The 138,143-nt window shown below is 43.4% G+C and overlaps 2 protein-coding genes across 2 annotated transcripts; one reads left to right on the top strand and one right to left on the bottom strand.

Moving 5' to 3' along the window:
• Positions 1-16,486: 16,486 nt before the first annotated feature.
• On the bottom strand, positions 16,487-69,786 carry BRD9 (bromodomain containing 9). The gene is made up of 17 exons (XM_065397892.1): positions 69,651-69,786; positions 65,195-65,415; positions 61,720-61,852; positions 59,287-59,347; positions 56,492-56,636; positions 52,421-52,531; positions 51,517-51,632; positions 43,216-43,360; positions 39,203-39,278; positions 36,923-37,018; positions 31,412-31,544; positions 30,291-30,402; positions 24,735-24,773; positions 23,525-23,596; positions 21,141-21,243; positions 19,763-19,930; positions 16,487-17,399 (listed from the first exon to the last, which is right to left on the bottom strand). Exons 1-17 carry the CDS (start codon positions 69,724-69,726, stop codon positions 17,299-17,301), a joined length of 1,908 nt encoding a protein of 635 aa, XP_065253964.1. The 5' UTR covers positions 69,727-69,786; the 3' UTR covers positions 16,487-17,298.
• A 3,352-nt stretch (positions 69,787-73,138) lies between these two features.
• On the top strand, positions 73,139-107,605 carry TRIP13 (thyroid hormone receptor interactor 13). The gene is made up of 13 exons (XM_065399814.1): positions 73,139-73,239; positions 79,456-79,621; positions 82,674-82,803; positions 84,356-84,411; positions 90,283-90,373; positions 92,188-92,260; positions 93,416-93,479; positions 93,671-93,757; positions 102,489-102,595; positions 104,803-104,956; positions 105,519-105,631; positions 106,845-106,914; positions 107,510-107,605. The coding sequence occupies exons 1-13, from the start codon at positions 73,139-73,141 to the stop codon at positions 107,603-107,605; spliced, it is 1,308 nt and encodes a 435-aa protein (XP_065255886.1).
• The last annotated feature ends 30,538 nt before the right edge of the window (positions 107,606-138,143 follow it).

The raw sequence follows: 138,143 nt of genomic DNA, 5'->3' as shown, positions 1-138,143 counted from the left end.
GGAAACAGCTTCAACTTCTCTCCCCGGCCCGGCCAGAGTGTCTCCTGGGTCCTAAAGCTGACCCGGTGGGGGGCGACTCCCTCTCCTGGGAGGGAGCAGCTCTTGGGTGCCCGGTGAGCATGTGCCGCCTATGCATGCCGGAGACCAATCCGCAGAGCAAACCCCACAAGAGGGAGAGGAAGGCGGGGGTGCGCCTAGGCCCAGACCCAGGCTTCTAGCCTAGGATAGAAGCCAGTCAGTCAGCTGGCCTGCCATACCTGTATGTTAATGGTAGGGCAACATGCTCTCTCTGCTAGTGGGCGCTAGAGCCAGCTTCTAAGTGAAGCGCATGAACCTGAACTGCACTCTTAAGGGTGCTGGACTGTTCGCTGAGCAAAATCACATCCTGCTGCTACAGCTACAGATAAGGTGACTAGATAGCAAGTGTGAAAAATCAGGATGGGGTGGGGATAATAGGTGCCTATATAAAACAAAGCCCTGAATACTGGGACTGACCCTATAAAATCAGGATATCTGGTCATCCTAGTTATAGAGGCCTTTACCTTGTACAGTGTGGGGCCCTAGCCACTGCCCTACTGTGGATACTTTAGCTGGAAGATGGGCATGCTGTGTCCCAAATCCTCAAATCAACAGGAATTAGGTGCCTAAATACTTCTGAGGATCTGGGCCTATGTCTCTAAAGGTGCAACCTGAAAGGGAATTATAATTGGGGCAAGGGACATCTTATTTGGATTTTATGTTCTAATATTTGTGAATGAGGCAGTGCCCTAGCTGCCCCAAAGGAAAAATTGCTGTTACTCCCCCTCCCACACAACATTTGAAATGGTCTAAAGCAGTCTAGATGCACAATTTTGAAGAATTGTCGTGTATTTGTAACCCACACACCTCCTGGGTGTGGTGTTCTGTCCCATCTAGTGGCACCAAGACCACTTAAAGAGAGAGAGAAAATAAGTCTGCTCTACAACCTTAGGTAACAGGCAGTTCACTTTTAGCGCATGCAGTAGAGGCTCATGCACTGAGCTCTAGAAGTCCCCGGTTCAATTCTGCCTGCTGTCGACTAGGGTCTGTTGGTATTACATATTGTTGATAGCCCTCAACAAGCCACTGTGTGAAGGGTGCCATACAAGCTATGGCCAGAATGAGGTTAAAACACCTCAGCAAACAGTTCTGCTCCCCAGTGTGAGTGAGTGGGTAAAAAGATAAGGAACCTCACTGGCAGGTATAGAAACCCAAAGGGAAGGTATTACTCTAGGAAGAGAAACAGGATGTGGTTCTGTTCTAATGAAGTCTAAGCTAAAAGGAAAGTGGCAGGACGCTATTAATGATTATATTTGTTATAAAATAAGTTGCACTGCATCTGTTTTTCAGCTCCATCCAGCCCCTCATGGCTGGCTGAAAGGGTCAGTAGCCTGTATTTCAAATTTAATAGAAGACAGCTGAGACATACCTTTTTCTAAAAATACTGAAGAAGCTACCCATCACCCATTCCCTGGGCCAAATGCCTTTCTGCTGTGCACAGAAGTGTTTGCCTTTGTGGCCTTTCTGCATAACATGTTGCAGTCCAGTTAAGCTATTAGTTTTGCTGACAGTATTTTTTTGTATTTATTTTTTGTTATCCTCTTAACATCAGTTTGGGATTTCTGAATCTATACTACCTGTAACACTGGTAAACCAGGAGCCAGCTCTTGCCAACACTGCAGGCATCAGCTGAGCATTGACAAATTCATAGCTGGAAACCAGACCAACTCACCTGTATGTTAGTATTGTTCAAGATAGGTTTTAGACTTGTAAGGATGTGTGTAGTGTTTAGACACTGTAAAATACTTGTAAGTTGCTGTGTGCATTAATCTTGCTTGTAATGTCTGTATCCCACACTATCAGGTAATATGTAAGTTTTGCTTTACAACTGTAAAAATACCTGCTCTGAACTTGTGAACCCAGGCAGGAGGAGTGATTTTTTGGAGTAAAGCAGACTCCAGCTTGGCTGGGTGGCAAGATAGACTGGAGGGCCGAAAGGGACTGACTCTATGATCAGACTGTCATAGCTCTTCAGGGGTTCACATTTGTTACTGGGTTGGTGAAATCTAATTATAGATCATACCATCATTATGGGGTGTTTGCCCTGCTTTTTGACAGTCTGCCGTGAGTTTGGCACTCCCAGTCGTGAACCACTCCAGACCGCCTGACAAATGGTGTAGTCTTTTAGTAAACTAAGGATTTATTAACTAGGAAAAATAAATGAGAGAGTTATTTACAGGTTAAAGCCAGCAACATATGAGTTACAGTCTATGGTTCCAAAAGGTGGCAGAGCTGTAGTAATCTGTCAGCACTGAATGTCTTTTAGGGCTAAGCCAGGTTGACCCTGGGGACCTCTGCTTTTGTTTCCTAGCTTCCAGGGCCGGCTCCAGGCACCAGCTGACCAAGCACGTGCTTGGGGCGGCACCTGGTAAGGGGCGGCCAATCTTGGGGTGGCGGGGGGGCGCTCAGGGTTGTTGTTTTTTGGGTTCGGTCGGGCGGCGCTGGGGGTGGGGTGGGTTGTTTTTGTTTCAGCGGCTGGGCGCGCGGGGGGCGCTGGGGGGTGGGATTCGGCAGCGGCGCTCCGGTGGGGGTGTTTGGCGGCTCGGCGGGAAGTGTGTGTGGCGGCGGGGGGGTTCAGCAGTGCGGCGCTCGGCGGGGGGGTTCAGCAGCGCGGCGCTCCGTGGGGGGGGGTGTTCAGCAACGCTCAGCGGTGGGGTTCGGCAGCATGGCGTTCGGCAGCGCTCCGCGGCGCTCCGCGGGGGGGTGTGTGTGTTCAGCTGTGCGGCGCTCCGTGGGGGGCTGGGGGATTCGGCGGCGCGGCACAGTGCTCCGCGGGGGGCTGGGGGCTTCGGCGGGGGGGTTAGGCGGCACTGCGCTCCGCGGGGGGGGTGGCGTCGCGGTGCTGAGGGTGTGTGTTATGGCGGCGCTATGGAGGGCGGCACTCTTTTTTTTTTGCTTGGGGCAGCAAAAAAGTTAGAGCCGGCCCTGCTAGCTCCAGCCCTCTGAGAATCCAAACAGTGAAGAGATAAAGAATTTTCATATCAGCTATCTTTATTTCCTCTTCCAGAATTCAAACTGATGGGATCTGCTTCCTCGCACGTAGCACCACTCTATTAATGTGATCCAGGAATCTGTTAAACATGCCTTCCTCCCTTTTAGCACATTATTATGGGATTAACTCTTGATATCAACTTGAATTTGCAGCAAATCAAAAATAGAAGAATGCCATTAAAATTTAATCTGATGAAAGTTACACCTGATGAAGTGGGTTCTAGGCCACGAAAGCTTATGCCCAAATACATTTGTTAGTCTCTAACCTGCTACAGACTCCTTGTTGTTTTTGCTGATACAGACTAACACGGCTACCCCTCTGAAACCATTAAAATTTAGGTATGTGTATTTTTTCACCTCTTACAAGCTAGGCAGGATTCAGACCTCCAGTGTAAGGAAGGACTAGAATATGTAAACAAGGCCTTGTCTACACAAAAATATTGCACTGTTTTAACTAAATGTGTGATATTCAAGCCAGTTTAGTTAAACTGGTGCAAACCTATGTAAACACACTTATTTGGGTTTAGCTTAAGCTGATTCCTAGTTAATTTAAAACAACGCAAAATAAGAGTGTCCTCACAGGGATTTGAACCAGTTCCACTAAATCGATTTGAAAAATCACATCTTTAGTTAAGCTAGTGCAATTCTCTTGTGTATATCAGACCTAAGATTTCTCCTGCCAGAAGTTTATTATGTCTTTAAAAATGCAGAGCAAACACTGTCAACTAACAGGCAAGAATAGTTAAACTCAGTATTCATAAAACTGCTGGAACTGACATTGTATACTTGCCATCACTCAGATCGTTTTGTTTGTGGACTCCATCCCTTCCCCCATGCTTCGTCTTGTTCGTGAAAGATCCAGTTCTGCAGCATTCTATCTGCAGAAGCCCATTGACTTCAGTGTTGGCTGGAAAAGAATGTCATCTGCTGAATTAACAACACTAATTCCTGCTGCTACCAAGTCTTCCATAGTGGTTTGACCTGGTAGGATGTTGCTTAGCTTGTGAGATCTGACAGGATCACAGCACAAGGTGATAGAGCTGCAAGTACTTGCTTTGATTTGTGCCTTCTGTGCTTTGAGAGTTAATATATAAAAGTGGTTGCCTTTCTGCTTTCTGTATAATATTAATAATATCAGTGAGCAATGTTAGACTATAATGTATGTACAGATGTATTTTATCCAAATTGTTATAGCAATCTTAAAAAAATATTTATTTTCAAAAGCACTTACATTTGCTTCTACATTTTACAAGTGTGTACAAATATCTTAACACCTACTCACCCAGTTTGCATATGCAGCCAGCAGTTCTTTTTGTAAGTATGCAAATTACATATGGATTCTGAGCCTTCCTTTTTGAAAATGTGGCTATTCAAATCTAACAATTAGAGTTATAATTATCAGACTTCTGGGACTCAAACTTCTGTGTGATATAGAACGTTTAGCTATTACTAAATAGAGGAAAAAAGACATGGCTCAGATTCTAAATCTGTCATATTTAAGGTAATAAATAGAATGAGCAAATGCAGCTACTTCAGAGAACAATTTAAGCCTCTGAAAAGCAGGTCAGATGGTAGAGAAATTATAAATTTTTTATATGGCTGGATTACTGACTGACTTGATTTACAAACTGGGTATTAAAATGCTATTACACTGTGTGAATTAGTCCCTCTTAATTTAAATAGCAAGTTCACTAGTAACCCCAATCAGCCTGGAAACATACCTTAAACCTAATCCAGATGCAATAATAGTCTCCATAGCCCACCTTTATTTAAAATCTTTTTAGTTTCAATGGACTGCAGCATATTGCAGCGGTTCTCAACTGGGGGTCTGCGGCCCCATGGGAGTCCGCGAGCCCTTTCAGGGGAGCCGCAGGGCCCCACGGCTGAAACCCAGTACCCCAAGCTCCGGCGCTGAAGCTGGGAGCGGTGCAGGGCTGAAGGTGGCACCCACACGAAGCTGGGAGCAGCGCAGGGCTGGAGGCGGCGCCCCCCCACAACCCCCAAAGCCAGGAGCAGCACAGGGCTGAAGCCACCACTCTTCCCCTCCTCCCCCCACCCCCCCCCGAATCTAGGAGTGGCGCAGGGCTGAAGCTGGCAAACCTTCTCCCCCACAAGCCAGGAGGAGTGGGGGGCTGAAGCCAGGAGCCCCAGAGCCTTTCCCCCCTCCCCGCTGAAGCTGGGAGCCACACTGGGAGCCCCCCCGCCTGTACACAGCCCCTAGCTACCCACATCTCTGCACCCTGAGCTACCCCCCTGCCCGCACACAGCCCCAGCTATCCCCTCCCTGCATCCTGAGCAGTTTTCAAACTTTTTGAACTGAGTCCCCACTTTGAGTTATATTTTTTGGTTGCATCCCCCCACAGCCCAGACAGGCTGGGTGGCCTCCTGAGTGAGTCAGGGGGTGGAGGTGGCACTGCCTCCCTGGACCTTGTTGTGCAGAGCTGGCTCGAGCCCTGCAGCCTTTGCCCCCCGCCAAAGTAAAACTATGCCTATGTCCAAGGGTTCCCCCCTGGCCCGGAGCCCCGAGTTGCCCTCCCACCCCTGCTGGGCCCTGGAGTTTTTATAGCATGTTGAGGGGGGGTCTCAGCAAGAAAAAGGTTGAGAACCCCTGGCGTATTGCATATTTGGACCATATGGCAACGTCTTTAAAGTCTTTTTAAAACCAAAATGAAATTTCCATGTTGCAGATGCAATCTTGACTTTCCCATATAGTCTTCTAAGCTAGTAAAGGGTTTTTTTTATAGCATAACTTCAATTATTTTAATAGTATGCAAGTTTTTGCTGTACTTCTGCACTTCAAAATTTATAAGTAAATGGTAGAGACTACCATTGAAAAATATTTACATTTCATCAATACCATAATTTAATAAAGGATTGTCTACTGTTTTGAGATTGGTGCATCTTCTAAGGTGGGTTTTAAGTGTATTGTCTCTTTATTAGGATGTAGGCTACTTTGGATAAGAACCATGCTTTGTTCAATGCTAAGCACACTGGCAGCAGCACTAATAATTATGGGCATGTCTACACTGGCAGAGTTACAGCGCCGCTCAGAGAGCGCTGAAGGGAAACCGCTGTTGTGTGTTCACACTGTCAGCTGCCTGCGCAATAGCGTGCAGCACTTGCAGCCATATTCGGAGCGGTGCACTCTGGGCAGCTACCCCACAGAGCATCTCTTCCTCTTCTACCGCTGAGAGTTGTGGGAAGACAGAGGGGGGTGCAGGGCATCCTGGGTCCTGTCCCAATGACCCGTGATGCATTGCTTCACATCCCAGCAATCCCTGTGCTTCCATCTGCATTTGGCGCCATCTTTCAATGGTTTGTGTACTGCGCGCTCTGCCTCTTCAATCTGCAGGAATGGATCCCAAACTGCTGACCAGTATGCTGCTCGCTCTGACCAACATGTCACGAGTGGCAGTGGAGTTATTCCTTAAACTACAAAGGCAAGAGGAGTGCAACATCGATCTCGCTACACATACTAGCTACAACAGGAGATTTCTTGTGGCATTTACGGAGGTGCTGACCACAGTGGAACGCCGCTTTTGGGCTCGGGAAACAAGCACTGAGTGGTGGGATCACATTGTCATGCACGTCTGGGATGACAAGCAGTGGCTGCAGAACTTTCGGATGAGGAAAGCCACATTCATAGGACTGTGTGATGAACTCGCCCCAGCCCTGCGGCGCAAGGACACGAGAATGAGAGCTGCCCTGCCACTGGAGAAGCGTGTGACGATTGCACTGTGGAAGCTGGCTACTCCAGACTGCTACTGATCAGTCACTGACCAGTTCGGAATGGGAAAGTTGACTGTTGGACTCGTGTTGACAGAAGTGTGCAGGGCCATTAATTGCATCCTGCTACGAAAGACCTTGACTCTGGGCAACGTGCATGACATTGTGGATGGCTTTGCACAAATGGGCTTCCCTAACTGCGGAGGGGCAATAGATGACACACATATTCCAATTCTGGCAACAGACCACCTAGCCACCGAGTACATTAATCACAGGGTGGATTTGATTTAAATCAAATTGATTTAAACCATGATTTATATTTCTCTTTTTAAGATCTCACTCAGTTCCTTCCAAATTTCAACAGCGTCATCAATAAAACAGATATTTCCCTGCATTTTGTTCAAGGTTACAGAAATAGGCTTCAGGGTACTCAGCATGTGTTCAACATTTCTCTTAAGCCCAGTGTTGAGAACTTTGGCTGTGACAGTGCCATCTATTTTTTCACGATTTTGTTCACAAACTGTCATCAGATGAGGTCAGCTCTTGCTGTAGTGCTCAAAACAGTCCACTACTGAGTTCCATCACACGTCTTGTGGGAGAGTTAGCTTGGTTCCTCCCACTTTTTTCAGAGCAGCTGCTGCAAAGTGGTTGTTACGGAAGTATTTTGCAGTTTCAACAACATTAGCCTTTATTTCTGGAATACTGAAGTCTTTGGCTAGGAGATGCATCAAATGAGCACTGCAACCGTATGTTATTAGCTTGGGACTCTCTTCACTCTCTTCTAAATTTCTTCTTATCTTGGATACATTTGCAACGTTGTCTATGACCAAGCTGCGTAATAGACATTTGAATTTTTTTTCACAGTTTGTTATAGCTTTTACTGCTACTTCTGGTAAGTATTCTGCTGCGTGTGCATTTCCTGATGTATCAGTTGTTTCTGTAAGGAAGACATTCCCTTCTTCTGTTGTCTCACAAGCACATACAACAGGATCATTGTGGACATTGCTCCACCCATCAAGACTCACGTTAACAATTTCACCCTCTAGACCTTTTGCACACTACTCGATTTCTTTTTCATGCACTTTATCCAGCAATTTGCCTGCGACATCTGCTCTGTTGTTTGGACGGTATCCTGGTCTTAATGACTGAACCATGTTAATGAAGTGTGGGCTCTCAATCATATGGAAAGGAGAGTTTGTTGCATAAACAAACCGGGCATTTTTTAAAATCAATTACCTCTTTTTGTAATCTGCTGCTTCTTATCACAAACTTATCTATGGTTGTTTCTGGATGATGGAGATTTTTTTTTTCTTTTTGCTACGGGTGATAGACTGGCTATTTTGACATACGTGATGTGACTGAAACACTATCATTAGCAGATAACTCTGAAACTATAGAAAATGATGGTGATCTTGAAGGTGGATAGTCTTCAGAATCCTGTATGTTGAGGATGGATTCTCCTAAACAAAATAAGTCAACGCAGTTATTTAATTATTATTACCATACTGCTCATTTAGTATTACTCATTGCATTCACTGACACTCAGTACTACTTTTTAAAGGTGAAATTGTAAAAGGAAGATCTGCCTATTTCAGCTATATATTTTTATCACAACTGCATCTAAAATGGTAGTACCATAGAGTAACTACTATATTTTTTGCTCAAACGTGAGAATTCAAGAATAGTCCAGAAGGAAGACAGGCAGTCCTTAGGAAAGAAGTATGTAATGAAAAAGTTTACCAACCTGAAGATCCTGCATGTTCAGACAAGTTCTTTTCATCATCTTCAACGCAGCTTCCTTCTGAGAAGGAACACTTCTCATGATGTTGTTTCATTTAGGCGAACAGGCCTTGCATTTCTTTGTTGCACTGTTTGCATTTTGCATGCATGCATGTCTTACCCACAGGTAGAGGAACTTCATTTAAAATATTCCCACACTGGGTCTCTTTTACGGCCTGCTGCCATTGTAGGTTTTCCCTTCTGGTGAGAGAATGGTATGGTAGATCTCAAATCAACGAAGGCTACACTCAGAAAGACCTCAAGACTTCTGGAATATGCTGCTCAAACAGTTTCACATTTGTTTCTACTGCCTGTCCCTCCCTTCTCACATTTATCTCAACTTCTTCTCCTTGTCCAGATCTATTCCGCCCCCAACAATCTTGTATTCATTGAACTTTTTGAAACTTTGCACATTTAGAAAGAGGTAAGGGATTGACTCTGTGTACACAAATTTGCAGGGAAACAATAGGATTGAGGTCTGTTATTTCTCACCTCTATATATTATTTATTTATTTAAAAACATTTTTGCTGTTAACAAGCGTGTTATCTCTGGAGACGCAAATCCACAGTTTGAGAACTGCAAAACTAAGCATCTCTGATGGTATCTTCTAGACCAGGGGTCTCAGACACGTGGCCCGCGGGCCGAGTTATTTCCTGCAGCCCGCCATAGGTGCCGACTCCACCGGCAGCCTGCTTCCCTCCCCCCCGAGCGCGCCGCGTCCCTGCTCCTCCACCTGCCTTCCAGCGCTTCCCGCTGCCAAACAGCTGTTTGGTGGCGCTTAGGACTTTTCAGGAGGGAGGGGGAAGGAGTGGGGATGCGCTGCACTCAGAGGAGGAGGCGGAGAAGAGGCAGAGCCAGGGCGGAGATTTGGGGAAGGGGTTGGGGCAGAGACTTTGGGGAAGGTTTGGAATGGGGGCAGGGGTGGGGTGGGAAGAGGCAGGGAATGGGCGGGGCCTCATGGACTAGACGAGCAGTCTGAGGTATAAAGTTCAGCATGTATGATTCTTTGCGGTGAGTAGTTGGGAAGAATGTTTGTTAAAAGTGGCAACGTATTTTGTATGAATAGTTACTTTAAAAAGTTCCTGCCATTACAGCTGTGTTGATCGACTGTTAGTGAAGATCATGATCATCAGTGTTACTGACCATATAAGGAATAGTTACAGGTCTTTATATTTTATTAAAACCCCTCTTCGCGTTACAGTTTTTAAAAAGTTAATACATTGACTTTTAATATCTTACTATATTACTCTTCATTTTTTTCATTTGTGACTATACTTTTGTATCGTTGTATGAAATGTGATGCGGCCCTCGGGCCAATGTACTAGTCCTCATGTGGTCCTCGTGGTGATTTTAGTTTGAGATCCCTGTTCTAGACTGAGCACTGAGTCCCATTGGGTAGATAGAAAGATTAACCTAAATAATCTATACAGAAGCCCTGGGAACCCCATAAAATTGTGTCCCTAATCCATGAACTATTGGAACTCATTTAAAAAACTTTTCTTAAACATTACATGAATATATTGTCTCATACTATAGAATTAGAATTTATAATCCCTATTCCATGATGAGATATCTTTGAGCTATAATGTATCTCAATTAAAACTAGCTTTAGATAGGATTTTTTTGATAAAATGCTTTTTGAGGAAAAAAACTATTTAAATAAAGAAAATCCGATTTTTTTTATTTTTATTAAAAAATCATTGATTTTTATCCACCCTGATATAATCACAAGGGGTATTTCTCAGTGGTTCCCCAGGCACTTGTGGATCACCGTGGGCATTTCACAGACATTAACGCAGGCTGGTCAGGAAAGGTGCATGACGCATGCGTCTTTCAGAACGCTGGCCTGTTCAGGAAGTTGCAAGCAGGGACTTTCTTCCCAGACCAGAAGATCATCGTAGGGGAAGTCAAAATGCCCATTGTGATCCTGGAAGACCCCGCCTACCTCTTAATGCTGTGGCTTATGAAGCCATACACGGGGCAACTTGACAGCAGCAAGGAGCAGTTCAGCAATAGGCTGAGCAAGTGCAGAATGACTGTTGAGGGAGTCAATCAACATCCTGTTCCACCGCTCACACTAGGCATCTCGTGGGAGGCACGCCTGCTTTCTGCAACTCTTCTTCCCCCAACAACTCGCTTCAACAATTCCCAAAATCAGATCCACTTACCGGGGCCTCCTCTCCTGTTTGCACTTCACCAACGTCCGACAGCTGTGACTGGCTAGCCTCCTACGGGGTAGAAAAGAGCTCCTGACTGTATGCATCTCTGACTTCCAAGTCATCCTGTGTCTCTGGATCCCCCTCCTTGTCCAAGATTTCCTCCTACTGGCTCGGTCCACTCTCGACTGGCATGCAAGCCACCAAAGTATCCACAGTGGTCTTTGCAGTGGAGGTGGGGTCGCCACCAAGTATCACATCCAGCTCTTTGTAGAACCAGCAGCTCGTGGGCGCAGCACCGGAGCAGCAGTTTGCCTCCCACACCTTGTGGTAGGCGTTCCGCAGCTCCTTCACTTTGACTCTGCACTGCAGTGTGTCCCAGTCATGGCCCCTTTCTGTCACGCATCATGAAATCTGTCCTTAGGTATCATAATTCCTATGGCTGGAGCGCAGCTGGGACTGGACAGCCTCCTCTCTCCAAATGCTGATGAGGTCCAGCAGCTCGGCATTGCTCCAAGCGGGGGATTGCCTGGTGCATGGAGCAGGCATGGCCACCTGGAAAGATGCGCTGAGACCACTGCACGCATCACCGAGCAAACAGGAAGGGGACTTCCAAAATTCCAAAGGAATTTATGGGGTGGGGATGATGGTTGGTCACCTGAGGTCAGGGCAGAAGAGTTCAAACCGATGACCAGAGAGGGAAGAACAGGCATTGTGGGATACCTCCCAGAGGACAATCACAGCACTGTAATAGACCACGGTGTCTACACTGGCACGGCAGCGCTGTACCCATGGCGCAGAAAGCTGTATGTCTCTCGTTGGGGTGGTTTTTTTACAGCGCTGCAACTGCGCAGTTTCTGCGCACTAAGTGGCTTGGCAGTGTGTACACCTCAGGAGTTACAATTCAGAAACCTGCTTTACTGCACAGAAACTTGCCAGTGTAGACAGGGCCTATGAAGGCATCCTTTCTTTAAAAGGACTTAATCAGTTTAAAGTCACCTGAAAATATTTACCTAAAACTACTCTATCTAAAAAATTAGAGAAAGTTACTGTTTTTGCTGTTTATCTTTTCCTATTTTTAAAAAGTTTCAAATGAAAAACGAGCAAGGCACTCTTATTGTGTCCACACAATAGGACCTCAGAGTTATATTTCATATTTCTAGTTTCAGATACAAGAGTAATACACTTTTACAAATAGGATGACCACTCAGTAGATTATAAACTTTGTAATGATACCTTACAAGAGACCTTTTGCATGAAGCATATGTTAGTTACATGATATTCACACTCATCAGCATACTTTCATAAAATCATATAGAGTGCAACATCACACACACACAGAGAATTATTCAGGAATAGCAGTTAATTCCACATGTAGACATGTGGAAATTTAAAGTTCCAGGTTCAGATCTCATAGACTCATAGACTTTAAGGTCAGAAGGGACCAATATGGTCATCTAGTCTGACCTCCCGCATGATGCAGGCCACAAAAGCTGACCCACCCACAACAGAATCTTCCAGCCTGCGACCCCTGCCCTATGCTGCGGAGGAAGGCGAAAAACCTCCAGGGCCTCTGCCAATCTACCCTGGAGGAAAATTCCTTCCCGACCCCAAATATGGCGATCAGCAGAACCCCGAGCATACAGGCAAGATTCTACAGCCGGACCCTCATTTTACCCGCGATGGCACGTTAATGCCTAATTGACTAAAATCACATTATCCCTTCAAACCATTCCCTCCATAAACTTATCAAGCCTAATCTTGAAGCCAGAAAGGTCTTTCGCCTCCACCGTTTCCCTCGGAAGGCTGTTCCAAAATTTCACCCCTCTGACGGTTAGAAACCTTCTTCTAATTTCAAGCCTAAACTTCCCCACGGCCAGTTTATATCCATTCGTTCTCGTGTCCACATTACTACTGAGCTGAAATAATTCCTCTCCCTCCTTGGTATTAATCCCTTTGATATATTTAAAGAGAGCAATCATATCCCCCCTCAGCCTTCTTTTGGTTAGGCTAAACAAACCGAGCTCCTCGAGTCTCCTTTCATAGGAAAGGTTTTCCATTCCTCGGATCATCCTAGTGGCCCTTCTCTGTACCCGTTCCAGTTTGAGTTCATCCTTTTTAAACATAGGAGACCAGAACTGCACACAGTACTCCAAATGAGGTCTCACCAGCGCCTTGTATAACGGAAGCAGCACCTCCCTGTCCCTACTAGAAATACCTCGCCTAACGCATCCCAAAATCGCATTAGCTTTTTTCACAGCCACGTCACATTGCCGACTCATAGTCATCCTGCGATCAACCAGGACTCCGAGGTCCTTCTCCTCCTCCGTCACTTCCAACCTATGCGTCCCTAACTTATAACTAAAATTTTTATTAGTCATCCCTAAATGCATCACCTTACACTTCTCACTATTAAATCTCATCCTATTATTGTTACTCCAATTTACAAGGTCATCCAAGTCTCCCTGCAGAATATCCCGATCCTTCTCCGAATTGGCAATACCTCCCAACTTTGTGTCATCCGCAAACTTTATCAGCCCACTCCTACGTTCGGTTCCGAGGTCAGTAACGAATAGATTGAATAAAATCGGACCCAAAACCGAACCTTGAGGAACCCCACTGGTGACCTCCGTCCAACCCGACAGTTCACCTTTCAGTACTAGATCCCAGACCGAACCTTCTGGCAGGGCTGAATGTTATGGCACCTTTGTATTTCTTTTAAAAAAAAAGTAACTTCATGCCTAAATTTACTAATTCCTTTCAACAAGAAACAAAGAGCAGTGCAGTAGTTTGCTTGTCCATGTGGGTGTATCTGAGGTCTGGGAGTTTCAAGTCTTGGATAAGTATTTACATTGGTGGTGAAGGTGAGTGTCTTTAAATACTGTGATATCTCCTCAGATTGTTTTGTTACAAACTCCAACCACAGTCAATTCAATCTGCCTTAGACAGCATCCAGAACAGGTATTACAAGTCATAGCTATGCATTTTGTGCACTTATTAGAAAGCTTAGGTTCTTTCCCTACTTGTAAGACTGCTATTTTGTAGACTTTAAATTGTTCTGATCTTTCAGAACAATGAACCTGTATCGATATGCATCGATATACACACACAAAATAAAATGACATGTATATAGAAAAAGCAGCAAAGAGTTTATATCTCCTCATCGGATGGTAAATGATCACTTAGAGATAACTGCAGATTTGTTTAAAAAACAAACACCAAAGTATAGAAACCAGGAATAAGAAAGGAATAGGAAGGAACAAACACATGGTGAAAATTTACTTTCTATACAATATAGTCCTCTGTTACTTGATAACTGATTTCACCTAGTGCAGGAAAAGTTAAAATTCTCATTTATCCGTTTTTCTGTAGCTTGAAAGTTAATCTTTAATGAACTACATATTCACCAAGGCTAGAGTCCAATCCTTTAATGGTGGCAGAGATTATTATTTCTAGTGGTGCAGGATTTTTTTTTTTTTTTTGGAAACATACAAGTGAATTTTAATGACTTGACCTCACAACCTTAAAACCCTACAACAACATGAGTCCATAACGCCAGATGTCCATATTGTATGGCTTTATTTCTTTTTAAAAGCCCCACATGGTTATTACTAGTCTGGTGCAACCAGGTTTATCACAGATGACCACATGGCCACCACTAGTCAGTTCTTTTTGTATTATGTGTAGACAAGGAAAGAGCCAGGGGCCCTTTCTCAATAACTCAGATTAATTTATTTGATGGCTATTTTCCTCTCAGAGCCCTTCCCCGCTCCACCCTCTTGTTGTACCATCCCAGAGCACATGGACATTCCATTTCTACAGACTCATATGAGACCTCATGAATTTTTAAAGTGTGCACAAAACCTTTTGAGTTTTCACAAAAATAGACCTATTACATTAGAGTAGTGGAAGGGTGGGTTTTAAGACACAAAATTAAGCCACATTTAGGGTTTCTAGGTCTGAATAACATGGGATGTGTTATTTGTTAGGAATATGATGTGTATCCCTATTTGATTACTGTAATGCTGTTTGCTACAAGGGTGCAGTTAACTCAGTCCAAGGTGGCTTTGCACATCTGTAGGAAGGCAGACAATGCTTTAGATAACCCAATCACTGATGTACTTAATACAGGGATCAATTCCTTTGAAAGTTTATCCTCACAACACTTTGACCACCAATCTGGCTGATAACTTGGGATGGGGTGGAGAATCCAAGCAGGGAGACCTTAACAGTTACTAAATTCTTTGTTTTAAACTCAGACACAGAATCTGCAAAAAAGCAGACAGAACTCCAGTCCCATGAAGCAGCAGGATACGTGGGACCTACCTAAACCTTGACGGATATGCCTAAACTTTCAATGAAGACAATAGACTTTTCGTTATTTTAATCCTCTCTCTCTGATGGCTGTGTTCACATGGATAAACAGAGAACACTTTGTTTTGAAGCTGTTCAGTGTCATTGTGTTTACCTCCGGTTTACAGTCCCTGAAGGGAAGTCTATAGCAGGGACCAAGCCCAGCTGGATGTGCTAAGGGAAAAGAGTTGGTAAAGAGGGGTGCTGTAACTCAGGTCCAGTCTAAAAGTGGAGTGGAATGGCAGAATTCCATTCAGAAAAATGCAGGTGCTGGGTGTGGTACTTGGAAGGGTGCCCACAGGGAGAGAGCATGAGGGGGTCAAAGATACAGTTTACCTTGGGATAATGACACTAGGCCAAGCTATTTTTTGAGATATATATCACAGCACATGAAAAGATGGGAGTTGCCTTACCAAGTTTGGGGGCGGGGGGAGGTCAGGGCTAACGAGACCAATTAAATTAAGATGGAAGTGGCCTATTCTCAACAGTTGACAAGAAGGGGTGATTATCAAAAGAGGGAAAATTACTCTTTGTAGTGACCCATCACTCCCAGTCTTTATTCAGGCCTAATTTGATGGTGTACAGTTTGCAAATTAATTCCAGTTCTGCAGTTTCTCGTTGAAGTCTTAATTTTTTTTGTCGAAGAATTGCCACTTTTAAGTCTGTTATTGAGTGTCCAGGGAGACTGAAGTGCTCTCCTACTGGTTTTTGAATGTTACAATTCTTGATGTCTGATTTGTGTCCATTTATTCTTTTGCATAGAGACTGTCCGGTTTGGCCAATGTACATGGCAGAGGAGCATTGCTGGCACACGATGGCATATATCACATTGGTAGATGTGCAGGTGAACGAGCCCCTCATGCTGTGCCTGATGTGGTTAGGCCCTATGATGGTGACCCTTGAATAGGTATGAGGACAGAGTTGGCAACGGGGTTTGTTGCAGGGATTGGTTCCTGGGTTAGTGTTTTTGTTGTGTGGTGTTTAGTTGCTGGTGAGTATTTGCCAGTCCTCGCTTACAGACAGCCTCCCAGCCTGAAGCAAATACTCACCAGCAACGTTACTGATTACATTTGACCTTGAACAATGTACAAATGCAAGTTTAGTTACAAATATCCATAAACATGCGACTCAAAAGTCAAGACCGCACTTGCATAGCTCACCACTGGGAAATCCCAAGGACTTTGCTCCCTAATCCCAAATGTCTGCCAAGCTTCTTGACTGTTTTCAAAGTGTTCCCAACTAGTATTGTGTGCAACTAAGCTTTGCAATATGGTCATGTAATGTCATGTGCCCTTTACAGCAATAAGATAATACAGACCAGCAACTTAGGATATGTTAGGTTTAGCAAGAACAAGCAAGCAACTTACATTTTGGCAATAACAAGACATGGGCAAACTTCAAAAAAGTTGATTTTTGTATGACTTTTATTAAGTTAATATTTACAAAATATTGTAAATGCATAACATTCATCTAGATTACACATAATATCAATGTTAAAAAACCCTGTCATGTCAGTGTTGAATTACAAAAACTTAATTACATAAAAGCATACCCTTTTGTCCAGTACACTTTCATTCAAGTAAATACACATATTACCTTAACAAAAAAAAAAAATCTAGGTATTTGGTCCCTGTACTGTTCATGGATAAAAGGGACCACAATACATTTATCTCCATTTAGTTGCAGGGCAGAACTCCTATAGTGAGCTGTTTGATATGACAGCTACAGAGCGTTTTATGTTTCCAAATTAAGTGTTTTTGGAGTGTTAAGAAACTATATTTTAAGACACAGAGAAACATAGCCCCTCTCTACAGAACAGGATGGAAGGGGAGCGGGAACATGAAAATGATCACAATTCAGGAAGTTGTGTCATTGCTGAAAAATAAATATTCCTCCTTGAGGATGTTCTATATATTAAGAACTGCACGCATCCTACTTATCTAATGTCATTCTATAACACACAATTTGTTTTTTCTCCTATTGAGATTCTTATTGACCACTATATTTAAAAAAAAAAAATGAAGGCAATATTTAGTGTGGTGATGACAACATGATACATTAGCTAGGCAAATTTTACAAATGTGCATGGTATTATACAGCTATCCTCACAGAAAAGAGGACAAAATTGAGGTTTCTGCCATTTGACAAAAACTTTATAAAAATGTTACACAATTAAAACAAAAAATAAAAATAAAAAATGAAATATTGTACACGTTAATTACTGGTGGCATTTGCAGGTTCAGGAGATTGAAGAAATTCATAGGGGTCATGTACCATGTCTTGTTGTTCTCCTACACTCAGATGAGAAGGACTTCCTGTAGTAGAAGAAAAAAAAAAAATTAGTAAGACAGAAAAATCTAGCAGGCAGGCCTTAAAGACGTAAAACTGCGCTGGTATTTAATATGTTCTTTCCACCCTTCCTCCATGTCCTAGGGCAGGGGTGGGCAAACTTTTTGACCTGAGGGCCACATCTGGGTGGAGAAATTGTATGCAGGGCCATGAATGGAATTGGGGTGCAAGAAGGGATGTGGGGTGTGGGAGGGGGTGCGGTGTGCGGAGTGTGGGAGGGGGTGCGGTGTGCAGAGTGTGGGAGGGGGCTCAGGGCGAGGGTTTGAGGTGCAGGAGGGGTTCAGGGTGCAGGCTCCAGCCTGGCACCACTTACCTCAAGTGGCTCCAGGATGGCAGCAGCGGGGCTAAGGCAAGCTCCCTGCCAGCCCTGGCCCTGCACTGTTCCTGGAAGCGGCCAGCACGTCCAGCAGTCGCTCCCGGGGGTGGTGAGGGGCAGGCGGCTCCGCCACGCACTGCCTTCGCCTGCGGGTACCATCCCCGAAGCTCCCATTGGCCGTGGCTCCCCGTTCCCAACCAATGGGAGCTGCGGGGTGGTGGTGCCTGCAGGCAAGGGCAGCGCACGGAGCCCCCTGACTCCCCCTTGCCCAGGGGCCACAGAGTCGTGGTGCCGTCCGCTTCCAGGACTGGTGCGGGGCTGGCAATCCCGCGGGCCAGATCCGGCCCGCGGGCCAGAGTTTGCCCTCCCCTGTCCTAGGGTAATATTTTCAAAAGTACCTAAGTCCTATTTTTAAAAGTGATTTAGTCTCTTAAAAGCATAAGTCACATCAAAAGTCAATGGGACTAGAGGCTCCTTAATAACTTATGAAATCAGAACTTAGGTGCTTTTGAAAAATTTGCCTCTGTTCTATTACTCTAAATTGCTAAAATGATGTAATAAAATTATCCATGGAAGGTACTTATCCTCTTTTAAATAAAACTGCAGAAAAGTATTAAAATGGTGTATCAGCATATAGCTCTGTCTTACCCCCCGACCTTTAAAACGAACAATGGGGAGGTTATTACAGGGTCCCAGCAGAAGTGGATTTCCTATGGACTAATGCTTTAACTCAGTGGAGGGACATGTAGCTGAAAGGAATGCTTCTCTGGCTTATGCTTATTTTGTTGCTAGCAGAGGTAATAAGAGATGATGTTTTGAACGTTTGATAAAACATCACAAAAAGGAAGAGAGGGGTAGCCGTGTTAGTCTGGATCTGTAAAAAGCAACAGAGGGTCCTGTGGCACCTTTAAGACTAACAGACGTATTGGAGCATAAGCTTTCGTGGGTGAATGCCCACTTCGTCAGACGCACAAAGGAAGAAAATTAAAAAGATACATAATATGCTGATGATGTGCAGTGGAGATGCAATACATTTAAGATTAGCCTTGCTTAATTGAGGAAGTAAACAACATCAGCACTGATTATTTAGCACTTGATGTAACCAAGTTATTTAAATAGTTAGTGCCCACCAGTTTTATATGATTATGTTAGTGCCTTGTCAAGTCTGATTTTTTTTTTATTTTTTTTTTACTCTTCGAGGATTTTACAAACTGATGTGTATTTAATTAGGTTTGATTATTTCACTTCATTACATACAATCAGATTCTCTGTTTTACGCACAAAACATTTTGCTTTATCTGAGGGTGATTTGGTTAATGTATCTCATTCATTCATAATAATTCCCTTCCATTTCAATTCTAAAATGTTCATTTCTTATATGCATTTAATTGAAAACCTATATATATATACATACATACACACACACACACACATACACACATACACACATACACACACACTATGCATGCTATCATAAAAAGTTAAGTTTGTGTGTGAGAGTCAAAATGCTGTTTGTGTGAACAACACAGGTCTACACAATAAAAAAATTTCTATTTGGATTCGGGTAGTATATTTTCTTAACTGTAATCTTATAGAACACTTTGCTTCATTTCAGCACAGTCCATTAGCTATGTAAAGAATCTATGCCATACCATTTTTAAAGACATAAAATTGAGGGGTGTGCTGCAAATGTTATTCAAACATCAGTTTGATTTATAGGTTATTCCATTCATGCTTAATCTGAAACTTGAGTAAGCAGAATAAATAAACTGTTTAACCCTCAAGAATCCATAGGCTAAAAAGAAGTCTTTTAATATTCAGATAAATATACACATTTTAGGGTTAAACACAGTTATTGCAGTCTGCACACTGTGTTTTATCCAAGTAATCTTTAAATAGCAATTTACATAACTAGAACATACATTTCCTGTACGGGATTCTCTTTTGTCCTAAAATTAGGAAATTTAAATTAGAATAGTGATGTTGCAACTGTTGAGGTACAGTTAACGTTACCTAGATGATGCTGATCTCTTTCAGAGGCGTTGGAGAGGGAGCTGAGGTTGGATGAAGGCCTGGATCCCACTCTGTCAGTTTGAGCCTCATGAAGGTCCTGCAATAGTTTAGTTGTCTCATCCAAATGTAAATGATTATCATCATGATCAAGCTCCTTCTTCACTTTCCCTAGGAACACCAAATAACCAAAATGAATAACAGGTACAGATTAAGCATATTCCCAAATGAATGGTCAAAAAAAAGGTTAATTTTTAAGAAAAGAACCATTTCCCAATTAAACTCATTTTACAATAAAGCTAAAAGAAAGTCACACTTTGAACCTGTTGAAAGTATAAGGCAATGGGTGTTCTATTTTTATCGGAGGATTTCAAAGAGAGATTCCTGTTACACATTAAATAGAAAAAAAATGAACTCACTCACTTCTAGTAAAACTGTGCACTGATACATTAGACACTGACCACTTCCCCTATAAATGAGAAACGTGACATACCAAAATCTCTGTATAGTCGGTAGATACTCTAGGACTACTGCACTTGACAGCAAGATAAACATCCAGAGGCCTTAAGAGACCCCAAAAAACCAACAACAAAAAATGTCACTTGTTTAAGTTATGCAAGAAATACAGTTGTGTCAGAATAGGAGTGTATGTTGTTAAACTGCTAGAAAAACATTTACATCTGTGGAGCAGTTATAATCGGAACTTGTCATTGCTTTCCCAAAGGCTGCATCTTCTATAGAAAAAACGGCAAAAGTCTGTAGGAAAGCATTCAATCTACTTTTCTGGCCTTCTGCAGCCTTGCTCCCATTTTTAACGCAGGGACTCTTCTCAGATATTTAATTAACCAAAACTTAAAATTATAAGCAGGACTTGTTTCAGTGACAATGATATGTTGGAAGAGATTCTACAGTCATTCTTTCAAAATATTTCATTTGTGGTCAACAGTAATGTTCATTTTTATATTTCTGTGGCATTTAAAAAATAATGGCTGTGAGCCATTCTTACAAGGAACTACATCCCTACACCCTATGCAATTTCCCTACAAGAGACTAAAGTATACTACGTGGAAGTTCTTTAGATTCATTCCTGAACTCAAATCAGCATGAATGTCATAACCAAAACTTTCTAACCTATGTATATATATTTTGTTTGATAAGGTGCAATAAAAAAAGAAGCTGGGCCAGCGTGGGGCAAAGAAATGTCCAAACAAAAGGAAGATCAAGACTGGATGAATCTCCTGTGCTTGACTAAGACCTTGTCTATGTAGACCACATTTTTAAAACTTCTCAAACACTTCAGCAAACCATGGCGTTACCCCAGCTAAATGGTTAGCTAAACCACAACAGAACACTTAAATGACAACATTATTAGATCACTTACCCAGTGAACTTAACATGGAAATATCAAGAGACACATCTGAATATGGTTTCACAGACAAAAAATCCAAAACGGAAGTGTTACTGTCTCCAATTGATTCTCCAACCTGATTAAAAATACAATAAAGAGGAGAAAAAGACTCAAATGAACTGTAGATGATGATAATGACTAATTATCACAGCAAGTGTGATTCTTCAAAGTGAGTGCTTGCATGGATCCTCACTCTAGAAGTGTGCACTAATGTATGAGCGTAGCACTTTCTGGACTGTCAGTCTCGTCTGGCCACACACCCTTTGTGTTGCCATGACTCCTTCACCTGAGGATATCCCCAGGGTGCAGCCTCAACTACCACCTTGTCCCTCCCATTACAAAATAATGGGGGAAGAAGGGCAGGGAATGTGGTTTCCAGGCAATCAATCATCCCAGACAACTTAAGTTACTATTGAAGGTGATCGTTTTTTCACCTTGTATTATCCCTGTGTGCTATGAACAACCTAAAGAGTCCTACAGAATGGCTTAGTCCAGTTCAAATAGTAATTAAACGCTATTTTTTAACATTCACAGAAGGCAGATCAGACTCCCCTGGTAACAAATGAACCCTAGTAAAAAATACAAGTAGGCAGATGGACTGACAGAAACCACTTTTGATAAGAACTTGGGCTTCTAAGCACGTCATCACCTTATCTTTATGGCATTGTATACAGTGGATCAGCCATGAATGTTCCTTCTGCATCCTCACAAGGGAGATTAAAGGAAAAGGAGTGGAGCCCCAATGAACATTTCTATCCAGAAAGCTCTCAGGGTGCATGTTTCACCTACTATGGGAATCACGGCATACAGCGTTTCAAGACAGCCATTTCAACATTAATTTTGTAAATCTAACGAACAGGCAGCACTTGTATGAATTATATTGAGTGATCACAAGTACATTCTAAAATTGATTACAGAAACTATTACCCTCAAATGAAATCCTTAGCAATGTCTTTCAGTGCTGACTGCCAAGGAATATAGCAATATTATTTGCTGTCACCATGGGTATGTCTACACTGCAGCTGGGTATGTATGTGTAGACAGACGTGCTAGCTCTGCTCAAGCTAGCATGCTAAAAGTAGCTGTGTGGTCGTGGGCATACAGGCAGCAGCTTGAGCTAGGCACCCGAGTACGTACCCAGGGGGTTGGGCTGCTGCTGCAGCCACACTGCTGTTCTTTAAGCAGAGCTAGCGTGTGTCTGGTCATGAGTGTTGGGCTGCAAACGTTGATTTTTTTAAAAAGGAAAATACACTTAGGCATGTGTTTGGAAAACACAAAGAATTACATGGACCCATTAGAAACTAAGGAATACATTATTGCAATTTCTGTTCCATTGATCCTTTTGACTGTTCTAAGTTTTCAAAAGCTAAAACAATTCAGTTCCCACTTTACTGCAGCCCATGCACAACCCACATGGTCAGAACAGGTTAAGTACCATGTCGCAAGGCTTGATTCTAAAGCTGCTCTCTGGGAAGAACTTCCACTGACTTCAGGCCAATGGGAGTACTGAGCCCAAAGCAGCTTCAGCATCTGGACCTCACAGAAGGTATGGGAATTATATGAGAGGGAGTCAAGTCCACATCGGATTCTCCCATGTATAGTGCAATCAATCAAAAAGTGCCAAAAGATATTACAGGGTTTTGTGCACATTTTTGGAGATATCCTATATAACCTCCTATGTAGTTTAGAAAACCTACAATGCAAATTAATGTATTAAAAGTTCAGCACACTTTTCAGCGGATGATAGTGTATCAAATTCAAGATTTGGAGCTGATGTTCATATTGCATTTATCTGGTAAAGACTATGTTCTCTAATCCACCAACCATATTCAATATTTCCACAAGAATTTAAAAAAAAAAAAAAATCATGATCCACAGTGTGAAAACTAAAATATGTACATGTTTTCATTGCTATAATGGGATGGAAACTCAAACAACGTTGATCAGTGGCTGACCACCAAGATTTGTGTGCAGACCAACAATCTTTCACTTAAAGAGATTCTTATCTTTATTTAATGTAGTATTTGTGCTTATGGAATTAAATTACATAAGCATGATGTAAGTTTGGATGTTATTTATTGCATTCTTTTTATAGCAATTTCAGATGCCATAAAACTGAATTAAAAAGTAAAGACAGAATTGTAAGATATGACTGAAGTAAAGCCAATCAAAATTCTCCCCCATTGAAGGGGTTTGGATTTTCTTATTTGCAAATACCTAGAATATAATATAAATACATTTAAATCCCCTAAACAAACATTCATGCACACATAAAAGTGAGGCATGGAGTAGATAGAGTACTCAGCCCCACTCTCTTCTGCCCATATAAAATCTATAAAAGAAAAATGTAATCTTACCATAATCTGTTTGGAGGAGTCTGGGCAGGTATTGCGCAATCTGTGTTCTTCCTTTATGAGAACTGGCAGAACCTAAATCACCAAATCAGAGTCGAGTTGTTAACACTTTACAATTTAGCATTCTACTTCTCGAGGATTCCATCAAATAGTCAATAACTTCACATGGGTCTGGACTTGTGCCCCCACATAAAATTCTAGCATTTTGTGATTTCTTTGGTAGGTGCAATTTTTTAAAATCAACAGGCTTCAACATAGCTCTAATAAGCCACCACACCCACACCCACTTAGAGGGCAAATGTAAGCCACTTTATAGCAGCAGTGGTGTATAATAGCCCCTCCTCACAAAACACACTTTACCTTTCTAGCTTGCTGTATAATATATATACAGCTGAACAAAGCATAAACAATGAATTTTGGAAGACAGGGGCATATTCCACTAAGTACTTTTCTAAATTACAGGTTGGAAATAACTGTTCTAAGGACCCTACTATATATTCTTCCAATAAAAACATTTTTTAGCTAAGTTCCCTGTAAGCTGCGCAGCAGCCTATTTAGCGCCGCGCAGGCGCTCAGGGAACCTGCCCACCTGGGACCTGCTGAAGCCAGGGGAGGGGCGTCCCTCCCCAAGCCGGACCTGCCGCAGCCGGGGCACCCTTCCCCCGGCTGCAACTGAGCCTTGGACCTGCTGCAGCCGGTGGAGGGGCGGCCTGAACCCAGCCCCGGCCCAGACCTGCCGCAGTGCCCCTCCCCCGGCCTGCCACGGCCAGGGGAAGGGTGCCTATCCTGCGGCCCCAGCCGTGGAGCTGACATGGCAGGGAGAGGCGCCTCTCCCCCACAGCACAGGTGCTGCTGTGGGAAGAGAGAGCTGTGAGGCGTCCTCTCTCCCCGTCATAGCCCCAGAGCACCCTCCTGCACCCCAAACTCCTCATCCCCAGCCCCACCCCAGAGCCCGCACCCCCCAGCCCTAAACCCCTCATCCCCGGCCCCACTCCAGAGCCTACATCCCCACCAGAGACCTCACACCCCTGCACCCCAATCCTGTGCCCCAGCCCTGAGCCCCCTCCCACACTCCAAACCCCTCGGCCCCATCCCCACCACATTAATTTTGTTATGTGCACCAATATGAAGGACATGTGTCTCACATCACCTCCATATTGGTGCACATAAAATTCATTCCGCACATGTGTTGGGAAAATTAGAGGAAACTTACTTTAACTTCATCTGGTGGTTTCATTGGAATGTTTCTCCTCTGCAAACAAAGTTAAAAATTATGTTCAGCACAGGCAGAGATTTTGGTGTACAATACACCTCTACCCCAATATAACGCGACCTGATATAACATGGATTTGGATATAACGCGGTAAAGCAGCGCTCCGGGGGGACGGGGGGGGAAGGAAAGGAAGGGGCGGGACTGCGCACTCCAGCGGATCAAAGCAAGCTCGATATAACGCGGTTTCACCTATAATGCGGTAAGATTTTTTGGCTCCCAAGGACAGCGTTATATCGGGGTAGAGGTGTATTAAGTATTTCTAAACCCTTTACACAAAATGCAGATTAAGTAGTTTTAACAAACATTTTTCACATACCTGCCATAGCATCTGGGTGCTTAACAGTTTGTCATTTAGTTTAATTATGATTGAATTGTTTTTATATCATTTCTCCTCCCCATATACCACTTCCATATGTATTTACATTTTATCCAATAATAAATCAGCGTCTGACTTCTCTAGTGCTAAACTTGAAAGAACTTCCTTCTTTTGTAATGCACAATAGCTACAACAGACTGTTATATTACAATTTTTAAAGATATTTAGTAGTATTGAAGCTGAATCCACTGGCTGACCAACATAGTTGAACTGTGTTTATAATGTAAACTGACCATTAAGAATAAGGGTTTAGCAATTCTAATTTGCAACAAGATTTCAACTTGATGTACAAGTTAATAGCTCAAAAGGACTTTTGAAGGCTTATATTGAACAGTTTCTTTTTATATGTAGAGAAAACATTTCTGGTCGGCTTTGCTTTAAAAAGATTGTTTCAGAAGCTAATTTTTAAAAATATTTGTATTTTTTCCCTCCTGGAGATCACGGTGTGTGTGTGTGTGTGTGTGTGTGTGTGTGTGTGTGTGTGTGTGTGTGTGTGTGTGTGTATATACACACACACACACACACACTCACTAACTTATCATAATAGCGTTCTAGAATAGATAACACAAAGATATACAAAAAGATTCCTGTCATACGTTGGCAGAAAGCCCAAGAAAAAAAGTTCTATTTACCATTGTAATTATGGTTCTTTGAGAGGATTACCCATGTGGGTCCACAGTCGTTGGAAGCATGCACCCACAATGTGCAACCTGGGAAGCTTCAAACAAATAGTGCCCAGTATTGCCACTTGACCCAATCCCCTCCCAGTTGGGTTCCAAGACAATGAATGGCGACATGGCTCTAACCACCCTTCAATCATGTACAGTAATTCAGAAATCCTTAACTTGGGATTCAAAAGTAGGAAAGTTGGGCATGGAGTGTGGATCCATATGGTCAAGTCAGCTGAGAGAACAACAGATACTATGATGTCTAACTGCTTTTCTCGTTCAAGAACTGTCTAAATAAATCCCCACTCTTGCAGGTTTTTATCATCTGTTGAACACACCTGCAGTGGTGTGGGCATCAAAACTGGGTGCTGTTTGTTTTTGCTTGTTAGTTAAAAAACCCGCACACACTATTCCTCTTCGGAGAATTCTGTGCCACTGCGCAATGCAGAATTTGCACAGAATAAATGCTGCAGAGCTACTATCAGCCACTAGGGGCCGCGGGACCCAGCAGAGCCAGGCTCTCCAGCTTGCAAATGAAGGACACTGCCAGGGAGGAGTGGGAGCAGGCGCTCGAGGGTTCCGGGCAACTGCGGTTTCCAGCATGTCCTGAAGGAAGGAGGTGGTGTGTAGGAAACTGCGTTCAAGCCCAGGTCCAACATCTGGCTGTGTGTGTGTGTGTGTGTGTGTGTGTGTGTGTGTGTGTGTGTGTGTGTGTGTGTGTGTGTGTCGCCCCCCCCCCCGATGTGCTCAGCTGGCACGTATGATACACCCAGACTGAGTAATACTAAACGAGCAGTATGGTAATAATAATTACATAACTGCGTTGACTTATTTTGTTTAGGAGAATCCATCCTCAACATACAGGATTCTGAAGACTATCCACCTTCAAGATCACCACCATTGTCTATAGTTACAGAGTTATCTGCTAATGATAGTGTTTCAGTCACATCATGTATGTAACATATCCACAGTCTATCACCCGTAGCAAAAAGAAAAAAAAAATCTCCATCATCCAGAAACAACCATAGATAAGTTTGTGATAAGCAGCAGCAGATTACAAAAAGAGGTAATTGATGAAAAAATTGCCCAGTTTGTTTATGCAACAAACTCTCCTTTCCGTATGATTGAGAACCCCGACTTCGTTAACATGGTTCAGTCATTAAGACCAGGATACAGTCCACCCAACAGAGCAGATGTCACAGGCAAATTGCTGGATAAAGTATATGAAAGAGAAATTGAGCAGTGTGTAAAAGGTCTAGAGGGTAAAATTGTTAACCTGCGTCTTGATGGGTGAAGCATTGTCCAAAATGATTCTGCTGTATGTGCTTGTGTGACAACTGAAGAAGGGAATGTCTTTCTTACAGAAACAATTGATACATCAGGAAATGCACACACAGCAGAATACTTACGAGAAGTAGCAGTAAAAGCTATAACAAACTGTGAAAAAAAAATCAAATGTCTAGTACGCAGCTTGGTAACAGACAATGCTGCAAATGTAACCAAGATGAGAAGAAATTATTTAGAAGAGAATCCCAAGCTAATAACATACGGTTGCAGTGCTCATTTGATGCACCTCCTAGCCAAAGACTTCAGTGTTCCAGAAATAAAGGCTAATGTTGTTGAAACTGCAAAATACTTCCGTAACAACCACTTTGCAGCAGCTGCTCTGAAAAAAGTGGGAGGAACCAAGCTAACTCTCCCACAAGACGTGTGATGGAACTCAGTAGTGGACTGTTTTGAGCACTATAGCAAGAGCTGACCTAATCTGATGACAGTTTGTGAACAAAATCGTGAAAAAATAGATGGCACTGTCACAGCCAAAGTTCTCAACATTGGGCTTAAGAGAAATGTTGAACACATGCTGAGTAGTCTGAAGCCTATTTCTGTAGTCTTGAACAAAATGCTGTTTTATTGGAAGGAACTGAGTGAGATCTTAAAAAGAGAAATATGCAATGACAGAGTTAAATTACAAGCATTAAAAAAAACGAATGTGACAGTCACCATCTCCAGCTCATTTTCTTGCAAATATTCTCAATACTCGGTACCAGGGTCAAACCTTAACTGTTGAAGAAGAGGAGTTGGCTATGACATGGACATCCAGCAATCATCCCTCCATAATGCCAACTATAATAAACTTCAGAGCTAAGGGTGAACCATTCAAGAAATATATGTTTGCGGATGATGTTTTAAAGAAAGTCAGACCAGTGAAATTGTTTGGGGCCTGAAAAAGCAGGAAAGCTTGTTTTTCTTTTCCAGATTACAAAGAAACAGGAAAATGAAGGGGAAGACTACTGAGTTAGCTGCAGAAGCCAATATTTTAAATTTCTCATGTTGACCTGGCCCACACAGTCGATTTTTTTTAATATTTCATTTAACTATTTTAGTTAAAAACAATTTAACAAAAACAAACCTGATTTAAAAAAACTTGAATGTTTAAATTAAAAAATTCATATGCTTGCTTTGTTAAAACATTATGTTTGCTGTTGAAGAAAAAAATCCAGAATACATAACGTTGTTGTTTTAGTTAAATAAAACAATTTAAATGTCTGTTTGGTGATGTTCTCCTCCTAATACAGCATGGCAGGAAAATCCTCCAAATATTAATGATTAACTTGCTGAACTGGAGATAGCTCACCTCTCAGTGACTTCATAAATATCTGCTTCAACTACCTTTGGTAAATGAAATAACCAAAAAATATCATTCATTTTCTGATATAGCTGTAAAACTAATCTGAAAAGTTTTCAAAATAAATCACTTTAAAAATGTATAGTGTGTACTTTCTAAAAATGAAACCTACATCTATCTCTGAGTTGTGAAGAATATGTATTAAGGTTATAACCGGGGCCGGCTCCAGCTTTTTTGCCGCCCCAAGCAGCAAAGAGGGGGGGGGGGGGGGGGGGGGGGGGAAAGCCGCGATTGGCGGCTGCTCCACCACGCCGCTTCATTCTTCGGCCGCAATTTGGCGGCCGGTCCTTCCCTCCGAGAGGGACTGAGGGACCCGCCGCTGAAGACCCGGACGTGCCGCCCCTTTCCATTGGCCGCCCCAAGCACTTGCTTCCTGCGCTGGTGCCTGGAGCTGGCCCTGGTTATAACAACCAACAAGAATGCACTTTTACGTAGAAATCCATGATTAAATTGAGTCTTCCTGACTAGTGATTTAAATCAAATCCACCCTGATTGAAACTGATGGGATTATTTAGTGTTATTTTGACAAATAAAATATGCAGAATTTTAAAATACTGTGCACATAATTTTTATTTTTTGGCACAGAATTCCCCCAGGAGTACAATATAGTAACTATAGAGAAAAACAATGCCCAAATGAGCACAAAAGGGGGTGGAGGTGGGTGGGAAGAGAGAGAGAGAGAGAAAAAGGAAGAAATGTCCAGGGAAGCATTGAAAACACGGCACTGTTTTTTCTGTGGCCAGGCAGGAACTGAAGGGTATTTGAAGCCACACCCCCTTTTTAGTAGAGGGTCTCACACTTTATTACTTCTGTAGGCCAAACTCATTGCACATACTAGGGGCTCCTTACATTCCTCCATTCCCCCCGCCCCACCCTGCAAAAAAGCTCCCTGTATGCTACCCTCCCACCTCCCTCTATTTCAGGGACTATCTCCCTGCCACCCCCCCCCCCTCATGCCCGGATGCTCTGTGCACCCCCCCATGCCAGGGTCCCCCATTTTTCTATCCCCTTCCCAGGGGCTCTGTATGATCCCCCATTTCCCTGTTTTTTCACCAAAATCAACAGGGTTCTGCCCACTGACACCCAGAACGTTGTGTGAAATTTTGGAATTGATTAGATGCTGTGTTCAAAAGTTAGCACTTTACAGACTAATAAAGAAGTGCTCACTTCGTTTGGTCAATAACCTCAGATCCTGTGCTAGGAGTAGGAGAGAGGAGGATTTCAATAAATGCTGCTTGCTGGAAACATCTGTGCTTACACACTAAAGGTGTGTCTCTGTTAGAACACTGCATCCATATGGGCAATTCTTGAAAGCAGAGTGGTTTTTAGAGTGTAGATAACAGGAAACCGTTTTGCAATTCCTTGTTAGACTGTTTTCTCATGGCTGTGTGACTGTTACTTCCTATTAATGCTATATGCACACAAAGGAAGAAGTGATCTCCAAATATGGTGCATTTGGAAGACAGCTGAAATTTCTTTAGACATTTCATGTTGCTTAAAAACGGACATTGTTAGTAACCCTGGTAATACAGAGCCCAGCATTAACATGGTAATTTGTTTTCCAAACAGTTCCTTATACTGTTTTAATATTATGAATAACTAATTTTTCCACAAAATATGTGTTTAAAACAGCTAAAACATTTCCTGATAAATTAGAAACCTTTTAATGATACTTAGAAGTGAATGCTTAGGGATGAGAATAGGACCATCCTTATATGCTGCTTAAACTGTTTGATTAACTTCACTTCTGCATAACCGGGACCCACCTGCTTTAGCTGATAAATGGTTTTGGAATGATCACCACCAGTAATCTGATCCAGAAGATCATCCACTATTTTCTTACTGTAACTTCCAGAATCTTTCACAAATTCCTGTAAGCTAGAGGAAATGAAGATAAGGAATATTTAATCAGAAACTCAGAACGGTTGCATTTACTAAGCTGAAGCTTGTGGCTTTTAAAAGGATTGACAGTTTAATGGAAAGTAGCAGTTTCCCTCTCCAGAAAGTGATGGCTTTGCCACTGCTTCCCACGCAGATCGTACAAACTTGAAATAAGAGTTTATCAAAGATTAAAAAAATTATAGTTTGCTGTAACAGCATCAGAAACCTGAACAGGTCGGAAAGTAACATGCAAGATGTAAATATTTTACATTTGGCTTCATTAAAGAAATATGCAAAACTGACTCGGAACATATTTTCTATATTTTTTTCTATGTACTTTTCTAAGAATAGAAGAAAGAAAGAACAGTGATATTTATTTAATGAATTATACCATTACTTTGCAAGATCACATGTACTACCACAGAATAGATATGCCAGGCATTATTCACACCCTGGGCTCGGAAATTTTGCCCTGATCTCTGGATGTTAGACGCTTCTCCCCAGCTACACAGGATTTACCAACCTTTAGTACAAACTGTTGTTAGAACTTGAAATATTTGTTCACTGAAAAATAATTTCTAGACCCCATTATTTCTGTCATAGAAAAACCTGCCAGTTTGACCCTGTAAAGCCTTTTATTTCAGCACCCAAACTAGCAAACTTTAATAATCTTTATCACTTTACAACTTCAAAGTGTGGTCAACCCTTAAGTAAGCAGGCCTTGTAATGTAGGTTAATAAATAATATCACCACTTTAAACTTGGGAAAATTTAGGCAGAGAGGTTTGCTCAAAGTTGCAGAGTAAGCCAGTTTTAGAGCAGTTATTAGAAATCCAGGAGTTCTGGGCTCCTACTTCTTCTATGCTTGGCCCATTAGTCTGCATTGCCGCTCTGTAATTTGCTGTGAAAAAGCAATATGGAATATTATCTCTGCTAATCTAAGGAAAAATCTCTTTTCACAAAGGAAATAAGGCAGGCTTAGATTTCCCTGTTAAACAAATGCTTACCTTAAGGCACATTGTATCCCAGTTTCATCACCATATGCTGAATATAGCAGTTCCATTTCATCTGATTTCAGATCATGAAAGACAGAGTTGTTTTGCATTGAAAGTGCTGTACTAGCACTTGTAAGAAATGTGACTAGAATGAAAAAAAGGAGAAAAAGATAAAAAGTTATCTTGAGTGTAAAAAGCTCATCTGGAAAGAAAATAAGTCCTGTTTCCTTCCTGAAGAAGGTATGGAACGCTACACTGGTCCAAGGTCCAGTTCTTTTATATCAAGTCCTGACCTAGACCAATGCCAAAAGGGCATTGCAAGACCACAGAACCAGTGAGACTATTTTAAAGTTTGATTTTTATAAACCACTGGGAAAAATCACGATTATGCCACTAGAAAGCAAGACATTTATTGCTATCCACAGGGCTAAAACATTTATATTTAGGACTGGCCAGTCATAAAATATACCACCTAAAAACCACATTCTGTTGACCACCTTGCTTTCTTTTGCTAATTTAATTCCAATATGATTTAGCTGAAACCAGCATTTTTATTTGACAACCACAACTTCAATTCCAGACTTCAGCAAGAAAACAAAATATTATGAGGTGTTAGTTGCCAAATCATGGCAGACTGAAAACTATTGACAAGTTTTACAAAATTAACTTAAACAACAAACAATGAACCACCCCCACTTCATTACAGATTTAATAAAGTGACACTTACATGTTAAATCCAATCTCCTATGACCTGCTGGGGCTAAACATTTTGGCAGACCAGTACACATTTTTTCAGCATCAGTACATTTTATCCAAGAAATGCTAATTGCCAAATCATCAGAAAGAAGAAGTTATTCACTTGGTGCAGTAATGATGGTTCTTCGAGATTTGTGTCCCTATGGATGCTCCACTGTAGGTGTGTCTGCGTCCCTGCACTGCTGATCGGAGAACTTTGGTAGCAGTGTTTGTTGGGCTCGTGCATGCACTGTCTCTCCTTGTGCCTTGCCACGAGGCTAGCCGGCATGCGGGCTAACCATCCTCAGTTCTTTCTCTACTGCCGAGTCATAAATGAGAACTCAGAAACAGAGAGGAAGAAGGCAGATTGTGGAGCACCCATAGGGACACATGTCTCAAAGAATCATCATTACTGCACAAAGTGAGTAACAACTTCTTCTTCGAGTAGGGTCCCTATGGATGCTCCACCATAGGTGACTCCCAAGCAGTACTTATGGAGGGCTGGGACTTCAGAGTCGGGTCGGTTACAGATGACAGCACTGTGGAGCTGAAGATGGCATCAGAGGCAGAGTCTCCAGTGATCACATAGCGTTCTGCGAAGGTGTGGACTGACATTCATTTTGCCGCTCTGCAGATCTCTCAGATAGGGACATCCTTAAGGAATGATGAGGAGATCAATCTTGTGGAACATGTATGTATCAAGTCTGAAGGGGTCATGTTATGAATTTGGTAGCACTAATTGAATTCGAGACCCACTTGGAGAGTCTTTGGGCTGATATTGCTGAGCCCTTAGATCTTTCTGCCATAGAGAGGAACAGTCTAGAGGACTCCCTGAAGGCTCTTGTCCTATCGAGTGGAATGCTAGATGTTAGGAGATCCCTAAGGTATGCAGCATGGCCTCCCTCTTGTCTTGGTGAGGCTTGGAGTAGAAGATAGGAAGGTAGATTGATTCATATGAAAAGAGGAGATTACCTTAAGAATGAACTTCGGATGCAGTCTGAATGTAATCTTGTCTGGGAAGAATGCTGTGTAATAGAACTTCTTGTACTTCCCTTGAGCATGAGCTTTCTAGGTGCCAGAACCACGTGGGAGCCATGTTTTGATGCAGAGAATCCCCAAGTTGGGATGTATGGTTTGCCCTTTGTCCTGTGAGAGGAGGTGAGGAGTGGTCAGAAGGGAGATCAATGGGCACACCGCGAGCGGCATCAGGTAAGGGTACCAAGTCTGCCTTGGCCAAGTAAGAGCAATCAGGATTATGTGAGCTCTGTCCCTCTTTACCTTTAGCAGGACCTTCAGCAGAAGAGGAAACAGAGGAAAGGTGTAAAAAAAGGTCCTGGTCCCAGGGGAAAAGGAGTGCATGGCCCAGAGAGTGCTGTCCCATCTTGTTCTGTAAATGGCGAACAGGTCTGTGGACGGTATTCCCCACCATATGAACAAGTCATGAAGTAATGACAGTATCAAGTTCTGCATACCTAGGAGATAAGCTGTGGACAAGGTGACGTTATGAGAGATGCACCAGTTCCATAGCTTCATTGCTTCTGTGCATAGAGAGGGCGACCTGGTCCCTCCCTGGCAGTTAATGTAATACATATAGGCTATGTTGTCTGTTAGGATTTTCGTATGTGATCCTGCTATCCGTGGAAGGAAACGGGCACTGGCATTCCAGACCGCTCTCAACTCGAGGTGGTGGATGTGTAGGGATCTCTCTCTGCAGGTGACCATCTGCCTTGCGTCGTGAGGCTGTTTAAATGCATGCCCCATTCTATGATCGATGCATCAGTGGTAAGGAGCAATGATGGGGATGCCTGCGAGAAGGGAATCCCCTTTGTAAGCATTGGCTGGGTTCTCTTCCACTGGTCCAGGAAGTTTTTGATCCTGGTAGATAGTGACAGGGGGTTGTCCAGACTGTCTCTTTTCGGTCTGTAAAACAAACTGAACTATAGTTCTGTGCACCGCATATGGAGTCTGGTGTGTGGTATCACAGCTATGCTTGCCGCCATATGCCACAGGAGTTAGAGGCAAGAGTCTGGATGGTATTTGAGGACTGCATTGAGCTATGAGGGAGACCAGGATAGGAACCTGTCTTGAGGTAGGAAGGCTTTGGCCTGTAGTGTGTCTAGGTTGGCCTTGAGGGTTGACTTTTGGGTGTTGATCTGAAGGCCCAGTTTTGTGAATCAGTTTATTGTGGCATCAGTGGCTCGATGAGCCTCCTGGAGCGACGGGGCTCGGAGGAGACAATTGTCCAGGTCAGAGTAGATCATTATCCCTTGTGAGTGTTGATGAGTAGCTACCACACAGAACTTTGGAAAATACTCTGGGGTTGATGAAAGTCCGAAGGGGAGGACTCTGTAATGGTCATGTCCCAGAGTAAATCTGAGAAATCATCTGAGAGCCAGTAGCATTGAAATATGAAAGTAGGTGTCCTGTAGGTCAAGGGCCAAAAACCAGTCTCTCTGTTCCAATGATGGAATGATCGGCAATAAAGTGACAATCTTGAATTTCTGACTCTTGACAAACTTGTTGAGAGCTCTGAGGTCCAGAATAGGTCTCCAACCTCCCTTCCTTTTGGCTATTAGTAAGTAACAAGAGAAGAACCCCTTGCCTCGTAGATATCGAGGTATTGGTTATATAACTCCTAACTGCAGGAGTCAATCTATTTCCTAACATAGTAGACTCTCGTGAGAAGGGTCCCTGAAGAGGGACAGGGAAGGGTATTGTGGAGGGGGTTGAAAGGTGAAGTGGATGGAGTATCTGGATAGGATAATCTCTAGGATCCATCTGTCTAATGTTGTGTGCTCCCAGGCACTGCGGAACGCTGCCAAATGGGTGCATGGTCACAGACAGTAGCGTGGAGTGGTGTTGCAGCACCACAATCTGCCTGTCAAAAGTGGTGTTTAGGGGCAGAAGGTTGGGATGAAGATTGAGAACGAGCAGGTTTACACATTTAATAAATTTTCCCTTTTTCCTTTGGGGCTCATTGTGGCCCTGTGATGGAAATTGAGACAAATAGGGCCTGTGCTGGGATTGGGGGCTAAAACATCTCTTTTCCCCCCGGTATGTAGTTTCCCAGTGACCTGAGGGTGGCTCTGGAATCCTTCAAGATGTGAAGAAAGGAGTCAGTCTTCTCAGCGAAGAGTTTCACACCCTCAAAGGGGATGTCCTCCACTATAGTCCACACCTCCTTTGGGAATCCCGACAGGTGGAACCATGACACCAGTCTCATCACCACAGCTATGGAGATGGATCTGGCAGCCGTGCTGGTGGTGTCAAGAGCCGACTGCAACAATGTTTTTGTCACCAGCTGTCCCTCCTGAATGATGGCCTTAAAAGGATTCCTGAGAACTCTCCAACAACTTGTCAATAAAGTCATGTAACTTATTGTAATCCGTGTAGTCGTATTTTGTCCTGAGTGTCTGGTAACTGGCAATATGAAATTGTAAGGTGGACGAGGAATATGGCTTCCTATCAAAGAGATCGAGGCACTTCCAGGCACTCTGTCATAGGGTGTTGCCCCGGAATGATGTTGTCGGCCACGAGAGTTTAGAGCATCCACCACGATGGAATTGGATGGTGGGTAGGAGAAAAAGAACTCTGATTCCTTTGTGGGGACATAATATTTCTTGTCTACCCTCTTGCACATTGGGGCTACCGATGCTGGGGTTTGCCACATCCTTTTAGCCGGGTCTAAGATCGCTTCGTTGATTGGGAGGGCAATTTTCAAGTACGACTAAGAGTGGAGGATGTCGATGAGCTGGTGGTGCATGTCTTTGACCTGACTTCCTCCAATGGCATGTGGAGGGTATCCACTACTCTTTTCACCAGCTCCTTAAACAGGCAGAAATCATCTGCCATGGATGGTGGTGAAAGCATGACCTCTTCATCTGGGGAAGAGGAGGAGGAAGATACGGCTTCAAGTGTTATCTCATCCTCGGTGTCCTCTTCTTGCTCCTCAGTTTCTCGAGGCGCTCGATGCTGCGGATGAGGGAGTGTGCCTGGAGGATTGTCAGGCGATGCTGGACGCTTGCGAGGCAGGCTGTTTTTGTGCCACCCAGGGGTCCCAGTATGGCGGCATATGGCCTGGTGGAGGTGCACATGGGTGGCCATACCAAGATAGTGGTGGTGCTACCTGCTGGTACATTCCCGGACACTGTTGATCGTGGGTCCCATATGGAGCTCGGGAGGAGTACTGCTAAACCCCGTCTGGCTCACTATCTGATCTTCAATAACTCAGACATAGGTTAGGGGTTTGTTACAGGAGTGGGTGGGTGAGATTCTGTGGCCTGTGTTGTGCAGGAGGTCAGACTAGATGATCATAATGGTCCCCTCCGACCTTAAAGTCTCTGAGTGATTCCCTCACTTGATAGTGAAGGGGTATGACATGATTGCGGGGATATACTCTGTGCTACTGAAGTTCTCCGATCAGCAGCGCAGGGATGCAGACACACTTACAGTGGAGCACCCATAGGGACACCACTTGAAGATTTTTTATCCCCAAGAAAGCATCCAAAGGTATGCAGCTTCAGAAAAAAAATGTCTATTGCAGAGGTTATATTCAACTGAACAATAATGAAATCAACATAGCATTTTAATACTGCTATTTTCATAAAGTTTGCTTTTTGTTTTGATAATTAACATTTGCATTCAGTTGCAAATGCAAATACTATAATTTATAAAAATAGCTAACTGTACCAGAAATTTGGAGACAGAAGTAATCTGGAATTATTTGCTTTCTATAGTTTGATCAAGCACATACACTAAAGTTAAGCTATTTTCTTTCTACAGATTTACCTTTGTTTCTTCGTTCGTCTTTAAAGCCCAGTGTAGTGAAGCCAGGTAATAATTTGCTTGACAAAGAACTCAGATCCACTGGGTGAGTTTCTTCATCTATAATAATTTGATTAAATAAAAAATTAATATTATACATTTAATCATCTTTTCAAAATACCTTAGTATAAATTTCATATATTCCTACTTATGGAATTAAGATTAAATGATCTTAATGAGTATTTGGATACTTGTCACAATGATGGAAGATGCCACAAAGCTAAATAAAAGTAAAACAAGTAAATGATATGCATGAAGTACAGCCACAACTATCCAAGTTCTTGTTCTAATTTTCAAACACATTCAATTCAATATAGCTAAATTTCAAATCTTTCAACCAGAAGTTTGGTTTGTTTTATTGTTTTTATTTTAAGAGCACAGTATCACCTTGACACTTCCCCTTCCCACAAGAGCTGTAACAGTAAGGTATTACATCATGCTTCAAGTTTGGATGCTTCCAAAAAAACCCTGTAGAATGAATCATGTAAACAGTAATATGTTTATAGAGAACAAGGCTAAAACAAAAAAATAAGAATGCTAAATTAATGTACAAATTGTAACTGATTATGGGGACTTTATGCTAAAGTTGCATAAAAACTGTTTAATTAAAATAGTCAGCACAAGAGATGCTGAATGTGCACTGTTTCCATACTTAATGAAAAACACATTATTATACTTACAATGACCTCACTTCACATTAAGAGATTGGGCCATTTGTCTGACTCATCAGAGATGTGCTGCCCCTTTAAGGACTAGAGAGTTACCAGAGTTACCAGCTACAGCAGCTCCATAGCACATCAGAATGGGTACCCTAACCCATCCTCCCCATCTCTTCCAGTTACTTGGGGGGTGGATATTCATACCCACATCTATGCAGTAAAAGCCCTCTCTTTTACTTCGCCCAGGCTGAGCAGCACTCATCCTCCTGCCCTCAGCAGTTAAAATACCAGGTTTCATCATAATCCACTGTGGGCATTATGCTAGTTGGCGATGATGTCACAATTTATCATGTAAGCTTGGGGCAGATGTCCAATGCAGGTACTACATAGGGTATGGAGATGGTGATCAGATAGCATGGAGTGGGAAAGGATTTAAAGGAGGTATTCTTTAAAAGAGTAGAAAAAGCAGTGGGGGGAGGTCAGGACTCCTATGACTGGTATGGCAGGGACACCCCCTACTTTATAGCCCTCCCTTAACCCTCATTTGGGGAGTGGGGCAAGGTGGGTTGGCTGGGGAACAGGATCAGTAAGGGGGTCCGGGCGCCTGCCAGTAGCCCCCTCGGTATATGTAAATGATTATGGAATTATCTGCACCATAGAATTCTATCTGCTGGGTACTCCCAGACACTTAGGGTACGTCTTCACTACCCGCCATATTGGCGGGTAGCAATCGATTTATCCGGGATTGATATATCGCGTCTAGTTAAGACGCAATATATCGATCCCCGAACGCGCTCACCATCGACTCCGGAACTCCACCAGAGCAAGCGGCGGTAGCGCAGTTGACGGGGGAGCCGCGTCCGTCGATCCCGCGCCGTGTGGACCCCAGGTAATTCGATCCAAGATACTTCGACTTCAGCTACGCTATTCGCGTAGCTGAAGTTGTGTATCTTGGATCGATCCCCCCCCTCAGTGTAGGCCAGCCCTTAGGAATAAAGCTGCAGCCTAATTAAACCCCATTCAGTGTCTTCTTTCCTTCCAGCACTGCCGAACAATGGCATTCTCCTTTATAATGTCACAAAGATGTACAATAACGTATTGTCAATATTAGATTTTGTAACCCTCCAAACTACTATAAGCAACTGTTAAATCTCCCTCTGTTGGTCTCAGCCTTCAGCCCTTTCTGGCCACAGCACTCTGTCTAGCGAAACTTAGCAGACGACCCCCCGAATGCCTTCCTGCCTCCTGCTTTCACCAGCAGCCTGATCTGGCTCCACTGCTCACTAGTGAACTCTCTCAGCTCCCTCCTTCTGGAGTTTCCCCTTCCTGAAGCTCTCAACCCAGCTCTGCTCTTCTTCTGAGCTCTCTCACCGTTTCTGGACCCTGGATTCTGAACTCTGCCCGGCCTTTGGGCTGTATCTCATTTATAACTCTCAGAGGCAGCCCCGCCCTTCTCATTGCACCAAATGAGGGTGCACCTGGACTGAAACAGGAGAGCTGGACCCTGTTTCATTTGAGGGGCCAGCTACCCCGTTACACCACAGTTACCATTAGAAATACATCGTTAAAAGAACTAAACACTTACCTTCTGCTTCTGGATCTGATGAATTAACCACACTGAATAATAAAGATCCATCTCCATTCTTTTTCAGATAACCCATCTGTAAATAGAAGTATATGGATAAAAGAGTGGCCCTTATACCAGGGGTCTCAAACTCAAATAACCACGAGGGCCACATGAGGACTAGTACATTGGCCCGAGGGCCGCATTTACTCACACCTCCCCCCCCCCACTCCACCCCTTCCATGAGGCCCTGCCCCGCCTCTTCCCACCCCTTCCCTGCCCCCATTCCAACCCCCTCCCTGAAATCCCCACCCCAACTCTGCTCCCTCCCTGCCCCCAGGGGTGTGGCAGGGGCTCAGGGCAGGGAGTTGGGGTGTAGGGTGCAGGAGGGGTGAGGGGTGCGGCAGGGGGTCAGGGTGCAGCAGGGGGCTTAAGGCAGGGGGCTGGGGTGCAGGAGGGGTGTGGGGTGCAGCGGGGGGTTCAGGGCAGTGGGTCGGGGTGCAGGGTGCAGCAGGGGGCTCAGGGCAGTGGGTTGGGGTGCAGGAGGGGTACGGGGTATGGCAGGGGGTCGGGGTGCAGAAGGGGTGCGGCAGGGGGCTCAGGGCAGGGGGTTCAGCTGCAGGAGGGGTTCAGGGGGTGGGCTCTGGCCCGATGCGCACCTGGGGCAAGGCAGGTTCCCTGCCTGCCCGCCCTGCCCCCACGCCGCTCCGGGAAGCCGACGGAACCTGGGGAAGGAGGGGCGCTGGGGTGTGTGTGGCTGTTGCTTCAGGCACCGCCCCCAGCAGCTCCCATTGGCCGTGAATGGGGAACTGCGGCCAATGGGAGCTGCTGGGGGCGGTGCCTGAAGCAACAGCCACACACACCCCTGCGCCCCTCCTTCCCCAGGTTCCGTCGGCTTCCCGGAGTGGGGGCAGGGCGGGCAGGCAGGCAGCCTGCCCTGCCCCCGGTGCGCGTCGGGCCGGAGCCGCTCTAGGTAAACGCTGGGGGACAGCGGGGGGACCGCGAGGAGCTCGCAAGCCGCAGAAAATAACCCCGCGGGCCGCATGCGGCCCCCGGGCCGCGTGTTTGAGACCCCTGCCTTATACTCACCGTTATAGCTCAAAACAATCCAAATTTGAAACACTGAGATTTTAGTTTAGTTTACACAGGATTCTTTGAAAACATTTCCTAGCTGAACTTGGCCTCTCTTATACTGCACTTGTATAGTCCTTTTTCAATAAAATGGAATGTAGAGTCCTGGCTGTACGGTAACTTCCTTCTAATGAATGCTTCAAACAGTGAAGGCGTCCCTTGGAACAAATGATACTTTGTCCCTTATCTGACTTCTTATTCTAAACTCAGACCTAAAACTTGCTCCCCAGGCAGGAAATCCCATATTAATTCTGGACCTCAGTTTCATTTGTTCCATTTTCTAACAATAAGGATTTTTAACTGTCAGCAAGAGAACGTAACTCCCTCCTTCATGAGCTTTCTAAATCCCTGCTCTTAAAAGTGTAAGAGTGAAATCCTGGCCCCACTGAAGTCAATGGGCATTTCACTAATGACTCCACGGGAGCCAAGATTTCACTACAGGTGTCCACGCTGCTAAGGGTAGACTGCTCTTTGTTCCAGTAAATGCGACCATCGTGCCCATCCTCCATCACATCCATTTCCAAATCCAGTGTGAACTGCTTGTTTTCACATCTCTCCAACACTTGCTCCATCCTGTGTCTGGGACATAATATCTTCCTGCTCCCTTGCCACTCACTTCACCCAACTGCTACAGAATCACATGAACTAATTCATCTTTCTGTCTCTAAGTCTACCCCCCCTGTAAATTTACGACTTCAGTTCTCCTTTGGTTAAAGGAAACAGCAAACTTTCAATTACTTCAATTGGTGCTGAATCAAGCCCTTAGGGGGAAAAGACTATAATCAGAGGATCAGGACTACTTGAGCACACATGTCTGACTGTCTAAAGACAAGCTATGATCAGGAAGAGAACTGATAAATAGGATTTGCAGAGACACCACCACATGCTGATGACAGAGTAAAGCAGAAATATTACTACTCTTGATCCAAAAAGCCAAATACCTGCCTCTTCCCCATATCTGAGGGATGGGTGCTCTTTCATTCTTCTACTTGGAACTTACCTGCTGCTATTACTTTAAATCTCACATTAAATATCCCTCTCTTTCTAGCTCATGATTTTCTTTCTTAAAGCACTTGAAACTTCTCTTACGAAGTGCCACAAAGAAAATTATTTCTAAATAGTTCATTAAACTCCATATTACACATAATGAAATGGGTGATGCACACTTGGAAGGGGGAATGCACAAGAATGATACCTCCATGTCACAAAAGAGCAGCAATTTACACCAAGAAAGGGTTTGAGGGCGGGCCAGCATTGGCTGCAGCCACTGGGTCTGTACTAGCCTGTATTAAAGCCTGGGCCTTAAAAACTGCACATATGGAGCAACTTACTCCTTCTCCACATGCTCATCCCCTCTTCTTGTGAGCTGGTTACATTCTGCATCAACTAGCCCTCTTCAAAGAGTTTACCAACTGGCTGTTTCACACAGGACTGCTGCTGCATGTGGCTTTCAAAGGTCTGTTTGGAGGCTTCCAAAAGAGCCTCAATTCCCAGTATGCCCTTCTAATGACACAATGAAGCAGAAGGTCCAGTAGGGAACTATAGCTTCTCTCCTCTTTCCCCCTTGCTGAATCAACTGTGCTTACTGCAATTCCTCCTAACAGTCAGGGAGATAAGATGCAGGAAAAGTAAGTAAAGTTAAAGTTACCAACTATGCCCTTTGCCCATCATCCAAGCTCTCCAGCAAACCTTTCCCTCGCAATGACCACCAAATGCAGAGGAGCAAGCTGGACTGGGACAGTGGATGGGGGATGCACATGCATCTCGGGCCTTTTCAACTAAAGCAGTCTCTAGGAACTCCTGTCATCCTATAACATATGAGAGATGGGGGTGTGGAATGGAAAATGAAATTGAAGGTTCACTACAATGTTAAGTCTGCACATGATAAAATTATACAGTTGCTGTAAACCTCAATGTCTGCCTCAATGGAGGACTGGAGCTACTCAGGACTCTGATATAAGCAGAGAGTCCTGCAGTCTTCAAAATTTCCCAAGTTGCTATTTCCTACAGCACCCACACAACTCTCAGTACAACCTTGAGTAGCACCCTCTGCCCCGCCCACCCCACAAAAACAGCTTGTCACACCTACCCCATCATCGATTGCTGGGCAAACTTGTCAAAGTCACAAAGCTGGGCTCAGCATTTATGTTGGCCTTAGTGGCAGCTAATGAAGGAGACCCCCTAAATGATGTAGTTGACAACTAGGCAGCCTGTAAGCATACCCACATATCCACATCTATGTTATAACTGAACCCTCCTGCCCTAGGAGCAGCACTGGTGGATGTAATCTCTGGAGCCAGGTTCAAGACAGTTTAGCCTGCTGTTAGTGCCCCAGGTTCATCAACACAGCCAGGTGCAGATGGCAGGGTATGTTCTTCATGTAGTGTCACTCAAGAATGTGTTGTGAGCAGCAGAACCAAAAAGAGTTTGGGGAGCAGGGGCACTGGGATCTATACCTGAAGTAGGAAGTTAGGAAAATTAAAGATGAACTCCAAAAGGGGAAAGAATTCCTAATAACCCTCAAATACATACTAACGCTAATTCACCTCCAGCTACCTGTTAACGTGGTAGACAAGAGAATCCTGCCACTATGTTACAGTCATCTCTAAGGGTAAGGACTCCAAAGCAGCTAACCTAACTACCTGACTATTTTCTCCTGGTGAAATTCCGCAGAGAACTGACATGAGACCTACATGCCACTTAAGAGCCACTGAAACCCTAATTAAATGGCTTAAATGGGACTTAAGTGATACAGTCCTTTTGCTGGTCTTCCATAAAAGGTGAATTTCACCTGCCATAGACTTCACGGCACTCCGGAAATGTAAGCAGAATCCATAGAACTTATTTCTTGTGATGTGACAAATATTTACAAGTCAGACACTATATAAAATGGTAGACTTGACCATGTTGTAGACCTTGCTGTTTGGTAGATATCTGTTGATCCTGTCTCGAGCTTCATCTGCTGCATGCTCCACCAAGGCTAGGACATGTTCTTCAGCAGTGCTGTCTGTTAGACTGCATGCATTTCCTTCAGGTTCAAATATGCAACTAAAACAGAGTACAAATTGTTCAAATAAAAATGGAACCAAACCCATTTTCAAAACAATCTAATGTTTCATATTAACCAACATCCAACACATTCTTGTTTCTGATGACAAGTGTGAATTTTAAAGTTTACTTTTCAGTTGAACCCTTTTAACGAAAATAGCTACAAGCAGCTAAATACAAATGGAAGAACCACGAACCATACATTAATGGAACAGGACAGACAGTTTGAGCTACTTCATATATAAATGTAAAAAAAAGTGTAGAAAGGGAATGTTGTGGAAGAACAGAGAGAATGCATCATCTCTGTATTATATACATTTTAAAAGAATAATTTTGGGTCTAAGAGGCTTATGAATTATGAGGTCACTAGGGTACCATGAGCCATTTCTCAGGTGGTATGTAAGGCGCTGTGTAAATTAGATTTCAGGATGGATAAAAGTCAGTAATTAAAAAAAAAAAAAAAAAAAAAAATCAGATTTTTTTGATAAAATGCTTTTTGAGGGAAAAAACCTATCTAAAGATAGTTTTAATTAAGATACATTATAGCTCAAAGATATCTCATCATGGAATAGGGATTATAAAAATTCTAATTCTATAATATGAGACAATATATTCATGTAATGTTTAAGAAAAGTTTTGTAAATGAGTTCCAATAGTTCATGTATTAGGGACCCAATTTTATGGGGTTCTAGGGGCTTCTGTATAGATTATTTAGGTTAATCTTTCTGTCTACCCAATGGGACTCAGTGCTCAGTCTAGAATATACCATCAGAGATGCTTAGTTTTGCAGTTCTCAAACTGTGGATTTGTGTCTCCAGAGATAATATGCTTGTTAACAGTAAAAATGTTTTTAAATAAATAAATAATATACAGAGGTGAGAAATAACAGACCTCAATCCTATTGTTTCCCTGCAAATTTGTGTACACAGAGTCAATCCCTTACCTCTTTCTAAATGTGCAAAGTTTCAAAAAGTTCAATGAATACAAGATTGTTGGGGGCGGAATAGATCTGGACAAGGAGAAGTTGATTAGTTGAGATAAATGTGAGAAGGGAGGGACAGGCAGTAGAAACAAATGTGAAACTGTTTGAGCAGCATATTCCAGAAGTCTTGAGGTCTTTCTGAGTGTAGCCTTCGTTGATTTGAGATCTACCATACCATTCTCTCACCAGAAGGGAAGACCTACAATGGCAGCAGGCCGTAAAAGAGACCCAGTGTGGGAATATTTTAAATGAAGTTCCTCTACCTGTGGGTAAGACATGCATGCATGCAAAATGCAAACAGTGCAACAAAGAAATGCAAGGCCTGTTTGCCTAAATGAAACATCATGAGAAGTGTTCCTTCTCAGAAGGAAGCTGCGTTGAAGATGATGAAAAGAACTTGTCTGAACATGCAGGATCTTCAGGTTGGTAAACTTTTTCATTACATACTTCTTTCCTAAGGACTGCCTGTCTTCCTTCTGGACTATTCTTGAATTCTCATGTTTGAGCAAAAAATATAGTAGTTACTCTATGGTACTACCATTTTAGATGCAGTTGTGATAAAAATATATAGCTGAAATAGGCAGATCTTCCTTTTACAATTTCACCTTTAAAAAGTAGTACTGAGTGTCAGTGAATGCAATGAGTAATACTAAATGAGCAGTATGGTAATAATAATTAAATAACTGCATTGACTTATTTTGTTTAGGAGAATCCATCCTCAACATACAGGATTCTGAAGACTATCCACCTTCAAGATCACCATCATTTTCTATAGTTTCAGAGTTATCTGCTAATGATAGTGTTTCAGTCACATCACGTATGTCAAAATAGCCAGTCTATCACCCATAGCAAAAAGAAAAAAAAAATCTCCATCATCCAGAAACAACCATAGATAAGTTTGTGATAAGAAGCATCAGATTACAAAAAGAGGTAATTGATTAAAAAAATGCCTGGTTTGTTTATGCAACAAACTCTCCTTTCCATATGATTGAGAGCCTACACTTCATTAACATGGTTCAGTCATTAAGACCAGGATACAGATGCAGATGTTGCAGGCAAACTGCTGGATAAAGTGCATGAAAAAGAAATCGAGTAGTGTGTAAAAGGTCTAGAGGGTGAAATTGTTAACGTGAGTCTTGATGGGTGGAGCAATGTCCACAATGATCCTGTTGTATGTGCTTGTGTGACAACAGAAGAAGGGAATGTCTTCCTTACAGAAACAACTGATACATCAGGAAATGCACATGCAGCAGAATACTTACCAGAAGTAGCAGTAAAAGCTATAACAAACTGTGAAAAAAAATTCAAATGTCTATTACGCAGCTTGGTCATAGACAACGTTGCAAATGTATCCAAGATAAGAAGAAATTTAGAAGAGAGTGAAGAGAGTCCCAAGCTAATAACATACGGTTGCAGTGCTCATTTGATGCATCTCCTAGCCAAAGACTTCAGTATTCCAGAAATAAAGGCTAATGTTGTTGAAACTGCAAAATACTTCCGTAACAACCACTTTGCAGCAGCTGCTCTGAAAAAAGTGGGAGGAACCAAGCTAACTCTCCCACAAGACGTGTGATGGAACTCAGTAGTGGACTGTTTTGAGCACTACAGCAAGAGCTGACCTCATCTGATGACAGTTTGTGAACAAAATCGTGAAAAAATAGATGGCACTGTCACAGCCAAAGTTCTCAACATTGGGCTTAAGAGAAATGTTGAACACATGCTGAGTACCCTGAAGCCTATTTCTGTAACCTTGAACAAAATGCAGGGAAATAGCTGTTTTATTGTTGATGCTGTTGAAATTTGGAACTGAGTGAGATCTTAAAAAGAGAAATATTCAATGACAGAGTTAAATTACAAGCATTAAAAAAAAACGAATGGGACAATCACCATCTCCAGCTCATTTTCTTGCAAATATTCTCAATATTCGGTACCAAGGTCAAACCGTAACTGTTGAAGAAGAGGAGTTGGCTATGACATGGACATCCAGCAATCATCCCTCCATAATGCCAACTATAATAAACTTCAGAGCTAAGAGTGAACCAGTCAAGAAATATATGTTTGCGGATGATGTTTTAAAGAAAGTCAGACCAGTGAACTGGTGGAAGTCCCATAAGCACTTGGATTCAGAGACTGTTGAAGTGATAATCTCACTTTTAACAGCAGTAGCTTCTCCTGCCAGTGTAGAAAGAATATTTTCTTCCTTTGGACTAATTCATTCCAAATTGAGAAATGGTTTGGGACTTGAAAAAGCAGGAAAGCTTGTTTTTCTTTTCCAGATTATGAACAAACAGGAAAATGAAGGTGAAGACAACTGAGTTATTTGCAGAAGCCAATATTTTAAATTTCTCATGTTGACCTGGCTGACTTAGTAGATTTATTTAAAAAAAAAAAAAAATTTTCATTTAACTATTTTAAACAATTTTAACAAAAACAAGTCTGAATTTAAAAAACTTGAATGTTTAACTATATTCAAAAAATCTCATGCTTATATTGTTAAACTATTATATGTTTGCTTTTGAAGAAAAAAAATCCAGAATACATAACGTTGTTGTTTTAGTTAAATAAAACAATTTAGATGTCTGTCTGGTGATGTTCTCCTCTTAATACAGCAGGGCAAAAAAATCCTCCAAATATTAATGATTAACCTGTTGAATTGGAGATATTTATGAAGTCATTGGGAGGTGAACTATCTGCTTCAACTACCTTTGGTAAATGAAATAACCAAACAATCATTCATTTTCTGATATAGCTGTAAAACTAATCTGAAAAGTTTTCAAAATAAATCACTTTAAATATGTATAATGTGTGCCTTCTAAAAATGAAGCCTACATCTATCTCTGAGTTTTGAAGAATATGTATTAAGGTTATAACAACCAACAAGAATGCACTTTTATGTAGAAATCCATGATTAAATCAAGACTGACTAGTGATTTAAATCATGATTTAAAATCAAATCCACCCTGTTCGATTTCCTTACACCAATCTTTTTTCCCTTCTGTGATCCTTCCAATCACTCAGCATGCAAGTTACATCAGTATAGAATCCCTTAAACCCAGTGGCCCAAAATCAGATGGGATGTATAAACAGCAAATATTGCAAAAGTCACATTTACAGAAAAATGCAAAAGGTCACAGGTACATTTTGAGCAAAATATCCTTGATTGTCTGATAATTAGGGCTGTCAATTAATCGCAGTTAACTCATGCAATTAACTCAAAAAAATTAATCACAATTAATTGCAGTTTTAATCGCACTGTTAAACAATAAAATACCAATTGAAATTCATTAAATATGTCAGATGTTTTTCTACATTTTCAAATATATTGATTTCAATTACAACACAGAATACAAAGTGTACAGTGCTCACTATTATTTTTATTACAAATATTTGCACTGTAAAAATGATTTTTCAATTCACCTCAAACAAGTACCATAGTGCAATCTCTTTATCGTGAAAGTGCAACTTACAAATGTAGATTTTTTGTGTTACATAACTGCACTCAAAAACAAAGCAATGTAAAACTTTAGAGCCTACAAGTCCACTCAGTCCTACTTCTTGTTCAGCCAATTGCTAAGAGAAACACGTTTGTTTACATTTATAGGAGATAATTCTGCCCACTTATTTACAATGTCACCTGAAAGTGAGAACAATAACAAAAATGCATTAATTAAATCTGTGACTGAACTCCTTGGGGAGAACTGTATGTCTACTGTTCTGTGTTTTACCCACATTCTACCATATATTTCATGTTATAGCTGTCTCGGATGATGACCCAGGATGTTGTTCGTTTTAAGAACACTTTCACTGCAGATTTGACAAAATGCAAAGAAGGTACCAATGTGAGATTTCTAAAGATAGAGACAGTATGTTTAAGAATCTGAAGTGCCTTCCAAAATCTGATTGGGACAGGGTGTGGAGCATGCTTTCAGAAGTCTTAAAAGAGCAACACTCCAATATGGAAACTACATAAACCAAATCAACCTTCTGCCGGTGGCATCTAACTCAGATGATGAAAATGAACATGTGTTGATCTGCACTGCTTTGGATTGCTATCGAGCAGAACCCATCATCCGCCTGGACGCATGTTCTCTGGAATGGTGGTTGAAGCATGAAGGGACATATGAATCTTTAGCGCATCTGGCACGTAAATATCTTGCAATGCTGGCTACAACCGTGCCATGCAAATGCCTGTTCTCACTTTCAGGTGACACTGTAAACAAGAAGTGGGCAGCATTATCCCCTGCAAATGTAAACAAACTTGTTTGTCTGAGCGGTTGGCTGAATGAGAAGTAGGACTGAGTGGACTTGAAGGCTCTATAGTTTTACATTGTTTTATTTTTGAATGCAGGTTTTTTTTGTACATAATTCTACATTTGTAGATTCAAATTTCATGATAAAGAGATTGCGCTACAGTACTTGTATTGAGTGAATTGAAAAATGCTATCTATTTTTATAGTGCAATTAACAAAAAATAAATATAAAGTGAGCACAGTACACTTTGTATTCTGTGTTGTAATTGAAATCAATATATTTGAAAAAATGGAAAACCATCCAAAAATATTTATATAAATAGTATTCTATTATTTTTTAATCGCATGATTGATCTTTTTAATCACTTGATAGCCCTAATGATAATATTATATCCCATTAACTAATAGTTTAAAAACATTAAAAGCTTAGGTCTCTGAGACACACTCAACATTGGAAGGAGTCAAATTTCTACACTTCTGTTCAGGAAACTTGATCAGTAAGTTATAAAGACCATGGGTGAAATTTTCAAAAGTGACTTAGGCACTTAGGATTTTAAATGCTTAAATTACTTTTGAAAAATGGAACTTAATTTTTTTTTGAAAATTTTACTTCACAACATTCTACTGGAAAAAACCCTAAAGGGTTCCCTCTCCCCCTTTTTATCATGAATGACTCATGTACAAACATGTACCTTTAGGTTCTGGTTGTGCTCCCATTGCAAAAGAACTCCTGCTGACTATAATGGTACACGATCAAGCCCTTCAGGTTGTGCAAGTTGTAAGTTGGTAAATGGGTGTGAATCTAAGGGCAGGACTTCTCTATCCGCCGGATCGGCGGGTAGAGATCGATCTATAGGGGATCGATTTATCGTGTCTTGGCTAGACGTGGCTAAATCGATCCCCGAATGCGCTCCCTGTCGACTCCGGAACTCCAGTTTAGGTCGACCCCACCCCTAGTATAGACCAGGGCTAAGTAATGAAGCCCAAGGGACTTATATAAACATTGAGGGGGCCAGGAGAAGGTGCAAACCACACCGAGATCACTTCAGAATTTGATCTCCTGGATGGAATTAGAGACCAGTAATTCAGTTATTTGAGTTTACACTTTGGTAGAGCACCAAGAGGAAGGATGGTCCAGTAGACAAGGTATTAGCCTGGGACCCGGGAGACTCAATGCCCTGCTCTGCCACAGACCGCCTGTGTTTTGAGAATAAGTACATTAAAGACTGCGAGGTCCTCAGATACTATGGTAATGGGGGCTGTAAGAATTAATCAGAATTGGGGCTCTACTGTGCTGGGCATTGTACAAGCCTAAATGAAGGTGTTCCTCCTTATTTTGTATGTAAATGATGTTGAGTCTGTATTCCCATTAACAGAATCCTACTTCCAGTTTACTCTCCTCAATTCCATCAAGTAACCCATGAAAAATAAACCAGTTTTATTAATGGAAGCACTAGCACTTACACTGTTGAACAACTCTCTCCCACTACAGTAGAACCTCAGAGATACAAACACCTGGGGAATGGAGGTTGTTCGTAACTATGAAATTTTCGTAACTCTGAACAAAACGTTATGGCAGGTCTTTTAGAAGCTTACAACTGAACATTGACTTAATACAGCTTTGAAACTTTACTATACAGAAGAAAAATGCTGCTTTTAGCCACCTTAATTTAAATGAAACAAGCACAGAACTGTTTCCTTACCGTGTCAAATCTTTTTTTAAAACTTTCCCTTAATTTTTTAGTAATTTACATTGAACACAGTACTGTACAGCACTGAATTTGCTTTTTTTTTGGTCTTGGCTGCTGCCTGATAGCGTACTTCTGGTTCCAAAAGAGGTGTGTGGTTGACTGGTCAGTTCGTAACTCAGGTGCTCATAACTCTAAGGTTCTACTGTATAATAATTCCAGTCAATGCAAACACTCAAAAACATTTGAAGAGTTCTATTTTTAACCCCACACCTCTGTCTCTCTCTCGCACACACACGGAACTGCTAAACTAATCTCCTGTTTCTTCCATTAGCCACTAAAGATGATTAGCAGAGCTGTCAATCACCAGGGCTGTTCCAAAAATCTCAGTGGCAGATTATATTCTAAATTTTTTTATATTTAAAAGGACACCATAAGCTTGGAAAAAAGCAATAATTGACTGGAAATTTTGGACCTAATATAGTTACTAATTACAGTAAGTAAGATTACCTTAACTGAAAAATGTTTGCAAAAAAGTTTACTATTTTTTCCAAGTGTGTTTACTCTGTTCATTTAACAAAATTGCTAGTTTTACTGTTTCCTTTGATAAAAAGACCCTTATAAACAACAAGAGGGGAAACATAAAACATGTTTAAAGGATTTGCATCCTGATACACAAACCTTCAGTTAAAAAAAAAAAAAAACTGTACTATTTACTAATTTTGGACTTTTTTTTGCAACATCTATTTCATAACTTTGGTGTCAAAATAGTCACTCTTCACAACTTGAAGTTCATAATTTCTCAGCAGGCTTGACATTACTCACAGGAACTATTTCTGCAACTTCAAGAACTTTTAGGAAATGTGATGAGAAAAGGTGGCAGACACTTGGAGGTGAAAGAGGCTTTAAGCAATCATTAAAATAAAGTCAGATCTTAATTTTAGAGCACGTAAAAGAGGAGGAGAAAATATTTATCTATTCATCAACAGTCAAGACAGGTTAGTTTGTAGAGGGAGGTATATTCAGCCTTAGAAGCAATGTGGTTATAGATTTGGAATCATCAACATGTGAAACTACTGCATGATCAAATTTCATGTTAACATTGTATTACTTAAAGCATCAAACACAAAACTGCAAAGAGTTGCTCCCTACTCCTTACCCAAGCGTGGCCTGCTGCATTGATCGAGAGTACAATAGCTGCCACAAAGCAGTATGCATTTCCATTAAGACCTTTACCTAATAACTTCTTTACTTGGCTTTTTGGATTTCTTGGCAGTCTCTACTTGTACAGGAACGACTTCAGGAACAGGTTCCTCAACAGCTGTGTCTTCATCACCCAAAAGAGCTGCCTGCTGAGAAAAATCCATGTCCTGCATAAACGACATGCTGCGCTTCAAAGCTAACAGCCGTTCCTAGAATCAGAAAGGACAGAGCGGCAGGGACTTTACCTTTCCCTCATAGCCAAGATGCTATGATAATGGGATGGGATGGGAATGGCCATGGCCTTATTTTGCTCCTATTGTCTAACTTCCAATGGTGATGCAACATGATTTGGTCATGGTAGCATGGCACCAGAATTTCTGCAGCTCGACTTTCAAGAAAAAGTAAGAACTACACAAGTAGATACAGCTGCCTATTTTACATATAGACTTACCATAACTGAACTGCAACACACATGCAAGGTAGCCTATAAACACTAGTCCACATTAACAACTATTCTACAGTAACAGACAAGGGGAAAATCCCCCAAATCTTTTTACAGTCATAAAACTTTTTAAAAGAGTTCAGCTCATTTAAAATCGATAGGGTAAATGAAATTTGTTTCTGGAGTGAAACCTTGTGTCCAAAGTTTCAGTCTGAAACAAATGTTTATAGTTGGGTTATATAGATTTAGGCCCTGTTTCTGCTCCCATTAAAGTTAGTGGCAAAGCTCCCGCTGATTTCAATGGTGCATAATCAGGACCTAAGAGAAAGGGGGTTTATAATGGAAATGCCGACAAGTCCTTAAATATAGCAGCACGGGTGGGCACTGCTATAATTAATGACAGATGGATGAAATAATGTTTATCACTATGACTGATTATAGTACTTGTCAGTTTAACAAATCTTTTCTGCTTTTTGTTTTTAATAGATCTCTTACTTTGCTCATCATCTTAAAGCCTGTGTGGAGTATCTTCTTGGCTAGCTTGTAGTAAACAGTATCTGGTCTGTTGTACGTCATTGCATTATCACACATCAGTTTAAAATCTGCCTGAAAAATACAAAACACAAGAGTTGCTAAAACTTCATATCTCCTTCAATAACTGAACATAAAAAAGAGCTCCAGATAACATCCTGTGAAGACAGCCACATTAAGACGCATTCAATGCAAAGACATTTTGAGAACACCAAGAAGTGTCCAAAGACATTAAGTGAATATGAGTCAAAAGTGTAAAAGTGACTTGCAAAGGGTTGCGCCTTTTTTGCTTCCTTATGATGTTCAGTGAAGTCCTGAAAGGTTAAATTTTATTTATTTATTTTATGCACACACAATTTTTTCCTTGTTCGTTTTTTAAACTCAGAAGTAGCTGGAATATAAAGTCAGGTTTTTCTTGATTTTCCAGGAGGGCTCACTGGGGGGATGGAGTAGTCACAGATCTGTATTGTGAGCTCCCTCGCTCCTTAACTGAAGGTTTTTGGGTCACAATCTTCAAGACATTTTCCCCCTCCCAATCATTTATTCCAATTTAAATTAAAATGATGTAAACAAAAGCATAGGACAAGGAATTTTAAAACAGCCTGAATAAAAATCAGTTCTCTTAATCTGGTTTAATTGCATGACATCTCTGATGTTACTATTACAGTTCTATAGTGTCTTTCAAGAGAAACAGGGTACAAAAGAACAGAATTTCTAAAGTAAAAGCATTTTTGAAACTACCTTTCAGACATCCTTTAAACATAAAAATAAAAAAGTAGAAAAGGCATAAACACATTTTTTCTTCTTTTGCTTTCCATGTCACCTTTAAAATCTGCTACTTCTCACGTCTGGACTTCTCTAAAGGGATCAGTAACAGAGGTATATTCTGATGTAAACTGGATAAGCCTTTTAAGTGTGCAATTCCTTTCCATACACATTAAAAAAGAACAATATTCATTATTATTGTCTCACAATAACCCAATGGAAAGTAATATTAGCAGTTTTACATGAGATCCATGAACTAGTTAAAAAAATTCTTCTGTAGACTTGAAATGGATATGAAAGTTTCAGAAGATTGCAAAGCAAGAATCAAAGTGAACACTCAAGTCCCTTGGCCCTTATTAAATTAGATTAGGGCATGTTAAATTAGAGCTAGCTTGACAGCACTGGTTCCCAAAGGTGGCTGTAACTCCCACTAACACTTTAAATATTGAAAGGGTGGCTGTTCAAACAACTAGATCTGAATGATTCTCTGCAAACAAATCAGGTAGCTACTCATGCAAATCATAATTTCTTGGTCATTTGTGCATGAACATACCCTATCTGTGGTTGCACTTTTGTGCAGGGAATTATGTGCCTTTTTGAAAAACAAGCCTTTGGAGTTTATAGACTCAGGGCCAGATTTTCAAAGGTGTTTAGGCATTTTAAAATGCAGATTGGAGCCTAATGGGATTTTAAAAAGCTCCTAGGTGCCTATCATTGGAGTTAGGCACTTAGGTGCTTTTTAAAATCCCATTAAGTGCCTAACTACATCTTTAAGTGCCTAAAGACCTTTGAAAATCTGGACCTAAACTTCTAACCAGATTCTGATCTCAGAAGAAACTATTTAAATTAGAATAAATCTTTTTTCTTAAATTTCCTGGTTCAAAGCAGGGATTGGGAAAGTGCTGCTTTGATACCTAGGGCAGAAGCCATCAATACAATGCTAAAGAAGCAGAGGGGCACAGTCACAGCTGCTGTGACTACTTGAGGTTAAGTGATTTGCCTCTAGCCTCTTTGATTAAAGAGACAACTTGAGGGACAGAAATGGGGGATTGAGAACAAGGGCACATGAGTGAAGGAGCAAACAAGGTAGGGACTCTGGGCTCTATGCGACATGACTCCTGAAGAGCTGTTTGGGGAGGACAAAAGTCTTTTCCTAAGCTACTGGCCTTGGAATAAGCTTCACTCCTTGGCAGCAAAGCTATCGCAGGCTCCCCTCACCCAATCTCTTTCCTTAGTTGACGTGTATGTTTCTGAATGACTCTTCTCTTACACGGAAATATTTATTCAGGTCAAGTACCTCAGATAATCATAACTGGTGTAGCAGCAGTTAAGAGTTCACTCCTGTAAACAGAACTAGAATGAACATTTATGGCTTTATAGGTAAAACCCAACAGCTCAAACTTCATCTCAAAAGCAAAATACCAGTCAGGGCTTATCATGGAATACTGGTGTAATGTGCTTCCTGTACACTTAATAAGGGAACCATCACATTTTGCACCAGCTACAATTTCAATGTGGGACTATGCCCATAAGAAATATAGAATGTCCTGCAACAAGTAACCTGAGATGACAAAGTATGAACCACAATGATGAAACCCACATCTGAAAGAAAAGGATGCAAACTCTTTGTTGAGTACAGGAGATGAGACACTTGGCAACCTCTACTCCCAGAGTATTCAGTAGAAACTGGAGCTACAAAAAGAAACCCAGGTGAAGACTTTGGAAACAAATGACAGACAATCCTGCTAATAGGGGGTGATGATATAATTGTCATAATTTCTGGGGTGGCTTCTCCTCTGCTTACAACCACTATCTCAGTCTTGCCTGTGTTGAAACTCAGCCTTCCAACTCTCACCCACTCCTTGCTGTTAAGACGCTGAATAGCTCATTCCAATGAACCAGTAGAGTTGGAAGAGACAGAAACAAAAGGTGAGTGTTAGTACACTGAAAAGACTGCAACCCAGACCTTTCTTACCAACTCCCGTAATGGCCTCATACTTCACTGAGCAAGAGAGAATAATTGCACAATCCCGAATGAGAGCACCTTTGGGAAAGACAAGTAATTGTTTGCCCAATACCACCCTGTGGGACCTCTCAAAGAAAGGAACAGAACCACTCAACAGCAACACCGCCAACCTCTATTAAGTTCTAAAGATGCATCAATACCACCTTATGAACAATGATATTCAAGGCAGCTGATGGATCTAAAAGAATCACTATGAACATCTTGTTTTCATCCATCACCAGTGGAGCAAGCAATACCACCAATGTAGTTCCTGGTAACTAGAACCAAAATACACCCAATGGGAATGAAACAGGCCATTTCTTCAAATCCCCTAAAACAAGTCATCAATAACCAAGAAACTGGTCCAATGCTAGCCGGCAATTTCAAATTGTAAATCACTTGGAAAAGGCAATAATCAAAGACTGAAACACTAACTGTACAAAAAGATAATACAAACTAAAATTAGAATTATTCTTTATCAGAGGGCAGGTCTACACTACTGCTTAAATCGATCTAACTTAAAAAAATAAAAATAAATAAAAGCCAGCCCCCTGAGCAATGCAAGTTACAGCACCCTAAGCACTGTCCACACTGGCGCTGTGTTGGCAGGAGATGCTCTCTCCCAACATAGCTTCTGCCTCTTACAGAGGTGGAGTAATTATGCCAACAGGAGAGCGCTCTCCCATCGGGAGAGCTACACCGATGTAGCGCTTCTAGTGTAGACCTGCCCTTATACAAAAGTATCTGCCAAAGAATTATGGAGATGCTAATAGCAGCTCTCTAGTTAAAGCGGAGCTGAAGTTTCCACATACAGCACGTATTTCATTTATGTCATAGAACATCACGATCATTTAACATAAGTCAAAGTGTCTCCAAAGGGCACCATCACCTTTTGGTCATTAATGAACTAATCTAGATTTAAACAAATCATCTAGAGTTCTCTAAAACAAAGTTCTTCTCAACCTGTTTTTCTGAATGTTATCTCCTTGTAGCACTGAATTGCATACCACAGTAAGTTTATCAGTAGTACACATTCTTCCTCTGCAATAATCTTAGCAGTTGCCCTAGGACAGCGTGACAGATATATACAGAGTATAGAGTATAATCCCACTCCTACTAACAGAATGTAAAAGTGTGATGAATTATTTATAAGTAAATTACATGTTAGAAGCCTGACTGACAAACTAATTTCACTTAAAAATCTGACTCAAATTAAAGTTTTTTATTGAAAATGTTTTGAAATAACCATATCCTTATCACTTCACCTTGAATTCGGTGACTGATTTGTACTCATTTGCTGCTATTTTGTCCTTCATAGTGCCAAAATCCATGGGATGTTTTATTATCATGGAATATCCAGGAGCAATGGCATCCGTGACTGGAAAAGCAAAAAACCCATGAGGATCTTTCCTAAAAATTGAATAAAAATATGTATAATTATGCTAGGAAACAAAATGATCATTACTCCTTATAGCATACCATTTTATGTCATTAACACCAGTTGTCGCTTAAAAAAAAAAAAAAGTATCTGCTGATATGGGAGAGAGTTTTGACTTGATTTAAGAATATTTAGTCTGTGTGGGAATATTTTTATTAAGGCTGTCGATTAATTGCAGTTAACTCAAGCGATAAAAAAATTAATCACAATTTAAAAAAATGTATAGCAATTAATCACAGTTTTAATCGCACTGTTAAACAATAGAGTACCAATTGAAATGTATTAAATCTTTTTGGATGTTTTTCTACATTTTTAAATATATTATTTCAATTACAACACAGTATACAAAGTTGACAGTGCTCACTTTATATTATTTTTGATTACACATATTTGCACTGTAAAAATGGCAAACAAAAGAAATAGTATTTTGCAATTCACCTCATAAAAGTACTGTAGTGCAATCTCTTTATCGTGTAAGTGCAACTTACAAATGTAGATTTTTATTTGTTACATAACTGCACTCAAAACCAACGTCTTGTAAAACTTTAAAGCCTACAAGTCCACTTAGTCCAACTTCTTGTTCAGCCAATCACTAAAAGAAACGAGCTTATTTACATTTACAGGAGATAATGCTGCCCGCTTCTAATTTAGAACGTCACCTGAAAGTGAGAACAGGCGTTCGCATGGCACTTTTGTAGCCGGCATTGCAAGGTATTTATGTGCCAGTTATGCTAAACATTCGTACGCTCCTTCATTCTTCGGCCACCATTCCAGAGGACATGCTTCCATGCTGATGATGCTTGTTAAAAAAATAATGCATTAATTAAATTTGTGACTGAACTCCTTGGGGGAGAATTGTATGTCTCCTATTCTGTTTTACCCGCATTCTGCCATATATTTCATGTTATAGCAGTCTCAGATGATGACCCAGCACATGTTCGTTTTAAGAACACTTTCACTGCAGATTTGACAAAACGCAAAGAAGGTACCAAAGTGAGATTTCTAAAGATAGCTACAGCACTCGACCCAAGGTTTTAGAATCTGAAATGCCTTCCAAAATCTGATCGGGGCGTGGAGCATGCTTTCAGAAGTCTTAAAAGAGCAACACTCCAATGCGGAAACTACAGAACCCGAACCACCAAAAGAGAAAATCAACCTTTCTGCTGGCGGCATCAGACTGAGATGATGAAAATGAACATGCGTCGGTCCACACTGCTCTGGATGGTTATCGAGTAGAACACGTTATCAGCATGGACGCATGTCCTCTGGAATGGTGGTTGAAGCATGAAGGGACATATGAATCTTTAGTGCATCTGGCACATAAATATCTTGCAACGACGGCTACAATAGTCCCATGCGAATGCCTGTTCTCACTTTCAGGTGACATTGTAAATAAGAAACGGGCATTATCTCCCGTAAATGTAAACAAACTCGTTTCTCTTAGCAGTTGGCTGAACAAGAAGTAGGACTAAGTGAATTTGTAGGCTCTAAAGTTTTACATGGTTTTGTTTCTGAATGCAGTCTTTTTGTACATAATTCTACATTTGTAAGTTCAACTATCATGATAAAGAGATTGCACTACAGTACTTGTATGAGGTGAATTGAAAAATACGATTTTTTTTTTACAGTGCAAATATTTGTAATAAAAAATAAATATAAAGTGAGCACAGTACACTTTGTATTCTGTGTTGTAATTGAAATCAATGTATTTGAAAATGTAGAAATTATCCAAAACTATTTAAATAAATGATATTCTATTATTGTTTAACAGTGTGATTAATCGTAATTAATTTTTTTAATCGCTTGACAGCCCTAATTTTTATTTATAAGCCAGTGCTTGAAATTAATTGTTTATTTATTGTTTATTTATTTATTGTTTATTGATTTACTGGTATACATTTTGCATTTAAATCTGTATTAGTTTCCCTTAAACAACAAAAGATCTGTAGAAATTGTGGTCACTCAATACCTTGCAGTATTAACTCTTGTTTTCATCTTTTTGATTAGTATTTTTCTTCTTTTTTACTAAAGCAGTTAATTAAGAGTGGTGTTCCTGATTAACTAGTTTTAGAATAGCTGATTAATAGTCTCAAATTAAGTTGATAGTTTTTTTGTTTTTTTACAAAGGGAGAAAAAATAGGTTCTACTAGTGATTTTTCAAAGACTTGGACTATACGCAGCTGATATCTTACAAAAAATTATAAAATGAAAAAACCTCTCCCAACCAGTGAGTTAACAGCTAATTAATTATGAACTTTTATTTGAATCAGACTGAGAATAAATCATAAGATTTTACCAGAGATTATTCCATTTTATGGAACAAAAGTTTGCAGTTGGTTTCCAATCCCTAAAATAAGTAATTAATGTACTAAAGTGCCCTAGAGCAAAAATCAAATTACTAATGATAGCAGAAACTTTTAGTTCCTACTTTTCTAAATGCAATTAATCTTGAATAGTTTCTCTTACTGGGTCCAATAAGGTAGCAATGGAGGTAAACCAAATTATAAATCAGTCTGAAATGATTCATCCCAAAATGAAGACCAAATTAGAAGGTTCTAAAGCAGCATGTTAATAAGCATCAGTTACCATCTACACAGCTGTCTATATAATATGCAGACCTACCTTTGCAACTGGCGAAGGAAATGCTCTAATAATTGTTGGATGGGTGTGCTCTCATTTTCAGCTGCAATTTGAGAGAGTGAAAAATATTTATAAAGTTCAGTCAAATGACAGTATTTACTTCAGACCAAAGTTCACGTTTTATACACCTCTACCCCAATATAACGCTGTCCTCGGGAGCCAAAAAAATCTTACTGCGTTATAGGTGAAACCGCATTATATCGAACTTGCTTTGATCCGCCGGAGTGCGCAGCGCCGCCCCCCCCCAAGCAGTGTTTTACCGCGTTATATCCGAATTTGTGTTATATCGGGGTAGAGGTGTACCTAACAGTCTTTAATGCATAGCCCTGCGGCTCGAACTCGCTCCAGAAGCCAATAAGCCTTGCATTTCAAAGGCAGCAAAAGCTCATACAATAAATCTATTCCTGATATGCAATAAAGCTTTATTTCCTTATATGTTAGTTATTTAATTATATTAAATGAGAAATGTTCATGCTGCATAGAAGTAAAAGAAATATATACACTATGGTGCTTACAGCAACATAATCGTCCATGACACACAACCTGCCTATTTTATGGCAAGTATTTAACAAGGAGTAATATATTCAGGCATCTGTTTAACAAGAAAACGATCTCCTATGTGACCACTGACTGTGCAGATATTGCTGCAGAAGTGCTGATTTCTCCATTTCCTGACTTCATTTTATCAGTGCAACCTTAGTGTTCCATTTACAAAAAATTTTGCATTAGTTTTCCTAAGCTTTGGGTTAATTTTAAAAAAATAAAGACAAAGAACAAACAATTAATTACTGTACAGACGAATCTATGAAGTGCACACTGATCCCTTAACGGTTGTGCACTTCAAGGAGAGTGCACAGATTTAGCAGTTGCAAGAATTAAACAATCAATATTCTGAAATCTCCTGGAAAGCAGATTAAGGCCCACTTCTCACCTGATAACAGAGACCCTCTTCCCCTTTCCTGGGGAAGCCACATCTCTAGATAGGTGAAAAAGAGCAGCCCACAGGACACATTTCACAGTCATCGGTTTCAAATTTGCCAGGCTTTCAATGCCCCAGTGTGTTCAGAGGCAGTAAATGTGAATGACCTGTAGGATTATGGCTCATTCTGACAGTGGGCTCACACCCTCCATTTAGGGAGCACCCATAACCTGCAAATTCCTCAAGATTGATTTGCTCAGTTGATAAGTATAGTTCCCATCTTTGGTTTGCCCTGTCAACAAGCAGCATTCTAATCTTATGAAGATTGAAATGAAGCCTGCTAATTTTCATACAAGTCCAGATTTCTGCTAGACATTTACTGAGGTATCTTTCAAGGAAGCAGCCTAAGCAAAGTTAACATGGCACTCGGGAGTGAGATTCCTTTGTCCTGAACATTTTTGTTAGTAAAGGCTTTCAAAGAATTTAGAAGTCTGAAGGATTTAAAAAAAGAATGGCTTATAAAAATTATCTAAATTTAATATTGAGCATTGGCTCCAGGATCTGATGGAATTTGTATAGTGAGACGGGATAAACACACGCATTACAGGTACATGCACTAGCTGCCTGTTGGCACCTGAAAAGGTTTTAAGGTTTTATAAGCCAAAATTAACAACATAATGACTTAGGACCTGTGTACTTGAGAGCCTGCCACAAATAATATCAGGTAGGTGCTTGAGCTGAAGTTTGACAATTTAGAAAAGAAAGCTTGCTGCTGGCGAGGCATTCTCCCTTGCCTGTGGATTTGCTCCTGTACTGGTCCAAAATAGTGTGAATTTTCTGACACTTAGCGCATACTGCAAAGACCAATTTTTGCACAGGACATTGAGGGAAGGGTATGGTGTAGAGGTGGAAGAGGAACTTGGGGAAAGCTTATGGACTGGGATTTTGTTATGTTTTCTGCTCAATCACTGCTTTGGTGTGGAATCTCTGGCTCTTTTGCTCGTTTTTGCATTTTATTATTGTAGGTTATATTTTAATGTCATGTCAGGAAGTTAGAGAAATGCACAGGTGTCCTTTATATGTTCAATCAAAATAATTACATGTAGCTGCAGATCACCTTATTCTGGTGCACATACTGCAAATAGAAATACTGGAATGACACTTAAATATCCTTTTTATACTTCAAACAGGCAAATGCACTCTGATGTGAACTTGTGAAGAACTAACTGAAAATTTACTTCTAACTGGCACCTGGGAATGTACCCATCAAGCCCCAAAGGTGGTAAGAGGAATAACTGCTTTGCAGTATCTTTCCAACCTGGAAAGGTCCGCTGAAATCCAGGGATTTCACCAGAAATCGCTATATTCTGCTTGAAAGCTTAATACCCTGGTATATTATCAGAAGTATTATTTTAACACTCAGTTATGAACAATTTTAAAGAACATATTAGGAAATTTAAATTTTCCAGGTTTCCCATCTAGTCTTGGTCACTTACCTGGCTGAGTTCTGCAAGCTCTGACTGGGCGATCTGGAGGTGGCTCAACTTCCACTTTTTTCCCAGGATCAAAGTCATCCGTTTCTCCCTCAGTGTCACACTGCTCTTTCTCCCTCTTTCTCTTCTTTTCTTCCTAATATAGCAAGGATAGGAGATAGTTAAAAGAAGATATTCACAAAGGGCAGTTCAGGTTCAAATAAAATATTCTCATACAAAAACCTTTTATTAAAATAATACTAAGTATCCAAGTGACACCAATGAAAGTCAAGAAATTTAAAGACAAATATACACTTTCTTCAAATCCCTGGGGGGGGGGGGGGGGGGGGGAAACAGACTCCTAGTGCTGAACTGTAAGATGGACAATTATGGTTTAAAGCACAACCTTATACATACTTTCTTTAAAATGATTTCTGTTACTTACAATAACTGTTTGTAAATCATTTCCATTTCTGTATCTATTCAGCTACTTTTTTTGGTTGATAGTTGCTATGCTTCTGCTGAAAAAATGGCATTAAAATGTATACAAATAATTGCACAATGAAAGAGCCCAGTTAACTGTAAAGTTCTGTAAGTCCTAACTGGTCAGCTGTGATGCTTCATCTTATAGTTACTATGAATGAAGTAAGAAGCACGTAGCTTTGCCTTGTTCACTGCACATTTACAGTATGGTGCAGTAAGTACACTGAAACTCAAACTCCACAGTAGAGCAACTACAAATGCTTTGCAAGATTGGCGATATTTGACAGATCTCCTGTAAGCCTCCATAGCACGTGAACTATCTTGTATTGAATTAGGCGGCCTCACTCCATTTTTTACTACAGTGCTTACTGATGCACGCTCAGAGCAGCCCTCTGTCATTTACAACATTTGGATGCATCACTGTTAAAAGGTTCTATAATTTTAGACTACTGCACATCTGCTAGTTATGAAGGTTTGAAAATCGTGACTTAGAAAAGTAAAATAAAAATCATCATAGGACACAGCAACACACTTTTCTTCCCTAATGTCTGTTATTCTGTCCAATTTCAGTTTTTTAGTCCCAGGTAATTAGTGGTAATAGAGATGTTCAAAAATACATTGCAAAAATGTTTCCACAACAGAAACCATTTTTTCCAGTGCCTCGTTCTCAAGAATTTCTGACCCATTTTTGATCAGATCAAACTTTCCAGAAAAATTCACTCTTAGGCAGAAAACAAACGTTGAAGATAATTCAAGTCACCTTGCCTAATGCACTACTGGAAGGTGTAGATACTACAGGGATGAAGGCCCTATAAGAATCTAAGGAGAATAGAACTGAAAGGTGAAAGATTCAAAAAGATTTTAGCAAATAAAAGAAGAATGCTTAGACAATACTTAACTACAGATGTCACTAACTTCACACCTGTTTATGGAATACAGGTCAGTCTCATCTTGTATAACATAATACAGCTTTCAGTAGCACAAGTCTGGGAAAGCCACATTATTTACAACTAGCAAAGAAACAAGTGGGAAATGCAGGTTATTGCAAATGAGGGCCAATAAAATCTTTATATCACACCAAACCATGGACTTTATGTATATTATAAAAGAGCTATTTTAGGAATGCTTTAAGGCATTTTACAAAATGTTATACTTTTTATTTTTAAAATCCCTCTCCTTTTGGTAAAGCCAAGCGGCTAAGTTATCAAGGGTATCTGTGCAGGTCTCAAAGGGAGCCACAGAAGCCTTTAATTACTATCTAAAATAGATTTTCTATATCTAAGGATGTTAGTTTTGAAGTCTGACATGTCAGGAACTTCCAAGACAAGAATCACATGCTGGATTCAGTTCAGAAGCTGGGACTCTCCCCTTCTCGATGTAATAAAGCACCTGTTTTTAACTCCAATGAGATGTAACATATCAGATTTTAAAAATGCAACATTTTCAATTGTAGACAAGCCGTCATGAAGACTGATTAGTGGATAATACAGTAAAAGATTTATAATAAAATCATTTATTACATTGTTCTGCAAATTATCCTATGAATACCTTCCATATATGTGAGGAGCACACAGACATTTCACAAGTTATAAGAACACACCCTTCCTGTTGTCTCAGGGAACATTAAGATACTGGGAGCCTCTGGAAGGGTAATTAAATCTAAGGACTGTTAGCTGACCACATCACATATTTTGGCTAAGAACAGGGAGAACAACAGTCACTAGGAGCCAAACCACACAGGTAGGCTTGGAAGGATGAGATTTTTAATCGGTAAATATTTGTAAATGTTGATTTCATCATAGACAAACAAACCAACAAAAAAAGTCCATAAAAATAATTGAAATTTGCACACAAAGAAAAAAATATGCAGCTTGAGGACTTAAACTCTAATAACAATATTTACTTTGTATATTTTGACATGTGATGTTGACAATTTATGTTTTAGCAGGTTTCAGAGTGGTAGCCGTGTTAGTCTGTATCAGCAAAAAGAACGAGGAGTACTTGTGGCACCTTAGAGACTAACAAATTTATTTGGGCATAAGCTTTTGTGGGCTAAAACCCACTTCATCTTGGGTTTTAGCCCACGAAAATTTATGCCCAAATAAATTTGTTAGTCTCTAAGGTGCCACAAATACTCCTTGCTCTTCATGTTTTAACAGTTTATAAAGTTTTAACTTTCTGAATCTCAATGTCTACTGTCATTAAATAGTTATTGTCTGACTCCTCCCATAATTTCCTATAAGTATGAAAATTTAAATGGATAAAAATTGAAAAAATGGTGAAAAAATAAACATTGATATCTGTCAAAACTATAAAACATATTGAATTCTGCCAAGCCCACGTACAGGGCTTTGTAGATCAATAAACATCTTGAACTGCCCTCAAATGTTAACAGGGAGACAATGCAGTATCTGAAACAGTGGTGTAACACATATCCTGCACAACATTGTGCTAAACAAGAGGGTAGTCTTATTCTGCACCAACTGAAGTGGTCTTTAGAGATAGTCCCACATACAACATGTTAACTCATCCGACATGGAGGTGACAAAGGCATAGATGACTATGGCAAGTGAAGAAACTGAAAAATAGTTACACCAGTTGTAGAGGACTTCAATGGGGCTACTCATAGGAGTAAATTTAAAAACACATGCATAAGCATTTGCATAATTAGAGATTGAGGGATTATAAAATTTAGTTCTACTCCAACTTCTAAATGCAATTAATTTGGTGAAATACAGCCCTCACTTTTGTTTTTTTAAAAATTTGGACAAAACACAAAAAAAGGGTTTTTTGTTTGTTTTTAAGAGCGAGATGAAAATATACAAAAAGGACCCTCATTGGATTAGAAGTGATGGAAAGGAAGAAATAATACTGTTATGTTTTAGTTATTCCTCTCAGTCAACTGTATCTTAAACTGAAATGTGCATTTTCATGTAAGTGTCATCTGACACTTTTCAGATATGACAAGCAAATGTGAAAAGAATTTGTACCCCTGCATTCTCGAGTCATTGTTTACCTTTCTCTTCCTTCTCTCTTCGTCATCAAGATGTTTTTCTTTTTCTTTCTCAGACTTTTTTTTCTTTTTCTTCTTCTTTTCTTTGTGTCGCTCTCGCTCATGGTCTGACCTGTCATCGTAATAACTTGAATCATGCCCTGATCCTGAGAGTTCAGTGACCTCACTTCCTCCAACTTTAAGCACTAGCTTCAAGGGCTTTTCCAGGGGCTTATCCACATAATCTAAATTAAAACATAGTAAAAAAATTCATAAACACACAAAAAAGTTACACAGTAAACAATAATAGTTTTCAGACAGTATCATTCTACTGAAAATTCCATTTACAAACTAGCGTATAGTGTAATTACTGTGAAATGTATATGTATATGAAGGAGTATACAAAAGAAAAAATCCTAAATTGACAGATGAGGTAGGAAACAGCTGTCCTAAACAGTCAAAAATATTGGTTTCCTTAAATTTAACTTTATACAAGAAAATAATAAGGATTCATAAAAAAAATCAATCTCCTATGTTCTAGAAAACATCAGAAAAATTGTGTAATTGGGTACCAATCCTGAAAACACATTCACACATGCTTAGCTTTACTCACTTGAGTAAGGTAAAGTACAGGTATAAATGTTTGCAGGATCCAGGAACAACAGTTTCTAAAGTAAGAATCTCCACAATTCATTGTCTGACAAGAAATTAAATCCATCTTTTATATTAAAAACAAATATTGTGGCAACTATTTACAGACTGTTTTTTTTAAAATCAGCATTTCAACTATTTGCTTAAGTAATTTCCTCTTGAACCACTAAGGAGCCAACATTTCATTATTCCTTTTTCTGCTATTGATGCCTGTCCCATAGATTATAACTTTCTAACAAATAAACTATGTTCATGTGAGGCCAAAAGAATTGAAAACATTTGTAAAGAACCGAGACTGTAAACTGCAGTTATTTGATTCTTTATCAGATTAATTCAATTCACCATCTTATTTAAACAACAAGGAGTCTGGTGGCACCTTAAAGACTAACAGATTTATTTGGGCATAAGCTTTCGTGGGTAAAAACCTCACTTCTTTGGATGCATAGAGTGAAAGTTACAGATGCAGGCATTATATACTGACACATGGAGAGCAGGGAGTTCCTTCGCAAGCTTTTCCTCTCCTGGAATTGACACCCCCTCATCCATTATTGGGAGTGGACTACATCCACCCTGACTGAATTGGCCCTGTCAACACTGGTTCTCCACTTGTGAAGTAACTCCCTGCTCTCCATGTGTCAGTATATAATGCCTGCATCTGTAACTTTCACTCTATGCATCCAAAGAAGTGAGGTTTTTACCCACGAAAGCTTATGCCCAAATAAATCTGTTAGTCTTTAAGATGCCACCAGACTCCTTGTTGTTTTTGTAGATACAGACTAACACGGCTACCCCCTGATACTTGACACCATCTTATTTAAAGTGATTCAGGACAGCAGAAATGAAAATGGTTCAGTTAATAACATAAGAGAGAACTGGATAAAAAAAGACTGGTGTCAGAATAGTTTATATATATCCTTAGCTTGTGCATTCCAGAGTTTTTATGGCTGTGTTCAATAGTCCATCTTCTCTTGAATCGCACGTAATCATAACTAACATTTATGAAGTTTTTTTGTTTTGAACTACTTGAAATCAATGACTTAAAAAACTAATATTTTTTTGTTTTTAAAAATAAACTTATTTAAAATTAAATTTGAAACTATGATTATCTATATTAGGGCCTAAACTTACTATCTTATATTAATTTAAAATTAAATAAAATTAATATTAGGCAGTACATGTTTGCTACTGGAGTTTTAAAGAAAGACCAACTACTGAACTGCTGGAAGTGATTGGCTAAGCACCTAGAACCAGAGTTTGCTGAAGTGCTAAACCAGCTTTTGACAGCAAATATCCTTTTCTGCAGGTGCCAAGAGAATATTTTCCTTTCAGTTTATTCAACTAGTTCAGTTAAATGACTGGTTTCTCAAGTTTGAGTGAACTAATTGGGAACTGAAAAAGCAGGAAAGCTTGTGTTCCTCTTCCAATCTATGAAAAAAGCTAAGGCCTTGTCTACACTACCAAGTTTTGTCGCCAAAACAGCAAGAGCGTACACACTACAACAGGATTTTGTCACGGAAAAACGCCCAGTTTTGGCAACAAAAAACATCCACCCCAGGAGAGACTTTTGTCTTTTCCCTTCCCTTTATTATGGACAAAGAGCCAGTGTAGACACTGCTGATTGTTTTGTCAACAGAACTGGCTTCCGCCAGTATCCCACAATGCCTGCCCTGATTGCTCTGCTCAGTGTTTTGATCTCTGCTGCCCTGCAGGCATGCACCCCTCCCCTTTCAAAGCTCCGGGAATTATCTGTGTGCTGCTCAGAAACGGAGAGCAAATCATTGGAATGCTCCTGTTCTGCCCTGAAGTAGGAACACAGCAGCAGGCAGACTGCTGCTGCAGGTGGAGGGGAACAGACTGCTGTGCTGCTTTGCCATTCCTTAACATGGAGAGCTCACAGAGCTATTCATGATGCTGCTCTCGGCAGCTGAGGGGGCTGTGGGAGAACTAGGAGAGAATCCCAAGATGTGCAGGGATCAGCTCTTCCTTCCCACAACGCTGCACTGTGGGATCAATGCACCATGGTGCATTGCTCACCCTGTTGATTGATGATGGTGTCCCCAATGTGGACATGATCTGTCGACAGATGGAGCAAGTGTGAACACCCTTTGGTGATTTTTGTTTTGTCAACTTTTAGGTGTCGACATAACCTTTGTCAACAAAACTTGGTAGTGTAGACAAGCCCTTAGTGTGAGAAGATGAGAACTACTAGGGCTTGTCTACACTTAAAACTCTGCAGCTGTGCCACTGTAACATTTAAACATAGACACTACCTACGCAGATGGGAAGATTCTACTATCAATGTAGGTAATCCACCTCGAGGAGGTAGCTAGGTCGACAGAAGAATTATTCCATTGCCTAGCACTATCTACATGGGGACTTTCTGTCTATATGTAGATTTTTCACACCCCTGGACTGATGTAGTTAAACCGACCTAATTTTTTACTGTAGACCAGGCCTTACTTATAAAACCTTGAAGAACAGTGACCAGACACAACCAGCTCAATTTACTAATTACTTCCTTTGTTTAATAAATCAGTCTTAAATGCAAAACATGTTTTAATAAAAAAATATAATCAGCACATTGAAGACAATTTTAAAAATTAATTTAAAAAATAAGATGTTGCTTTTTTGCGCATTTTAAAATGAATTCCAATATTCATCCCAGTACAGCTTATCACAAATCACAAGTAAAAAATTAATTTAATAAATGCAATTCACCATTTTCTAATAGAAAAAATAAGAATCTGATTAAATGTATGTTAACCTACATAATTGCTTACATATGTACAGATGTAGCATGTTGTCCTAGCTAGCAAAATAAAGTACCAATTTTAGCGCAGAGCTATCTTTAGCTGTAAATCAACGTTTTAATGGTTACCAACCCATGAGAATCAACATTTCTTTAGAAAAATAACTAAAGTTAAAATGCAAAAACACAATTAAGACAGATGATTTAAACCATGATTGAAATTGGTGATTTAAACTGCTCGGATTTAAATCAATCTCTCCTTTTCTTCAGGCTCTATCATCAATTAGTGCACCTTTTCTTTTAAATATAACGGTTCAATTTTTTTATGGGAAACGTTTTCTTTGACAGGTGCATGTAACTCATCAGCTCCCTGAAGAGTTATGTATGTGCATCGAACATAGAGGGAAACTGTGATAAGCACCTGAATACAAAAGACTTTACTTTGCAGTGTTTGTGTTGAACCTAGGATGTTAGAGAGAGAAGGTGGGTGAGGAGAGACTGCAGGGACACTTGCTGATACAGACTAACACGGCTACCACTCTGAAACCTGTCCCCAAGGACTGCGTGAATGTGGTGCTAGGCTCTGCTAGGGTAGAGCGCTGCAGAGCCCCGCTGACTCCACAGGGCCTTGCGGGTCTCTCCCTAGCGCACTTAAGTACATTGCAAGATACAGCATTAGGGATAAAAGCGACACTCGTCGCTTGACTCCGCAGCCTGACGCGAGAGCTGGGCTCGGGGCTAGCGCTGGGGTCTCTAGCCCCGCACGTCGGTTGCAGCTGTTCATTTAGCCGATTCCTGCCCGTCTATGTACAGACGCAACTCGCCCCGGCGAGCAGGGCCAGCCGCGCGCAGCGAGGAGACAGCCACAGCACAACGCGCCGCTCGAGCGACACCAGCTGTCCCGTGTCCCCCGCAACCCCCTTCCCCCCGCGGCGCCGGCCCGGGTCTCAGCCCCACCCCGCCATAAAACAGCGTCGCGAGTCCCCGCTGGCAGCGACAACCGGGGCCGAATGCGCCGAGCGAGCGGCGCCGCCCGCGGGCTGAGGAGGCAGCGAAGGGCCCCGCCGCTCTGTGACTCACCGCTGTAGGTGGGGGGCGCGGCGGCCGATCGCCATTCCGCCTTCTCCGTCTTGTGCTTTTTGTGCTTCTTGCCCATGGCGGCCCCGCCGCGGCCGGAAACAGCCGCCGCCGCTCGGGCCCCACCAGAAGCGAGTCCGGAGATGCCCTTCCGGGTAAGGGGGTCGGCCGGGCGCATGAACTTCCGGGGCAGGGGGCGGGGTTCCCCTCCCCGCGTTTTTCCAAAAGTAGCGACGGCATCTGCTTCTCGTGCGCGAGCCGAGCCCAGCCCCTCCTTCCAGCGGCGCGCGGAGCGGTACGTTGGGGGAGCGGGCGGCGGGGGATGGTCCGGGACGGGAGCTCCGGTTGCGGCTTCGGGGCGCTCTCCGCGCTGGGGGCCCAAGGGGCTCCTTGGAGCCGAGCGGCCCGGAGCAGCCCGAGCCGGCGCCTCCCTGGCAGCGGGCAGCGTAGCCCGGCCCGTCCCTAGAGCGGTCTGTGCGGTGTCCTCGGGATCCGCCGGTGTCCTCTGCAACCGAGCAGCCTCCGCGCATCCCTGGTGTAGACACGGCCTCGTGTTCGCACGTGGTGGTGCCTGGTCGGGTCAGCCCGAGGCTCCCGGCCGGGTAAGGGCGTAACTGAGTTGGCATGAAGGTCCAATAGAGACGCTAACGCAATTAAATAATAGACGCCTGTGTCTAAAGGCTATAAAACGGGCAGGCCAGTTCCGGCCCCTCAGGGATTTGGATCCAGCCTTTGGGCTTGTACCCCGTGCAGGGCCAGTTCAAGGATATTTTGTGCTCTAGGAGAAACTTCCAGCTTGCACCCCCCCTCCCCCTTCCGCTCCCCTCCCCTGAGCATCGCTTAGTATAAACTTTCAAAAATGAATACAGTGGAGTCCCATCTTACGTGGGGGTTAGGTTCTAAAGTCAGTGCATAAGAGGAAAATTGCGTATAGTAAAAATTACCATAAAGTACAATATACACTAGAACAGGGGTCCTCAACCTACGGCACACGTGCAGATTTTTTTTTTTAATGGCAGGCTGCAGGTCCCTGCCACCGCTGAGTCTGCTGCCGGTCTGGGGTGCAGGGTGCAGTTCAGGGAGCTGCTGGAGGCGGTGCCTCAAGCAACAGAAATGCACAGCCCCTCCGCCCCCCCTTCCCCACGTTCCAGCTTCTTGCGGGGGCAAGGCAGGCAGGGAGCCTGCCCTGCCCCAGGTACGCGCCGGGCCAGATCCTGCCCCCCCGAACCTCTCCTGCAGCCAAACCCCCTGCACCCCGACCCCCTGCCGCACCCCTCACCCTTCCTGCATCCCAACCCACTGCCCTGAGCCCCATGCTGCACCCCTCCTGCACCCCGACCTCCTGCCGTACCCTGCACCCCTTCTGACCCCTGCCCTGAGCCCCCGCCGCACCCTGCACCCCGACCCCCTGCCCTGAGCCCCCTGCCACACCCCGCACTCCTCTTGTACTCCAACCCACTGCCCTGATCCCCCTGCCGCACCCTGCACGCCTCTTGCATCCCAACCCCCTGCCCTGAGCCCCCTGCCGCACCCTGACCCCTTGCTATATCCCTCACCCCTCCCGCACCCCAACTCCCTGCCCTGAGCCCCCACCACACCCCTCCTGCACCCCCTGGGGGCAGGGAGGGGGCAGAGTTGGGGTGGGGATTTCGGGGAAGGGGTTGGAATGGGGGCAGGGAAGAGGCGGGGCAGGGGCGGGGCCTCATGGAAGGAGTGGAGTGGGGGCGGGGCCGAGGGCGGCAGAGGGGGAGGTGTCAGTAATGCGGCCCTCGGGTCAATGTACTAGTCCTCATGTGGCCCTCATGGTCATTTGAGTTTGAGACCCCTGGTGTAGATGTACTCTCAGTACCGTTCTCAGGTGTCCTCTTGCCAGATGCTATAGTTGGACTCGGCAGGGGCATGTTGTGGTGCACTGAGTAGAAGCACTGTCATTGTTTGCTTCAGCCACAACTGCTGGGTGAGCTAGGCCTAATTGGTGGACGAAATAATGAGGGGATGGACTGTTTCACCCACCACTCCCTTTTTGGGTCCTTAAAGAAAGAGACTTTGGGGTGGGGGTGGCGGGGGGAGAGACTGGCTACTTCAGTGAGCTTCACCATCTTGGCTGCATCCATAGGCACTAACTCCGTGGGTGCTCCGGGGCTGGAGCACCCATGTGGAAAAATTAGTGGGTGTTCTGCACCCACCGTCAGCCAAGCTCCCCTCACCCCCCGCCCCACCTCCTCCCCCTCCCCTGAGTGTGCCGCGTCCCCGCTCCTCTGCCTACCTCCCAGCCCTTCCTGCCCGGCAGCTGGCAAACATCGGCGTTAGCATGCTCTGGGAGGGAGGGGGAGGAGTGGGAACGTGGCGCACTCAGGGGAGGAGGTGGGGCCGGGGCGGGGATTTGGGGAAGGAGTTGGAATGGGGCAGGGAGGGGATGGAGTTGAGTTGGGGACTTCGGGGAAGGGGTTGGAATGGGGGCGGGGAAGAGCCGGGGCTGGGGCAGGGCCGGGGGAAGGGGGGGTCGAGCACCCACGGCAAAGAGGGGAAGTTGACGCCTATGGCTGCATCCCCACCATCTCCTGGGACCCCAGACCTTCATCCTAATCCTGAGAGATGTCCTGGCTAGACTGGGCCAAAGAGAGAAACCAGATGACATCAACCTCTGCTGATTCCGACTGAATCCCGAACACCACCTGGGATGAAACAGGATCAGACTTTAACAAAAGCTCCAACCCATCTCAACTGATTTCTTTTCTCTTCCCTGATAGGGCAGTTGTTACCATTTTTTTTTTATACCAGCTTACAAGACTCTCAAACAATGATAGTTTTCCTTCTAAAATTCCTCTCCAAATAAAGAGAGAGAGGAAAAAAAAGTTGTTAAATATGAAACCCTCACTTAATATTTTACATTTCAAATGCTTTAACTGTTTTTTTCTTTATCTTTAATAAAAGGTTAAAAGTGTTTGTGTTTGCCATGGTACTAAGCAGGCTGAGGTGTCTGTTTCCTGACCCCTGTTTAACACTGTTTAATGTTGGACAGTGACTGGGTTATGCTAATATCTTTAACACATATAGTACATCTAAATTAATGCAACAGAATAATGAGTTTATAGAGCAGTTTGTAGATGTAAATTGCTGAAAGCTAATGTAATTCATGTAGAGTTGTGGACTGGGGTATAGAAGTTTGTATATGTTTGCCTGAATTTGAGTATTACTGCTTGAACTGTTACCCCTCTGAAAACTGCTTGAACTGTTATGTTACAAAACCCGTGTGTTTTTTTTAATCTTTCCGTCACTTTTTTCAATTTATGATAAACAGCCCTTTCCTCTAGAAAGCGTAATAGCCACAGATCCACATTCCCACTGGTGTTCCATAAGTATTAACTTGGCCTAATTATTATTAGAATGGGGCAAATGCTTTATCATTCTGATGTTTTAACAACTCTTCAAAGTAAAGGCCATTGGAGGCACTTTTTTAGTAAACACTGTTGTATATTTTCTTTTTAGGAATGAATAAAATGGATGAGGCAGCTGGTGATTTAAAACAGGCACTTCCAAATGTGTGTGATTCTGTGCAGATACATGTAGAAGTTCATCAGAAATCAAACAGGTTTGTTTTATATTGTGACCATTTCAGAGGTATATGAATGAAGTCTAACATACGTCACAAGAACTTAGTAGGTTTTCCGAAAACACAAGCTTCAATTCAAAAACGAGTAAAGGTGGTTAAATAAGTGTGCTTACCTATCACAGCACTAACAAAAGCAATTCACTGAAGGGGGAAAAAAAACTTGCACCACCCGTATACTAAACTTCTTATTCTTTTCAAGAAATGTGCATTCCACAAACTTAACTTTGACCTTGGATTTTATTTAATATATTGTTATCTTGATATTACTATCTAAATATTGACATTATTGTGAACAACGGCTAAATATCAACTATTAAGGATGTAACTTTTTTCATGAGAATAATATACATATCTAATAACAAAAATCATGACATTTTCAGGGTGGCAAAATTACATATATGTAAACTTACGTGTGAGGCTCATTGTCTAAAGCAGGGGTCGGCAACGTTTGGCACGCGGCTCGCCAGGGTAAGCACCCTGGCGGGCCGGGCCAATTTTATTTACCTGCTGACGCGGCAGATTCGGCTGATCGTGGCCCCCACTGGCCGTGGTTCGCCGTCCCGGGCCAATGGGGGCGGGGAGAAGCCGCGGCCAGCACATCGCTCGCCCGTGCCGCTTCCCACTGCCCCCATTGGCCCGGGACGGCGAACCGCGGCCAGTGGGGGCTGCAATCGGCCGAACCTGCCGCGTCAGCAGGTAAATAAAACTGGCCCGGCCCGCCAGGGTGCTTACCCTGGCGAGCCGCGTGCCAAACGTTGCCGACCCCTGGTCTAAAGTGCTCATATATAATTTGATGGCTTTTTTCTGGAAGAAGGTTGTTTATTTTTTTAGATTAGATATGATAGTCTATTTATTTTGGGTCAAAGTTAGTTTTATTGTGTTGAAATAGAACTTGGTTGCCAAATAATATATTGTGTGGTTCATACAAGATTTATGCAGTCTATAACTATTAGTTTCCTAGCTTTTAAGTACTTTGGACTTAAAAGTTATGTGACAGAACATTGTTGCTTAATAACTTTGAATGTTTTTTGAAGCCAAGTGTTTTGGCTTTGGTATTCCAATTTTTACAGCTTTCACTTTTTCCTGTATAGGCAAATTAAGGTTATTTTCATTTTAAATAAAATGGGTTGAACGGGTCATCAGATTATTAAGTTAAAGGAGTGAGTAGTGTTGGGCAAGATAATTTCCGGAAACAGACATCCGTATTCCCTTAATAGTTCTGAATTTTTTTAAAATTTTTTTTAAATCAGTGAAAATGTACTGTCTACAAGGGAGACATCACCTTAGTATGTTTATAAAGGACATGAAAGCAGTCATTTGTATGTACAAGCAATACATTATCTTAGTCTCTTTGCACTGGTTTTTGAAGAATTTTTCTATTCAATGTTGAAGAATTAATGTATGACTTATTTTTCAAGCCTGTGGGGTTTACCACATAAACCTGTTTGCAACTCGACACAACAGGAATTGTCCTCAATTTTGTTCATGTGCAGGTCATAGTCCAGGGTCTCTGGCGGATGCTTTCCTTTTGTCCTGGGAAGATAATCTCATGTATGCATCCTCTCTGGCTCTGCTCCTACCCAGAGTGTTGTTAAAAATCAAACAGGGTCTTGCTTGCATGATCCTCATAGCACTGGCATGGCCTCACCACCATTGATTTTCCACTCTGCTGATTCTCTCAAGCAGGGCTCCAGAACCAGCCTTGATCTCACAAGACCATGGGCCCCTCCTTCATCACAACCCATGTGCTCTTAGCCGTACAGTGTGGGTGCTCCATCATTAATACTTTGGAGGAGGTCTGTTCAAGGGATATTCTCTTGAATAGCAGAAAACTTACTTCTAGATACACTTACCGGTGAAGTGGAAATTATTTTCTTTGTGGTCTCAACAAAAAAGTATTTGTCTGGTCCAGGCTCCAATATAACATGCGCTGGACTATTTGTTATACCTGAAACAACACAGTCTTCCAATTGGTCCATCAGGGTGTACCTAGCCGCTCACTCTGCTTTCCACCTTCCATTTGATAATTGTCCACTTTTCTCCAATCCTACCTAACTCACGTTTTTGAACGGTTTGGGCCAAGTTTATAGTCCCAAGTAGAGGAACTTAAACATGGTGTTAACAAAGCTAATGGATCCACCCTTTGAACCTCTGGCTATTTGTTTTTTGCTGCATCTTTCAGTAACGGTAGCCTTTTTGGTGGCAATTACCTTAGCAAGGAGAGTAGGAGAATTGAGACCCCTGGTGTCTGATCCATCATATACAGTCTCTTACAAGGACAGGGTATACTTACACCTTCATCCAAAGTCCCTCACCAGAGTGGCTTCTCATTTCCACATCAATCAGGCAATGTATTTATCAATTTTCTTTCCTAACCCTCTTGCTCATAATGGTGAAGAGAGATGCCACACAGATGTTAGGGCAGTATTTGTATTTTACTTGCATAAGACTAAACCATTTAGGTCATCCTCACAACCGTTCGTAGCAACTGTGCACAGGATGTAGGGCCTTCCAGTCTCATCCCAAAGAACTTTGTTGTGCAGTTCCTCCTGTATGTGTTTGTGCTACAATATGGCAGTGTAATTCTGACAAACAGGGAGCTAACATATTCAACAAGATCGCATGCAGCCTGTGCTGCTTTGCTAGCTAAAGTACCTATACTGGACATTTGTAGAACTTGGTCATCAGTACATATTTTTGCATGTCGTGCTATTTTTTTTTTTAACAGTCTAGAGAGAGTGCCAGATTTGGATGTGTGTAGTCCTTCTGTCATTATTTGGGTAAACTGTGATCCCACCTTTTGGACTGAACTGCTTATGAGTCACCTGAAGTGGAATGGATGTGTGGAATCACTGGAAGAAGAAAACATGGTTACTAACCTGTAACTGATGTTCTTTGAGATGTGTTGTGTTGTGTATGACCATTCCATGACCCACCCTCCTTCCCCTCTATATTGGAGTCTGTCTGGTAAGAAGGAACTCTGGGGAGGAGGGCACGCACTCTGGCCTTTATACCATTGTGTAGCAGCACGAGGCAGCAGAGAGCTCATGAGGTGCCCCGATGGGTACTGCTAAGGGGAAAATCTCAGGTGCTAACTGGGTGTGAATATACCTTACGTGGAATATACATGAAACATAACTCAAAGAACAACAGTTACAGAACAGGTTAGTAGCAGTTTTTCCTCTGGTATATGACTATTAAGTTTCACACACACAAGTAAACACAAGTACTTTAAACCTGACTCGTTACTTCTGGGGGAATTCTGTGCCACTGCACATGCAGAATTTGTGCAGAAATGAATGCGTTTGTGCAGAATTTCCTTTTCCTCCACAGAAATGGGCTGGAAAGCTGCTGGCTGCCACTAGGGTCACTGGACCTGGCAGAGCACAGCTTGCAAATAGAAGACACTGACAGGGGGTGGGGGAGGGAGCTGGAGGGTTCCTGGCAGCTGCAGTTTTTTAGTACACCCTGAAGGAAGTAGGCGGCATGCAGGAATCTCCATACAAGCCCAGGATCCAGCTTCAGGCTGTTGCTCCCTCTGGATTCCAGGGCTGGGGGGGGGGACGAGGACAGCGAGTGTCTGGGCTGGGGGGGGGCAGCTGGGGTCTAGGGGGGACAGCAAGTGTCTGGGCTGGGGGGGCACAGCTGGGGTTTGGGGGGAATGGCGAGTGTCTGGGCTGGGGGGACACAACTGGGGGGGACGGCGAGTGTCTGGGTTGGGGGGCAGAGCTGGGGCCTGGGGGGACGGCAAGTGTCTGGGCTGGGGGGGCACAGCTAGGGTCTGGGCGGGATGGCAAGTGTCCGGGCTGTGGGGCACAGCTAGGGTCTGGGCGGGATGGCAAGTGTCTGGGTGGGGGGGCACAGCTGGAGTCTGGGGGGAGACGGCAAGTGTCTGGGCTGGGGGGGCACAGCTGTGGGGGATGGTGAGTGTCTGGGCTGGGGGGCACAGCTGGGGTCTGGGTATCCTGTGGCTGGGCTCTGAGGGGTAGGGAGTACGTGCGAGTGTCTGGGCTGGGGGTGCCCTGCAGCTGGGCTCTGGAGAGAGGGGGTATGGTTGCCTGGCCCCCTGCTAGGTTCTGGGAGGGTGGGGGCAGAGAAACAGGAACTGGGTTGTCATAAGGGTTTCCTTAGCTCTCTACTCCTGGAGGAATTTTTTTTGTGTCCGTACTGTTACAGACACAGTTGCTGAAAGGTACTATGAAATAAATTACCAAAATAATGTAAACTGGCATGATTATATAGTGTTGTTTTGACAAAATATGCAGAATTTTAAAATATTGTGTGCAGAATTTTTAATTTTTTGGTGCAGAATTCCCCCAGGAGTAACTCTTATGTTGAGCTGTTACAGTGCAGCTTCTGCTAGTACTTTTTGACAACTTAATTTTTGGCAAATATTAGAACTAGGGCTGTCAAGCAATTAAAAAAATTAATTGCTTGATTAAAAAAATAATTGCGTGATTAAATGCTCGATTAAACAATAATATAATACTATTTAAATATTTTTGGCTGTTTTCTACATTTTCAAATATATTGATTTCAATTACAGCACAAAATGCAAAGTGTACAGTGTTCACTTTATATTTATTTTGGATTACAAATATTTGCCCTGTAAAAAACAAAAGAAATAGTATTTTTCAATTCACCTAATACAAGTACTGGAGTGCAATCCCTTTATCATGAAAATTGAACTTACAAATGTAGAATTATATACAAAAAAACCTGCATTCAAAAATAAAACAATGTAAAATTTTAGAGCCTACAAGTCTGCTCAGACAAACAAATTTGGTTAGAATTTGCAGGAGATAATGCTGCCTGCTTCTTGTTTATGATGTCTCCTGAAAGTGAGAACAGGCGTTTTCATGGCACTGTTGTAGCCAGCGTTGCAAGATATTTACGTGCCAGATTCACTAAAAATTCATATGTCCTTTCATCTTCAACCACCATTCCACAGGACATGCGTCCATGCTGAAGATGGGTTCTGCTCGATAACCATCCAAAGCGGAGCGAACCAACGCATGTTCATTTTCATTATCTGAGTCCGATGCCACCAGCAGAAGGTTGTTTTTCTTTTTTGGAGGTTCGGATTTTATAGTTTCTGCATTGGAGTGTTGCTCTTTTAAGACATCTGAAAGCATGCTCCACACCTCATCCCTCTCAGATTTTGGAAGGCACTTCTGATTCTTAAACCTTGGGTCGAATGCTGTAGCTATTTTTAGAAATCTCACATTGGTATCTTCTTTGTGTTTTGTCCAATCTGCTGTGAAAGTGTTCTTAAAACAAACATGCTGGGTCATCATCCGAGACTGCTATAACATGAAATATATGGCAGAATGTGGGTAAAACAGAGCCAAAGATATACAGTTCTCCCCCAAGGAGTTCAGTCACAAATTTAATTAATGCATTATTTTTTAATGAGCGTCATCAGCATGGAAGCATGTCCTGTGGAATGGTGGCCGAAGCATGAAGGGGCATACGAATGTTTAGCAATCTGGCACGTAAATACCTTGCAATGCCGGCTACAAAAGTGCCATGTGAACGCCTGTTCTCACTTTCAGGTGACGTTGTAAATAAGAAGCCGGCAACATTATCTCCCGTAAATGTAAACAAACTTGTTTCTCTTAGCGATTGGCTGAACAAGAAGTAGGACTGAGTGGACTTGTAGGCTCTAAAGTTTTACATTGTTTTGTTTTTGAGAGCAGTCGTAACAAAAAAAAAACTACATTTGTAAGTTGCACTTTCACGATAAAGAGACTGCACTACAGTACTTGTATGAGGTGAACTGAAAAATACCATTTTTTATCATTTTTACAGTGCAAATATTTGTAATAAAAATAATATAAAGTGAGCAGTGTACACTTGGTATTCTGTGTTGTAATAGAAATCAATATATTTGAAAATTTAGAAAGACATCCAAAAATATTTAATAAATTTCAATTGGCATTCTATTGTTTAACAATTTATTTTTTTGAGTTAATCGTGTGAGTTAACTGAGATTAATTGACAGCCCTAATTAGAACACTTTTTCTTCTAGAAAAAGTCAGTATTTTCCATGTTCTGTTTCTAAGCCATTTGGGGGAAAGCCCTTTATTTAAAAAAAAAAAAAAAAAAAAAAAGCTTTTTGTAGGTATATTAATCTTGCATAGTGCCAGGCATATCACTGATGTTTAACAAATAATGTTGTTTCTCTCTTATTAGCACCTCAAAGAAAGAAGATATCAGGCTGAGTGTCTTAAAGCTGCTAAACAGACATAACATCGTTTTTGGTGATTACACATGGACTGAGTTTGATGATGGTTTTCTGAACAACAATGTGCAGTCTGTGTCAATTGTGGACACAGAGCTAAAACTGAAAGAAAGACAGGTAATCAAATTTTTGTAAATATAAAAAGGATACACTTTTTATAGAAAAATGTTATCAACTTGCTATTAAATCAGCTTAAATTATAGTAATCCGTTTAATTAAGCTTACTCTTAGCTTTACCCTCCTGTATTCTCAGAGTCAATTATTTCTGATATTGTATGTTTTATTTTTGTTTCTTTCAAAATGGTCATAGTCTTGCATGTGTAAAACCTAAGTCAGGAACAAGCACAGCAGCAATCACTGCACCGCAAAAGATGGATACAAATTTCCCAGAATTATTTCTTTTCTTCTCCCCCAAGAGGCAAACAAGTGTGTGTGCAGTTTTTACAAAGGAGGTGTATATCAACAGGCAAAAGATAGGCATTGAGATATACTAGCAGAAAACCACAAATTTTAGTTCATCTCCTGGTGATGCATTATCAAGCTCTCATGTTTTCAATTAAACAAATGTATCCCTTTTGCTATGTAACACTGTTTCATTGGAGCAAAAAGATGGAGAAAATATGGTGTAGTAAAAAATAATGGTGTAGTAAAAAATGTAGTACAAATCCTGAAAATACCCACACTTACAACCTGTTTTCCAAATTTAATTCTGTGTGTCTGGTTCTTTCATGAATTGACCAGAAAAGTAGTATGATTCTTCAGGTGACAGACAAAATGTGTCTGATTTCAATAGGCAAAACTATATTTACCCTGTCACATAACACTAGAACAATGGAACACTAACAAAATTAAAAGGCTGCCAAATTTAAAACTGGTAAATGGAAATGCAATAGGTATTTAACCTGTATAACTTATTGTCATAGGATGTTGTTGAGGCTAAAATATGATGAGGATTCAAAAGAGTATACGTATATGAACGAGACTATTCATGGTTACAATAGGTAGTGTAAATGTTCCAAGGAGTCTAACCGTCCTGCTGGAGCGTACGAGACAGCCACTCTGCTTGGGGAGTCTCCTCCATTTAAGACTCTTTAGTCTTTTAAAAATGTCATCTGTATAAAGTTAATATTTAAGTCAGGAGTGGGGAACCTACAGCCCGCGGGCCCGATCCGGTCTGCTGCTTTATTTCATCCAGCCCACGGCAAATCTCTGTGCTGTGAGCCGGAAGCCCCGAGCCTCGTCCCCCTGCAGTGCTGGAGGCGCGAGTGGCAGCTTGTCCCTCTGCAGGGGGAAGCTGGGGTTGCCTTGCTGTTAAAAGTCCAGTCGGTTCCGCGCAGCTCCTGGAAGCAGCCAGCTTGTCCCTGTGGCCCCTAGGAGCAGGGGCGATCAGGGAAGCTCTACGCGCTGCCCCCGCCCCCAGTGCTGGCTCCGCAGCTCCCATTGGCCAGGAACCGCAGCTAATCAGCTGCTGTTGAAGAAGGGGTAGCTGGGTGTTACTCCGAGTAATCTTCACTGATATTCTTGATGGCTGTCTTTGGGTGCAAAATTCATTTCACTACTTGAAACTATAGTTCAATCCTTTCAGAATGTGGAAAGTGGTAGTTCTACATTGTCTGATGCCAAGAACGAGTTCCTAAATACTAAGAAACATTGTGGAAAGGCTGAACATAGTCCATTTGCAAAAGCTGAAGAGAAAGATAATAGACAAAATAATACCATGGAAAAAATCAAGTGATCACTCGCACACATCAGTGCGGCCTACATTCTTGAGCCCAGACCTTTCTGATAACTAATTTGATTCGGCTTGTGACCTAATAGTGGCTGTTGCATATTTTAAGATATACAAATGAACAAATCTGACAGGCAGCAAATTATAAAGCATGAAGCAGCCTGTTCAGTCATAAAATAATATCGTGTACAATACCAGCTGTTGAATCAAAACCGCTTGCTTTATCATGGTGAAAAGGGTTGTCCTTGCTCTGTAGTTACAATGGCAAAATTTACATCACTTCTGTGCACTAAATAAAATTGGTCAGCTTGCGGAATGGTCCATTCAAAAATCAGAAATAGACTGAAGACTTCCACTGCTGGGAAGATAGTGACTGTCACTAAGATTTGAGAAGAAAATTGCAGGTGAAAAATTTAGTCTGTATTCATCAGATTAAGAGGAAGAGGGAGATACTGATGAATTTGATGATGACGACAAAGATATAGATGAAGCAGTTGAAGCTGATAAAGAAAAAGATAATGTAAAGTGAGATGCTGCCTACCTAACAAGTTTATTAAAAATAACTTTTGTGAGTTTTTGTTTAATTTCATTTTTTCACTGTTAAGTCTTGAATAAAGTTCACATTTAAATGCTAATCTATCATTGCTAGAAAAGTAATTATTTTTTCATTATCGAACTTCATTTAATTTTCACATTTTTCTTAGTTAAAATAACTGAATTAAGTAATTTTTTGTAATTGGGCATAAGTATCTATCTAAGGGTGAGCCTATTGTTGCCCATCTTTTTTTGTTACTATTGTTCTAATAAATTAGTGCTTTGATAAATATTTGACCATTTTTTACTTTGACCATATTTAATCAACATTTGATTGGTCAATTGGCCAGTGATTTTTAGACCAGTAAAATGCCCAATCACATAAATCCCCCAAAAGTAAACTTCAGAATTCAGGTTGAAAGTGATTGTTTTCTTCAGACAGGCCACTTCTTGATGATTTCATTGAAGAGCTGAATTAATGTTTAGAAGAGGTTCATGGGCGATAGACATCCTAAGATCTTTATTCCAAAGAGTTCTGCAGTTTTTAGTTATTCTGATAAATACTAGAAATGTGGAATGTTCAGTCTCCCATCTACCGCATTCAAAACCACCGAATGAATTGAAATAATGTAAGATGCACAGAAGGTGCATGAATACCATCTCATTCTCAGTATGATTTATTGGGGGGGAGGGAAGGGGGAATAATTGACTAAAATTCAATCACTGGTTCTAAAATATACAGCTCTTTACCCAAAAACCTCAGATTGCTTCTGTTTTTAACCCAATTCTTAACTTTTTCTAAAAAGAAAGCTTATTTATTACAAGCTACCAAAAATGAGTTATTTGACTTATCAACTTACTTTTTATATCAACTTATTAAAGCTGACTTTTTTCTATCTATTTTAGCCCATTAACTTGAGCAAGTGCAATCTCTCGATTCATATTTTTCATCTGAATGACGAAGGACCAAGCACTGAAAATCTAGAGGAAGAGAATGAGAATATTGTTGCAGCCAACCACTGGGTGCTGCCTACAGGTACTCTTCTTTGTTAGCCAGCTGGAGTCCAGAGGAAAATCTGTGAATGGGAGGGGACATGGTTGTTTGGCTGTAGCTATAGGGCTGCTTGTTAAAGGTAATCTGTATATGGGATGAAGCTTGGTTCCCAACAGGTGTGAGGAAGCAATGAATTAACAAATATTTTTTTTAGTCATCTCTTTTTTTGACTGAAGTAATGCAAAAGATTCTGGGATATGGCGCACAATTCTGAAGTACTAGGAGATGGAGGAAGTAAGTGGTTTTTGTGGCCATGAGTGAAAATGCATGGTCTAAATGAATATTTATTTGACAAGAACACTTCACAGATTAAAAGCCTTCTGCTCTGGTTCTTGTTGTACATTCTAATTAACTTTTGGGCACCTATTCTTGCTCATACACTTAATATCCTATGTATGCACACTCTTGTCTCACTGTATTATCCCATCTTGTCAAGTCATTCATTTAAGAAGGAAAACAAAACAAAACTGGGAGGAGGAGAGGAGTGTAGGGGCCTTGTTCCCAAGATCGGAATAAGATTTGCGCAGGATGTATTGAAATAGGGCCTGATTCTCTCTGCTACTACCGTGTCTTCAGGGGAACCAGATTGGGCACTCTTAGGTGGAAGGGGGGGAAACAGCAGTTCCATGGCATTCTCTCCCTTTGACCAATCCTGTGGAAAACCTGAGTACACCACATAGTTCAAGCTCCACTCCTTGGGAAGGGTTATGGATGGGAAGGTGGCTGTTCATTTTGACATCATTTTGCCATGTAAGATAATATATTAGGGTGTTTTTTTCCCAGCCACCTTCTCAGCTTTCAGTTCCTACCTATGAAAATCTCCTGCTATGATTAAGAGGAAACCCTGCTTTTAAAACCTTTTAGTTTCCTTTCTGAAAGCTTTGAAACTTATTTATAAGATTTTAATTTTCCTATTTAAAAAAACACATCACATAAATACAAACCAAAATCAAGCAGTTGATTTTTACTCATTTTCTACAACTCCTTGTTTTTTCTGCCTTTCTCACTTACATGCCGACAATAGTCTTGTAAAAAAAATTGAATTATAAAACTGGTCTTTTTAATAAACAAATGTCCTGGCTTTCAATAGATTTTACTCTTCGCAAACTTCGCATCTCACTTTCACATTTTTAACATGGAAAATAAAATGATTGGGAACAAATTCTATTCAATTAATTTTTTCCTACCTATAGGTAAATGTTACTGAAAGTTGAAACCAGTAAGTAATTTAACCCATACTTACAGTTGTTGACCAAATAGTAGCATGTGCTAGAAGTTGTAAAACTCTCTGATTCACTAATGAGTAAAGAACTTTCCTTTCAGGGCAACAAAATTAACCTAGGTTAATTTTTATCGTTCAAAATTGTCTGCTGTTTGTTCCATACCTTTAATTATGGTTGAGCGTGTTTCTTATTGCAGAAAATCTGTCAGCATTATAATGCACTGTTTAGATAACAGATCCCTGGGTTTAACTGAGCGTTCTTAGTTATTAATAAATAGAATCATACATAATGGCTATAATATTGTTTTGCAGTTGAATTCCATGGTCTTTGGGAGAGCCTTGTGTATGACACTGAAGTAAAATCGCATGTAAGTTGAATGAATAACCCCTCTGTGGACAAGGAGGTCTTGACAGGTAACCTGTAGAAAGTGCTGCAGCTTGGGGAGAAACAGTCTTAAGAAATGAAACTTCTTTTACATGGAATTTTATAAAGCCTTATTAAACGTTTGTGTTTGAGGAGAAGTATGCTTTTTAATTACCTTGTTAGTATATTTCTAGTCAGCTAAAATAAAGACAGAACTTCGCAAAATGAGATTCTCCTCCCTCCCCCCCCCCCCCCCCCCCCCCCCCCCAGTTTTCTTAATATATTTTACACAACAAAACTTTCTGGTAATCTCTGGATAAAAATAGATCAAAATGGGTATATTAAATGATGCACCTAAATAAGAGTTGTTTTTTAGCAGCCCTGCGCACTTGCATCTTGCATTGACTTCTGCAAAGGTGGTAGGTACTCTCAACTTCTGAAAAATAGGCACCCAGCGTAAATTACTTTATTTCCAGGTACCCAAACTCAAATTTTGGCCATAACACTTCATACAAAATAAAACTTTTTGTTTTACATTTTATGTGAATAAAAGGAGATCCTGAGGGATTGTGACTTAGCATATTCTTGCAAGCTGTATTGTGGACTGTAGTAACAGCTCCATTGTTTGGCTTCATTGTTGGAGTTGTATTCAGATCTTGGGTGAAAGCAGACTAAAACTCATTAATTTTACCTTTTGTAGTTTGAATTTATCTGCAAAGTTTAGTGATATTATCATGTAAACGTTACAGAAATTACATAGCCCAGTTGAATTTTCCATAACATTTCATGATGATGATACACTGTCATATTAACTATTTAAAGCTCAGACTTTTAAAAAAGTTTGACAGTCATATTTTTTTAACTCCTCTAGCTGAAAAAACACAGCCTCAAGAAACTCTGAATTCTTCCGTTGACCTAATTGTGTCTACAGTGGGGGTTAAGTCAACCTAACTGTTGCAAAAGGTGTGAAATTATTCATAGCCCTTGAGCGATGTAGTTAGTTTGACTTAAGTTTTAGATGTAGGCCAGGATTAAGACATCTACATGCCTATTCTCTAATGCATTTCTTCATTAATGGTCCCCTGACCATGAGTGTCTGTTATAGGAACTGAAGTCAGCTGGAGCAGCAACATTTCCAGTAATTTAAATAAAATATCTTACAAAGGAGAAGCTCTTAGAGCAGAGTTAGTAGCTATTAGGGCTGTCGATTAATCGCTTAACTCATGGGATTAATTCAAAAAAATTAATCACAGTTTTAATTGCACTGTTAAACAATAGATACCAATTGAAATGTATTAAATGTTTTGGATGTTTTTCTACATTTTCATATACATTATATTCTGTGTTGTAATTGAATTCAAAGTGTGTATTAATTTTGATTACAAATATTTACACTGTAAAAAAGATAAACAAAAGAAATAGTATTTTTCAATTCACTTCATACAAGTACTGTAGTGCAATGTCTTTGTCATGAAAGTGCAGCTTAAAAATTTAGATTTTTTTTTTGGTTACATAACGGCAGTCAAAACCAAAACAATGTAAAACTTCAGAGGCCATAAGTCCACTCAGTCCTACTTCTTGTTCAGCCAGTTGCTAAGACAAACAAGCTTGTTTACATTTACAGGAGATAATGCTGCTTTCTTTTTATTTACAATGTCACCAGAAAGTGAGAACAGACATTTTTGTAGTTGGCATTGCAAGGTACTTACGTGCCTGATATGCTAAACATTCGTATGCCCCTTCATGCTTCGGCCACCATTCCAGAGGACATGCTTCCATATTGATGACGCTTGTTAAAAAAAGAATGTGTTAATTAAATTTGTGACTGAACTCGTTGGGGGAGAATTGTATGTCCCCAGCTGTGTTTTACCTGCATTCTGCCATATATTTCATGTTATAGCAATCTTGGATCATGATCAGCATATGTTGTTCGTTTTTAAGAACACTTTCAGAGCAGATTTGACAAAATGCAAAGAAGGTACCAATGTGAGATTTCTAAGGATAGATACAGCACTCGACCCAAGGTTTAAGAAACTGAAGTGCCTTCCAAAATCTGAGAGGGATGAGGTGTGGAGCATGCTTTCAGAAGTCTTAAAAGAGCAACACTCTGATGTGGAAACTACAGACCCCAAATCACCAAAAAAGAAAATCAACCTTCTGCTGGTGGCATCTAACTCAGATAATGAAAATGAACATGCGTCGGTACACACTGCTTTGCATTGTTATCAAGCAGAACCTGTTATGAGCATGGACACATGTCCCTGGGAGTGGTGGTTGAAGCATAAAGGGACATATGAATCTTTAGCTCATCTGGCACACAAATATCTTGCCACGCGGGCTGCCACGGTGCCATGCAAATTCCTGTTCTCACTTTCAGGTGACATTGTAAACAAGCGGGCAGCATTATCTCCTGCAATTGTTAACAAACTTGTTCGTCCGAGCGATTGGCTGAACAAGAAGTAGGACTGAGTAGACTTACAGGCTTTAAAATTTTATGTTGTTTTATTTTTGAATGCGGTTTTTTTGTACATAATTCTCCATTTGTAAGTTCAACTTTCATGATAGAGATTGCACTCCAGTACTTGTATTAGGTGAATTGAAAAATACTATTTCTTTTGTTTTTTACAGTGCAAATACTTGTATTAAAAATAAAGTGAGCACTGTACACTTTGTAATTGAAATCAATATATTTGAAAATGTAGAAAACTTCCAAAAATATTTAAATAAATGGTATTTTGTTATTAACAGTGCGATTTATTTATTTATTTATTTATTTTTTAAATCACGATTGGTTTTTGTTTAATCGCTTGATAGCCCTAGTAGCTATGCTATTTAGAAGAAATCTTCAGCTGGGGTGAGAGGGTAGGGAAGGCTGATGGCCATTGTACTGATGAGTCCAGGTTAGGAGAGCCTGTGTCTCCGAGTCAGCCATAGGGCAGTATACCTTACTGCCTAGTCTGCTTGCTTCTTAACTCTTTCCCCTATAATAAAACACCACCCCTGCTTTCCCATAAACTCAGCATAGAACAAGTGGTCTGATGAACTTTCCTCATTGTATTGCTCTCAAACAAAACAGTGATTTTAGCAGATGCGAGGGCTGCTTTGGTAACATAGCTCATAACTCCACTTTTCAGTGGACTTTAAATCTTCTCCCTCTGCTTGCCCTGTTCAAGCCAGTCCATACTAATGAAAAGCAACATGGGGCAAGACTGGGTTAGGAAGGGGTTGAAAATTTAACTTCATATAAAACTAATGCCCTCTAGACCATTGAAAGGTTTGCAATTTATCTTATGGGATACATAGAGTGACTAATTTTTCCTGTTTTTCTAGAGGGTGAACTGGAAAAACAGTGGAATTTGACAAACTCATAGGCTGGCTTAGTAACGAGACTTTGAGTGCAGTTTTCAACCTCTTGGCTCCTCATCTCATCTCATGAAAAACCAACTTTAGGGAGAAGTTGAAAATTCCAGTAAACGTCCATTATTGAGGCTGGCGCTGTGTGTAACAAATGTCTGGTTTGCTGTGAGGGTTGTTCAGTAAGACACACCATTAGTGTTCACCCAAATAATGCCAAATGTGTCCCATGGTAATACACCCCTACCTTTTGATGGCCTCCCTGTACCTGAAAGAAGTGCTTAGAATAGCAGAGCTCCACACAAGCAGTTGCCCTTTGATGAAGGTCCTGTGCTTCCTCAGAAGCTTGTAAAACAACAAAACCTTGAGCTACGGAGCATGCTCACTGGGACAATGGTAACAATTAGATGTTTAACTATAGAATTATTGGCACTAAATTAATCACTTTTTTAAAAAAAATGCTTATTATTATTACTTTTCAAAAAGAAAAACTTAAATATTTTCACAATTATGTGAGCCAGTCCACGGGTAACAAAACAGCATGTTGTTAACATTTCAAATTGTCTTAGTTCCTGAGGGAATGTGGAAATGTTCTTTAAGCCCTGATGCAGTTTCATTTAGAAACTATACAGCATCAATAAACGTATTAAAAGTATTATCTGTCTTTTAGAATTGTCTTCTGGTGGCTTGTTCACTTTCAGTAATGTCCCTTCTCTCTGCTATTGGGTCATCAATTGATTGTTCCCCTTATCCAGAGTGAAAATAATTCTAAAATCTTATGGTTTCTCCTTGATCCAATTCAGGCTACCCGCCCTGGGTTTTTTCTGCTGCGTGCACTTCCTGTTGGTGACAGGTGTTCACCTCTGAAAGGACAGTACTTTTAATCTATTTTAAAATTAGCCTATTGCATAGTAGATGAACTGTAAACTGATATACTGAAAATAACAATAGGCACATGGACCAAACACTACATTGAAAAATAAATACTACATCATTATTGGTAAGAAGAGAGAAACTAAATAACCATCAAACTGAACTTAACATCTAGAAAAAGATTACTTTGCACTTACATGCCTATTTAAACGATGGATAGATGAATTGAAACTACTTCTCAGTGTTGCAAAACTAAAACACTTTGAAAAGCTGGAAAATATGAACAGTACTACTGTGTAGTTACAGAAATTCATAAAGATACTCCTGTTCACACACGCATTCCAATTTTAGAAAAGGAGTCCCTAAGAGCACTGTTGCAGAATAACAATATTGAGGATGTAATCAAGAGTGAAGAGACATCTCAAGAATTAATATGTAATTCAAGTTCTCATAGATTTTTTTAAACAGTTTTGGTACAACATAAAAACTTTTTTGTTCTGTATAACGGCTGTACCTACAGGACTTATGGCATTCAATATTGCAGGAATGTTACATTGACTTCTCAGTGAAAATTTAACAAACAGAAAATTGAGATATAGCAATAGAAATTAAAATATACTATTGAGTATTCCTATTCTAATTATAGATGAAGTGAGTATAGAGTCAAATCTCTTATGTTTCAGGCAGGAAACTAAAAACTGAGGACAGTATTCCTTTTGGAAGCAAACATTCTTTTGTCTGGAGAATTCCTACTATTTACATTTGTCCTGAGTAAAGCAATTTACCAATTGCTTACAATAGCAAATAAACAGTTCCATAGGAAGTAAAGAAAATTTGACTGGAAATATTTATATATGATGGACTATCAGTATATATCAGAAGATACAGCATATGGTTAAACGTCAAATAGCATCAGGCATTATGACTAACAAAAATATACATCTTCTAGAACACCTGAAAGTAAATATAATATAATATGAATGTGATTGAAGCAGCTCTGTCATTATTCCAGACCAGCAACAAAATCCAGTTTTTCATGTCAAAAATTAAATCCTAAATACAAAAAGAGCAATGACAAGTTTTCATCTAAAACATAGATTGGACAGCAACCCATTTTCAGAGTGTATGATGCAAGTAGTTTTTGTTTTTTAACAAAAGAGTTCATATCAAATTTGACAGTATAGAACAATGCCACCAATTAAACACAGGTTCAATTGCATATCTTATGAGACCTTTTGGTAACTGGGAATCCATAGATACCATGGGTAGTCTATGCCATTTCCAATAATATTGGTAAAAATATTTTCAGATATGCATTGTATCTAGAGTAAAGGCACTAAAAGTAAATGTCATTTTGAGAAACAAAAGCAGACCAGAATTTAATTTAAAAATATATTTTCACACCTCATTTAACAATGGTTGGTATCAAAGAGAGAAAAATATATAAAAGAAGAAAAAAGGAAAATGAATAGTATGAAGATAAGTAGAGGTGGTCAAAAATGCAGCTTCGATGGGGCCTAGAAATTTACCTTGCTCTATGCACTTCTTTCATAGTAGTGATGGTGGTGGTGTGTTATGTTCTCTCATTAGTAATCCTGTTATAGTATGTGTGTTAACTGTTCTTCTTTCCCTCCTCTTCTTGAACTAGCTACTTGACTATGTGATGACAACTTTACTGTTTTCTGACAAAAATGTTGACAGCAACCTGATATCCTGGAACAGAGTTGTCTTGCTGCATGGTAAAGATTACAACTTCTAAATAAAGAGTAAATGTATTGATAATGAAGCCATTCTCTTGACTAAGCTGTACTGCACTTTTGTGTGGTAGAATGTGGGTTCCTTTTCTCACTGGTTCTCTCCCCAAATTACCAGTAATGGAAGCAATCCCCCAATGGCAGGAAATGCTTTGTCATTGAATAATGATCCCTTTGGATGATTAGGGAGCAGCATTGACAGGGTTTCTCTAAGAGCTGTATCTAGTCTTCTTTGGAAGAATGCAATGGAACTCGGAGCAGAGAAACCTTTCAAAATAACCAAGTGATAACATATTAAACAGATTAAATTGTTTGTTTAATAAACTAAGATGTATAATTACCTCCAAATACAATGGTAACCATTATATTTTCAATTGTTAAGTGAATACTTATTGTGGTGTTTCTTGTACAACATGGTTTTTGGACCATCACTTAGTTGCTTTGGTGATGCCTTAAACAGGATTATGACTTCAACTGAACCATTATATACCAAGTGGCAGTCCAGAATGAGCTTCTGTGACCAATAGATGTTCTTAATGGAAATGCTAATTAATGGATATTCACTTAACCCTAGTAGAGCTACCATGAGATTTTGTAATAAATAGAGCAAATTAATAGAGAGCTCTCTTCTCTTGGTTTATTTATAGGTTTAAATATAAAATGTTGTTGAAAGCTGCAAAATGATTTTGAAGGGAGAATTGGATCCTTTATATCGCTGGAATACTTGAGTCATACTGGATTTGTTTAAATATATATGTTAGAATAGGAAAAAAGCTAAGAATATCAGAATCTGAAGGTGTGGTGTTTTTTTTGTTTTTTAAATGTAGCCACATTACAACTACAACATTGACTTTGTGACCCATTGGAGCACTGTAATCTTAGCTGGTTACAAATAACACAGTTAAGTTAGTGTCCACATATGAACTTTTTTGACAATGTTTGCATATTCACTCTTCCCAGGCTAGTTAAGCATGTTTGTATTGGTCCATTCTTGGAAAATCTGGGCAGTTATCCTGAAGGGGGTGGAGTGCCCGACGGGCAAACCCACAGTGTGTCATCAGTTGCACACTGGGCAGGGCGCTCTGTGAGGTCTTAATGTACAGATTACAGAAGGAAGGCGGGACTGGCCAAATGCAGGCATGTTTAGCATTTGTCTATACAATAGAAAACAAATATGCTGAATCAGGTGCAGGAAGAGAACAATATGCCAGCTTAAGCTATCAATCTACATTATTAAAAAAAAAAAAAAAAAAGCACTGCTTGGGCAGTCTCACTAGTGGGAATGTTTGCATACGAGGGAGGGTGCAGGCATTTTAACCACCATGCTGTCTGGATGTGCTCCAAGCAGGGTTAGATGGCATAGTAATAAAACACCTACTCCCAGTGTATAATAGTGCAATTAGCGGAGCTGCATCAGTGGTAATGCAGTTCTGATAGATTTTTAAAATAATGCTAGTGCAGAGGGAGAAATGCTGTTAGCTGCCATGGTTACTGGGAGTTTAACCATCTGTCTGTGCGCAGACCATGTTTAGAGGCAACTGTGCCAGTAGCTGGTTACAATCTCTGTTAAAAGATGCAGTGTAGACAGGGTGCAGTTCTAGCACTAAGGAAGATTTGGACACAGTGAACAATCTGTATAACTGTTCAAATTGGCAGCTATTGTAGTGTAGTGTGTTTATTTTATACTGTCAAATGTAATTAGTGCTGGTTTTGGAATTCAGTAGCTAAGGAGATGTCAGGCCATATTAGCTAGTATGTGTTCCTATGTAAAGTATTATATGGATATGGTTTGAATATAGGTCCTCCAGGAACTGGTAAAACTTCACTCTGCAAAGCATTGGCTCAGAAGCTGACCATTAGACTTTCATACAGGTAATTTTTGTTAATATTTTGGTTTAAAATACAGTTTACTTTGTTAAACATCTGTAACCCATTAAGGGTGGCTAAAATCTGCCACCAGGTATGACTAAAATCTGCCACCAGGTTTTCTTTCAGGCAGGGATTAGGTGCTGAGTGTTGTTCCTTATGTAGCATCCCTGGCTTGTTGAAATGACAAATGTGAGCATTTGCCATATCTTATACTGAAGACACTGGGCCCGATTCACCAATGCCTTTCATTGTAGGCAGCTACTTACACCAGTGGATGTAAAACACTACAAATTTAGAATGATAGTGTATTATACCTACTTTGCACACTCATAAACTACTACAGAAGGTGAAGAGCCAAGCTGAATCAGGCCCATTGTTTTGTTTGCATACAAAATAGCCCACATCTTTAATAATTAAATAAACAGCTTTTAGAGCCAGACATATATTTGTTTTGTGTTTTGTCTTATAGATCAACACATCCTCCCTTACTCATCTTGTATATTCAGACAGACAAGTAATAGCATTCAATTTAACATTGCAAATCTTAGTAAACTAGGTAGCTTACTATTTTATAAATATTGTTCAATTATAAATCATTATTACTCCAAGTAATGCAGTTTTTCCTCACATAAGTGTGTAATAGACATGGATTATATACTCTTACACTGAAATATTAACACATTTAATTCTAGGGTCAGCCATACGTAATTTAGCATTCCTGGCAATGTCTTAAGAACTGATGAGAATTAGCTTGATACTTGTATTACTTTGGACTGTAAGTAATTACCAGAAAATAAGAATAAGGTTATTGGCATGGTAGTCTATACCTGAATTGTGCCTAAATAGAAGCCAGTGTCAAATCTTAGATTTCTTTGACAAAAAAAAAATTTGTGGAGAAGATTAAGAGCAATCATATGCTGACATAAAACTGAGATTGAAATTTAGTTTGCAATAGTTACATTTCATATTCAGATACTTGTTTTAGTAAGTACAAAGCACTAATGTTGAAAGAATTCTGACTGTTATGCTATGATGCCACAGTTCACAAAATTCTTTTTTTAAATATTGAGGATGTAAGCTGTAGTTATTGATTCCTTTGCACTCAACAGTAGAATTAATTTTACAATATAATTGTTGATGATTTCTCCCATACTTTAGGTACAGATATGGACAGTTAATTGAGATAAACAGTCATAGCCTCTTCTCTAAGTGGTTTTCTGAGGTACGTGTTATCTAACTCATTACACAATTTTAGCTTTGTGGTACAGATAAACAAAATTTACTATGATCTTCAATAGGTGTATCAGTTCTGGGAACCAACTTATATGTGGATACAATTAGAGTTGTAAATAATAAACTAAGACTTGGAAAACTATGTAAAAATAGTCTAATATATTTGTATTTTCTTTTCAGAGTGGCAAACTTGTAACCAAGATGTTTCAGAAGATTCAAGAGTTAATTGACGATAAAGATGCTCTTGTATTTGTACTGATTGATGAGGTATGATTTCAATGACATTAAGATGTGCAATTACTTTAATTTATGGGAAAGTAAACTGGAATAAAAGATGATCACTTATATTTTTAGAGAAAATATAGAAGCATATTATGGCCTTGGCTACATTTGCAAGTTAGAGCGCATTAAATCAGCCGTGGGCGCCTTAACACCTGAGGTATTCACGCTGGCAAGGCACTTAGAGCGCCTGGACTCCGCAGCTGGAGTGCTCCTGGTAATCCACCTCCACGAGAAGCATTGAGCTTGCTGCGTCCTGGCTGAAATGCCCAGGTGTCAGTTGGACGCCGTGTTGCATTACTGCGCTGTGATTGGGATCCGGAAAAGTCCCATAATCCCTTGAAGTCAAGTGGCCACTGTTGTCATTGTTTTGAACTTGGCTGCAGGCATGCGGATATCTTCTTTCAAAGCTCCGTTTCTGACAGCTAGCATGCTTACCTGCTCCGGGACAAAGCAAACCATTACTGTGGAATGCTGCTGCCGCCGAGGCAGGCGTGTGTGGTGGGTTGGGGGTTGATGTCGGGGTTTCCCCCTGCTTCTGTCTGAACTTACAAGACAGCATGCTGACACACTCTCTGCCTCCCAAAACACACTGCCTCTCCCCCCACATAACACACAACACACTCCCTGTCACACTCCTTCCCCTCCTTCCTCTTCCCCCCATTTGGAAAGCATGCTGCAGCCACTTGCACACTGGGATAGTTACCACACTGCACTGCTCTCTGTGGCGTTGCAAGAGCTGCTAATGTGGCCACGCCACTGCGCTTGCAGCTGACAGTATAAACACACGGCAGCGTTTTCCCTGCTGCAGTCTCCGAAGGGTGGCTTAACTCCCGGCGCTCTACATCTGCAAGTGTAGCCATGCCCTATGTGGCTCTGCTGTGAGTAATCTAATTCTATTTAACTGTGTGTGTAAGAGTGGTGGAAGATATTTGAATTGCATCATTACAGCAAAGTGAGAGAAACGTAGTTTGAATTCTCAGACAAACATTTCCAGCTGCAGATGGAAGGGAAAGGGAAGTTCAGCTTCCTGTATAGGGCTCTGCTTTTGGTGGCTTGCTCCCTGCACACTTTTACATGTACATATTGTAGCATTTTCTAAACTTCGAGCCCTAGTTTTGTCTTACCAGTAAGAGAAGAATTTAGTAATAGAACTCATGGAAATTGTGGATTTAATGTGGTCTCTTAATCTGGTTTCACTATTAGATTTAGCTCACTATCTAGATGATCTTTTGATAGACTTCTTATACGGGCAACTTAAGAGTTTGCGCCTTATTAGAACTTTATACTATTGAAGTCACATTCCTAAAGAATGTTTGCTTATCTGTTCAATGTGTACTGATTAGTCTAATAGTCAGAATCATCACTTTCTAAAAAGAAATGTTTTCTCTGTGGAACTGATAAAAGACTGTCTTGGGCCTGGTCTACACTACAAAGTTAGGTTGACATAAGCTGCTTTGCATGTGTCCACACTTAAATTTGTTTCATGCTGATATAAGTTCTCTATTATGCTAACACCACCTCTCCAAGCAGAGTTCAGCCATGGTCAATGTACTGAAGTTGATGTAGCGCGAGTATAGACACTGTTACCTATGTCGATCCTAACAGTCCTCCAGCAGCTGTTCCACCATGCCCGACACTGACCACTGTGGTCACAATTATGAACTCCACTGCCAAAGGATCATGTATACCAGAAGCCCACCCACTTAAAACCTCATGAATTCTTGAAATGCCTTTTCCTGATTGTCCAGCTCGGTGAGCACACCTAGCAGATCTCCATTGTTGTGTGCAACTGCCCAGCTGACCATGCCGGCTATACACTTTAGACATACTCCTGCCTGGATTAGACAGGAGATATTGGATCTCCTGGGCCTGTTAGGAGAAGAGGTTATGCAAGCACAGCTATGGACCAGACGTAGAAACGTGGACATCTATGAGCAGATTGCACTGGGGATGCAGGAGATGGGGTACGACAGGTCAGCAGCAGTGCCATGCAAAGGTAAAGGAACTTGATCAGGCATATCAGAAGGCTAGGAAGGCCAACAGTCAATCCGGTGCCAAGCCACAGATCTGAGGCTTTTACAAAGAGCTGCTCGACATGCTTGGCCGAGACCCTCACTACCATCCTACAGACCACCGGGGATACTTCTGAGGAGCCTGAGTCATAGGTCCCCGGCACGAACAGCGAGGAGGAGGAGGAGGCACATGAGATATGGGGGGGAGGGTGTCCAACTCTGCCACCAGACAGGATTTGTTTGAGACTCCACTGTAGTCCAGTAGCCCCAGCAGTTGAGCATGGGCAAGCCTGATGTAGGATTTTCTTGTACAAGGAGAGGTAGCAGTACAACAAAGAGATATAACTTGATCTGCTTTTCATTCTCCTGTGGAGTGAGGTGGGACAGCTATGTGGCGCAATTCGTTAATGTAAATAGGAATGTGAATGTGTCTCAGATCTCGATGAAACTTTCATGGAGGTACTTGGCTGTCCTCTCACAAAGGTTTCTAGGGATAGCAGACTTATTGCTTCCTCTGCGATAGGGCACTTTCCTGTGCCAGTTGGTGATAACTTCAGCAGACTCCATTCCAGTACACAGGCTAGCAGGCGGCTTTGGTACTCTTACAGTAGCTGTGGTATTTGAGCCTTTGTCAGCCTCAGGAGTAAGATATCACCTAAGATCACCACCGCTTGTGGAAAGTGGTGCCAATATTCATTGCTATTGCCCTATACTCAGTTTCATGCAACCAAGCAATTCCCTCCTCATTTCCCTCACCCCTAGTGGGCCACACTCACCATGGCTGAGGCTGTGAATGGCGCTGTACATGAGCACTTCCAAGCAGAAGTGTCAATAAGCAGGTCTTGTTTAAACCTTTAGGGGAGCAAGGGATGGGAGTTCTGAATCTTAACTTTGGCTTTCTGTTGTGACTACACTGGCAATGGTATCTGTGGTTTTTGCTGTCTTTGTGGCCTTAAGGAAACCTGAGACAGATAAAGAGCAGAAAGTTGAGGACTAGGGAAGACTTGTTCAATGAGATCCTGCAAGCCATTGCTGCTGCATCAGACCATGAACAGAGGGCTTGGAGGATGACTATTACAGACTGTATGGAGAAGGAAAGAGCAAATGAGAGTGTCCCAACAGGAAAAGGAGGGATACGCACAAGGACATAATGGGGCTTCTCCAGCAACGAACACAAATGCTGCAGACTATTGTGGACTTACAGGCTTGTCTCCCTTTGTAGTTCATAGAGAGTGACATTACAGCATCTCACTACACACACCCAACATTCCTTGTTGTATCTGGGGCCGCATCTCTGCTTCTACCACTCCATGCTGAGGGACATTAAGGATAACCACAGTTTCACATACACTGATGTGTGAAAGCCACAGTTGCTGTATGTTAGGTAAAATGGACGTGAATGTTCTTTCCCCTTAATATATTAATGGAACAGAACTTAAGTTTTAATATATTTGTTTTTAAATTGCACAGCTATTCCTTTGCACTGGTTTTGTTTGAATAAAATTCCATTTGGAAAATAATTCATCTATTAGTTCACAACATACACTGCAGAGTGCCCAGCAGTTCAGTAAGCACATGTCACTTGTTACCGTACAGTGTGACAAAACTCACAGGATCAGTGACAAACAGTGTAATAATCATAAATGTACAGCAAGCACCTCAAAATTAATAGGTGTATTGACAGTGTCATATTCATAGATGTACATCAAGCACTACACAATTACTAACAGGTCCCAAAACATCAGGCCCAGGCAGAGCACAGTACACCACAATGCATTACTGTGGCTCTCTGTTCAAATGCTCTTTCAAAGCCTCCCTGAGCTGTATCGCTCTGCACAGAGCTCTTCTAATAGCCCTTGTGTCTGGCTGTTCAAACTCAGCAAACGACTGCTCCATCTCCACCCTCCACTCCAACAGCAACTTCCCCCCTTTGGTTCACAGATATCATGCAGGACACAGAAGGCAGCTATAACCATTGGGATTTTTTTTCCACTGAGATCCAATCTTGTGAGTAAACAATTCCAGCATCCCTTCAGTCTACCAAAAGTGCATTCAACTGTCATCCTGCACCTGCTGAGCCACTAGTTGAATCTTTCCTTGGTGCTGTCAAGGTGGCTGGTATACGGCTTCATGAGCCAGCAGAGCAAAAGGTGAGCTGGGTCACCTGAGATCACTTGGCATTTCAACATCGCTAATGGTAATCCACTGGTCAAGAAAGTAAGTTCCTACTTATAGCTTTCTGAATAGTCCTGAGCTCTTAAAAATGCAAATATCATGCACCTTCTCTGATCAGCCAACATTGATGTCAATGAATCATTCCCAGTGATCCACCAACACTTGCATAACCATAGAAAAATAGCCCTTTCTGCTGTGGCAAGGTAGTCTGGTGCCAAAATAGGGATGTGTGTGCCATCTGTTGCTCCACCACAGTTTGGAAACCCCATTGCTGCAAATCTATCTGCTATGTCCTGTGCATTGTCGAGAGCCACGGACCTGCATAGCAGGAGATGATTAATGTCTCTGCACACTTGCATGACAGCGGCCCCCACAGTGGACTTTACATCTCAAAATTGATTTCCCATGGACCGATAGTAATCTGGTGTTGCAAGTTTCCACAGAACGATCGCCACTTGCTTCTCCACTGTCAGAGCATCTCTGATTTTGGTGTCCCTGCCCTGGAGGGCTGGGGCAAGCTCGGCCCACAGATTCAGGAATGTGGCCTTGCGTATCCAAACGTTCTGCAGACGCTGCTCATCATCCTAAGCCTACATTATGGTGTGAGCCCACCAGTCAGTGCTCATTTCTCGGGCCCAGAAATGGGTCTCCACCATCTGCAGCTGTTCTTTGGACTCCAACAACAACCTTGACTTGGTTCTCACTATGTCCCAAAGCAGTCTGCCCTCCAGGAAATGGTCATGTTCCCCGCTACTCTTGCTGCTCTGCAAATACTGGAGGATTCTGTGCTTGCAACAATCATGGCAATATGCAGAGCTGTGCAGGCTCTATGATTCTGTCAGAGATGGCAGACAGTGACAAGTCTCTCACTGGTTCGTGGGATTTTAAAAATAGGCGATGGCATTATGTGGTGGAGAAAGTTGCATGATAGGAACTTGACCCCACAGTCCCAATCACCCCTGTATGAGTCATTTTGTCCCACCATGCATTGCTGACACTCTCCAAAAGACAGTGTGGTGGATGGTGGTGAGTTGCATCCTGGGATACCTACCCATAGTACACTGCACTGTGCATTGAAACAAGCACTCCTGGTGAGTACACACAGTGCAAATACAAGGAGTCCAGTATGCCCGCACAGTGGAGATATACTAACTGCAGTGGCTTTATGCTGATGTAACTTGCGGTAATGAAATTTTGTAGTGTAGACATGCCCTAGGCTGTGAGACAACGGTTGGGGACAGTAATTATCATCTCTGCAGGTATTTTGGACTAATTCTATTTTTGGACAATTATACCCCATTGGCATTCATGCTTGCATTTCCAAGACTAAATAAAGAGTTGCTATAGAATAGAACAGGGTGGCCAAAAATAGATACAGAGGAGAAAATAACTGAGTTTAACTAACTAATGAGTGATCTTCAGGGCAGAAGATTTAACACACAAGGCGTAGTTCAGATTTTCTTCATAAATAAATTTACATTAGTTTAGCCTAAACATGTTTGATAGGATGGTATATTTCAATTGATGTTGAGGCTGTCTAGCCACAAGGTGGTGAACAGAGAGGTGGAAAAGTTTGTGGATGCCCAGTTGTTATTTGCTAGTCCAGGCTAGAGAAGACAATGAGGTATTCTAGAGGGACAGGCAAATTACTTATTTGTATTCTAACAGTGCCCAGGAAACTCAGTCAGAATCAGAGGGAGAGGGGGTGTGCCCATTACTTATGGGGGTGTCAGAGGACAGGTGCTCAGTACCCTTGGGGAGAGAAGTACTGACCACATGGCAGTTGAAGAAGCCTTTTGCTCCCTGCAGCAGTTGCTGGTATCCAGCTCCCTGCCTGTTTCACTCCTCACCTGTGCAGGTGAAGTAAATGGGTCTGTGCTGCAGAGCTTGGATCAGGAGGAGAGTGGAAGGCTGCACCCCATGAGTACTGGCCCCCTCCCCCACCAGACACCGCCCCCTCCTGGCTCCAGCCCTTCAGCGTGGTCCTGTGTGCTTCCCTGGTGCAGGTTCCGTCTGGCAGGGGAAGCCAGATGGGCTCTGTGCCCTGGGGTTGTGCTGAACAGTCAGCAGGAGGTTCTGGATCAGTTATTGCAGGGTGCAGTCTTCTGCTCCACACTCCCTACTGGCCTCCCCAGCAGAGGAGAGTAACTGCTGGATGGGCTACATCTGTGGCAGCGGGGGAACGAGAGGGCAAGAAACCTGGTTCCAGCAGCCAAGACTGCCCGCATAGTCCCATCCACTTCCCTTGCTAGACAGCCCCTCTAAATCCCAGTCCTTCATTGTGTCCCAATAACCGCATTGAGCCCCACACTTTGAGCACTTTGACAGGACTGCACTGTCAAAACTTAGATTTTCAGGACAGATTGTCTTTTAATGTTACATTCTGAAATGCTAAATTATTGGGCAGCATGATGTCTACATTGACGTTTCTATATTAGTGCAAGGTAGAAGAAATTTGAAGGAGTACATTGAACTAATTGTATAGTAGGCTGCCCAGAGTGAGGGGTGAAAGGGACAGTTTGCCCTGGGTGCCCCATTTGAGAGAGACCCCAAAGTGCCATTGTGACCTGCACAAAGGGTTACAGCACTACTCTGGTTTGGCCCAGCCACCCATCCATCATGATGGAGGGGCAGCTAAGCCAAACATTAGTGTTACCATGACCCGCTGCCCTGGATCACGATACCCGGAGTGTGGGGCCAGGCCCAGCCCAGTAAGACATGGGCTGCTACTGTGGGGTGAGTGTAGGGCAGGCTCACTTTCAAATCACCCTCCTCTCAGAGGTAACTTTTTTTGGAAGGATGGGGGGCCGCCTTATTTTCAGATTTTATCCCAGGTCCCCCAAAACCTCTGTACAGCCCTGATTGAACACCTTGATGGATTCTAAATTACACTAATAACTCAGTGCAAAGACCTAGGCATTGTTGTAGACAACTCAATGAAAACTTCTGCTCAGTGCACAGTGGTGATAAATTGCAAGCAAAATGTTAAATATATAAGAACTTGGATAGTAAATAATTTTGAAATATCTTGCCGTTATACAAATTGATTGTATGCCTCAAATACTTGTTCAGTTCTGGTCCCCGCATCACAAAAATAACAGAAATAAAGGCATTCAAAACATACATAAGAGACATGGAGAGACTTTCATGTAATGGGGAACTGAAAATATTAGCATTTAGTTAAGGGAGGAGATGAATAACAGGGTTCATGATAGAGGCATATTAAACAATGAATGCTGTAGAGTCCATCAGGGACTCTTATTTACGTTTTCTCATAGTCCAAACATAAGGGGGACATCCAATGAAACACAGGCAATACATTTAAAAATGTCAAAAAGAAATGCTTCCTCACATAATGCACCTGTTGAATTCACTGCCACAAGGTATCAGTAAAACTAAGGCTACGATTATGTCAGGGAGGTCACGGAAGTCATGGAATCTGTGACTTCCAGAGACCTCCATGACATTTTCTGCTTCAGCCCCGGGGAAGCTCACAGCTGCAGCTGGCAGTGGGCCCCCGCAGCTCCCAGCCGCTGTGCAGCAGGGGGCCCCAGAGCTCCCAGCTGCAATGGAAGGTGGGGGTCCACCGGAGTTCCCAGCTGCTGGGAAACGGGGACCCTGCAGCTCCCAGCCACAGCAGCGGGACCCTGCAGCGCCCAGCTGCTGCAGGTGGCAGGGGGATCCCCCACAGTTGCCTAGATGTGCCCCCCATCCCCCGGAGATCCTAACTGCTGCGGGTGGTGCCCTCCCACCCCTTCCTGGAGCTCTGAGCTGTGTGTGTCGGGGAGGAGAGGGGGCTTCAGTACGCAGCGTGGGGGACCCCAGAGCTCCCAGCCGCTGCAGGTGCTGGACCCTCCACCCTCCACGTTTTGTCAGGGATATTTGTATTAAAAGTAAGGGACAGGTCACGGGCTTCTGTGAATTTTTGTTATTGCCCATGACCTGTCCATGACTTTTACTAAAAATATCCATGCTAAAAACTTAGCTTTAATTAAGACGAATGGCTTAATAGGGTTAAAAAAAAATAGTTGGGAGGTTAAAAATTTAAACCTAAGTGCCTGAGAGCATCAACTAACCCACTAACTGAGCAGGATTAAGAAGAAACATAAAATTCCAAATTACTCCATGATTGTCCATTAATGGACATCTTGCACCTTCCTTGGAACAGTCTGGTACTCACCATTTAGACAGGATACTTAACTAGACAGACTACTGATCTCATTCAGTATGGCAATACCTGTGTCTTAAGTACATTTCTCTGATGTCCTTCCTCCTTGATCCAATCTCCCTGAAAGCAGTGATCTCCGCAGCCTCCTTTCCCACATTCTACCCAGACCTTCCTGTCAACAACCATCCTCCCCATGCACAAGTTCCTATCCACAAAGAAAATTTCAGAGAAACTACTGATGTCCGAGTAGATTCCCAGCAATTTGAAAATTTATTGCCTGGATCATTTCACCACCTCCTTATCACCAAAGTGCATTATACCAGCTCTCTAACTCTAACCTTTTTGTTTGTTTTGGGGGCAGGTTGAAAGTCTCACAGCAGCTCGTAGTGCTTTCCGAGCAGGCACAGAGCCTTCAGATGCTATCCGTGTGGTGAATGCTGTATTGACACAAATAGATCAAATTAAAAGGTAACATTCATAGTAGCCATATTACCACAGCAAAACGCCACTAGGAATTACCAAGTTGGGGTCTAATTTCAAAAATATTGAACATATGTAGATAAATGATTACAGATTCCAGTATCTGGCTTTACGCAATTCTCATTTAGAACCTTAATCCAAAAATCTTTGACTAGTTAAATTGTGCTGAATTTTAAACTAGCCAGGCCTACTGAGAAGAGGAGGAGTTGTGATGGACATACTGGGAGTTAACTGTCTACCCACGCTTTAAAGTTAAGAGAAATAACTTCTGTTTGATGATGGTGACAACTGCTGCTTTAACTGAGGAAAAGTGCTTTTTTTTCTTGCTCTGAGACTTAGTCATCGGGTCATATTTTTGGATCCATAGCCGTTTCTGGTTGTAGATCTAAAAAACAGCCATAGCCAAGAATGCTTTTTCAATATTTCTTTGGCAAGACAAAGAGATGTTGACCTTTCCTGATTGATTTAGATTTTGCCACACTTATCCTCGCCTTTGCCAGCTATACATTGGTTTATTGTAATGTAATCTCTTTGAGATTGCTTTTGAGACCACTCGCAGGTCTGCTAGTGCCTGCTTATTTAGCAGCCTGTCTCATATAGAGCATATTGCACCAGTACTCTTTGATTGCACTGGCTTTCAGTTAGTTTCCAGGGTTGGTTCACATTCCTTTATGGTTTGGGCCCTGCTATTGTAGAGATTGATTCTTATCCACAATCTGATTCAAAACCTGGGATGCTGACAGTCCCTAGATGTATATCTGGGAATAGGGCAACCTTGATTTGCTACTGAATCTTAGTTGGGGGGGCCCTCTACCTAGGTCCGCCACAGTCCAACTTTGAGCTTGAGGTCAAGGAGCAAGCCCTATCAGTACCTGCAGGATTTTTCTCACAGTGGCTTGAGTGGAAGGAGAGTCTTTCCTTTTGGTAGGGTCATTAATTTAAATAATTCTGACCTTACCCATTTAGATTTGTTTTTGAAATGTCTGTTTCCTTGGGCTTATGAATAAATTTGAAGGAAAAAATGAATGGAAATGCAGAACATCTTGGGTGTTTGTATTGTGTGCTAGCCAAGTGAAGTATTTCAATATTATGTTTTACTTGGGTTTAATAAAAACAGACATGCAAAATTTTAAAACACAAATTCTACATTTGTGTGCATCCATGAGAAGTTGAGTAATTTTAATTATTATAATATTGTGCCTATTATAATCCATTTTTTGTTACTGCCTTACACTGTCTTACATGTGCAAGGCATTTTAAAAACATACTCAGGAGTGCTTAATTAATTTAAATTCTTTAAAAATGCAAAGTGTTTTTGCGGGTATCTGCACTAATTCATGAGAAAGAAGGACAAAATATGCAGTAGCCAATTTTCTTATTTCACTATTAACTAAATAATTTAGTCAATGGGTTTTGGATTAATAGGCTGAGAATTGTGTAAAGGTAGATATCTCTGTTCCATATTTCCTCAGCCTACCTGTGCTTTCGAAGTTCTGGCTGGGCTGTGGAAGGAGAGTGGTATATGGAAGCAGCTGTCTTCCTTACCCAACAAATTAAAAACTAAATAAAAAAAAATCTAAATACATTTTTATTAAGAAATTCACTGAAAGTGGGAATTCTTTGTGGTAAAAATTTTAACTAAAATATTACATAATTCTAAATTTTTAAAAAGTTTATTCTTCAATGTGGAGGCAAATTAGGGTAATTACCGTTGGACTAAAACAGAATATATGCTAGACAAAAAGTGCAAATTAAAAAGATTTGATTTTTTTTTCCAAGTGAAATTAGTATTTATAAAAATAGGCTTGATTCGATAGTCCTGGAAACTAAAGTCCTGTACCTCAAGCACAAGACAATATGGGCAGCAGCAGTGCAAACTTTATCCCACCTGACTATACCTCAGTGCTATTTTGGAAGAGGTTCCTTTCCAGGCTAACATACAGGTCAGTCTTCAGGGGATCTCTAGAAAAATTGCTGACAAAAGTGCTTTTGTGTGGAATATGTTCACTATAAATTGAGACCTCCAAATCATTTCACTTAACATCTCTCCAACAGTAACAAGTTGGCCACTTCTGATCTGGACCAAATTTACAGTCATGACATAGAAGAGAAACAGTCACTTTGCCATGCCCCTGAGGGATGATTCTTACGTGTAAGTGATAGAAATGATGTCTCTTTTTTTCTGTGTTTTAAAGGTATCCCAATGTTGTAATCTTGACTACTTCAAATATTACAGAGAAAATTGACACAGCCTTTGTAGACAGGGCTGATATAAAGCAATATATTGGACCTCCATCTGCTGCAGCAGTATTCAGAATATATTTTTCTTGCTTGGAAGAACTGATGAAGGTAAAATTTTGCAAGTAAGATTCTTAACTTAGGTGTTCTATTTTAATAACTGCATAAATGCTAACAATAATAGTATACAAATGTTATCTTATTTCTCCTTCTTGAGATCGCCTCTACTGAGCCACTCTGTAGTCCACACAGCCACACAACTTTTTAAAGCCGTATCTATAGACCAGGGGGCACATACAGACCCATTGCACTGACCATGGGTATAAATGCCACCCTTGGCCCCCATAATAGTTCCTCAATCTGTCTCTGTCAGCCAGTGTGGTAAATGAACCGTAACACACTCTGCTTTTCTGGTTCTATGTTACTGCTGAAATCTGTAAGCAGTTATAAATCGTTTAAAATTAAGGGTTGATCTAGGATTAGTTAGGGAAAGTTGTTTGAAGTGTCCTTCTTGTAGCAGTGTAAAACACACAGTATTTGTCACTGGAGTCAGTAGTTATTCTGAAAACATACAAAGAGCAGAACTGTTGAGTAAGAAGTTGCCATTTTCATAGTCTCATTTCAGAATAGAACTGCGGTTGCTCCTTTCAAATATCATTTTTCTTTTTATTAGCGTCAGATAATATATCCTCGACAGCAGCTGCTGACACTCAGAGAGTTAGAGATGATTGGTTATGTAGAAAATAATGTGTCACGGCTGAGTCTTGTATTAAAAGAAATTGCAAGGTAAGATTTTAAGATTTATTGATTCATCCATGTTATGTACAAAGTGAGCAACTCTGCTCAAGTGTGTGTGTGTAAAAGTAATTTGTGGAACTATTTCTAAAGGAGTTGGATATATTAGCAACAGCTAGAGTTCTGAAACCTCCCAGTTTCTTAATTGTTGTTGCAAATTCTCAAATTTGGTCAATTGTAAAATTTTTCAGTGTTCACCAGTGAACATGGGAATTTTTTTTGCAAGCACCATTCGTTTCTATCCTCCTGGATCTCAAAATTTATAAAAAGAATTTGCATGATCTTATGCCATCCCTGCCTCCTGCTTTGCTCTTTTAAATTCCCATCAAATCCCTCCTTGGGCTAGTGAGGTGTGCCTAAGGCTGTAGTGGCCACAATTCAGCATGAACAGCTCTGGCTTTCTTCGCATCTGAGGATGCTGAGAGATCGCAGTAGTTCACCAGGAGGTCACCTTTTGGAAGCACAAGTTAAGAAATGGGCAGAGGTGTGGGAAAGGATGATGATGAATAGTTTTTTGCATTTACTTCGGTTTGATTTTTATTTGTTTTTTTGCTAAGAGGACTAATGGGACAGATTTTACCACAATGTGAAAATCTGTGGAATAATAAAAAGCAGATTATTGGTGTTTTCACACTAAGCAATTTTTTTCTGATTTTTGTGGGGGTCTTAACAGAGTTCAAACAAAATATCAGAGCAGTAAAAGAATTTGAAAGTGTACCGTTGCAGAAGGGTCAGAAAAGTCTTCCTTAAAGTGACAGTATATCCAGTATATAGTGAATAGTGCCCTTTCAAACAGTGAACGATGGTGTTCAGAACACAGTAGACTTGTCTGGGTTATTCCATAAAATGATAGGCACAGTAACAGAAATTAGCATTAACAAATGACAGCCTCTTGGTGTATGTCAATTGGGCATTTTTGAATAGCTCCCTGTGTATATATATATGTGTATATATTTATTTATTTGTAAAAGTAATACCCATGAAAGTAAAATATTTTGTAGGATTATTACAGACATAACAGGTAAAGAATAGATGAAAGATTTGTATTTTCTCTCCCAGTGCTACATAGTGCTAACTAGCAATAATTTGAGTTTCTCTGTAGAGAGATTCCTGGCAGAACCACCAAAAGCAAACCTCTTAATTTCTGGAAGGGAGATCTAGCATTTAGCAAAATAATAGTATGCACATCTCTGCTTCATTGTAGGAAAAGTGAAGGACTTAGTGGCCGTGTCCTGAGGAAACTTCCTTTTCTAGCACATGCACTTTATATTCAAGTAAGTTTATTTTATTTTGCTTTTTATTTAGGTGTGTTGGGAAGCCACTTTGGTGGAAGCTCCTGAGTGGGCCTATTTAAAAAAAACAACAAAAAAACTCTTAATTTGAATTACATTGGGTCTGCTCCTGGCTGGACTGCAACCATTTTGTGCTACCTCATTATTTAAAAAGAGGTTAAGAGAAACTACATATTTGCATATTTTGCAATTACGAAGGCAGGATTGATGTGGCCAGTAACTCCTATATCATGACACAACATCAATATTGCTTCTTTGTAACTTAATTTCCTTTAGTAGTTCTGTACGTTTTGATGCGGTCTGTCACATTTTCATACAGTAATATAGCTTGTTGGATTTTGGTGAGGTGAATTTACAGTCATGATATTGATTAAACCTCAAGAATTTGCTCAGATTGGCCTAGGTTCCCCTGTGCTAACTGGTGCAGAATCCCATAGCTGTTGTACAGCATTTGGAAAATGCTAATAAACGTGGAGCTAATTTTTTCTCTCCTCTCAGGTATTTTTGTCTGTAGAGCATTATGCCACCTACTGTTCTTTGAGACATTTGACAAAGATTTTTTCTTTTTCGCTTCCAGTGTCCTAACGTTACAATGGCAGTGTTTCTTCAGGCTCTTTCACTTGTAGTGGACAAACAATTTGAAGAAAGAAAGAAACTTGCAGACTGCTTTTGACATTCTTGTTACTGTTCCACAACTGTCTAGTCTCTATGATGTGTTCCTTGTTACCACCGAAAACCACATTCTTCACCACCCCCCACATACCTTTTGTTCCATGTATAGAGATTGACTAAATTTGGATTAAGAAACTCAGGTGATCTAGTATTTTTTCAAAAACTTGATTTGTAAATATCAAGAATGTTTACAGTGCACCTGTTCAAAAGCTTTATTTCAAACTCCAGTCTTGGATACACTTCAAAACTGTTTAATTTCTAGAATGACCTTTTTACTCCTTGTAATTATTAAAAATGTTTATCACAATTCTGTTTTGTTTCTTAACCACAAAAACTTTTATATATGTGTATTCAGCATTTGTTCTCTTTCAGTTTTAATTCTTTTTTTAAAACATAAAGAACGTAAATTGTCAGGTCTCTGGTTCTAATATGTAATGCAAAATTTTTTACTACTTACATCTCTAAAAAAAATGAACAGGAAAAATTTATGGGTAAGATTTTTGAAAGCACTCAGTGGCAGCCTAGCAGCTCACATTGAAACAGCCATTGAGTTTTACCATTGACTTCATGAGAACAGAGACAAAACTTTTGAAAATCCTACTCTATCTTAACATTTTTTTAAGATCAAATATGGCAAGTTTTCATAGTTGTCTTTTAGAATTTTAGCCTTTATCAGTGCAAAGAAGTACACTGTATTTGCCGAAGACCACCTTGTGTAGAACTTACGCAGATAGTTGTTTATAAACATGTAAAGAATTTGTTTTTGTACCTAAATTACAAAATTTATGGGAAAGACATTTTGTTGTGCAAAAGCTAAGAAAAACATTGACTCTCTTTAGAAGGTGAAACAATGTAAGAATTCTATTTGTTTACCTAGTCGCTACATGTAATCTCTAAGATTACTTTAATAGAGAAAAAAATTCTCTTTTTTCAGTTCATTTTATGTATTTGTCAGCACTTTAACTGACATCGGGTGAAACAGATCATTTGTTTGCAACTTTCACATAACAGGTGGAACAGTAACATTTAAATAGGAAATTGGCCCAGGGAAACAAGGGCAGCTGTAGTACCTGGAAACTATTTTTAACTTTTTTAATTGACTAGATTTTAAGTTGACATTACCACTTTAACATACTTCATAACTACTGCTACCACAATATGGTTTAATGACTGTATGTCATTCATTTCTGTTTGTACATGTTTAATCAATGTTATACATTTCTCATGAGATGGATGAGTTACTCCATTGTCATGAATTGTTCATAATGATGAACTCTGTATGATGTAAACTGCATTAAACAATTATACAGAACTTTTCAACTCAGGCTATATAAGAATTCAAAATTGACTTTTTTGGTTGATTAATGAAGATCGCTACCCAGGTCGGGTCTTTTGCATTTTCACAGATGATTAAGTAGTCAGACCGCAGGAAGAAGTCCCCTCTCCATCCTGTAGTTACCTTTGTCACCTCCCAAGCAGCTTTCTTACTCTCTACTTGGGCATTTCCCTCCGGGGTGGCTGTTATAGATTTGGCAGTGCACCACATCTGCTTCAGTGTCCCTACATCTGGCTGGAGTCTCAGCCATCACTGCACTCTGTTCTGCTTCTGGGCCCCTCTTAAGGATAGGCAGAGAGCTTATTTCTCTGTTCAGGGCTTTAGAACACAGAAAATTTCCTTTCAACTCAATAGGTCTTGTCCCTCTCCTGGCTAAGGAGATAGTCTAATCCAGGGGTAGGCAGCCTATGGCACGCGTGCCGAAGGCAGCACACGAGTTGATTTTCAGTGGCACTCACACTGCCTGGGTCCTGGCCACCAGTCCGGGGGGCTCTGCATTTTAATTTAATTTTAAATTAAGCTTCTTAAACATTTTAAAAACCTTATTTACTTTACATAAAACAATAGTTTAGTTATATATTATAGACTTATAGAAAGAGACCTTCTAAAACGTTAAAATGTATTACCGGCACGCGAAACCTTAAATTAGAGTGAATAAATGAAGACTCGGCACACCACTTCTGAAAGGTTGCCGACCCCTGGTCTAATCACTTCTTTCCTCAGGTAGTTGTCTGTATACAGTAGCGATGTAACTTGTTTCATGCAGGAGGGAGTTGCCACCCCTCCCCATTAGCCCATGCGGTAATGCAAGGCTCAGTTCTCTACCATTGCCCCATCACAGAACTGTCAATGAAAAACCATCAAAGACAACTGCAAACAATCAAAGCCACTCTGGTTAAAAAAAAAGACCATTATAACAGATGGAATTGTTCTGTCTCTGAATAGACAAGACTGTTTCATTATAATGCAGATTGGGGAAAGGCACTTGGGATCCATTCATGGAAGAACCATCGTGTTGAAGAGGGGTGTTTTCTGTGAAATATTGGATCCTGGTCCCTGGGAAGCCAGCCAAGTCTGCAACTGACCTGGGGGAAGCCTTCTTTATTAGATTACTTTTCCTATTAACAAGTGTAGGCCCTAGTTCACATTTTCTGATATATATATATAGTATTGTTTCTATCACTAGGGTGACCAGATGTCCTATATTTAAAGGGACAGTCCCGTATTTAAGCCCTGCAGGTGTCCCAACATTTTCTTAAAAACGGGCAAATTGTCCTGTATTTTCTGTCTCTCTTCCCCACTGCTCCCTCCATCAGTACTGGCAGGTCCTGCTGCTGGCTGGATCCCTGCTCACCAACCGCCCGCCCACCAGCAGTGAATGGGGGTCCTGTGGCCACTGATGAGTGTGGGTGTAGAAGGCTGGTGGCAGGGCGAAGATGCAGCGTGCAGGGCTGGCTGCTCTCCCTGCTGGTCCGTCAGCCCAGCCGCCCCTGCATGCTGGTTCTCAAGCAGCAGGGCTCCATCCCGTCCCGTTTCCGGCCAGTGCTGGCTGTGTGCTGCGAGCTGCTGAAGCTACTTTGTGTGGGAAGGCGCCAGGCAGCAGATGGTTTCATGTCACCTCTGCTGCCCACCCATTATCCCTTTATGTGCTCCCCCCTCTTGCTGGCCTCTCCCTGCTTTGGCCCCCCACCCCTGCTGTTCCTCTGTATTCTACTCGTCCCGCTCCCAGCACTGTATGGAGAACCAGCCCCTGGGCAGAGCGCTCAGTTCACTAACAGCTTGGCCAGGAGGCTCCTTCCTTCCCCAACTGCCTCTGGCTGGGACAGCTCCCCGGGAAAGCCCACGACCCTCCAGCCTGGGGCACTGGCCAGGAGGAGTCGAGACCTGCGTGTGCCAAAACCCCGCACGGCGCTGGCACGGAGATGCCGCTCCGCCCCTCAGCTAACTCTGGAGTGGCAAGGGGGGGGGGGGGAGAAACTATTTTCCAGCATGTTCCCGCCCCAACCCTGCAGGTTCCACAGCAGTCCCCCAGGCAGGGGATTAGCATCCTCTTCACCCATCCCTCTCCCCGCCCTGGGTCCTGCCCCCACGGAGCACAGGGCTGCTCTGTCCCCACCCTCTGCTGAGCCACCTCTCTGACCGGGTTTGCTGAAGCCCCGTGCTGTCTGGTTCCCTGGGCCCTGGTGCACAATGCATCCTTAATGCTTAACCCCTTCCTGCCCGCTTTGTAGTCCAGGGACAGAATGCAACTGGGTTATGTCGGTGGTCAGCAGCAGCCTGGAGGTGTTAGCTGCCTTTCGACACCGTGCAGGCAGGAAGGAACAAGCTGCTTCCAGCCACACAGGTTTGGGTGTGGGGAGCAGAGATGAGCTCTGCAATGACAGGGCAGGTCATCCCTTCCCCCCCTCCTCCTTCCCTGTGGCTGGAAGCAGCTCCCGTTCCTTCCCTTCCACATAGAGCTGAAAGGCTGCTGCTGGCCACATTCTGGTGTGAACCCTGACAGAAATATGGGAAGCGGGGCATGTGATCCTGCGTGCCCCCCTTCACGTGTTGCCTTGGGAAGACACGGTGCCAGGTAACAGAAGAGGTGGGTTCATCCCAGGGGTCCAGCCAGGCATGGAGGGCAGAGAGCACCGGGAAAGAAGGGTCCAGTTGGTCAGTCATCCACCCTGTGTGAGAGAGTACGGGAGTGTGTGTGTTGGAGGGGAGTGGGGGGGCGGAGGGGTGCGCATCACCCCTCCCTGTGTGAACCCAAAAGCCTTAAAGATAAGGTAAATAAAAAGAATCCAACTATGCAGTATTTCTTTTTAACAGGGGCTCAGCTAACATGATGTTAATTTGTACTGCATAGTTCTGATTGATTGCCATTGAGCTTGCTTGAATACAAGTAATTTTACCAGGTGTCCCATATTCAGCATAGGGAAATATAGTCATCCTACCATGGAACCTAGGGGTTGCGGCTATGGCAGGAAGGAGACAGATGGTTGTTGGTATGACTCTAGGAGGAATGCTATGGGATGGCTCTTTGATCACCTTGTCACTCTGCTTCTTCCCACACCCACCTTTGGGGTAAGTCCATCACCTCCTCCTTAGTCCTCAGCTGCTGCGTGTGGGCTGGAAACCAGATAGGGCAGTAGAGATGTTGCACAGGAGGATCCATTGCAGCTCAAGTCCTCCTGCTTCACAGCCCAGAGGAATGCATGACACTCAGACTGTGAGTGCATTAGTCTCCCATGTGTGAGTGTGGCAGGAGAAGCCACGTGACATGTTTGCAAACAGCTTCTTCTGGACTGCTGAGGTGGGGGAAGAGCAGCCAGATTCCATCCGCCTCCTTAGGAGCTCTGAGGAAGCTCTGGGAGCTGGAGAGAGGTCTCTGGGATCCTAAGAATTTGCAAGTTTGGAGACATGTGGCTCTTGCCTAGTCCACGGTACCCTGCCGTGCTCCTCTACAGAGCCGCATTAACAGGCAATTCTGCAAGTGATCCCCATGTGTCTCTATTTCCTTGGCCACATGTATCGTGTCCTTTTTCTGGTGGCTAGTCCAGAAACAGAGGACAAGAGCTCACTACTGCTACCACCTGAAGGATTTGTTGGGTTGAGATCAGCTGGTAGAAGCAGGCAATAGCGACAGAATCTGAGATTTCAAACTCCTAGAGTGACCTCTTACCTTTATAGACCTGCCCTTTCATCATACACAGCTATTTTAAAGTTTACTGTGATAGTAAAAAGACCCATTTAAAACCCTTCCCCACACAAGACAAAGCCCGCAGCATTCATCATTAACTATTTATTTCTGTTCTCCTGGTTCCCAAACTGCTTTTCCTCCCTGCAGCCGCCAGCCACATTCGAGTTCTCCCTCTTCTCTCCCCGGCTGTGGTCACTTGACTGCAGCAGCTCAGCGGATGGTCCAGCTTTGCTCTTTCGCTTCCATTCTTCACTTCTTTGGATGGCTGCATTTGCCATCGAGCAGCCTGATGGAAATACCTGAGTCCTCTGTCTAGGCACGTAGGCCCAGCAGCTAAAGCCAAAGCCCCACTGAGAGCAGTGGGAGATTAGCTGAGACTGTCAGGAGTGGAGGCTTGGCCCGTGAGGACCCCAGGCACTGCAGCTGCTGCCACCTACATGGTGAATCCTCCACCCATCGCCAAACGGCTCTTCCACATTCTGCAAACTGGCCTCACTGGCTGACTAGGAGAACAGAAACCCTTTGTTAGAGCAGGAGATTCTCTTCAATGCTGCACTCTTTGCATGGCTCCCAGACGGTCATGGTGAAACACAACTGGGCAGCCCCTAGGAGTCTCTCCAGGAGTTCCCTGCTCAGTCACTTGGCACCTACTAGCAACGGTCTCTGACAGTGTCATTGCAGAGGGGGGCTCAGCACATTGTCCCTTCTATGGCTTCCTGAATGGAAGGGAGTTAGGTCTTGTCATTTAAGGATGTCTGTCAGAGTCAGGGCTCCTGGGTTCTCTGGCTTTGGAAATGGTTGGAGTCTAGTGGTTGGAGTTGGACTGGTATCTGTTGGTGACATTGTGTGTGACCTTGTAGCCAGTTGCTTTCCATCCCTGTGCTCCAGCTAACAGAGATAATACAGACCCCCCCTCAGAGGGGCTGGCAGGGGTCACCACTGTCATGGCTCAAGTTGGAGTGAGTTGTGCTCTTGGTAGCGAAGGGCCCAGATTCAGTCCCCATGGATGCCCATGGTGTCTGTATGTTGCCATGGTTGTACTCACCTGGCATTACAGGCTGTTTAGCCCGGTCCTGGCCATGCGTGGGCATCTGCTCCTGGCCCTCTCTGGCACACAACTCCATCACACACAAGGACATGGCCCACCAAGGACAATCTATCAGCTCCCATCTAGTGTTCAGCTCCTGGATGGATGGTGAGCCCTAGTCAGATCATAGAAAGACAGGGTGGTGTCCTCCAGTGGGAACTGCTGGAGTTTCAGCCTCTGCTCCCACCTCCACCCACATGCTAAGGGCTTCAAAAGTGGTCCCTGATCCCAGGTAAAGAAAGTAGCTGAGCTGAGGCCAGTATGGGTGGAATTACTGCCAGGACTGATTCTAAGAGAAGAGCAGATTTCTCCTCTGCTCTAGGAAGATTCCCATAGGAAAAGCAGCTGTGGTGGGGGACGGGGCAATAGAAGCACTACCCCTCAGCCCTTGAATAGCAGGCAACTAGGACTCTGGGAGCCAAAGGATTGGTGTGTCTTGCTGGAGCGAGTACAGATGGAGAGCAGAAAAGGGCATTGGAGAAATTGTACAAAGGTCAGTGTCATGGCCAGGTCAGGGGCAGCCAGACCTAGTGGTCAGAGCCAGAGTCCACACTCACAAGACAGGAGTCTAGAGTCAGCTGGGTCAGGATACTGCATGGTCCACAGTAAAAGACAAAATAGAGGTGAGAACCACAAATCGGATGCCACGAGTCACACCGAGTCTGGATGCCAGGAAATCAAGCTGGGGGAGTGGGAGCAGGAACAGGAAGCACATGATCCAGAACAGGGAGCAGCCCTGGCGTTCATTCAGTTTCCTGTTCCTGCTGCTGTCTTAAGCAGGGCCAGGGGGCCAATTAGCTGCTCTCTGACTCCTCCAATAGGACCTCAGGAGTGGAGCCTCAAACTGGGGCTGAACTTCATGGGTCTTAGGTAAGCAATTTTCAGCAGGCTTCCAGGTGTAGGGCTGGAGTGTGGCTGCTCCCATAAACCCTGCAGACCCAGGTTGAAGACCCCTGGGTCGTGATAGTGCATGATCTCTCCCCGCTCAAACCTCCTGCAGGAAACATTATCCAGGATCCTGGACCCATCCTCTGAGAATAAAATGAGGATATCAGGATGATAAATAGGTCCCTGGAGATCCATGGCTGGGATCCAGGCATAGGACAAGTTCCCAATGAGGATATGTAGCAGGAGCCCCCTGTTTGTTAAAAGAGCATCAAGTGGAAGGAAGAGTAAACGGTTTTTAACTCCAGGAGATGTATCGGATCTTCCATCTGAGCCTCAATGAGACCCATGTTGCTTGGTTTGACAGGCTATCACCTGTCCCCACTGCTCCCTGAGCTGGGCTGGCTGCAGGATATATCTGTGTGAGAGGCTGGGACAAAGACAGATGTGACAATCAGGGTTCTGTCACCTCAGGGGGAGAACAGAGGGTCTGAACCCCAAAGAATAAGCAATTGAATCAACTGATTCAATGCAGAATTATTGTGCCATACAGGTACATCATAAGGTCCTCTCATGGATTGGTAACTGGTTAAACGCTGCTCTGCACCGACTGCCCTGACCACGGGTGGCCCAATGGCTCTCTGGTAGCAGAACACAATGGAAATGTTGATCATCCATCTCTCATTTCCAGGCCTCCCCAGGGCTAAGGTAAAATTCCTGCTGCCCTTGCCCATTCTGCTCACCTCCAAGATGTGCTGGAGTTTGTCTGTGCTGGGGGTTGCTGTCAGCGAGTTCTTCAGCATGGCATCCGTGTCTCTGGGCAGGCCTTGTTCAGAGCCTGCCAGCGGAGGGAGACCATGGGTCAGGGTTATGGAACCTGGGGCTACACCTGCCAGGGTGACAGCTGGCTCTGCAGTACTTGCCCAGAGCAGCTCTCTGCAGAGGGCCTCGTGCACAGCAGGGTAGGGAACAGCCATCTCCCACGGAGGGGGAGTCTCCCCCTGACACTTGTTTAATCCTATGGCCTGTTCCCATCTCTGCCCACCGCACCCCCAATTTAGCAGCTCCAGCTACCGAAGAGAGCAAGGACCAGAGGCTTCCTGCCCCTGGGACAGAGGAGTAAGTTGATGATCTACCTGGATGTGTGTGTTGGCCTTCCCCATGCCCATGGTCTATGCTCCATTCAAGGCAGCGCACAGGAAGTGCGATTCCTGTTCCGGATCTAGGGGCGGCTTCATTTTGCTGGCAGGAGACTGTGCATGAGACCGTGCAGTTGGGGGGCGACACAGGCACTACCATGGGCATGGAAGTTTGAGGAACAGGGCAGAGGCCTGTGTGGGGCAAGGAGGGCAGGGATTTGGGAAGCAAGAGCAGAGGATCAAACGCTTTCTTAATGTGGGTCAGGATGATCCCCATTTCAAAGAGAGAGAAAGTGAGGCACCAGGTGGGAGAGTGACCTGGCCAGGATCACATTACCACTCAGTGGCAGGGCTGCAGTACAACCTGTTCCCTGCTCTCATCACTGGACCCTGCTGCCCCTTCCGTATGACCACTCCAGCCATCCTCTCCCATAGGCCATCCCCACCACTCTCCAATACCATAATGGAAGCAGGCTTGTAACAGAGTTCACTCACCGATAGGTGCCCCTTCCTGGCCAGGCCTGGGGTCACAGCTTTCTTGCTGGGCTAGCACCCCCGCCGATAGTCGCTAGGGCACTCTGGCAGTTTTTTGGCTGGGAACTCAGCCCTTCAGCCAAGTGACCATCTTTTAGTCCACTCCTTCCTGGGTCGCGCTCATCCTAAACTAAAAGTCCAAACATGTCTTTAACAGAAACAAGGTCTTCCGTCCCTCTGGGGGCTCTTCCTCAGCCTGACTTTGGCTCGGCCTGCCCTTGCTGGCCTTGGTAGACCTTTCTATGGACTTGTACCTCCCCTTCCTTAGAGGGAAGAACCAGTCCTACCCTGGATTCTAGGTTCTGCCCCAAGGCCCTGTACCGAACAGCTAGGCCTGCTCCTGTACCTTTGCTGTGGTTTTCCCCTCAGGTGGAGCTCACTCTGTAATCCATTTGGCCTAGCTCCAGGCTTTATAGCCCACAAGGCCAAGCCCCCCTGTTATATATCCTCTTCCTTAGAAACTGGTCCACAGGGGAGGCAAGTTCTATTCTTGTCCAAGCTTCATCCCTCGTCATCTCATCACTGTCACAGGCTGCGCGCTTGTACAGCCTGCACACACAGTGTCTCCAGCTCCACTGCCAGCTCGCTCACCAGACTTAAGAGGCAATCCTTCTCTTCTGCAGTATCCCAGCGCTCTTCCTGCAGCCACTCAGTCTCATTAACAGCCGCTTGCAGAGCCTGTTCTGAAGCCTTTAGCTTCTTCTGTAGCCTTTTTGCTACTGCCGCTGCATTCACCAAAACCTTTTCCGTCAGGGTCTGAGAACCCACTATGGACTGCTCCACCCTTGTGTTTGTCCCTACTTCAGTCTGCTTCATCTCAGTGCCAACCATTTCGTCCTTCACCTCCCTGCAGCACCCGACAGGGTGTGTTGGTGGAGGGTCTGCAAGGTCCACGGCCATCCCTGCCACCTCCAGGTTGCCTGCCTACGCCTGGAGTCAGGAAGCTGGGGTCAGAGGCCACTTACGTCAAACTCAGGGAGGGTGATGGTGGATCTGAGCAGGGCCGTGCTGCTCCTAAAGGCCCTGGCTCTCTCTTGCCACACCCTGGACATGATCCAGTAGTTAATGTGCTGTGGGGAAAGGAGGCAGCTCAGGATTAAAGGGCAGGTGCATGTGTTGTGCTAATGAGCCCCTGCCCATTCCCAGGGGGCTGAGACATTGTGTGCTGGGTGGAATATCTGATTCATTGATCGCAGAGCTTTAGAAGGGGATCGTTGCCCCCAGGACAATGCTTGTATCCTGCAGGTCACAACTTGTCATTGTCTCTCTAGATTGGGACAATGCTCGGTGTCCGGGCTGGTCCCATCCTCCCTGAACTCCTGATTCCTGAACAGCTCACCAGGAAGGAGACAGACCCCTCCCCCACAGCTCTCAAGTCCTTGGTTGGGTGAAGGGACTGAGTGTGAGTACAATCCCCCCAGGAATCTCAGGGCCCGTTGGAGAGAAGGGCTGATTCTCTGGGGTCTTCCTATTTCTCTAGGAAGGAGCCTGTACCTCTTCTCTGAGGACCATCTTCTGGGTCTCACAGGAGGGGTTCAGACTCTTACTCTCCAAGCCAGCCAGGGTCCCTGTGGTTAGTGCTCAACAGAACCAGGCAGAGCTCTGGCTTGAAGTCCCAGCTCCTTCCTCTGATCTTCAAGGAGGAAGGGCCTGACACTGCATTGCACTGACTGTCCTGACCAAAGACGGCCCACCGGGGGCCCAGGTAGGAGGACAGACTGGAAAATGGATCTAAGAGTTAAGGTAAAATTGCCCCCACCCCTCTCATCGGGCTCACCTCCAAGATGTAGTGGAGCCTGTTGGTGTTTGGGGACTCTGCCAGCAGGTTCCCCAGCATGGCATCCAGGAAGTCTGGCATGATGCTATGCAGATCCTGCAAAGCAAGGGAGAGCCATGGGTCAGAGTTAGGGAAACTGGGGCTACACCTGCCACAGGATGGGAAGAGGGGTCTCTGGGAAGCACTGGTGAGACCCCCAAACACATATCCTGGCCTCTCTCATTCACATCCCACTGCGGGCAATTAGCAACGATTTGTGGCAGGATGACAGCTGGCTCTTCAATCCATGACTTTAGCATGATCTACCTGGACTTGGGTGGTGTCCTTCTCCGTGCCCAGGGTGAAGACGGCATGCAGGGCAGCTCGCAGGAGGTGTGTGTCCAGCTCTGGCTCCAGGGCAGGTGTCATGGTGCTGGCAAGAGAGAGGAACCGGTATTAGACTGTGCAGTGCGGGGGTGGGACTGGCACCAATGCGGACGTGAAACTGCAGAGAAATAGGCAGAGGCTGGCGAGAATGGAAACTGAGGCACCGAGCCAGGGAATGACAAGGCCAAGGCCTCACAGACAGACAGTGGCAGGACAGGAATAGCACCTGTTCCCTGGACCCTGCTGCCCCTCCTGTATCTGATCCTGGGAGTGAGCCTCTCCCCAGAGCCATTGCAATGTTACTGGAGTGAAAAGAACAGCGCAGCAGGGAGAGAGGGAACCTTCCCATCACCTCTGCCAGAGGAGCCACCCTTGGGAGGTGACCTGGGAGTGGGAGGGGCAGTGACTCCCAGCCCTGAGCAGCACCGGGGTTAGGGGAACCGGGTAAGAGGGTCTCGGTACCTGAGGTTGCCCACAGCAAACAGGGAATTAGCGAGGACGGCGCCGGGTGGAGAGTTATCAGGCAGCTCCTCAATGAGCTCCTGTGAGACCCAAAGGAGACAAAGAAGCGTGTGAGATTCGGGCCTCACTGACACTTCCCAGTGAGGCGATTACACAGCCAGCGCCCCACACAGCCAGCAGGATCCCCCCACCTGCCTCCCGCTCCTCCGATTCCTGCCCACTAGTGACCAATCTCAGAATTTCTCCCATCTCTTCTCCCCAATCTTCAGCCCCAGCAATCCCCGCCCTCAGCTGCCCCTCCAGCACCACCCATCCCCCATTTGCTGACCCGGGGAGACCTGTGCCCCTCCCATGTCTCTGTCCTCCCTCCAGCTGCTGGGTGCCGTGTCTCACTCACCACAATCCTCTCCACCACAGCTGCCTTGCAGCAGTACGGCTCCAGCGTGTCCTGCCCTCTCTGCTGTGCAGCGAGACACGCGGGGTGGATGGCGTGCAGGAACATGAGCTGCTGGGCCTCCTCCTGCACCCACCAGGAGTGGGGTTAGGGGAGAGAGAGCCAGTTAGCCAGGGACCTCCCTGCCCCACCCACACCAGCTGCAGGACTCAGGCCTGAATGGGGAATAGTGGGGACCCGCCCATTGTCCAAATCACCCACAACTCCTACACAAGCAGGGTCAGGAACTGGGACTGTGCCTGTGGGGGAGGAGACCCCCGCTGGTGTGTGACAAACACCCCCATCTTGGGGGTCCCAGATCATGGAGGAGAAAGGTCCCCATTAGGGGTGGTGGATCATTAGGGACAAGACCCTCTGCAGGGGGTTGGGATGATGGGAAGGGGCAGGACAATCTTGGTTCCAGCACAGCTGGGGAACGTTTGTACCTTTTCTCGGCCCTGGAGCTGCTCTCGGATGTTCTTGAGAGCAGCCTCCTCTGTGGCCATGTCCACCCATTCCTCCTCCTCCTCTGAGTCGCTGGGGATCCCTGCACCAGGGAGAGAAGGGGACAGGGTGACTCCTGCTGCCACTCGGGGGAAAGACAGGGACATGGTGGGGCAATGTGCCCCCTTCCCACCTCTGGGACCTAGGGCAGATTGGGTCCCACACTCCCCCCTCTCAGTGATGCCTTCAGCCCCATCTCCTTCAGGAGCCCATAGCAAAGAGACTCCCCATCACTGTCCTGGACTCCCTGGGAGGTGCCTGCCTCCTCCCACCCCCAACTGGAGCACCAAGGACCAAAGTGGCAGCATCTAGTGTCAGTGGGGTTCATGTGGCTCAGGCCAGACACCTGGTCTGGGGACCCGCCCCCATAGCACTTGTTGAGGGCCTGGGCCCAGGGTATTCACAGCCCCCTCCTCACCCCTATCTGAGCCCAGCCTGGCTCCTTACCTGGAACAAAGCAGCGGCGCCCATCGGCCTCGTTGCTGCCTGAGTCCCAGGGGCTGCTGCTGTCCCATGGGGAGCGGGCCGAGCTGCTGGTGCTGGGACAGGGATCCTCCACCTCCTGCCCTGGGGAGGCGGGAAGGTCCTCAGTGACCGGGCAGGGTGATGCCTCCTACTGGGAATCAGGGCTGGGCTCCTGGGGCTGGGGCTGCCCACACAACAAACCCCAGAGCCACCTTGCCCGGCTCCCCTCCTGGGCTGGGTCCTGCCTGCCCAGCCACATCCTGGGCCAGCTCCATTTTGTCCTGGCCAGTGCCTCTCCCACCTCGGCGCCTGTGCCGGGAGCGGGTTTCCTCCGCCAGAAGGCTGGGCACTTCCACCTCCTGGCCTGGCCGGGAGCTCCTTCCCTGCCAGCGGGGACGGAGGGGCCCCTCTGCTCCTGGGGATGGTGGCAGCTGCTTCCCTCAGGCTCTGGGGCCACCTGCAGAGCCTTCTTCCTGAACATCCTTAGGAGCCTGGCCATTCTGGAACCAAGCGGGGAGCAGGCGTGAGTCTGGGGTCAAGGCAGCCTCCCACTAACGGGCCTTTTCAGTCCCTCCCTATCCCTGCCCCAGCCAGAGCAGCTCCTCCTCCCCCGACAGGGGTGCAGGAAGTGCAAGCAACGTTCCCCCTCGTCATCCCTGGTGCTGCAATAACCAGGCACTCCTCCTTTTCGAGCACTTGGGTCAGTCACAAAGACCATCCGTCACTTTGGACAAGCAGCTCCCTCCTGCCATCCCAGGCCACACTCCCCCCTCCCAGGCTCGAGAAGGAACAGAACCCAGGAGTCCGGACTTTTCCTGGGAAACCATTCCCCACGTCAAAGTCCCTAGGCATAGCAAGCCCAGGGCCCCCTCGTTTCCCATTGATTTCCATGCTCGGCAGCTCACAGGGTCTGGCCCAGCTCAGAGACTCTCAGCCTGGGGAACAGTCTCCCACATGGGAAGGGCTGGGAGCCCCATTGCTGGGACCTTTCCAAACACACTGGAGACGGCTCTGGAGAAGCCCCTCCCCGGTCTGAGAACGAGCGGCTCCTGGGGGCGGTTTGCAAATCCAGTCTCCTTTGGGAGAGATTCTCTCCCCCTCTTTCTGCCTCTCCCCAGACAGACAGGGGATGCCACAGAGGAACCCTAATGCCACTCACTTGCTCTAGGTGATGGAGCGATGGATGGAGGATGTTCAGTGTCGCCAGCTGTCCCTCGCCCTCCTCCTCACTCCCCAAGCCCAAGGCAGGCTGGAGAGGGTGGTGACCTGAGGAGTTACCCTGCCCAGCCAGCAGACAGGGTGATGACACTGGGCGATCGACTGGCTGTGAAAACAAGAGTCTGTCTTATTGCCAAGGGACGGAGAAACTCAGCCAGCAGCAGGGGGTGCAGAACACAGCCCTAGTGCGGGGGTGACAGCGCCTCCCAGCTCCTGACATCCCGGCACTTCACACACCTTCCTGGAGCCTCCCAACCCCCCTGGGCTGTAGGGACTGGACCCCAACCCTACTGATGAGAAACAGGCCTGGGGTGAGGAAGCTACTGGCTCAGGGTCACCCCACGTGTCAGAGGCATGGATGGGACCCAGCAGTCCTGATTTCCAGGCCCCTTCACTAACCACTGCTGCACACTCCCTCCCACAGCTGGCCATTACAACCAGGCCCTTATGTCCGGTCCCCCTGCCTTTGAGAGGGAGAGTGCTCTGCTGTAGTGACTGGACCAGGGCATTGGGAGGCAGGACTCCTGGGTTCCATTGCTGGTTTTCCTATTGACCTGTGAGACTTCGGGCAAGTTGCTCCCCCCTCTATGGCTCTGTCCCCAGCAGTCAAAAGGGGATTTAATACTTTCCCACTATTGGAAAGTGCTGGGAAAATCCCCCAGCAAAAGCTGCTCTGTCAGTGCTAAGCAGCATCTGACCATTAAAGGTCAGAGCATATTGCCCAGGAGGAGGAGTGTTTGGCTCTGGGGTTTCACTTCAGTCCAGACTATAGAGAGGGACCCAGCCATGGAGTTTGGCTCAAGGAGACCAATTCTCCAATTTGTTAAGTGCGTTTTGAATTCCAATCCTGTGCTCCAAAGTGCTTGGCGTCATTTGCAAATTTTAGAAGCATACTCTCCACTCCATTTTCCAAATCATTAATGAGAATATTGAATAATACCAGACCCCAGACTGATCTCTGCCGGACCCACTAGGTACACCCTCTCCGTTGGACAGCCAGACATGGAGAAGGACTCTTGGAGTATGGGCTTTCAACCAGCTGTGCACTCACATTATACTAATTGCATCAAGACCACATTTCCCTAGTTTGCTTCTGAGAATGTCCTATGGGACTGTGTCAAAAGCCTTATTAACACCAAGATAGATCACATCTACTGTTTACCCACCTCCACTAGGCCCATAACCCTGTCAAAGAAGGAAATAGGGTTGGTTTGGAATGATTTGTTCTTGACAAATCCATGCTCACTAGTCCTAAGAACCAAATTATCCTGTAGGTGCTGACAAACTGATTGTTTAATAATGTGTTCCAGTATCTTTCCAGGTATGGAAGTGAGGCTAGCTAGTCTGTAAGTCCCAGGGTTCTCTTTGTTCCCCTTTTAAAGATAGGTCCTGCCTTGTTAATAATAAATGGAGATATACCTATCTCATAGAGCTGGAAGGGACCTTGAAAGGTCATTGAGTCCAGCCCCCTGCCTTCACTAGCAGGACCAAGTACTGATTTTTACCCCAGATCCCTAAGTGGCCCCTTCAAGGATTGAACTCATAACCCTGGGTTTAGCAGACCAATGCTCAAACCACTGAGCTATCCATCCCTCCCCACAATGGATGGGAAGATGTTCTTCGGGGATCTCAGACGAGAACTGGGGCACAGCACCTGGTTTGTTAAGGCCACAAAAATGGAGGCAGGAACCTCTTCTCTCCTTTCTGGCAAAGAACCCCAGGCACCTAAAAGGGTGGGACTCACATCCCTGAATGGCTTTTAAAAAAGACAATGGTTAAAATTTGGCCCTGACCATTTCTTGTTTCCGCAGACTAGACATTTCAGCAAAGCTTAGAATTTCTTGGTGCTAAACACCGTGAATCTCCCCTTTCTCCTTCACAAAGGGCTTTTACACCCTTTATCTCACCCAGGCTCACGACTGCTCAGAGTTGGAGAATTGTCCCTGTTCCCATTGGACAGATGGGGAGCCTGAGGTACAGAGAAGGGAAGTGACCTACCCAAGGGTCTACACAGCAAGGCGGTGGCAGAGCCAGAAAGAGAAGCCACCAGTCCTGACTCCTGTTCTAACAGACAACAAACCCCCCAGAGGCAGGGACAGAGCCCAGGAATCGAGATGGTGGGGAAATTTCATTGAAACCGTTTCTGTCAGAAAATCCCATTCAGACTAAACCAGTTTGTTTCTTGAAATCATAACAAGTGGGATGAAAATTCTTTGCAAAAATATTTTGTTGTAAAACAAAAGCATCTCCTGTTTGTCACGGTCTGTTAAATTGTCTAGTCGCACACAAAGAGGAGACACCTAGATCTGGAAATTTAGATAAGAAGCTTCAATCTGAGCTAAGTAGTTGCTGCTCTTACCAATTTCAAAATAATAAAATACAAATAAAATCGAATACTTCAGCTATTCTATTAAGTCATAATCTGATCTGAGTAAACGTGATAGGACACCTCATACTCTGCACTGCTCCTAGTGACAATCTCCAATGGATCCCCATCTTCCACCCACCATGAGGTAGGTAGGAGCGGATTGTTATCCCTACTTAAAAGAGGGAGAAGCTAAGGCTGAGAAAGGAGAATTGACTTGTCTTTGGTCACACAGCCAGTCAGTGTGGCAGAGTTGGGAATAGAACCCAAGAGCCCTGACTTTCAAACTAACCATCTGATCTTGAATTTCATACATGGAATGACCTGAATAAAGTGCTCTCAAATGCGCTCCAGACCATTGACAGTGCATAGTAATTATTCAGCAAGTATTTTAGGAGAACTGGAATGTTACGGAGAATCATGAACTGCTCAGAGACAATTAATGCAGAGAAGCAGCAAAATTCGTCAAATATATGACTGGTTATGACTTATTTACTTGGTCTTAAAAGAGAACAACAAGGACCTGAGTCTCCTCCCTGTCAATAACCCCCTGCTCAGCCAATCAGGGTAGAGACTGAGGGGTGGGAGGCTGAGGGTTCTCACCAGAGAGCCCAAAGGGTGGCCCAGGTCACCTGTGGGGAGCACTGTCCAAGCATTATTTCAGCCCCACATATTTGGGTGGACCTCCCACAATGGGAGCTGCGGAGCACCCCCCCCCTCCCCGCGACACACACACACACACACCTCCTGGTGTTGGGAGGGGAACAGGGGAAAGGACAAAAGAAGCAAGAGATGAAGAGAAAGGAGGGAGGGATGGAGAAAAAGGTAAAACCAAAAGGGCAAACCCTAATGTCCCCAGTGATTCTAAGGGACAAAAATCCTAGGTGGGGAATAAAATTCTGCCACCTTAAGCTAGTGTTTTCCACGCCTAGAATTCAACTGGCACCAGATGGATCAGACTGAACAGGTTCCAAACCTCTAGGAGGCTCTTACCTTCTAAACAGGGACGTCTGTTTTCTAGTAAAATCAGTAAAAGGAAAGGAGAAAACTCGAAAGAGGTTCCTCCTCGCGCTCACGTACGTGAACCCTAATACTCTCTCAGTCCTCAAAGAGAGACCTCGAGAAGGAGACTTGCTGAGGCAAAGCCACAGGGGTCTCCGAGGTTTCCCTGGCCCTGGGCCCCTGTCCTGCCTGGCTGATGTCAGCATCTCTCTGTGAGGTCACCATCTCCCCACCACCTTTGACCAATAGGCTGAGGTCTTGCAAAAGGCCTTTGTGATGTCACTGTCACACTCCTCCCCTGCAGTGCTAATGTCCTGCTGCTGGCCAGACACTCTGGAGGTTTGAGCTACTCCCTGTGGATCACCCCACTCAATGAGTGTTCATTCTAGGAAGCAAGCCGGCTAGACAGTAAGACATCAGACGCTGCTCCCAATGCTACACTCAGTTTTTCAGAAATTAGCAGACTTTATGCCCAGAAGAGACCATTAGAGCATCTAATCTGACCCCCTGCATATCACAGGCCTCCTGTATACCACAATAGCTACTTTTGGGGCAAACACATTCCAGAAAGGCATCTAGTCTTCATTAAATGACATCAAGAGATGGAGAATCCACCACTTTCCTTGGTAGCTTGTTCCTGTGGTGAATCAGCCTCGCTGTTGAATATTTGTGCCTTATTTGTAATATGAATTTGTCTCTTTTCACCTTCCAGCCATTGGGTCTTGTTATGCCTTTCTCTGCCAGATTAAAGAGCCCTTTAATACCCAATATTTTCTCTCCATTAAGACACTTCAACACTTCTATAAAGTCACCTTTCAATCTTCTTTTGATAAGCTAAACAGGTTGAGCTCTGTCAATAGCTCACTAGAAGGCATTTTTCTCCAGCCCTCAGAACATTTAGTGGCTCTTTGCTGCCCCAGCTCCAATTTCTCACCATCTTTTTCAAATGAGAACACCCAAACTGGATGCAGTATTCCAATATCAGTCTCACTGATGCTGTGTCACCTCCCTATCCTACTCACGGCTCTGCTCATACGTCTAATGATGGGTTTAGCCCTGTTCACCACAGCATCACACTGGGAGCTCATGTTGAACGGCTTGCCCAGTATGGCCTCTAAATCCCCTTCAGAGTCACTGCGTTCCTGGATACACTTCCCCATTCTGTAGGTGTGGCCGGCATGCCTTGTTGCTAGGTATAGGACCTTGCATTTGGCTCGGTTCAAACTTGTTTTCTTTGAATGGGGCCAACTTGTGGAATGAGACAGATCACTCTGTATCACTGCCCTCTCCTCGTCAGTAATTACCACTCTGCCAGTATTTGTCACCCACCAGTGTTATCAGCAGTATTGTATGTTTTCTCCCAATTCATCGATAAAAAATATTTTAAAAAATTAGTCCTTGAGAGCTTCTTCAGACCCTTAGTACCCAGGATCTGCTCCCCACAGCAGAGTGAGAAAAGGCCGTCCAGCCCTGCTGGTACATAGGGGATAAGCACAGAAGAAACACACCTTTAGGAGCTGTGTTGTCCATAGGCTCTGAACAATATGTGGGGGTCAGCAGCTTACAAATGCACTAGAGACCTGAAGTGTAGACAGGTCCCAACTGTGTCTCAGTTTCCCACCCTGTAAAATGGGAAGAACAAACAAAACCTTAATTAGCTCTAGTTGATAGTTGGGGAAACCGAGGCACCCAGCGGTGAAGAGACTCTCGCTCATGGTCCCAAAGCCAGGAATAGAAAATGGCAGGTCTTCTGATAGCCAGTCCTGGGACCTAGCCCCAGTTATCCTGGCCTCGCTGCTCTAACTTTAGTCACAGCCTCCATGTCTTTTCCTCCATGCCCCTTAACCCCACGTCACTGCAGAAGAAAGATTTTCTGCCAGCCAGAAGGGAATAAGTGTGGGGGTCACGTGACAAGAAGCAGCATGTGACTAGGACCCAGTCCTGCTGAGAGATATAAGGGCAGCCTGTGCTCAGCCAGGAGAGAGACCCCAAGGGGAGCAGGCCCGGGAGGGGCTTGGATAGTCCTTTGAAGGTCAGGGACAAGTCGGGAAGGGACCAGGCTGAGCACTTAGGACAGGGCCCTGGGAGGGAAAGACAGGGAAGTTTAGGTGATGGGGCGGATAGTCCAGTTGGTTTAGGATCCCAGGGCCAAACACCCACAGGTGAAGGTGATTGTCGAGGCTTATGTCCTTCTTCCCCGGGGTAGATTTCATAGTGGAGAAGACTGATGCCGTAAGGGGGAAGTGAGTTAACCCCAAGGTCACCCAGTGAGTTTATATCACAAATGCATACTCGGAAGGATCCAATAGAAACATGGATTTTCCAGTCTCTTCTTTCTAGGAGTCCCCAGGGCTAAGGTAAACCCCCTGCTGCCCCTCCCCATTCTGATCACCTCCAAGATGTTTGTCTGTGCTGGAGGGTGCTGTCAGCAGGATCTAGAGCTCGTCGTCCATGTCTCTGGGCAGGCCTTGCTCAGAGCCTGCCAGTGGAGGGAGATCATGGCTCAGGGTTATGGAACCTGTGGCTACACCTGCCAGGGTGACAGCTGGCTCTGCAGAACTTGCCCAGGGCAGCTTTCTGCAGAGGGCCTGGTGCACAGCAGGGTAGGGAACAGCCAAGCTGCTAGGGATGGGAGCTGGGCTTCCTGGCAGAGTCCAGGAACCAAAGCACAGCCTGCGGAAAGAAAGGATTGCTAAGGAGGGACAACGTAATGTCCCATGGAGGGAAGAGGCTCTTCCTGCCATTTCTTAACCTCATGGGCTGGTCTCATGTTCTGCCAACCCCACCTCTCAGTCAGGGCCGGCTTTAGGAAGTGCGGGGCCCAATTCGAACATTTTTGGCAGGGCCCTGGCAGGGATGACTAACAACAACAACAACAACAAAACCTGTAAAAAAAAAAAAACCTTTCATTTCTTCCATGTATTATTTACTTTCCATAACTATATAAATAATAAAATTATATATTATGTACATTGCGTCATATATGCTGTTGATGGGTTATTAATGAGCTCCGTTTCACATGTGTGGGTCCCTGCCACTCCCTGGGGGTGTGCTAGGGTGACCAGATGTCCCGATTTTATAGGGACAGTCCCGATTTTTGGGTCTTTTTCTTATATAGGATCCTATTACTCCCCACCCCCATCCCGATTTTTCACACTTGCTGTCTGGTCACCCTAATGGTGTGCACATGTGTGGGTCCCAGCTGCTCCCTGCCCCCCTCATTGAAGCAGGTGTGCAGGGTTCCTGCCCTGGGAACTGCAGGGCACCAGTGGACATGGGGCTGGCTGGAGGCAGGGCAGGGACTGACTGGAGGTAGGGTCTGGCTGCAGGCAGGGCAAGGGGTGCGGGGCTGGCTGGAGACAGGGGGGTGTGGGGCGGGCTGGCTGGCTTCAGGCAGGGCCACAGGGGTGTGTGGCAGGGGTTGGCAGGGCTGGAGACAGAGGAGTGCGGGGCTGGCTGGCTTCAGGCAGGGAGGTGCGGCAGAGGTTGGCTGGAGACAGGGCGGGGGTGCGGGGCTGGCTACAGGCAGGGGGTGCAGGGCTGGTGCGGGCAGGGGTGTGTGTGGGGCTGGCTGGCTTCGGGCAGGGCCATAGGGGGGTGCGGCAGGGGTTGGCTGGAGACAGGGCAGAGGGTGCCGTAGAGGCTGGCTGCGGGCAGGGGGTGCAGGGCTGGCTGCAGGCAGGGCAGGGGGTCGGGGCTGGTGCGGGCAGGGCAGGGGGGGCGGGGCTGGTGCGGGCAGGACAGGGGGTGCAGAGCTGGAGGTAGGGCAGGGGGTGAAACAGGGGCTGGCTGCGGGCAGGGGGTGCAGGGCTGGCTGCAGGCAGGGCAGGGGGGCTGGTGCGGGCAAGACAGGGGGTGCAGGGCTGGTGCGGGCAGGGGGGGCGGGGCTGGAGGTAGGGCAGGGGGTGCAGCAGGGGCTGGCTGCGGGCAGGGGGTGCAGGGCTGGCTGGAGACAGGGGCTGGCTGTGGGCAGGGCAGGGGGTACAGGGCTGGTGCGGGCAGAGGGTGCAGCAGAGGCAGCTGAAGCCCCAGCCCTTTAAATAGCCCCCGAGCCCCCCGCTATCCCAGGGCTCTGGGGGCTATTTAAAGGGCCCGGGGCTCCCCTGCTTCTACCGCCCCGGCCCTTTAAATAGCCGAGGGAGCCCTGGGGAAGCGGCGGGGCTCCAGCGGCTATTTAAAGGACCGGGGCTGTAGAGGCAGCAGGAGCCCCAGACTTTTTAAATAGCCCCCAGAGCCCCGCAGCCCTACCCCAGGGCTCCAGTAGTGGGGCTCTGGTGGCAATTTAAAGGGCCTGGGCCCTTTAAATTGCTCCCTGGGGAAGCTGGGCCACCCCGGTACGGCGCACCGGCTCTTGCCAGTACGCCATACCGGCTCTCTTTGGCGCGGGGCCCGATTCAGGGGAATTGGTTGAATTGGCCTAAAGCCGGCCCTGCTCTAGCCGTCCTTGCTGCTCCTTCCTTTTTCTGCAGCTCCTGCAACTCTCTCGGTCACTTCCTCTTCAGCTCCTTGCTGATCAGTAAGAGAATCAGCTGATCCCTGTTCAGGTGGGGCTTCTTAGCAGCTAGGGTTGGCTGAGCTCAGGCCTCCAGTTTTTAAAATGCCAAGCCATCCCATGACGGGGCTATTTACAGGTGTTGGGGTCCACTAGGCATAGCTACCAGGTAACTCGGGAGAGCGGAAGACCAAAGTGTCGATGAAACTCTCTTGCTCTGGGCCTATCTGAACCCCCAAACTCCATCTTGTGAACTCTCACCTACTTCTGTGTTTACTGCTTTACATGCTCTGTAGCAGGCTGAAGCAGAAATGTATTGGTCAGTGTTTCTAGCAGATGGCTGCAGTTTCACTCACACTAGCAGAAATAATAGAGATAAGGAGCAGGGGTAGTTAGTTTACAGGCGTCTAATTCAAGGTCGCAGAGACTGGGAAAGTTTTCTCACAAGCTTATTGTAACAGTTGTCTGGAAGGGAGGGGTGAGGGGGAACAGCCAGACAAAGAGATGTATGTAAACAGTTTGGGGTATAAAAGGTAAAAGTTATTTGTATTTGTTGCACTGGATTTGAGACATGCTGGTCTCCTAGTGCCATTTCAGAGCTCTGAAATAAACTTGGCTTGCTTTCTCCCCTCGGTGTCTTTATTGGTGCTAAGCACACCGGGCCACGGACCTTTGATGTCCCCTCGAGCCCCTTGAGCGGCCAACACAGGGACAGGCCATAATCAAAAATCTAGTCCTTTTCTACATCACCTCCCTCCCTCTCTCTTTTACCAGTACAGGTAGCACCAATACCATGAGTGTTTCTTTCTCCCATTCCATTCTTCGTGTGTTTACATATTGCTCCTTCTGCATGGAACATCCTCTCCATGCAAGTTCCCCAATCCACCACCCTTTCTTTAATAATAATAATAATAACAACTAATAATAAATAATTGACTATTCATCAAAAGAAAGAAAGAAATTCCTAGTTCTTACATATCCTGCTTTTTCCCCCCTTAGATCATAGGGTCTTTGTATTAGGGAGTGTCCTTACTTTTTCTGTCTTGTAAAGCACACACTATTGACACTGAACAGATAAATAATGGATACATCACACACACACACAAAACCCAAATCCTTTTGTCATAAAGGTTGGTCTCATCAGTAAAGTAAGCTATAAAAATTAGGAAATGCACAAAGGACTAAAAGGCTGCAAAGTGAAGCACTCTCAAGTTAGGAAGTACCAGACTGAGCATTGCCCACGCAACATTAACTCTGCAATAAATGAGGCAGGGATCCTACAGACAACAGACTCCTTCAATACACAGCCCCAGAGCAGACAATCCTGTGCACTGAATAAGGACGGGGTCCCGTGGAAAAAAAAGAATATGGGATCATGTCATTAAAGTCTGCATCACCATGGAAATGACAAGAAGACTGAATTAAGGGTGCCAGGGCAACACTTCTTTGGACATTTGCTAACCTGAGAATGCAAAACTTTGTAACCTTTTAATCCTTTTTAAAACCTTGACTTTGTATTTCCTAATTAGTTTATTGATGAAAGCAAACTTAAGTAATGTTAAATGAAGGGTTTTTTGTTTGTTAATTTCCTTTGTATTTAATAGAAAGAAAATATTTTATTTATGTGCTGTTTAAGCAATGAAGCTCTTACTCATGTGTTGTTTTCATTAACTAGTTCATTGCCATTGTTATTGTTGTGAAAATCCCTGTTTCACCACTCAATGCTGTGTTGATCAGAGTATTGAAAGTAATTAAATTAAACTGTATTAAAACAAAACTTATTTTATGCAACTTCAGTGTCAGTGAAAGTTCTCAGCTAGAACCCTGAATGTGCAAGAACCACATAAACAAGATCCAAGAAAAAGAGCTGGAATTTTGCATCTTGTTTTCACCTGGCCCTTACTATGGAAAGTAGCAAACAACTGCCCTTTGAAAAGGAACACGGTACGGTATCACAGCACAAACCCAAATGAGCACAGCAGGAGGCTGTCCTGCCTGTCCAAATCTGACCCTGTTTCATTACCAACTTCCTTTCTGTGATGATGTTCTGGGGGCAACCAGTTGTCAAAGGTGCTGTTGCCATGGCAGCCAGGGTGCTAGTCATTCTCCCCAAGTATGAAAATGAACTGGAGGTGGTGGGTTATCTCTGATGTCACAATGCTACTGCTCAGGCAGCACCAGTGGGCAGCAAATGTGCAGTGTTTATGTGTGTGTGTGTGTGGGGGGGGGGGGGACAGGCTTTCCCAGTGCTTCTCCTATTTCCTATTTCCTAAAGAAGCCAACAACATAACTACACAGAATACACATTAATGATTATTCCACACACACATGATAATTAGTAGCTAAAATTTGATTCAAATCCCACATGGCATGTTTAGAACAAGGGTTCCAAAAAAGGAGAGACCTTGTAAAACAGAACATTTTGATGCTCTGGTGTATTTGTGGTTGTGTTAAAAAATTAATGCTGTGACTTTAAATTTTGGGCATGTTTCCTGGACCTGCTTGCATGCTAGGGAGCTCAGTAGGGCAGCACACAATCAGGGCTTAGCAGCAGTCAGTCAGCAGGTACCCAGTGAGTTGTGCCTCTCTGTTATAGGCAGTAGCCTACGTTCTCTCCCTCTGATTTTTGGGTTGTTACGTGTTATTGTTCTGGCTCCTAAGAAACAAATTAGCGAGACATTGCGAACTTCCAGCAAGAGTAGTTTATGTTTTCTCTAACTTCTCTGCTTGTGTGCCACAAAACATAAAAGACACAATCTCCTAAAAATTTCTGAAGTCAAATGTCCTTTTGAAACAGAAAAAAATGAACCATTTCATTCTGATAAGGTTGCTCTTACTGAAGTACTTCACTTTTCCTTTCCCTTTCACAGGGAGGAGCCTAAATTAGGTTTCCCTAAATCCATGATTGGAATAGCGAAGCGAAGCCTCACTAAAAGCCAAGCAGCTCGGAAAGACTGGTATGATCACAATACAGTAGAACCCTGTTTATCCGACCCTCCTTTATCCAGTTCTCCTTATTAACCCACCAACCAGCGCACACAGGTCCAGAAATGAGCAGTATCTGCTATGGTCACTAGATGGCGCTGCAGCCTCGCACTTTCCCATTCATTTGGTTATCAGAAGTTTTGGTTAACCAATTTGGCCCAGGTCCCAATTCGATGGGATAAACGGGATCCTGCTGTCCTTGTGAGTGATCATTTGATGCAGGTGATCTGCTGCAGTTGTTACTCCTCGTGGAAAAGTACAAATTGCAAAACTGATGGGAGGGGCCTTCGGAGGTGGTAGGGAGGGGTCACGCTGTTACCTGCAATGTACACAGGCCCCGCAGCAGGGATGCACCTCGGACTGTTAAAAGTGCATCACAGTAGTGAAGCTGTTGTCAAGATGATATTCTGTGCAGAGGATTGTAAGACAGCCCGTTACGGATCTGATGCCTGAATGCCACAGGGATATCCCACTCGAGAACATTGAGGTGTGTGAAGAGGTCACCGTAACTGAAAAGACAGAGGTTATGGCTGTGCTGCAGAGTCACTGCCAGGTATTATCTAGCAGGCCAGGCCTGACTCACAAAAGTTGCCTAAGATTAACACTGTGGGATCACAACCTGCACCCAGCAAAGCACCCCACAGAACTGGTACATTGCAGCAGCAGGTTCATAAGGAGCTGACAAGCCTGCTGGACATGGGAATAATTGAAGAGTCAAACAGTCCCTGGGATGAGGAGGTCGTTTTGCTGCTGTTTACAGGGAGCTCCTCCCGAGTGTGGGGGGCAGAATGGGAGAAAGCACAAAGGGGTTTGTTTGAAGATTTAACCAGTGAGTGATGGAGGCGAGCATCATGGGCCATGTAACTGCGAACATTCGGTGGCCTTAGACCAGGGATGGGCAAACTTTTTGACTCACGAGCCACATCAGGGTATAGAAATTGTATGGAGGGCCATGAATGCTCACAGAATTGGGGTTGGGGTGTGGGAGAGAGTGAGGGCTTCGGCTGGGGGTGCAGGCTCTGGGGTGGGGCTGGGGTTGAGGGGTTTGGGTGCAGGCGCTGTCAAGGGCCCTCAGCAAAGAGCCTGTCATGACACATGCCATTTAGCTGAACCCTGGCGGGATCCTTATCAGGCAGGATAACAAGGGTGATGCTGCAGCTGGGAACAGTGAAGTTCCTGCCAATGTCCCTAAAGGCCAGGATGTGACCTCAGGAGGACAAGTTAGGAGAAGATATCAGTGAAAACTCTGGAGAGAGGGATGTGCCTGGCCAGAGACTGGAAATCCAGGTAGTTAATGCAACTCTCTAACCCCTCCCTCCCATTGTTTTCTAGATAAATTGTACTTTCAACACTGAGGATTTTGTAGGTTATGGCCAAATAATTTACTGTCCTGGATATTATGCCATGAATAGCTGTGTGTGTGTCTGTGGGGTAGTGCAGATGCCACAACATTTGCATGGCCTCCTCTGCCTTCCCCTCCCCTCCCCCAGCCTCTGCTGGGCACAATCCCAAGTGGATGCAGAGCACTGGGGGGAAGGTTTCTAAAAAGCCAACTTTGCTGTTTATCCAAGCGGTCAGAGTATGGGCTGTACGGCTTGTGCTGAAGCCCATGGTCTTTAGCAAGTTCACCAATAGAAATCAGTGCCCCTCTGTCCGTTTCACCGCAGGCAGGCAGGTGGGGGTGGAGGGGTTCAAACACCGCTTGGATCAATGCTCGCCATCCTAGCTCAGGCTTTGGTTGGTTTCTTTCATTTCCCCTCAGTCCTGGTAGCTTATTCTGGGAAGTTTCTCAGGCAGCATGAATTCTCAATGACCTTTCAGGAGAACCGGGAGTGCAAACCTGCTAGGACTTCCATAATAGCCAGGTCCCTACCAAATTCAGGGCTCACTTTGACTAATTTTAAAACCCTCTGGCCTTGAAATTGACTAATGTTTCCATCTGAAATGTCAAGGTATTGTAACCATGGGGGTCCCGACCAAAATGGGAGAATAGGGGAGTTAAGCGGTTGTTGTAGGGGGTCACAGCATGGCCACCCTCACGTGTGTGGTGCCTTCAGACCTGGGCTCCAAGGGCAGCAGCCAGCAACCTTTCTGAAGCTAGAGGAGGTTCCCAGATGTGCAGGAGGGTCCCTGCTGTTGGGAGCACCTCAGCTCCTACCTACTACTTGGGAGCACCTCAGCTCTTACCATTTCCGGGACATCTAGAAAAATGGACACCTGAGCCCCAGAAGGAACTGCAAGGGAAGCCCCGAGCCCCAGCTGCAGATGCCGGGCAGAAGCCCCGAGCCCAAGCACCCAGAGCGCCAGCAGGAATGGGGAGGGGCATGAAAGTCCTCAGCCCAGTTCCCCAGCACTGGCTGCAGCCATGGGGGCCAGAAGCTCTGAGTCCGGGCACCCAGAGACATGACTGGAGCAGAAGCTGCCAAGGCCAAAGCCCTGAGCCCAACGCTGGGCTGATGCAGTGCACTCACTTCTGCACTGCCTCTGGAGGTGCATCTGATATCCCCACGCAGAGGAAGTCCTGTCACCAGCCCAGCAGACAAACAGCTAGGAGGCCCCTACTGGGGTGCTCCTGGCTGGGGGGCTCCCAGCAGGACGGGGAGATCGGATATCATGGGGCAGGGCTAATTCGATCTAGCCAAGAAAGGCACAACAAGAACCAACAGCTGTCAGCTGAAGCGAGAGAAATTCTAAGGAGACGTAAGGCACACATTTTTGACAGCGAGGGAGACAAGCCACTGGAACAAATTCCCCATGGGAGAGGTGACGTCTCTGTTTCCTGGAGTCCTCACATCACAACTGCCTGTCATTCTGGAAGGGGCCTTTTAGTGAATTACAAGCAATTGGGCATAATAGGGTGCTGAGAGTATGAAATTTCATAGTCTGTGAAATAGAGGCCACATTAGGAGATTAAATTGTTTCATAACCGATGCTTCTATGAAAAACTCAGTGTGGGGTGAGGAACAGACTCTGCTGTTTTACCAGGTGGCCGGTTGCTCTCCAGAATCAATAATGAGCAAGTGGGGAGATCCAGGGTGCAGCTCAAACATCCAACCAGGCTGGCCAGGGGCAGGCATCAGGCCTGCCAGGGAATGATGAGTGTGGCAGTGACTTCACAAAGGCCTTTGGCAGGAACTCAGCCTATTGGGCAAAGATGATGAGGCATCTGTGACCTCACAGAGCTCCCTTGACAACAGCCAGGCAGGACAGGGATGCAGGGCAGGGGGAACCTCGGAGACCCCTTGTAGCCTTGCTGCAGCAAGTCTCCATCTCGCGGTCTCTCTCAGAGGACCAAGAGACAGTCGGTGTGGAGGACATTCTCTGCGGGTTTTTTTCATATCGGTGTGGATTTTTTTGATAGAAATCGTCATCTGAGTAGAAGGTAAGAAAAAATATAGGCTCTAAGTTCAAGATAGGGGACTCTATCCTAGCAGATTCAAAGGCATCACCACCCTCCTAGTGAAAAAGTTTTTCCTACTATCCAAGCCTTCCACACTGCAACTTGAGGTCATTGCTCCTTGTTCTGTCATCTGCCAGCTCTAAGAATTTCATGAGAATCAATCTTTCATTAGGAAAATAATTCAAAAATACAAATACAAAAAACTTTGAGTGAAATCCATCCATCCTGATCTTTAGTGGCTGGGGGTGTGGGCCTCGGAGGCCAGACTGAGACCCTCATTGGCTAGTAACATCCAGGAAGCCAGTAAAAAAATTCCAGTTCTCTTAGCAACCAAGCCTCCATAATCCAAGGAACTGCGGGAGACAGAGTGGTGCTGAGAATGTCTAACTCATGATTGAAAATACAGAGATGTGTTATTGACTTTGGTTGGGGGACAAGTATCAAATCCGTCAGGATTCTTGCCCCAAACAATAATCACCCATTGTCCTTTAGAACACAAGGGCCCTAACAAGCCTGACATGCTCAAATCTCTCTCCTGCTAGGACTTAGAGAATTTTCTCCATCCCCATGATACAGAGGGAAAGAGAAAAGCAGACACCTCTCTTTGGTCACACATCAAGGTCATGCCAGAGCTAGAAAGAGAAGCATAAGAAAAAAGTTGTATCAAAATGTTTTGCTTTTAAAACTAACTGATTTCTTAAACAAAGGAAATTTGATGTGTGTTTAGTGAACTAAAATGATACATTCCGGTCTCCACGTGTTTCTAGATTGATGAACCAGTAGATCCATCCCCTCACACCTAGTTTTTATCCATAGATTGAGGGAGGAAAACAAGTTTGCCTGTTTTGTGAACTCCCAATGGCTTTCTTGAATGTCAACGAACTAGTCGATTGAACTGAACTATTTGAATAAACTGAAATGAAGACAATATTTTCTGCACCTTTCAAGGAAGCTACTGCTCTCCAAAGCTGGGTTAGCATTTCAGCTAACTTTGCTTCCAGGGCCTTAGCTACCACATCCATTTAAAAGATTGTAATAAATTTTGCCCTTATCAAAGGTTGTCAATTTCACATTTAATTCTGACAGGGAGGGAGACAAGCCACTGGAACAAATTCCCCAGGGGAGAGGTGACATCTCTGTTTCCTGGTGTCCTCACATCACAACTGCCTGTCATTCTGCAAGGGGCCTTTTAGAGAATTACAAGCAATTGGGCTTAATAGGGTGCTGAGAGTGTGAAATTTCATAGCCTGTGATATAGAGGCCAGATTAGGAGATTGAATTGTTTCATAACCGGAGCCTCTATGAAAAGCTCAGTGTGGGGTGAGGAACAGACTCTGCTGTTTTATCGGGTGGCCTGGTTGCTCTCCAGAATCAATCATGAGCAAGTGGGGTGATCCTTGGTGCAGCTCAAACATCCAACCAGGCTGGCCAGGGGCAGGCATCAGGCCTGCCAGGGAATGGTGAGTGTGGCAGTGACTTCACAAAGGCCTTTGGCAGGAACTCAGCCTATTGGGCAAAGATGATGAGGCGTCTGTGACCTCACAGAGCTCCCTTGACAACAGCCAGGCAGGACAGGGATGCAGGGCAGGGGGAACCTCGGAGACCCCCTGTAGCCTTGCTGCAGCAAGTCTCCATCTCACGGTTCTCTCAGAGGACCAAGAGTCGGTTGTTGTGGAGGACATTCTGTGCGTTTTTTTTTCATATCGGACTGGATTTTTTTGAAAGAAATCGTCATCTGTGTAGAAGGTAAGAAAAAGTATAGGCTCTAAGTACAAGATAGGGGACTCTGTCCTAGCAGATTCTCAGGTAGAGGTAGAGAGGTTCGATATCTCTGTACTGGGCACTGGTGCAACCACTCCTGGAATATTGTGTCCATTTCTGGTGTCCACAATTTGAGACAGATGCTGATAAATCAGAGAGGGTTCACAGAAGAGCCACAAGAATGATGAAAGGATTAGAAAACCTGCCCTGTGGTGACAGACTACAGGAGCTCAATCTAAGAGAAGGTTAAGCAGCGAGTCTATGGGAACAAATATTTACTAATGGGCTCTTCACTTTACCAGATAAAGGTTATGAGCAGACAATGGCTGGAAGTTGAAGCTAGACCAATACACACTGGAAAAAAGGCGAGCATTTTTAACATCAGAGTTTGGAGCAATTCACTGAGGCTTGTGCTGGATTTTCCACAACTGGCCTGTTTTAAAATCAAGATTGGGTGTTTTACTAAAAAATCTGCTCTAATTCCTATGGGAATTATTTTGAGGGACGTTCTATGGCCGAAGCAAAACAGAAAGTCAGACTGCAGTGGTTTCTTCTGGGCTTGGAATTTATGAATCTGTGACTCGCTGGGGGCGTTTGGAATTTGACCATTTTGCTTCCCTCTTCCTCCTTCCCTCTTGTCCCT

This window comes from Emys orbicularis, chromosome 2, assembly GCF_028017835.1.
Source record: "Emys orbicularis isolate rEmyOrb1 chromosome 2, rEmyOrb1.hap1, whole genome shotgun sequence".
Taxonomy (NCBI): domain Eukaryota; kingdom Metazoa; phylum Chordata; order Testudines; family Emydidae; genus Emys; species Emys orbicularis.
This window is presented reverse-complemented; position numbering and strand designations above follow the sequence as displayed.

What these genes read in the sequence shown, in the direction of transcription:
- BRD9 (XM_065397892.1), bottom strand. Translation starts at nt 69,726, where the DNA reads ATGGGCAAGAAGCACAAAAAGCACAAGACGGAGAAGGCGGAATGGCGA. An exon ending in TTCCTTCGCCAGTTGCAAAG is followed by an intron (nt 56,637 to 59,286) that starts GTAGGTCTGCAT and finishes TTCAATTTTTAG; the next exon opens with GAAAGATCCTCATGGGTTTT. An exon ending in AAGAGATCAGCATCATCTAG is followed by an intron (nt 17,400 to 19,762) that starts GTAACGTTAACT and finishes CTTCTACTACAG; the next exon opens with GAAGTCCTTCTCATCTGAGT.
- TRIP13 (XM_065399814.1), top strand. Translation starts at nt 73,139, where the DNA reads ATGAATAAAATGGATGAGGCAGCTGGTGATTTAAAACAGGCACTTCCA. An exon ending in ACCATTAGACTTTCATACAG is followed by an intron (nt 92,261 to 93,415) that starts GTAATTTTTGTT and finishes CCCATACTTTAG; the next exon opens with GTACAGATATGGACAGTTAA. An exon ending in GTATTAAAAGAAATTGCAAG is followed by an intron (nt 105,632 to 106,844) that starts GTAAGATTTTAA and finishes GCTTCATTGTAG; the next exon opens with GAAAAGTGAAGGACTTAGTG.